We start from the raw sequence: 131,201 nt of genomic DNA, 5'->3' as shown, positions 1-131,201 counted from the left end.
CGTTTGAATTTCTTGACTTTCCTATGAGCAGTTTTGTCTTCCAATTAAAACTATATCACTGGTATACCCAAGGGCTAGTACTAATTCTGAATTAAAATGGAAATCGCTTCTGTTTCTGTTTTGTGTGCTCGCTTTTATTCTGACTACAGACCTGATTATCTTCACGGCACAACATGCACAAAGACTACCAAGGGTTCTGGATGGCGTCTGTGGACCCCAGTGGGCGCTCCCCATCCGCACGGCAGCACACCAGGCAGCGAGCCAAGGAGCTGCTGCTACTTCTCTTCAACTCTCAGAGACATGTGGTGATGAAGCTCCTGTCCACTTGTTCGTTTCTGTGGGGCATTATTTTTACACATACCGCATTGCCTCATACTGTCGTAATTGAGAGCGATGCTTGTTGTGTTCAAGTTCCCTGAGAGCCAGGTGATATCTGTTAGCCCTTTTGCTCTTTTAGGGAAGGGGAATGGGAAATGTGGACCAAAAAGGAGAATCTCTGGCAAGGGAAGGCAGCATTGATCTCAGATCTAAAATTATACTGGGGTTTTGTTGAGGGAAACAGGACAGACACCATTCCATCATTCAAGATAGGAAAGAAGAAAAGCATTTAACATTTCTGTTGGTTAAGCTGCATTAAAGTGGGTATAACAGCAGGTGATGCGTATACAAACTGACTGCATCCTGGAGCGAATAAACCTGAGGACCACCCAGACCCAGGTTAAGGTGTCAGATTCCAAATACAGAAACTCCAGCAAGTCAGTTTGCTAACAGTCAAGTCCTTGTCTTTTTTCAGTGTCCTTAATTTTTCTGAAAATCTTTATTACTTTTGACCTCTTACCCTCTCCCGTCAGCCAGCTATTCATAAGGCTCTAGGCTCGCTGGGTCCTGGGTACTCCGACTCTTTGCCTCTTATCAGTGCAGGGGAAGGCAATTACCTCACAGTACCTGATTAAACAAAGTATTTTTAGGTTTGAATGATTGCTTAATAGGTTCCCTGAATCAAGACTGATGAAAACTGATTTCTTTCTTAAAGAAAAATACCCATTTTTCAATCCATATTTTTCTTCTATTGTGTTTCAATACTCACATTTTGGTTTGCTTTTTTAAAAATTCAAGTCCTGTGTCAGGGTAGCACCTAAAATGTGTGCAGGTGAAACTAAAAATAACCTTGCACCGAAAGATGGGGTTCTCAGTGAGAGAGAGGGGGCAGCGTTCCGCCCATGGGGAGCTGCGTTCTGCCGCTGCCTGAAAATGCCTTTGGAGGCAGGGCAGCTGCCCAGGGTGGCACTTGGCTCATGTTTCAGACCACACTGTTCTACCCGGTGGCGCATGCGCACAGTCTCAAACATGCCAAGCAAAAGCACCACATTATGTTAACTCATGGTGTCTGTATTGGCAGTTCTCTTGCTACCCCTCCCCCCAGTAGTGCCCTCTTTTGGAGGTGGAGAACAGCTCTTTCAACCTCCCAGAGCCCTGCTGTGAAGCCTCTGGAGAGTGCTAAATGGGACTTCACCTTGAAATGAACTTCAGGCACCGTGCTTTTTTGTTGTACCCTAAATGAAATCCAGTGGTAGCCTGGTCCGTGAAGTGTACATGGTACTACGTGCACTGTGTTCTGTATTTACATTGAAAACTTATTTTCTCACTAAATGCCAGGAATGGCTTCTGTTGGAGATCATTTTATTACACTTTGATGTCACTTAGCTAGTGTAAGGATTTTGCATGTCTGTTATGTCACTTTCCCTAAATTCTCTGTCAGCTCCTACAAGATTGGGATTTGTTTTTGTTTTTTTTTTTAAAGATTTATTTATTCAAGAATGGGGGTACAGGCCAGAGGTGCAGAAGGGTGAGAGGATTCACCAGAGGCAGAGCAGGGAGCAGAACAGGCAGATGGACCGAAAACACTGCTGAGGGGAGCAGCGGGCGAGTCAGGAGAGGTCAGCCGCACCATTTGGGAATCTCCCTGGCCGACCGGGAATTTTACCTGCAATGCAGAGGCTACAGACAGCTTCACAGCGCTGTGCTCAACCCGCTGCACCACCGGGGAGGCCCAGGGAATTGTTTTGTTTAGGGAAGGTGTTCCCATCCCTATTTCAGACAAGGTCTTTCAAATTGCCAGACACTGGTTTTGAAAAGTAAATTAAAGCCTGTAAACACTTCCTATTCAGTGACTTGGCCATTGTGTAAAAAAAAGGTCGTCCCTCCTCTTCCCCACCCGCCCCCCAGACTAGTGGGTAGTGTGATCACAGGGACACAGGGGCTGAGGGCAGAAGTACAAAGTGGATAGGGGGGAGTTAACAGGTAACAGATTTGTGGCTCTATAAATGCCAGTTGTAGAGAAACAAGTGTTGAGGCAACCAGTTAAGAGACCGTGGATGACTATAATCTAACTGACCTGAGCCCGGGATCTCCGGTGAGGGTTAGAATATTTATATACTAAACCGATTCTTGCTTATGGAGTATCTGGTCTAAGCCAAGGCTTCCCCCTGTCTGGCCCTTTTAACCAAGATGAACCAAGTCATTCTGAATCCCTGCAATCTTCTGGTACCTACCTCTTGAGTTGTTTTGAAAATGTATTTGCTAATCCCCATAGAATATTTGGTATGCTCCTAGGTACATCTCAGCCATTATTCCTCAAGTTCCAGAGGGGTTTGAGTCTACACAGCAAGTTCCAGGTTATAAAAAAAAAAAAAAAAAAAAGGAACAGGACAAGCAGCAAAGTCCCGTGCTCCTGTGCTTAGTAGGAAGCTGTTTGGGACCTTGGGAAGAAGAGTCCAAGACTATAAGGGGAACTGTGCCCAGTTTTTCGATCTGACAGTGGCCTTTCCTTAGTATGGCTTCTTTCTCCCTGTTCTAGTCCACCTTGACTGAAAGGACCAGCCTCTCCAACACTGTTCCTCCAGTTCCAGCCCCACTTCCAGGCAGGCCTGCTGAGACTCAGAATAGCCCAGCTGCTGTCTCAGCAGATGGCCAGGCTAATTTTAGCCATGTGGTACTCACCCAGGGGCCAGGCTGGGCCTTTTAGATTTGAATAAGCCAGTGTGCAACTTTGACTGGGAGCCAATAGCAAAGCTTTGAGGTGTGAGCCATGTTTCTGTGTAACACTTTACAGGGATTTCAGAAATACAATTTTTAAAGGATCTTGTTTCTCTGAACCAACAAGAGTTCAAGAGTTCAAGCTATAGAACTAGCAGGCAGGCAAACGTGTGGGTTGTGGAGGACAAACAAGAAGACTGAGTGCTGATGGAGGATGGTGAGAAGCAGGAGGTGACACTGGCTTCTGCCTTGTTCTCCCTGATAACAGGCAGGCAGCAAGTCCTGTGTGGCCTGCGCACACTTACCTCTCAATGCTCTTTGCCCAAATGGGAGATGGGCTGTGTTTTGATGTTACATGGCCGTAAGGAAGTAAAGCTCAACTGATGCCAACAAAAATCACGACAGTGTAGCATGATGAAGCCAGATGTGGTAACTCAAGAGCAGAGAGGTGATAGACTGTACCAGGTCCCAGCGCTGGTTGGAACTGAGCAGGTTGAGAACCTGTGGTTTCCGGGATGATGTCTCACTCCTCATCTGCCATATATGAAGGCTGCTTTTTATACAAACTCTCCCAGAAAGTTAACAGCCCAACGTGGCTTAGAGAACTGTTGGTCAACCTGTCTTTGCCTTCCTATAGGCTGATAACTAGTCACCGAAAGAAGGCTAAAGAACACAGACTCTAGTTCACAGTGTTTGTTTGTTTTAATATTTTATTTTATATAACTCTTACATCATTTTTCGTCTTTGCACAATATGCATTTTCATTTTTGTTATATTCCCCATACAATTGCACCCCCCCCTTATTTTGACTATAGTTCTTCAGCGTGGTTTTTTAAGGATTTGTTTATTTATGTATACAAGAACTGGGGTACAGGCCAGAGGTGTGGGGGGCGAGAGGATTCACCAGAGACAGAGTGGGAACAGAAGAGGCAGATCAACTGAAATACACTGCTGAGGGGAGCAGTAGGCGAGTCAGGAGAGGTCTGTTGCATCATGTGAGTAGCTCCCGGGCTGTGGATCGAACTCATGCTTCAGTGGCTGCGGACAGCTTCATAGTGCTGCGTCTTAACCCCTTGTGCTACCAGGGAGGCCCTAGTTTACAGTTTTCTCAGTTGGACCCATGGACTCTTAGAAGTTCCCTGATGGTCATCAGAAAATCCACTGTCAGGCTGCTCGCCACTTTGCAGTGTAAGAAAAGGAAAGCTCTGAGGCCTTCCTGGTGGCCTAGGGGTTAAGTCTCAGAGCTATCACTGTGACAGCCTGAGTTCAAGCCCTGGCCAGGGAGTTAACCCATATGGCTCAGCAGACCTCTCCTGTCTCACCTGCTGCAGATGGGACTCACAGCATCAACATCCAAAGGCAGGAAAGAGAGACTCTCTCCCATTCTCCTTTCACCAGAAAGAAATCCTTTTCTCCATTGATCCCAGTAGACTGACTTCCTACCGGCCAGCGTTAGGACACATGTCTGCATCTCAGCTTCAGGGAAGTCTGGATACAGACCATTTGCCATTTTCAGCCTGTTAAGAAGGCAGGTGGACTCTCAGCAAGGACAAAGGGGATGAAGAGTGGTGACTGAGCATTGTCCTTTGGAAAGTACCTGCAGAAGGGTAGGCCTGGGCCCTCTTCCTGGCAGTGGCGCATAGAGCCCATCTGATGCTCAGTGACCATGAGTAGAAGGACTTGCAGAACCGCAGCTACAGAGATCTCTAAGGCTCCCCAGCTGCTCTGACATTCTGGGAGTTTTTGAAAGAAAGATGTAAACCATAGAATAGAAATAGAATCATTTGCCCAGAATAGTTTAAATGGGGGTACTTAGTGCTAATCTCACAGGTGTAGTTCAGTCTTGCCGGAAGATGCTGGGGTCATTGCTAGACACCCCTGGGACAACCAAGCTCTTCGTCATTAGCTTGGTATTTTACTGTGGACTCCAGTGTCCTTGCCTCAAAGATGTCTGTCTGGAGTCAAAATCCTTTGCCTGATCTGGATTCCAAAGGACTGGTGTGATTCCATTCTTTGGGTGGGCTGTCACTGGTTTTGGTAATACTGAGGTGATATTCCAGAGTGAAGTCAGCAAATACCTAAGGCAAGGGTCTGGTGGGCTGCAGCGCTGAACCCTGGCCATGACCTGGGTGGGAGGCCTGATGTACCTCCCACAGTACCTCAGTGTACAACCATGTAAAGACAGCCCTTGCTTGTGACAACTGAGGAAAGACACGTATACCCCTGCTAAACTTGGACACGTGGGAAAACACAGCTTATCTATTAAGCTGAACACAACTTGTGACCAAAGCCATTTTTCTCCAGATGCCCTTTTTTTTTCTTTTTTTTTTTTTTTTGTGGGACCCTCGACAGTGGCTGGGGATCGAACTGGCGCTGCAGAGGCTGCGGGCAACCTCGCAACCCAGCGCTCAATCGCTGCGCCACCAGGGGAGGCCCCCCTCTTTTTTTTTTAAAGATTTATTTAGGCATACAAGAACCAGGGTACAGGTCAGAGGTGCAGGGGGTAAGAGGACGCACCAGAGACAGCGGAGAACAGAACAGGCAGACTGAAATACACTGCTGAGGGGAGTAGCAGGCCAGACAGGAGGCATCTGCTGCGCCATGTGGGTAGTTCCCTAGCCACCAGGGATTGAATTCCTGCTACAGAAACTGCAGATAGTTTCACAGTGCTGTGCTTAACACCTTGTGCCACCAGGGAGGCTCTCTAGAAGATACCCTTTTTAAGGTGTTCAGAGAGGTGTTCTACTGGAAGAGAAAATCTGATTCTTCAATTCTGTAAAGACATGGGCTTTGCACTCTATGGTGACTGTAGGATCCAAGCACGGTTTCAACTTGGCAATTAGAAGGCCCAGTCTAAGGTAATCAAATCTACTTCATTTAGCATGACCATTGCTGCCTCCTATGGCACACCTGGGGAGCAGAGGGTCTCCTCAGTCCATCCGCTTGTCTGAGTTTCTAGCCAGTTTTAGGGCCTCAGGGAACAAAGGGAGCAAAGGCTGGGGCATAGATGAGGTCGCTCTGCACTGGCACCTGATTAAGCTAGCTCTGGCAGGTAGATGATACTAGCTCCTTAGGGTGTTTTCATTGATTTTTCAGGGGTCCTTCCTGGGCTCCCTGCACCTGGCAGGTGTGTGTTTTGTGGTTACCTTTGAAGGACCTAGCAATCAGGCATTCTTCAGCCTCCCCTGCTCCCTTACCCCCAGAAGCAACCCCACTGGACTGACCCAAGAGGACCCGTTAGTGTATGCCTACTGGCCACCCTCACCAGCCTCCTGGGGTGACTCATAACCGCTGCCCTGAGCATCTCTGAGAGCTTGACCAGTGCAGCCGGAGGTCAATCCAAGAACCCTGACAGCACATGCAGGAAGGGCACCCAAGTTCAGGCTTTTGGACTGAATTCCCTGCCTTTGTTCCTGGCATTCCCTCTGGGCTGGAAGTCATGACATGAGGCTGGCCCTCTCCTGGGGACTCCAGCTACTCTCATTTCTGGTAAGCTAAACCTCACATCTCGGCAAACTGCTGCCAAAACCTCTCTGGAAAAGGGGGCAATGAACAATGAAATTTATGATGACATCTGAAGCCAGATAGTTCCCTGCAGGTGTGGCTCCTGCTTGAAGAAATGAGGCAGAGAAGCCACAGAGATTAAAAAAGCACTGAACTTAACAAGGTCATCTGAGACTTCATGGAAATAGGACACTATTGGGACGAGCCACTGTTTCTCTGAATGAAGCGAGCACTGGGTTTTCCCGAACCTAGGAAGAAACAGACCTGACCCTCTTGTGGGAGTAGGGCAGGGGGCCTGGCATGGTGACCCCATTAGCCGAAGCCCAGGATGTGTGTGTGGACTCAAGTCTGCCTGCCTGGACTGCTGGACTTGAATCCTGGTTGTACCAGCTGTGAGATCTTGGACAGGTAACTGAACTTCTCTGTGCCTCACATTCCTCATCTGTAAGTGGGGATTATACTACCTACTCATGGGGTTCTGAGGACTGAGGGGTAACTTTTAAAAAAAAAATATTTTTGCGTAGAAGAACTGGGGTGCAGGCCAGAGGTGCGGGAGGTGAGAGGATTCACTAGAGACAGAGTGGGGAGCAGAATAGGCAGATCTACTGAAATACACTGCTGAGGGGAGCAACGGGCAAGACAGGAGAGGTCTGCTGTGCCATTGTGGGTCACCTACCTGGTCGGGGATCAAACTCCCACTGCAGTGACTGCAGATAGCTTTCATAGGTTGCGTCTTAACCCTTTGCGCCACCAGGGAGGCTCGATCTGAGTTTTAATGGGAGGTGTCAGAGGACTTCAAAAGTCCTCTTGGGGTAGAGCGTTGAGTGTGGCAGGAAGGCTGAACAGCGAACCCACACCTCACGAGGCATCAGCCGGCCAGTGATCTCACACTGGGGCAATGAAACCTCCCACTCGGGGCTCAGGGGTGAAATACTAGCACACAAGGGCCAGAGGGTTAATTGGACACAGCACTCTGAAGGGGGATTTAGCCTTCTTGGGGTTCACTTAGGACATGGAATTTATGATGTGAAGGGGAGTGTGGCTGGGGACCCCATCCTCAACTCTCCCTGCTCCAGCCCATGCCCCCCTCAGTAGGGCTGGCCTGTCCCCACCTCCCTTCAGCGGACACTTAACCTGGCCTCCACCACTCTACCCTGCTGATGGCTGAGAAGAAGCCCAGTCTCCCATTTCCCTCTTTTTTGTTGCTGCTAAAGGCAAACAAACCCTTTTTCATTTCAAGAATTTACCTGCTAATCATTATGGGCACGGACAACTGTTCATAGAGCAAGTGAGGGGAAGTTCCTGAGATTCTAGAATCTTGCCACACTCTTACGATGGGTACCCTCATCTGCAGTTCCTCACTCCTGATCAGTTGGCAGGGCTCACTGACCCCTCCCCTCGGAGTCCTGCTTTGGCCAAGGGATTCTTTTCCTCTATAAACCCCAACTTCCTGGGCCTCCCTGGTGGCACAGGGAGTTAAGTCTCAGCACTATGAAGCTATCAGCAGCCACTGCAGCACAAGTTAGACCCCCAGCCAGCCAGAAAGCTACCCACATGGCGCAGCAGACCTCTCCTGACTTGCCCGCTGCTCCCTTCAGCAGTGTATTTCGGTGGATCCGTTTGTTCTGCTCCCCACTCTCTGGTGACCTCTCTCACCGCCCCCCCCACACACACACCTCTGGCCTGTGCTCCAGTTCTTGTATGCATAAATAAATCTTTAAAAAAAAAAAAAACTCAGATTTCCGCTGCCATCATCTGCAGTCCTGGGGTGCCCCCTGTTCAGACAAATTGGCCCCCAAAAGGAGGTGCTGAGAAGACAAGGACCTGGAAGACAATGGAGAGCTAGATAGGACTCTGCTCAGGATATGGAGAGCTGCACAGTGTTCTCAGAGGGACCTGGTCCACACCTGAGGCCACTTCTGATCTCTCCCTCCTAGTTCTCGAAAAATGTACAGGTTTTCCAGGGCAGCCTTATGGATTAATACTTCTCCCTCGAGTCTTTGGAACTGGGAAGTTGTAAATAGAGCGAGGACTGCATCTGCAGCGTTGGGAGAATGCCAGGGCTTAACGCAGGGCTGAGGAGGAGAGCCAGGCTCTCCCTTCAGTTCCTGGGAAGATCTAGATTAGTATGACTACTCTATTTGACCTGCCTTGGTAGAAAATTTTGAGATGCCAATAGTGTTTGAATTGCTGATTCTTTTTTTTTTTTTTCCTTTACTATGGCATATTGATCTATTCAAACCTGGTGGGGAGAATTCTCCCCACATTGTCTTACAGAGAGACTTACAGCTTGCACTGTGCCTTCCGCACTGTCCTGACATTTCTTCTGTCCTCGCACTCACAGCAGAATGCAGCAGTGCAGCCTGATCCCCCCCCCCCTTTCACTAACTCTCCCCGCTCTCCCATAGGGGTGGGAACCGATGCCACCAGGCAGGACGTGTCCTTTCACTTCCCTTGCCGGCTGCTTAGTTTGGTTTTTAAGAATGGGGAGGAACACACGTGCCCTATGAAATACAAACTGCAATTACAGTGTCACGTGAAGCAGCTTCTGCGAAATTCTTGGAAAAGAGGGAGCACCTAGGAAGGCTGCTGCAGAGGACAGAGCAGAAGCGTATTTCCTCTGCATGATTGGTTATTTGACCTCATGTGTCTTGAAAAAAAAAAAATGCAGTGCTCACTGGTATTTAAGGATTAAAAGTTATTTCTTTTTTTTTAAAGATTTATTTATGCATAGTGCTGGGGTGCAGGCCAGAGATGGGGTTTGAGAGGGTTCACCAGAGACAGAGTGGGGAGCAGAATAGGCAGATCTACTGAAATACACTGCTGAGGGGAGCAGTGGGTGAGACTGAAGAGGTCTGCTGCACCATGTGGGTAGCTCCCTGGCCAGGGATCGAACTTGTGCTGCAGTGGCTGCTGATCGCTTCATAGTGCTACGTCTTAGCCACTAGGGAGGCCCCAAAAAGTTACTTCAACTGAAAAAACAATTCAGATCCCTGAAGCAATGGAGAGGTATCTGAACCCAATAGTTCTCTTCCCTGCTTGTTCCAAAGGTGATCAAAGCGGCGGCATTTCCAGGCCAGGAGAAACAAGTTTCTAGAAACTCTGCCCTCTATTGGTATTTTGCCCCTAGTGCTCTGCCGCAACAGCTCAAGGTCAGGTATCCAAATAGATTACAATTTTTCTCCTTTGATCCATCAAAGCACTGAATTGAAAAAACCATTTTATATCCCAAAGCTTGTAAGCACTTTCTGTTTTGAAAACAGACATTATTGAGAAAAGATTTTGCAGAAAATCTTGAAAACATCTAAGAAAAAAAACTATGTTCTTATTCCATGTTTTCAAGGGAACCCCCTTGAAAACACAATCTTAGAAATTACTCAAATAAATTGCTGGGCCCAAATTCAACAAGAGAATCAGAGAATCAGGGAGTGAGTCTGAGCACATCATGCTTGGACTCTGAGAGTCCTCTTTTTTGCACTAGGAGGAACCCCTTTTCTTGCAGCATTAATAGTCTTAGTCTGGGTGATAGCTCCCAGTGAGGGACGTGTTGAAACCTGCATCAATGTTACTTGCTTGAAAGAGTCTCAACATAGGCCTCACTGGTGGCACCAGGGGTTAAGTCGCAGCACTATAAAGCAACCCGCAGTCACTGCAAGAGTTCCATTCCCCTACTGTCCAGGGAGCTATCCACATGGTGCAGCAGATCTTTCCTGTCTCACCCGCTGCTCCCCTCAGCAGTGTATTTCAGTTGATCCACCTGTTCTGCTCCCCACTCTGTCTCCAGTGAATCCTTTCACCCTCCCAGCCCCTGCACCTCTGGCCTACCCCCCAGTTCTTGTATACATAAATAAATATATCTTGGAGGAAAAAATTCTCAACTCTCCAACATGGAAATGCTAATGGCTCAGTACTTCTGTCCTGCTTTAAAATGAAGCAGTGACACAAAACCTTGGATGGAAAATCCCTAAGGTAAAGGAAGGTACACTGTGAAGGCCCGAGCTTGAACCATTAGGCTGCAGGGTGGGACGCTGGTTTTTGTTGTGTTGTATTTTTACCTATCCTTGCAGATTTTCCTGCTGGAGCTGGAAGGAGACTTCAGGGTATTTACCTTAGGGACTCCAGAATCTGAAACCTCAACTTCGGTATATAAAATTTTGTTGTAGATGGGTGTGGTGGTTTCAACTATGTCCATAATTTCTTTGATAATTCTCCCCTCAAGGGGCTTCCCTGGTGGTGCAAGGGGTTAAGACACAACCTATGAAGCTAACCGCGCCACTGCAGCACGAGTTTGATCCCTGACCAGGGAGCAAACCACATGGCGCAGCAGACCTCTCCTGACTCTCCCACTGCTCCCCTCAGCAGTGTATTTCTTTTTCTTTTTTTTTTTTTTAAAACATATTTTAGTTTTATTTCAGCCATGTTGGGTTATCCATGAATTGTGAAAAGGTATGCTACTTGGTAATAAACCCATCAGTTCTACAGACTACTATGTAAGCTTGTCCGCTCATGACTCACATCTCAAATCAGTTACCTTTGTGCCTTAAGGAAAACTTGCAAAAAAGTTGTATCTGTCACATATATAAACAGCCTAGGTTCATCGTCACATTATTGTCATTAGGGAATATTTGTGTTTTTGGGGGCAATTAAGGTAATCAATGCCATATTCTTTACTGTCCTCCTTCCCTTTGTTTCCTTTAATAAGAAAAAGGATACTACAAGAAAGCAAGCATTCAAACCATCAAAAAAATAAGAAATTATTCTTAACACAAGGGGGGGAAATAACCCTTAGGCCTGTAGGGCACAGAACTGCTGGAACACAGCCAAGATATGAGGGTCTAATTCAGCAGTGAAGAGCAGGTTCTCCAAGGTCACCATGTACTGCTGGATTATTTGGTGATGCTGTAAGAAGATCTGTTGGAGCCTCTCTATACAGTTCTTATACCATGGTGTTAACACAGTGGTCCCGTCAGTTTCACATCGTACTAAGTGCTCGGTCAAGATCATGATGAAACGCTGAAATATGACAAGGAAGAGGTTCTTTTGTTCACTCTGAGCAGATTCCACTCTTTCTTGTAGCCTTTCTATTTGTTCCTCAAGAGCCCCATCCTTCCTGTCACTGCTTCTGTCATCATCATCACTTCGCCGTTTGTGTTGCCTTGCAAGTTTTTCTTTAGCTTCTTCTAGTTCTTTCTGGATCTTCAGAACGTGTTTGTTCATCTTATGAATGGTGGAATGCAAGATTTCCCAAACAAACAATCTAATAAAGTCACGAGATAATTCTGAAGAGAAGATCCAATTTGCTACTGCAGCGCAATCAACAATCTGTGTACGAATCATCTTATCCACTAGTACAGCAATCATCTGTGGATGGTTCCTCCAGACCTCAAACATAACTCTTAAAACATGTAGCTTTCCCTCATCACTTTCAGCTAGAGTTTTGAAGACTTCATGAAACTTTGCGAGAGCGCTGAAGGAGTGGCTGAGTGATTTGGCTGCCAAATGTAGCAGAGTCTGCACAAAGACCTCTATTTTCAATGGATTAAAACTGAATCCTTCATCATCATCATCATCCTGGTTAGGGTTTGGTACATCTTTCAGAATGCTGAAGATTTCATCATTGGTTGCTTTACTTTTAAAGGCAACAGCTAAACAAAGGGCAACAGAATGTCCAGGAAGGGAATTGCTACTTTCATCTCCAAACTTGTAAATGCAGGTTGGGTTTGCAGGACATAGAGCTGAGAATGTAGGAGGAACAATATCTAATATACGCTGATGGTAAGACAACCTCATACATTTTTCTAGAACTTCTCTTACAAACTTTGGCTTGGGACTTTCAGGATCTTGAGTAAGACAATCTGACCAATCTTCCCAGCTCCAACGGAACTGGAAGTTACTTAGATGATGAGAAAACCAGTTAATAAACCTATCTACACATGTAGTATTCATTGTGTCCAAACGCATGTATAACATTTCAGTTGCTTGTGCAAGAACTTGGGGCAGAGAGCCAGGCTGAAGTTTGCACAGTTCAATGAGAAGTGTGGTATACATCACATCAATGTGAGGGGGTGCTGGAAGTTGAAATAGTTCTGCAAAGATCACCTCAACTATGTGGTAGTTCAAGGGGATCTTGTTCTTCCCTGGATAGCTCACTAGCTGTGCAGCACAAGTCTTCCTTTCTTTCCAGTGGGACTTAATTATGCAGTGAAGATTCTCTTCTATTACAAATCTCTCCATTGAATGACTCCCTGGCATTACAGGACCCTCAGGATCATCTGTATAATCAAACATTCTGAAGATGACCCTAGGCATTGGGTACACTGAATCTTCAGTGTGGGGAGGTGGTGTGAAAGGAGGCAGATTGTGCTGTAGTGCTTCACACAGGATGCTGTCAAAGGCAAGATAAGGTCTTAAGATGTGCCGCTCCTGCCAGCGATCCTTTTTCAATTTCTGAATCTGGGCCCACAGGCAATCTAAATACTCTTCTTGGGGATGTGGTTTCTCAGCAGTCCATACTTGTAACATGGGCATGTGAGTCTTCTGTCGTCTTTTAAGATAGCTTTCAGTGTTGGCAAAGATGCGGTCCATTTCTGCATCTTTTTTTTCATACAACTCCTTTCCAACCCAGGGCAAAGATGATAGAAACGCATACACGTACCAATCCCGTCGCACCTGAGGCACATCTTCTTCCTGAGTTACATTTACAAAATTTTCAAACATAGCAACCATTGATGGGGCAGCAATGACATGACAGTTCACAAGATCAGATAAAAAACGGACCAAATATACAGCTTCATTATAATTGTTTGCTTTCAATGATTCTTTAAGTTGACGAATCATGGCTTCTACAAATTCTCCACCGAAGTTGTAATTTCTAGCATTGAGGAGTCCAACTAATGTTGTATAAATTGTCAACTTCTCAGGTAATAGACGTGCAACTGTACAAAGAAGCCTTAAGATCTTGCTCTTGTAGTTAGGAAGATCAGCTTCCAAAACACCAGCCAAGCCTTCCAGGTTGCTCTCCAAAGAGCAGGCACTCTTTTCCCCTACTTTGCATATTAAAGATTCCAAATGATCTTCAGTTTCATTGGCATCAGAGGTCTTTCTCCTTTTGTGAGGTTGTCCTCCGTCGTTCTGGTCGCTGTGCCGCCACCGAGACATGCCGCAGGCCGGGGCGCTGCCCCGTGGAGACGCTGAGCAGGAAGCGTCAGCAGTGTATTTCAATCAGTCTGCCTATTCTGTTCCCCACTCTGTCTCTGGTAAATCTTCTCACCCCCCCCACACACACACCTCTGGCCTGTACCCGTTCTTGTATGCATAAAAATAAATCTTTAAAAAAAAATTCTTCCCTCAAACAGTGGAGCTAATTCCTCTCCCCTCCAGGGTAGACTGTATTCAATGACTTGCTTCTAGCAAATAGGTCATAAAAAGCCTTGTGGCTTCCTCCTTGCCCTCTTTCTTAGACCGTTCTCTCTGGGGGAAGCCAGCTTTCATGTTGTGGGGCTGCCAGCAGCCCACCAGCCACATGAGTGAGATCTCAGGAGGGAATCCTCCAAACCCCATCAAATCTTTGAATCAAGCCTTCTCAACCTCAGCGCTACTAACATTTGGGGCCAGATCATTGTCTTTGTGGGCAGCTCTTGGTGCACTCAAGGAGGTTGACCAGCATCTCTGGCTTCCAATCACTAGATGACAATAACACATTCCCCCGACCTTAGTGACAATCAAAAATGTCTCCAGACCTTGCCAAATGTCTTGTGGGTGACACAGTCACTCCCAGTTGACAGCCAGTGTGAGAGAAGACTTCAGCCCTGTCTGACATCCTGATCTTAACCTCATGAGGCAGAATCTTTCCAGTTAGGCTGCTGTTTCCTGTGGGGTGTCATTTAATAAGGTGAAAAATCTAAGCCACCACTTACCCAGCAGGAAGGTTGGGAGGCTTGATTAGATAAAGGGAATTGATAAGGTTGCTATGGGAACCAGGCCAGAAGACTGATCACTTTGCCCCTGAATGCAGAAGCAGGGCCAGGACATATTCTGTGTCAGGTCAGTGCCCAAAGACCAGCACTAACTGGCCCAAACCGACTCCCCAGTCATGAAAAGCCCGTGAAAACAATTATAAAAGAGAAACCCAAATTCAAGCAGACCTCTCCTGTCTCACTCAGTGCTTCTCTTAGCAGCATATTTCAGTAAATTCCCCTTTTTTGTTCTACTCTGTCTCTGGTGAATTATTTTACCCCCAAGCCACCAGCTTCACCCTGATAGTCTACCCACAATACTTCTGAATTCCTGACACACAGAAACTATCAGGCAATAGGCCACTAAGTTCAGGGGGGTGATTTATTACGTAGCCATAATCAATTCAAAGGCATGTGAATTTTTCAGAGGAAAAGAAGGGTTCTTCTGGTTCTGTTGCAGGGCAGGGAGAGGGGCACCCGAGACCCTGCTAACCTGCCTGCTCTAAATAGGTTCTACCATCTGCCGCATCAACACAAAACATATGAGACTTTAATGACAAGGAACTTTAATACGGTTAGTAAACAATACAGGAAAGGCAAAGAATAGAGTTTCTAAATCAAGCACCCAAAGTTACCCATCCCCTCATGGGTAAAAGTCCACCCAAGCAGGATTGGCCCAGAACAAGGCCCCAAAGCCTGCCACAGTCTAAAGCACCTTTCAGTGGGGACCCACAGAAAAAGATCAGAAACAACCAGACAAGTCTGGGAGGAAAACAGCAAAATCAAAATCAAGACAAAAACCACCATTGTTACCTCCCCATGTTTCTCTCACCCACATCTGTGTCACCCAGTCCACGACCAAAAGGCAAGCGCAGTTTCTTCACGTATCTCTGCTCCATGTGCCTCCTCCAGGGCTCCTTCTGGCTCCATCCTGCTTCCTTCTCAGTCTCCTCTGCAGCTTCTTGTTCTCCCTGCTCAACTCCACCCTCCCTTGGGTGGGGCAGGAACCCTGGAATCTCCCCCTTTCCTGGGGACCACCCTGTTACAGTTCTAGGGGATGCCTTATCCTCAATGGTTTAAGAAGCCCAGATGTAGTCCAGCCATCTGGCCAATGTGAAGATAATTTCCACAATATCCAACATTGTTTGAATATTTCCAATCATTCAATTTAGTGTTAAACAGAAAAATTTCACTTGTACTGAATCCAAATCTGTCACCTGGGCTTCCACCTGTGTGGCTGGTGACCTCCTTTTTTTTTTAGATTTCCATTCCATTGTCTCAATACCCATCAAGACTTAGCTTTTCTGTCCTTCCTTTTTTAAGACTCCTGTTAACTCGGGCCGCCCTGGTGGCACAAAGGGTTAGCCTCAGCACTATGAAGCTATCTACAGCTACTGCAGCATGAGTTCAGTCCCTGGCTAGGGAGCTATCCACATGGTGCAGCAGACCTCTTCTGCCTCGCCCACTGTTCCCTTCAGCAGTGTATTTCAGTTGATCCACCTGTTCTGTTCCACACTCTGTCTCTGGTGATCCTTTCACCCCCCACACCTCTGGTCTACACACCAGCTCTTCTATGCATAAATAAATAAATCTTTTTTTTAAAAAAAGATTCCTGTTAACTAATGTACTAATTCTTTTTTTTTTTTTTTTGAGAACCTCACTCGTCAAAATTTCTCAGTGTCAAATTGATCCTTGGGAGAGGCTGATAATTTTATTGTTCTATAATGTGCCAGTGTATAATTTCAGAAAGAGAAATCATTTTATGAAGGAACTAATTACATGCAAATGAATCTCTTCACAATGTGTTAATAAATTTAGAAATACTTTTTTTTTAAAGATTTATTTATTTATACAAGAACCAGGGTACAGGCCAGATGACTAATGCACTAATTCTTGAAAGTATCAACTAGCAAGACAGTGCATATAGCAGTCCCCCTATGTACAGGGTGCTCCATGACCCCCCAAAGGATGCCTGAATCTGTTTGTGGTCAGGATGAGGGGCACCCTGGGGCCCCCAAACCTGCCTCTAAATAGGTTCTGCCATCCACCACATCAAAACAAAACATACTCTTAGTGCATAAGATCTTCAGTTGAGAGGAATTTTTATACAATTATGTGTGATAGAAGGGAAAGACTATAGATTAAAATAGTTTCCAAATGAAACACCCAAAGTTACCCATCCCCTTGTGGGTAAATGCTCAAACAGGGTTGGCCCAAAGCAGAGCTACTAAGACCCAAAAGCCTGGCACAAGTCTAAGGCACTTTTTGGTAGGGACCCATGGGAAAGGGGCAGATGGGGCAAAGCAAGTCAAAAAGAGCAAAATCGGGCCTCCCCGGTGGCGCAGTGGTTGAGCGCTGGGTTGCGAAGCTGCCCGCAGCCTCTGCAGCGCCCGGTTCCATCCCCGGCTGCTCCCCAGCCACTGGGGGCGGGTGCCACATGGCGCCCAGACCTCTCCTGCCGCCCGCTGCTCCCCTCAGCAGTGTGCTTCGGTCCTTCTGCCTGCTCTGCTCCGGCTCTGGTGGATTCTCTCACCCTCCCGCGCTTCTGACTGTACCCAGTGCTTGTATAAATAAATAAATAAATCTTTAAAAAATTAATAAAAAATAAATAAATAAAAAGAGCAAAATCAAAACCCAAATCAAGATAAAGGCTGCCATTGTCCGCCTCCTCACGGATCTCTCACCCACGTCTCTATCTCTTTCAAGTGTCACCTCCATGTCCCAAAGTCTCTGGTACAAGTCCAAGGATGAGAGCAAGTGCAGCTTCTTCACATGTCTCTATGCTCCAGGTGCCTCCTCCAGGTCTCTTCTTGGTCTTCCTTCCCAGCTTCTCCAGCTTCTCCCTGCTCAGCAACACCCTTCTTTGGGTGGGGCAGGAAACCTGGAACCTCCCCTTTCCCTGGGGATTAGCCTGTTACAAAACCATGGATAGTATAGCTACATATATTGTGCTTTTTTCTAACCCAGACATACCTATATAAAGCTTAATTTATAAATGAGACACAGTAAGAGATTAACAACAATACTACTTATAAAATAGAACAATTATAACAATATACTATAATAAAAGGTATATGAATGTGGTGTCTGGCTCTCTTCCTCTCTCAGAATCACTTTTGTGCACAATATTTTCGGACCATGGTCAGCACAGGGTAACTGAAACCTTGGAAAGTGAAACCAGGGATGAAGGAGGACTAGAGTATTCTGCTTAACACTTCTGGGGGGAGGGGGGAAGGCCTCAGGCAAATCCGTTCTAGGGGCCTTCCCTGCTGGTAGAGGCACCCCCCCACACCCCAGATTCAGGGTCTTAGCCCCTGCCAACAGTTCATTCTTTCTTTCCATATGCCCTGAGGTCATGGCCCTGCCTCAACCTCTTGGCCCTGTTTTTTCTTTGAAACAGGTCAGTCCTGTTACTTCTCAAGCTTCTGTTGTAGGTTAGAACTACTTGCCAGAATCAAAATGATGCAGAAAGGGACATAAACGAATGAAACTCACTCTTTCCAGAACTCACTCAAAGTATATGCATAAGATTCTCACCAGGTTATGCCTCTCTCTTATTGGCTAAAAATGCATGCACAATGCTTTCAGAATAAAGGAAAGAAAGTTATTCACAAAATACTATAAAGAATTGTGGCTTTTTCTTCAATAAAAATGTTTCTAAAGATAAATAACCTTGGGCCTCCCCGGTGGCGCAGCGGTTGAGCGCTGGGTTGCGAAACTGCGCGCGGCCTCTGTGGCGCCGGTTCGATCCCCGGCTGCTCCCCGGCCACCGGAGGAGGGTCCCACATGGCACGCAGACCTCTCCTGCCGCCCGCTGCTCCCCTCAGCAGTGTACTTCGGTCCTTCTGCCTGCTCTGCTCCCCGCTCTGGCTCTGGTGAATTCTCTCACCCTCCCGCGCTTCTGACTGTACCCAGTGCTTGTATAAACAAAACAAACAAACAAACCAGCAAACAAATAAATAAAGCATGCCTCTATAAAAAAAAAAAAAAAAAAGAAGTGTTAAAAAAAAAAAAAAGATAAATAACCTTGCAGTGACTAAGTGCTATGCAAGGTGACATTATATAAGGGTGTGTGTGTGTATTCCCTTTCCTGATTAGAAAGTAGACTGATCAATTTATAAGTATTTGTAGCCTGAAAAGTCACAAAAATTTAATATAATGGGGCCTCCCCAGTGGCGCAGCGGTTGAGCGCTGGGTTGTGAAGCTGCTCGCAGCCTCCACAGCGCTGGTTCGTTCCCTGGCCACCGGGTGAGGGTCCCACATGGCACACAGGCCTCTCCTGCCGCCCGCTGCTCCCCTCAGCAGTGTCTTCGGTCCTTCTGCCTGCTCTGCTCCCTGCTCTGGCTCTGGTGAATTCTCTTACCCTCCCGCGCTTCTGACTGTACCCAGTGCTTGTATAAATAAATAAATAAATCTTTATATTAAAAAAAATTAATATAATGATAAAACTTTCAGGGACCTCCCTGGTAGACAAGGGGTTCAGTCTCAGCACTACCAAGCTATCCACAGCCACTGAAGCACAAGTTTGATCCCCAGCCAGGTAGCTGCCCACATGGCGAAGCAGACCTCTCCTGACTCGCCCTCTGCTCCCCTTGGCAGTGTACTTTGGTCAATTTGCTTGTTCTGTTCCCTACTCTGTCTCTGGTGAATCCTCTCACCACCACCACCACCTCTGGCCTGTACCCCAGCTCTTGTATGCATAAGTAAATAAATCTTTAAAAAAAAAACTTTCAGGTGCTTCTACTGCCTTTGGCCATCCCTTGATAAACTACCAAAAGCAATTGGTATGTTCACCTATGTTTTCATCGTTACTATGAAGTCCTGGCCAGCAGGACATGTCCTGTTTATCTTAGTGCTCTTCAAAGTACAGTTAATGGGTTTGCACACTGCATCAGAGGGCCCAAAGGGGTGAATGCAGGGGGAATTCCAGCTTGCTCTTCCCTAATCAAGCTCCAGATCCTGGGGTTGTGTCTGCCCAGAGGAGGCGTGCTTTTGACCCGTCACTTTTTCCTACTCCTAATAGTGCCCTCTGATTTCTAATCTCCTGAATATTGTAGGAGCCCAACAAATATTTTTTGAAAGATGAAATGAGTCAATGAAAGAATGAATTGGCATACTTGATTTTCAGTGAAGTGAATGAGTAAGGCAAACTACATTTTCGTCCGCCCAGCAATGATTCCCCTCCATCCTGGTCCTGTTTTGTTTTCAGATACCTGCCCTTTCTCCCACTGTCCCCTTCTCCCCAACTCAGCACTGAGAAGTCTAAGTCATGGCTACACATTAGAATCACCTAGGGAGATTTTGTAAATCTCTGTGCCCAAGGCACACTATGTCTAATGAAGTTAATGGTGAGGAGGTGGGCATCAGGCATCGGTGGTAAAGCTCCGGGTGATTCCATATACACACAGCATCTGGCTGATAGACTGACACCACTGGCCAAAGCCAATCCTGGTGGCCCCAGACCCCATGCTGCCATGAAGATCATGTGGCTCAATTCTGGTCTATGAGGCATGATGCAAAGTCGACTGATGGCTTTTGAAAGAGGTCCTCCCTGAGAGGAAGTAAAAGGGTGACACCTTCCACTGGGCATTCCCAGGTCTGGAGCAATTACCATGAGAAGAACAATCTAGAGAAAAAGCTGATGTGCTTTTTGCAGGGGAGGACAGAGAAGGGTCCCTGGCCCCTGATAATCTCCCAAAACTGCATATCCACCAGCCTGGAACTGGCTTCCTCCAGGAGTCTTATTCCCTGAGCTCACCATGTCTACATTGTTTAAAGAGTGACTGTTCTGTGACTTACAGAGATAGCATAACTGATAAAGAATTGTCACTATATAAAGGACTTGATACATAAAGGACTTTAAAATTTTTTCCTCATTGGAAGGAGAGTTCTCTGTGTGTGTGTGTGTGTGTGTGTGTGTGTTCCTTCAACCCCCTCCTTTGCTTTCCCCCCTCAAGGAACAGTGACATGTGAGGAGCAAATAGAACAGGAGGGCAGAGGAGAGGAGGCAAATTAAGAGCTAAATGTAGACAAAAATCCATATACCTAGTTTGGGAGGAAATTATGCTTTAGAAGAGGAATTAGAATGACACAGGAAGAAATCAAGCACGAAAAGTTGCCAAATAACTTAAAGTTTAAAGTGCCAGTGATTCGTGGAGTTGTGATATGGTTTACTGAACACAGAGGTCCAGGGAAAGGACTATAACTAAAGAATGAAGTTAGTGGGAGGAAAAACAAGTTCCAGGACCGGGGGTAGGAGCCAGTGAATGCACAAATAGTTATTAAATACCTGCTCTGTGTTTGCTCATGCAGGGGGTACAATAAATTCAAGAACACTTGCAACCAAAGTACAAGGCTTGCTTTCAAAAAACAAGTGGAGAGTCCTCTATCTTGCTCATAAGATTCATGCATGCCATGGATATTGGTTGAATCAACTAGAGAAAAATTGCTGGGTTAGTGCCCTGTGTTGGAGTGTGGAGAAAGGAAAATCAAGCAGTCACTAGAGTGGTTTCTAGAAGGGAACTGGAATATAGGAGATGCGTCTTGAAATTTACAGGGGAGGGGCCTCCCTGGTGGCGCAAGGAGTTAAGACACAACTATGAAGCTGTCCCACAGCCACTGCAGCATGAGTGCGATCCCTGGCCAGCCAGGGAGCTACCCACATGGCACAGCAGACCTCTCCTGCCTCGTCTGCTGCTCCCTGCAGCAGTGTATTTCAGTACATCTGCCTGTTCTGCTCCCCACTCTGTCTCTGGTGAATCCTCTTACCCCCCACAACCCTGGCCTGTACCCAGTTCTTGCCTGCATAAATAAATAAATCTTAAAAAGAAAAGAAAAGAAAATGCATAGATCTGACGGCATCATGATGGGGCAATTCTCAGGCAGATTCCTGGCAAAGCATAGGGCCAGATAATTCCCGTTACCATGTCCCAGAGAGAAGTGCATTATGGGCATGGTAGAATTTGATGTGACTAATTATTTTTCAATTGAAAAATATTCCCTTGAAATAGAAATATGTTTTAAAAAGCCTGAGAGTGACTAATAGAAGCCTTGTGCCACACTTTTCAATGATAGCAGTTTTTATATATTTTAATTCACAAGTGGGCACCTTGTAGATACTTACCTGAAAGGGAGCCTTGGTGCTCATCTTGTGTGAAATTGGAGCTGTCACAATCTCTTCATAGAAAGCATCACAAGCTGCCTGACTCTGCCACATGCTGACTATACGATCCTGGAAATTTTCTTTTTTTTTTTAATTTATTTATTTATGCATGCAAGAGCTGGGGTACAGGCCAGAGGTGTGGGGGTGTGGGGATGAGAGGATTCACCAGATACAGAGTAGGGAACAGAACAGGCAAATTGACCAAAGTACACTGCTGAGGGGAGCAGTGGGCGAGTCAGGAGAGGTCTGCTGTGCCATATGGATAGCTCCCTGGCTGGGTATCGAATTGTGCTGCAGAGGCTGCGGATAGCTTCATAGTGCTGTTTCTTAATCCTTGCGCTACCAGGGAGGCCCCCTGGGCTTTTTTTTTTTTTTTTATATTATTTAAATCACACTTGTAGTTTTGCAGAAATGCTCATGTCACTGGGGACTCAGTCTGCCTCAGGCATAGATTCTCTTGCCCTATACTAGGTCTCTTGAGGGTACCAGGCACCACGTAATTCAACTTTTACTCTCAGATCCACACAAGTAACTGGCATTAGAGCAGAACTGAGGAATTACTGGTTGAATGAATGAATGAATGAGTGGGTTAATAGGGATGTGTGTTGTTTGACGCTCATTTAAAGACCAAGGAGATCATTCTAAGGTCAGTCACCTCTGTTCTGAACTGGATAATTCCCTCCCTCCCTCTCTGCTTCCCTCTCTCATTCTTTCCTTCGTTGTTCATACACATGTACAAAACGGAATTATGCCTCAGCTTAAGCATCATCCTTTTCAGAAGCCTTTCCTGACCCCCAAAACACACCCCCGTGTGTGTCAGGATGGCTGAGTGGTCTAAGGTGCCAGACTCAAAACACACCCCCCCCCCAGCACTGTCCACATTGCACCCTATGTTTATCCTGTTTTGTTCCACTATTTGCTTATGTCTCCCTCACTAGATTGAAAACCTCTAGCAGACTGGGACTTTTGTATTCTCAGTGACTTGTACTTAGAAGATTCTCAATCAATGCTCATAAAAATGGATGTGATCTTGGGTAAGTTACTAAACCAGTTCCTTCACCTATAAAGTGTTGAAAATAAGATGACATATGTAAGTGCACTTAATATAAAGGGTAAACTAGTGGTGGCAGGAGACAAATATTCAGTGTATGGCAGATTCCAACAAATCACAGTGAAGAGGGGCCTCCCTGGTGGCGCAAGGGGTTAAGCACAGCACTATGAAGCAATCCTCAGCTACTGCAGCACAAGTTCGATCCCTGGCCAGGGAACTACCCACATGGTGCAGCAGACCTCTCCTGTCTTGCCTGCTGCTCCCCTCAGCATATATTTCAGTCAATCTGTTCTGCTCCCCACTCTGTCTCTCGTGAATCCTCCTACCCCCGTTATCTCTGTCCTACACCCCAGCTCTTGTATGAATAAATAAATAAATCTTTGAAAAAAATCATAGTGAAGAGACCTGATTAAACATCCCGTATAGAACAATTATCAAATTTATATGGAAAACCACAAACGGCCCCCAAAACTAAAACAATCAAGAGAAAAGAAGAAAAATGAAGGCATCACACTTCCTGACTTCAAACATATTACACAGCAACTATAATCAAAACAGTATGATACTAGTACAAAAACAGAAACTTAGACCAAGGGAACATGAAAGCCCTGAGATAAAGCCACATAAATATAGGCAGTTAATTTTTGACAAAGGAATTACGGTCACACAGTGGAGAAAAGATAGCCTTTTTAATATATAGTACTGGGGAAAATGGATAGCCACATGCAAAAAAATAAAGCAAGACCCATATTTAACACCATGTATGAAAATTCGCTCAAAGTGGATTAAATGTTTGGACATAAGAACCGAAACTATAAAGTGCTTGAAAGAAAATCTAGGGAACACACTCCAGGACATATACCTCAATGATACATTAAAAAATACAATCCCAGGGCCTCCCGGGTGGCGCAGCGGTTGAGCGCTGGGCTGCAAAGCTGCCCACAGCCTCTGCAGCGCTGGTTCTATCCCAGGCCGCAGGCGAGGGTCCCACATGGTGTGCAGACCTCTCCTGCCGTGCCCACTGCTCCCCTCAGCAGTGTACTTCGGTCCTTCTGCCTGTTCTGCTCCCCGCTCTGGCTCTGGTGAATTCTCTCACCCTCCCACGCTTCTGACTGTACCCAGTGCTTGTATAAATAAATAAATAAATCTTTTTTAAAAATTAAAAAAAAAAAACCACAATCCCAACAGCAAGGGAAACAAAAGCAAAAATGAACAAGTAGGACTATACCAAACTTAAAAGATTTTGTACCTCATAAGCAACCATCACAAAAATGAAAAGGCAGGGCCTCGCTGGTGCCACAGGGGGTTAAGTGTCAGCACTATGAAACTGTCCACAGCCACTGCAGCACAAGTTTGATCTCCAGCCAAAGAGCTGACCCACATGGAGAAGCAGACCTCTCCTGTCTTGCCTGCTGCTCCCCTCAGCAGTATATTTCAGTCAATCTGCCTGTTCTGTTCCCCACTCTGTCTCTGGTGAATCCTCTCACCCTCTGCACCTCTGGCTCTTGTATGCATAAATAAATAAATCTTCAAAAAAAAATGAAAAGGCATCCTACAAGATGGGAAATAATATTTGCATACCAGATATCTGACAATTAATCTCCAAAATTTACAAAGTTCTCACACAATGCAACAACAAAGGAGAAAATGGACCAGTTAAAAAAGGGGTAAAATGTCTCAATAGACACTTCTCTAAAGAAGACACACAGATGACCTATACACATATGAAAAATATTCAAAATCACTATTACAAGAGAAATGCAAATTAAAAACCACACTGAGATAACACCTTACCCCTGTGAGAATGGCCCATATATTTTTTAAAAAGGGAAATTAACAAATGTTGGCAAGGTTACAATGAAAACAATCCCCTCTTGGTAACTAACAGAACTAATCGAGAGGAAATAAATAGGTTGAGACAATTTGAACATTATCAGTCAGCTTGACCTGACTGAAATGTATACAACACTGCACCTAGCACCACAAAATACATTCTTTTCAAGTGCAAATGAAACATTCAACAAGATCATCCACATCCTGACAAAAACAAGACTCACATTTATAACAAATGAAATATAGTATATGTGTGGTGGTCCCATATCTGGGTGAGGCCGGGGGTACGGGGGTGAAAGAATTCACCAGAGACAGAGTGGAGAACAGAAAAGGTAAATTTATTGAAACACCCTGCAAGGGAGCAGGGGCTCTGATGGGAGATGTCTGCACAGAAAGGATTTTGGGCTCCCTTTTATAATTAGTGTTTGTGGGCTTTTTATGATGAGAGACATAGATCTTTGCTGGTTATCTGCTTCAGGACATCAGGTATCAGTGGGCCTTCTGCACAGGTTCTTTTGCCCTGTTTGTGCATTTCCCAGAATTCTCCTTAGCCCCTTATTGGTCAGGTGAACCCCTGGCCAAGTTCCCATGGTAACTGTATTGGTTTCCCATTCTCATGTATTTTGTGTCTCCCAGCATTGTTCAGCTGAACAATGTGCAGAGACTAAGTTTTAACTCTATTAAGTGATACCTCCACAATATGTTCTTTAACCACAAAAGATTTTAGAAATCATTATCTCTATACATCTTCCAGAATAGGCCAGGGGTGGGGGGTGGGGATGGGGCAAAAACCTGATAATATTAAATGCTTATGGGGATTTGGAGCAACTGGAACTCTCAAACATTGCTGGTAGGGACATTAAATGACATAATTGATTTGTGGTTCTTAAAGGTTTATTTATTTATACAAGCACTGGGTACAGTCAGAAGCATGGGAGGGTGAGAGAATTCACCAGAGCCGGAGCGGGGAACAGAACAAGCAGACTGACGAAGAAATACACTGCTGAGGGGAGCAGTGGGCGGCAGGGGAGGTCTGTGCGCCATGTGTGACCCCGATTGAACCGGCGCTGCAGAGGCTGCGGGCAGCTTCGCAGCCCCAGTCTCAACCGCTGCGCCACGGGGGAAGCCCTGATTTGTGGTTCTTAATAAAGGTAAATGGACACCTATCACATGGCGTAGTCATTTCACTCCTAACTATTTACCTAAGAGAAATGAAAACACATAATCACAAAGACATTTTATACATATATTCATGACAGCTTTATTCACAGTTACCCAGACTAGAAACAATCCAAATGTACATCTGAAGACAAAGAGGTAAGGGAGCTGGTATGTTCATACAACGGAATATTCTCAATAACAATAAAAGTGAAAGTATTTTCACCTAATAACATGGATGAATTTCAAAAACATGATCGCTGAGCTAAAGAATCCAGATTCCCAGAAATATATAATCACTACATAAAGCAAATCAGTGGTCGGTTGCCTCTCACTGGGAGGGAGTGGATGGATTGCAAGGGAGTGGGAGGAAAACTTGTTGGGTGGTAGAAATACTGTGTATCTTAATATGGTGATGTATACACAGGTGTCAAAATTCGTTGAACTGGTCATTTAAAATGGGTGCCTTTTATTACATATGACTTTTACCTCAATGGGGTTGATATAAAAAGAAAAAATAAAATGTGTATTTAAGACTCATGACTTCATTAAATGTATGTTATGCTTCAAGCAAACAAATCTTAAAATTTGTAGTGTAAATTATTTGTAGAAACAAAGATCAACAGTCACCCATGATCCTAGCCCCTAAATAAACTAACCTGATTTTGTTGTTTTCTTTTCTTTTCCTCTCTTCCTTTGCACATGTAGTTCAGTTTAACTGCAATATAGGAATTACGGTTGGTGAGGTCTTGGGTTGCAAATCACCCCAGGCAGGGGTACAGCCAGGTCTAGGGACACCATTAGTGCTCCTTCCCTGGCCTATCTCTGTGCCTCCTGGGATGATAGCACCTTCTTTTCTTTGGAGTGACTTTTTCTAGTCACAGGGAAAAACACATCCACAGATGAAAAGACAAGTTTGTGTCTTTCCACTCAGAAATGACAAAATCCATTTTTCTGGATCCCATTTCTCAGCTCCTCCAGAAAAGAATCATCAATTTAGTTTCTAGTGCTTGAATCAATCAACTGTGGCAAAGTGTGAGAAAGAAAATCTTGGGTAGAAATTATCTATGAGCAGATCAATTCTTTTTTTTTTTAAGATTTTATTTATTTTATGCATACAAGAGCTGGGGTATAGGCCAGAGGTGCGGGGGGTGAGAGGACTCACCAGAGACAGAGTGGGGAACAGAACAGGCAGACTGACTGAAATACACTGCTGAGGGGAGCAGTGGGCAAGACAGGAGAGGTCTGCTGTGCCATGTGGGTTACTCCCTGGCCTGCTAGGGATGGAACTCATGCTGTAGAGGCTGCAGATTGCTTCATAGTGCTGTGCTTAACCCCTTGCACCACCAGGGAGGTCCCTGAGCTGATCAATTCTGACCTCCAGCCCCTAAAGAGACACATTTTAATATCTGCATTGTTTGCTTGGTTCTGTTGTCAGAAGCCACAGGACCCTCTGCTGCTGTTGGAATAGGATACTTAGGACAAAACTGACACATTAACAATGCCTGAAATAATTATTGACAATTTTGATGAGCAACAGGTTCAGTTTCTGCCAGTGACATGTATTCTTATTGATGAAAATGACAATAAAATTGGACCTAGAACTAAAATGGTCACCTGAATGATAATAAAGAAGGTCCATCACATCAAACCTTAATGATCTTACTCAATACCGAAAATAAGTGACTACTATAGCGGAGGTCAGAGACTTTCCTTTGTAGATTATTTCACTAATTCTTGTAGTTATCCATGCAACTCATCCAGGAGAATGTGAAGAAAATGATACCATTGAAGGGGTCTCCTTGGTAGCCTAGGGGTTAAGTCTTAGTGGCCTGAGTGAATCCTCAGACTCTTAAGGCCTGAGTTCTATCCCCGGCCGGCCAGGGAGCTACCCACATGGCGCAGCAGGCCTCTCCTGGCCCGCTCACTACTCCCCTCAGCAGTGTATTTCAGTCAGTCTGCTTGTTCTGCTCCCCACTCTGTTTCTGGTGAACCCTCTCACCCCCTGCACCTCTGGTTTACACCCCAGTTCTTCCATGCAAAAATAAATAAAATCAGAAAGAAGGAAGGAAGAGAGGGAGGAAGGGAAGGAGGGTGGGAGGAAGGGAGAGAGGGAGGGAGGAAAATGATAACACTGAAGTAAGTAAAGCACAAAGGTCTTTAAAAGCTGACTTAGGGGCCTCCCCGGTGGCGCAGCGGTTGAGCGCTGGGTTGCGAAGCTCCCCGCGGCCTCTGCAGCGCTGGTTCAATCCCCAGCTGCTCCCGGCCACCAAAGGAGGGTCCCACATGGCGCGCAGACCTCTCCTGCCGCCCGCTGCTCCCCTCAGCAGTGTACTTCGGTCCTTCTGCCTGCTCTGCTCCCCGCTCTGGCTCTGGTGAATTCTCTCACCCTCCCGCGCTTCTGACTGTACCCAGTGCATGTATAAACAAACAAACAAACAAACAAATAAATAAAATACGTGCCTCTTTAAAAAAATAAAATAAATAAATAAATAAATAAAAGCTGACTTAGGAATTCCCATGGAAAAAGTTTCCCCAGAAGACATTAATCATTTAAAGTGAATTTACTACAAGGGTCATTCTGATGATAATATTGGTAAATATGAAGTTGATTAATTTTGTTTGTGAGGAAGATGGTAACTTTGGATCCAGATCCCAGTGAGACTAAAAGCTATTGTTATGTGTCAAAGGAAGAACTAGACCGTCTGAGAAAAGCAGTCATTGGTGAAATTAAGATAACTTCATGGTTTAAAATAATTGTATAGACTTTACATTGTGAGATAACTTTGTTTTAATCAAGATGTTGAATATGAGAAGTATATAGAACTTGAAAATGTAGCAAAGTGATTTTATAAGCACCGTAAAACTTGTCTGTATTAAACTTAGAATGATTAAAAGAAATTTAATTAAAAACCTGACATCCTTTAGATCTTTTATGGTAACACTAATCTTCACCATCCTCCACCCCAGGATTTGATTTTTTGTTTGTTTGTTTGTTTTAAATTTAATTTCTATTGCTTTACCAAAGACTTCCTTCTTTTTTTTTTTTTTTAAAGATTTATTTATTTATGCATACAAGAGCTGGGGTACAGGCCAGAGGTGTGGGGGGTGAGAGGATTCACCAGAGACAGAGTGGGGAACAGAACAGGCAGACTGACGAAATACACTGCTGAGGGGAACAGCAGGTGAGACAGGAGAGGCCTGCCTGGCCATGTGGGCTGCTCCCTGGCCGGCCAGGGATCGAACACATGCTGCAGGGATGCGGATAGCTTCATAGTGCGGTGCTTAACCCCTTGCGCCACCAGGAGGCCCTCATTTTGTTTTTGATTTAGCATTTTGCAGGGGGAAGCAGAGAAGAGTTTCAGAACCTTTTACAATACCACCCTGTTAGCCTTCCCTAGAACAGTAGCTTTCAGCCCACAGGCCAAGGACCCAAACAGTGGACTTAATACAACTAACAATTTCTATTCTTGGAGACCAGGGAAATGACCACCAAGTATGTCCACAGGCCCCCTCTACCTACTTGTTTTTGAGTTTTGTTTTTTCCTTTTCCAAATGGTTGTTTTATCAGATTTCTTGAATATTTACCCTTGTTTGCAATCCAAAATAGTTACCTGAAGTTGGCTACTTTCTACTTGACCTACTTATAAGCCAGACTTTAGTCAAGTCTCCATTTATTACCTGCTGCCTCCACCACCTTATGCCCCAACTTTAAAGGGGGAGGGTTATAATAATGATTTCAGACCTATAATTATCATCAATGTCAATTCAGATCCTGTGTTCCATAGTCCTTGAAATGTCGGGGTATTCCCCTTTCCTCAACGCACACCTGAATAAATAGCTTCCTTTGAAGAATGCCCAAGAGTCCTTTCAGTGGACACACATTCGCCTCAGTGTTGCAGGGTCCTTCTTCCTAGGGACCTAGCCCTCTCTTCAGATAATGAATTCTAGATCTGAAATTTGACTCCGGTCTGGATGCTGAGCAAGGCATCATTGACTTTTTATTGGGGTGCCTCCCTCGGCTTCCTCTTCCTCCAGTCTTGACTTGTTTTGATTGTAGATATTAAGCTGCAGTTTTGTTGACTGCCCTTGGAGACTCCATGCTCTCGTGACCACTTCCATTTCCACATGTCCTCTGTGTATCAACTCCCTGGGACTGTCCTCCAGCATTACTGATTTTTATGGTAAATAAAGTTCCCTGCACTCTCATTACTCTAAGCATTGCCACCTGCCTCTCTTTCTTTCTTTTTTTAAAGATTTATTTATTTATGTATACCAGAACTGGGGTACAGGCCAGAGGTGTGGGAGGTGAGAGAATTCATCAGAGACAGAGCGGGGAACAGAACAGGCAGATTGACTGAAATACACTGCTGAGGGGAGCAGCAGGTGAGACAGGAGAGGTCTGCTATGCCATGTGGGTAGCTCCCTGGCCTGGGATCTAACTCGTGCTGCAGTGGCTGCAGATAACTTCATAGGTTACATCTTAACTCCTTGCGCCACCAGAGAGGCCCTCTTCCTTTCTTTTTTAAGATTTTATTTATTTATTTTTGCCTAGAAGAACTGGGGTATAGGTCAGGGGTGGGGGTTTGAAAGGATTCACCAGAGACAGAGTGGGGAGCAAACAGGCAGATCTACTGAAAATCACTGCTGAGGGGAGCAGCGGGCAAGACAGGAGAGGTCTGCTGAGCCGTGTGGGTCAGCTCCCTGGCCAGAGATCAACTCAGGCTGTCGCGGTGGGCCATTGTGGTGGTAGTGCTGAGACTTACCCCCTAAACTACCAGGGTGTCCCCCAAGTGGTAGAATTTCCTTGTTTTCCATGGCTAAATAATATTCCATCATATGTATATAATATCACATGTACATATGTCACATGCTATACAAATATACTATATATAATATAATACACATTATAGTGTATTATGTATATCACAATTTCCTTATCCATTCATTAATAAACATAGATTTTTTTCAATTTCTAAGCAATTGTAAACAGTACTGCTGTGAACATAGGGATGCAGATTTTTTTTTTTTTTTTTGAGTTAGTGTTTTTATTTCCTTTGGCTATATTCCCAGAAATAGGATTGCTGGATCGTTCCCTGAGACTCTGTATTCCTTCCTCTACCATTTTTCGGCGTGGCTCAAAAACTTCCACCTGATTCAATGTGACTCATTGTTTCCTCCAGGCTTCTCAGAGCCATCTTTGCTTTCCTTGAGATCCTTGCCAGGATGTGAAGTCCTGTGTCCCAAGTCAGTAAATTCCTGCTCATCCAGTTTTATTCTCTTGTCTTCTTGATCAACAGCCCTCACAACCCAATTCCAGGCACTCCCGTGGCTCCTACTAGTACCTTCTGGGAAATTTTTTTTTAGGATTTATTTTTATTGGGGCCTCCCTGGTGGCACAAGTGGTTAAGACGCAGCACTATGAAGTGATCCGCAGCCACTACAGTAGGAGTTCCATCCCTGGCCAGGGAGGTGACCCACATGGTGCAGCAGACCTCTCCTATCTGGCCTGCTGCTCCCCTCAGCAGTGTATTTCAGTAGATTTGCCTGTTCTGTTCCCCACTCTGTCTCTGGTGAATCCTCTCACCACCCTGCACCTCTGGCCTGTACCCCAGTTCGTGTATGCATAAATAAATCTTTAAAAAATAAAATAAAATAAAATGACTTGCCTCAACTACATGTTAAAAAAAGATTTATTTTTATTTATGCATACAAGAACTGGGGTGTAAGCCAGAAATGAAGGGGGTAAGAGGATTCACCAGAGACAGAGTGGGGGGCAGAACAGATGGAGCCACTGAAATACACTGCTGAGGGGAGTGGCGGGTTAGACAGGAGAGGTCTGCTGCTCCATGTGGGTAGCTCCCTGGCTGGGGATTGAACTCATGCTGCAGTGGCTGCAGTTAGCTTCATAGTGCTGAGACTTAACCCCTTGCACCACCAGGGAGGCCCAAAATTCTTGAAGCTCCATATAAATGTATTAACTCTCTTTCCCGGGCCCCAAATGTTTCAACCAGGTCATGCTGAGATTTAACAGCCTAGCAGACAAGAGAGGAGATGGAGCAACACCTGAGGAGAAATCTGTTATTTTGTCAGACAGAAGGTTCTGGGGTGTCTTCTGGCATGGGGTCAGTGCTAGCTCTTACCAGTGGGCTGGGCACCTCTTTAACTCTGAGAATTAAGGGGAATCCACAGAGTCAGACTCTTAGGGCCATCCCCCCAGATGTCTTCTTTCCATGTTTCACCCAGTTTTTTAACTAGGACCCTGACCTCAGTGTAACAAGCCTGCATTGGCTAAGCATATGTCTCTGGAGTGCAAAGACTCCACTAAATCCTGCATTTGTTCCTCAGCTGTGTCCACACCCCATGGAGGCCAAGGGGTCTCTTTGTAAGCACCCAGGAGAGCTTTCTCTGACTTTCCATTTAGCTTTTAGGTTTTGATAACCCCTTTTTCATTCTTGCTATCCAGGGCATTAAGGGATAGAAAAGAGCTCTCATGCACTCCTGCAGAGCAGCACAGCTGCATTTTTGCTCCCCTATATTGCAGCTGGGCTGTTGCCTTGTTTCAAGGACTAAATAAGACCTGGCAGATCCTAGAGGTCTGGGAAGTTTTTTAACTACAGCTTTCCCTGGACCCAAAGAAAGAAGGGAAGGGGTTCTAATTAGTCCAAAAATTGGGAGGTGTGATGGGAGCAAGGTATGCATAATTAAGAGGGGCCCCTCCCCACCCAGATAGGAAAAACCCTACTCCTAGGCCTCCCTGGTGGTGCAAGGGGTTAAGACACAATCTATGAAGCTGTCTGCAGCCACTGCAACACGAGTTCAATCCCTGGCCAGGGAGCTACCCATGTGGTGCAGCAGACCTCTCCTGACACGCTGCTGCTCCCCTCAGCAGTGTACTTTGGTCGGTCTGCCTGTTCTGTTCCGCACTCTGTCTCTGGTGAATCCTCTGACCCCCTACACCTCTGGCTTGTACCCCAGCTCTTGTATGCATAAATAAATAATTTAAAAAACCCAAAAACCGAAAACCCTGCTCCTTAAGTGTGGGGCATCTCTTCCCTTTCTGAGACTGCCCAATGCTTCATGCAGTGTTCTGTTCCTTCATCTCCTAATAGACGTTGTTGCTGGTTTCATTCTGGTGCTTTGTGAAATTCTTTTCCTGCAAGACACCAAGGACCCTCCAGTGCCTTGGTCCCCGATAAGGGCATCAGTACAATTCAGTAATGAGAAATTGATTCCACTATCACCATAAGCAGTGTTTCCCCTATCTGTCAATACCTGAGTCATCATACACGAAGGCAATTTCCTCCACTGGTATATTTCCCCAGGATGCTAGAAGTAGACTCTTTAGTCACCTTGTGCCAGGCATTACCCATGCCCCACATTTACTTGGGATGGAATATTCCTTGCCAATTAGGTGATGTGTTATCCAGTCCAAAACCCACGGTACCACCTTTTGCACCACTTTCCCAGACTATTTCCTAATACCTACTCTTCCACTTCGATTCTCTGATGCTAGGACAGAATCAAATATGCAGAAGACTACCTGGGGAAAGATTAAGCAGAGAGGGAGCAAGAGTATGTGAGGACTGTCTCAGACCACAGTGCAAGCCTAACACCCGTTAAGGGAGGGAAAGGGAAGAAAGGAGCGTTGCATAGGAGAAGCCGAAGACTGTGAGGCAGCTGTCAGGATGTCTTGGCCAGACCAAGGGGAGGCAGCATTAATTATGTTTTAATCACTTTATGCATTTAATTGTTGAAAGGTCTCACAGGACTCTGACAGTTTACATTCATTGTTTCTGTAGACTTTATTTTTCAGTGCCGGTTCACAGCAAAATTGAGTGGAAGGTAGAGATTTCCCATATACATCCTCCCCCACGCACACATACACAGCCTTCCCCATATCAACATCTGCCAATAAAGTGGGACATTTGTTATATTTAAAAAAATATATTTATTTATTTATGCATACAAGAGCTGGGGTGTAGGCCAGACGTGCGGGGTATGAGAGGTTTCACCAGAGACAGAGTCGGGAGAAGAACAGGCAGGTCTACTGAAATACACTGCTGAGGGGAGCAGCAGGCGAGTCAGGAGAGGTCTGCTGCACCATGTGGGTTAGCTCCCTGGCCGGGGATCAAACTGGTACAGCAGTGGCTGCGGATAGCTTCATAATGCTAGGACTTAAATCCCTTGCGCCACCAGGGAGGCCCCATATGTTATGTTTGATGGACCTGTATTGACACATCATTATCAATCAGAGTTCATACTGATAGTTCACATTAGGGTTCATTCTCAGCATGGGGCAGTTTTTTACAGGCCAAGGATACACACAGAGCAGTAACAGCAGGAAAAATTATGCAGCGAAAGGAGCTGGAAATCTCAAGCACAGGCTTCTTTTTGCTTCTTTTTGCTCTGCTGCTGGATGGCACAGGATGATGCACTTTATCTCTGGGTTTCAAACCATCATCTACATGTACACCAAGAAGTCCTCAAAAGACTCATGGTGGGGATCTCTTAAACTGATGATGTAGGCATAGTCCCACTCCATGACCAGGCTTAATCGTTGAACTCCCTGAGGATCCACCAAAGGAACACGTAATAAATAATGCTAAAAGCTAGTATATGCTGTTCCCCAAACAATCCACAGACAAATATACAGATGTCATTGATTATCTTTCACAGTACTGGCTGAGGGTCACCAACAAGCTCCAGGCAGTTCTGTAGGTAAGCGTGCCACGCTGGCTATAGCAGCTCTGCCTTGCTCAGTTGTGGGTTAGGGCCGCCTTGAGAGAGAGCATGGCATTGGCGTGAACACTGTGGTAGATCTTGAGGTGCAGCAGTTAGTGGCTAATATAGCCCTTCACAACTGGAGATCTGAGAGGCAGGCCTCCATAGCTACCAAAACTTATTTCAGAAAAAAATTTTTAAAGGCTCCCCCAACTCTTATGTGACTGCTATCTTTCAATCTTACCTCTTGCCATATCTTAAACTCTCTAGCCATCTTGAACTACTTCGATCTCCTGGAAGAAAAAGCTGTGTTCTTTCTCAGTTCTGAGACCTTGCACATAACCATCAACTAATAATACCACTTTCTGCTTTCACTTTCTCTCTGCAACTTCCACTCATCTTTCAATTTTCCTGGGAAACCTTTCTTGACCCCTAACATCCTCCTTCTGTGCTCCAGTAGCATCTGTCCTCAACCACATCTGTCACTATCGTAATTGCCTACAGAATTTGAATATGTCTTCCATTAGACCATAAAATCTGTTAAGGGCAGACACTACGTCACACTGAATTTTGTCTATTATCTGCCACATTGTAGATGCTTACCAAATATCTGTTGACCTACTGGATAATTACACCCTATTGGATTCCAGAACCATCCAATCTTTTTGGTTTGGACAGCTCTGATGACAAGGCACTCCTCCTTGGGTAATCTGGTCTCTTATGCTCCCTTGATAGATGTCCCTCACTTATTTAGGAAATTCTGGACAATTATTGCATTCATGTGTGTTGAAGGGCGGCGGGGGTGGTGGTGGTGGATATAGCTCTACTTTCCCTCACATAATCTACCATGATTTTTTAGTTTGTTACATAAGCTATCTGGTGAAAGAGGTTGCTGTATCAAGGAAGTGTTCTTCCTTAGCTTTGGCTCCATTTTGCAGACAAAATAACAAAGAGAATTCTATAAATAACCTGGCATACACCAGTAAGTTCTGCTGAATGTAAAGTCTTTGGAAGTAGTGTCTCAGAAATACATCTAACAACACTGAGTTCCTGCTGGGTACAATTTAGGGAAACAAGATGTAAAAAAGAGTGGCAGGGAGCTGGTGCTTATGTGTTAAGATGTGAGCCACGTGTTTTACATACATGATCTCATTTAATTCTCACTACAGTCCTAGGAAATAGCTTTGATGATCCCCAACTGTTTTGATTTTTTTAAGCAAAATGATACTTTTACTGGGTCTCAGGAGAAGCAGGTATTTAAAAACCTCTTAGGGGTCATTCTAAAGAAACAGGATCTGTCAAAAATTCAATTTACATCTTCCACTCAGTTCCAATAGGAAAATTGGCTTTTCTTTCTAGCAGTTTGCAGAATAGTAAAATAAAATGTTTGACAGAAAAGACAGTGTGGAAGGTGTTTGGTATCAGCTTTGGTTTGCAGCTATCCCTTACAACAGCATAGCAGTCTTTGACTTTGCATCGTCAGTAAATGACTTCGAAATTTTTTTAATAACTGCATTTTATTAATTTTTTAAATTTGAATTTAAAAAATGTGCACATATCTCACCCTCCACCAAGCCACCCATGATTTATTTCACTTAACATAATCACCTGGGGTCCATCAATTTTGTCACAAAATACACTATTTCATCTTTTTTATTAGCCATGTAGTATTCCATTGAGCATATATTCTACAATTTCTCTATCCATTCATCTGTTGATGGGCACTGACGCTAATTCCATGACTTGGCAATTGTGGACAGTGCTGCTATGAACATAACCATATATAAGCCTTTTTGTATTAGAGTTTTCATACAGTTTGGATAAATTCCTAGCAGAGGTACTGCCGGATCATATGGGATTTCCATTTTTTTTTTAAGATTAATTTATTTATGTATACAAGAACTGAGGTACAGGCCAGAGGTGTGGGGTGTGAGAGGATTCATCAGGGATAGGTTGGGGAACAGAACAGGCAGACTGACTGAAATACACTGCTGAGGGGAGCAGCAGGTGAGTCAGGAGAGGTCTGCTGTGCCATGTGGGTCACTTCCCTGGCTGGGGATAGAACTTGTGCTGTAGTGGCTACAAATAGTTTCATGGTGCTGTGTCTTAACCCCTTGCGCCATCAGGGACGCACCTCTGTTTTTTTAAAGATTTATTTATTTATACAAGAACCGGGGTACAGGCCAGAGCAGAGGAGGGTGAGAGGATTCACTAGAGACAGAGCAGGGAACAGAACAGGCAGACTGACAAAATACACTGCTGAGGGGAGCAGAGGGAGAGACAGGAGAGGTCTGCTGCGCCATGTGGGATTATCGTTGGTTGGCGAGGATTGAACCTGCACTGCAGAGGCTACAGACAACTTCACAGTGCGGCGCTCAACCGCCTGTGCCACCAGGGAGGCCCCCCTCTTTTTAAAAAGAAAGGTTTAGTATAGACCAGAGGTGTGTGGGGTGGTGTGTGTGTGAAAGGATTCACCAGAGACAGAATGGGGAGCAGAACAGGCAGCTATGAGAGTATTTATTTATCCCCTGCTGAGGGGAGCAGGGGCAGGATAGGAGAGGTCTGCTGTACCGTGTGGGTCAGCTCCCTAGCCGGGGATCAAACTCGTGCTGCAGTAACTGCTGATAGCTTCATAGTGCTGAGACACCCCTCTGCGACACCAGGGAGGTCCCCATTTTTATTTTCTTAACAGATCTCCATGCTATTTTCCATAGAGGCTATACCAACTTCCACTCCCACTAACAGTGAATGAGAGTTCCTTTTTCTCTACATCCTCACCAACATTTGTTGTTTCTGTTCTTTTTGATGTGGGCCATCCTCACAGGGGTGAGGTGATATCTCATTGTGGTTTTGATTTGCAGTTCCATTATAAAAAGTGATGTTGGGGCCTCCCTGGCCGTGCAAGGAGTTAAGCACAGCACTTTGAAGCTATCCACAGCCTCTGCAGCAGGAGTTCAATCCCTGCCAGCCGGGGAACTACCCACATGTTCAATCCCACTGCCAGCCGGGGAACTACCTCTCCTGTCTGGCCTGCTGCTTCCCTCGCAGTGTATTTCAGTCAGTCTGCCTGTTCTGTTTCCCACTCTGTCGCTTGTGAATTCTTACCCCCACCCCACACCTCTGGCCTGTACTCGTTCTTGCATAATAATAATACTCGTTCTTGCATAATAATACTCGTTCTTGCATAAATAAATCTTAAAAAAAAGTGATGTTAAACAATTTTTCATATGTCTGTAGGCCATCTGAGTGTCTTTAGAAAAATATCTACTTAGGTCTTTTGCCTATTTTTTGTTTGGGTTGTATTTTTTGTTGTTAAGGTTGTATAAGTACTTTGTATATTTTGGAAATTATCCCCTTGTCAGATGTGTGATGTGCTAATATTTTTTCCTATTCTACAGGATGCATATTTATTTTTGTGATGGTTTCTTTGGAAGTACAAAAGCATTTTAGGGGGCCTTCTGGTGGCGCAGAGGTTAAAGACACAGCACTATCAAGCTATCCCCAGCCACTCTGGCCAGTTTCATCCCCGCCAGGGCCCAGGATCTAACCCCGATGGCACAGCAGACCTCTCATCTCTTGCCCGCTGCTCCCCTTAGCAGTGTATTTCAGTAGATCCTCCTGTTCTGTCCCCCACTCTGTCTCTGGTGAATCCTCTCAATGCCCCCCCACCTTTGGTCTACACCCCAGTATGCATAAATAAATAAATCTTTTCAAAAAAAGCATTTTAGTTTGATGTAGTTCCACTTGCTTATTTTTGCTTTTGTTTCCCATGCCATTGGAGTTGTGTCCCAAATACCTCTTTACAATAGATATCTTCAAGTGTGTCCCCTATGTTTTCTTTCAAGTATTCAATTCTTATACAGATTTTAAAATTATTTTTTATTTTTGCACAGAAGAACCCGGGTGTAGGCCAGAGGTGCAGGGAGAGGATTCACCAGAGAGAGAGTGTGGAGCAGAATAGGCGGATCAATAGAAATACACTGCTGAGGGGAGCAGCGGGTAAGACTGAAGTCTGCTGCGCCATGTGGGTTAGCTCCCTGGCCAGGATTGAACTCAGGTCGTAGGGGTGATAGTGCTGAGATTTAACCCCTAGGGCACCAGGGATGTTCCTTATGTTTAATTTTTTAAGAAACACCATACTATTTTCCACGGCAGCTGCACCATCATATACTACTACCAGTCATACACAAAGATTTCAACTTTTCCACAACTTTGTCAATGTTATTATTTTTGATTATAACCACCCTGGTGGGTGGTTAAATGAATTGGTTTTTCATTGTGGTTTTGATTTGTTTTTCCCTAATCATTAATGATGTTAAGCAACTTTTCATGTGCTTGGAGTTTTATTATATCGTCTTTGGAGCCTTTACCCATTTTGCATATGGTTGTCTTTTTATTAACAAGGTGTAAGACTTCTTTATAAACTTTGGAAACAAGTGCCTTTTCAAGATATGTGAATTGCAAACATTTCTTCTCATTCTGAGGGTTTTCCTTTTGCTTTCTTAACAGTGTCCTCTGAAGTAAACAAGCTTACACAGAAATAACTGGTGTGTGTAAACTGTCTTAGAATAAAACTTGGTTTGCCTTGGTCTAATGATACTTTGCCCACTAATTACATTCACAAAACTTTCACTTCTACTCCACTAACCTACTCCATACTTTATTCTTTCATTCTGAGGGTTGACCTTTTCTTGACCTCATTTTCAAACTGAGTGACAGTGCCCCACCAAGTGCTAACTACAGGGATCAGTTGTTTTTCATTTTCTTTGAAGGTAGATTAGAATGAGAAGGCACAGAAGGAATTAAATTAGGAAGACTTACTTTGTAAAAATTGAACTTTTCACCCTCCCTTCTCACCCTTCCTACCTCAGCAAAGTGGCAGAACCCAGTTACCCAAGGTATAACGTTGGCATTACTAGATACTCTCTAATCCAAAGTGGCGGCAGCTAGTTGCTAAAATTTGAGGCAACATTGATAGAAACTATTATAAGGTCTTTACATCTAGCATTTAATCCTCAAACCAACCCTATTATTATCTGCCTTTTTATACAGGAGAAACTGAGGCACAGAGAATTAACGTAGGATACAAACTTGCCTAAGACTGGATAACTTGCAGCCAGAATCCCAACCAGGCCTTGGGGTCCCATTCCCTGAATCTCTAGAGAGGCCAGTGCAAACATCTCTCTCCTTTGCCTGCCTGGTTTCCAGCATTCTCATCTTGTCACACTGCAATCCATTTCCCAATTTTTTGCTCTAAAACACAAAAGGAAACATGCCTCCCTATCATTTAAAACCCGACGCCGCAATGCTCCAGGGCTCACCTCCTTCACCAGGGCCAGCCTCTGTGTACTGCTCTGTCCTCATCCATGATCTGGGTCTACCATTTTTTAACTTTCTAATTGCTGCAATTCACCCAGGTTGTATTCTTGCTGCTTAACTATCCCATCTCCTTACCTCCATTAATTGCTGGAAAGGACTGATGCTCAATAACATTTGTTTTTGTTTTTTTTCCAACATTTGTTAAATGAATTGTTGAAAAGCAACCGTGGTTTATTACTGGACAGCGTAGACAGGAATTGTGAAATCTTCCCCTGGGCGTCTTTCAAAACTGAATGAATTCTCATGCAGTGTTCTCCTAACATTTCGTCAGGTTACTCCATCATCTTGTAGTGCCACTGTCGGTTTTTGTCTGTAGCCTCACGAAGCCTAGGGACTGGCTTGGTCATTCTCTCCCCGCTCACTGAATGGTCTAATGTCTGCAAAGGATGAAAGAACTGAGCTGAGCAGGACAGTTTTCAGCTGCCCACCCAAACGACTAACTTCGTAACCTCGCAAGGTCTCTCTCGCAGGCTCCACGCAGCCCCGGTTCCGGCATCTGGTATTCGAGAAGTCGGGTGTCCCCCCTCGCGAAGGGCCGCCCGGACCCCGAGTCCCGGGCAGGCACGCTGTGGAGCCGCTGCGGCCTGAGCCCTCCTCTCCACTCCCTCCCCCAGTTTTCCGGTGGAAGGAGGAGATGGAGACGCCTGAGAAAACGTAGGGCTTGGAACAGGGGAAAATGTACTCCGAGTTGAGGCCCTCGGGTACGCGACCCAGAGCCACGGGCTTCAGGCCCCCGCGCCCGGCCCACAGGTGCCTCCTCTCCGTCCCCCGCCCAGGCCGCCGGGGCCCCCCTGCACCCTCCCTCCCTCCCTCCCGCTCCCCACTCGGAACAAACAGCCTGCAGTTCCCGCAGCTGCAGCGCGAGACGCGAAACGCGCGCTGGGAGCGAGCCCCGGAGGGGGCGGGCGGCGCGGCCCGGCGGGACTCGGGAGCTCGCGCGCTCCCCCCGCGCTCCGGCTCCAGGCCCGGGCAGGGGCGGCGCGAGACGGGCCTCTCGGCTCGGCCTCCCGCCCGCCCCGACAGGGGCGGGGGGACGAGGCGCGGCCCCCGCCGCCGCACCCCCTCCCCGGCCGGGCGCGGGCGGAGCTGGGCCCGCCTTCAGCCGGCCGCGGCGGGAGGAGCGCCGCACCGCGGGCAGCGAGCTCCGCATTCGAACCTCCCTCGCAAAGACAGTCTCCGCCCCACAATGCACCGCGGCGGGCAGCCTTTGAAAAAGCGGCGCGGCTCGTTCAAGATGGCGGAGCTCGACCAGTTGCCTGACGAGAGTGAGTAGCACCTCAGAGCACCCCCCTCTTCCCGCCGGCCGCCTGACCGCGGGCTGCACCGACCGGGACCGGCGGCCGTGCCCTCCGTCCGGCAGATGGGCCGACTGCCAGCCCCACCGTGGTCCCCTAGTCCTCTCACCCCGGTGTTGCCGCCGCGTCGCCGCCTTTGTTATGGTGTCTGTGTGTTGGTTTCTGGGGTTGTGTGAGCGCCAGGGCCGGAAGCCGAAAGCCCGGGGGCCCAGCTGGTGCCGGGCGGAGGCGGTGGCTGCTCCCCTGGCCCGACTTGCGCCCCCGGCCGAGGAGGGGGAAGAGCGGCCCCCGGCCGCTGGGGCTGCCCTCACCGCCGGCACCGCTCGCCGGGCGCTGAGGGACGCCTGGCGGGGTTATGTAACTCGCAGGGCCGGGGGCCGGGGAGGGCCGGGCCGGGGGAGGGAGTGGTCACAGCCCCTTCGTCTGGCCCCAGCCTCTGATCTTGTCCTGGCACAGTTCCCGTCTCCACAAACACTTGTGATCTTCGCCGTCCTCCTTCCCTCTCCGCTGTGTCCACCCCTGAAGTGTTTCCGTGTCAAAGGGCTGGCCCCTTCCCCTGGGACCACAGGTGGCTGTGGACCGCTCCAGGGATAATCCCACTGGGTACACAAGTGTTCGAGCAGCCCCTACCCCCACCCCCACCCCCGACTTTCTTGTGTGCGTTTGTATCTGAGAGTGGTGGGGTGCCTTTATACGTGGATGTGACCATCATAGCCTGCACTGGCTGCACTCTTCAGACACCCACCCGCGTGCATCGCCCCCCAGCCGTGTTCCCTCCCCCTGCCTCTCAGACAGGTATGCTCATTTGTGTTTAGTAAGGAAATTACTATTTCTGTGCTTTAAGCACAGTGAAACTTAATTTTATGATTTGAAGTGCTGTGTAAAGCATATAAAAATACGAAATGTTTTCCTTACAAACAGGGTCCTGGCCCACACTCACTGTTCAGTTCGTGTGTATGTATAATTCTGAGCATTTTACTATAACAAAAACAAAAGGCTAAAATCACTTAAATCTCTGTGCAAGAGGCCAGTAACATATGGCTTTTAAGATAAGAGCTGAACACAACCAATTCTATCTACTTTGTAGAATCATATAATGTCAACCTGTTATTAAGTTAAAATAGAAGTTCCAGTTGCCAAACAGGTGAAAAATTGTATTGAGAGTTAGCAATAGACGTTCTCTATATTTGTGTTCGATTTGGCAGTATTCAGTAGGGTAGCCACTGGCTCATGCCACAGTGGGATGCTTCAGATGTGGTTTAGAGTGACTGAATAATTAAATTTTAAATTTTATATAATTTTCACTAATTTTAAATAGTGATCTGAGGCTTGTGGCTGCTGTGTTGGCAGAACTGTAGCACAACAGTAGACCATCCCCAAATTTTATTGTCTCTTCTTTGGAGAATACAGTTGATTGTGATTTAGGATGCCCCCAAATAAGGGTGGCCTGCTAAGCTCCTTGTGCTTGTCATCTGAAAATCCTTGCTATCTTCATCTTCAACATGTTTTACTGCCTCTTGGAAGTCATAAGTACTAGAGTTCATATTTTGGTTACTGTAGTCATTCTGTTAAAATGAGACGTTTTAAGCACTTTCTTTTAATAACTTTGGAATATTTGCACATCATAATTAAACATTTGTTGAGGACTTCCTTGTAGAGACGGCACTCACACTAGGGTTCAAATTCCAACTACACTTTCAAACTATAGAACATAATTTTATTACTTGGTGACATCTCTGGTACATTGTGTCATATGTGGGTGTGCAGGTGTGTTTGTGTGGAGTATGTCTTGCTTAGCTAGACAACAGCTTGTTTAAAGCAGGGATCGTCTTACCTAGTTTGTCACTCAGTGCCACAAATAGATATACAAAACTTGATTTATATGGAATTGAATGTAGGGTAAGCTTCGTTACTAATGAAACTGGAGCAGAGTCTTGAAAAGAGAAAGTCATTTCAGTTTGATATTGGAAATATTTTTTTGCCAATTTTGGTCAAGGGGGCTAGTTGATTAACCAATACATAGTATTACGTTATCAATAATTAAAAGCTACCATTTAAAAGTACTTACTACCAACCAGGTGCTGTGCCCAGTATATTATATACATTTACCCATTTAATCCTCACTACTATTGAGGTTATTACTCTTACTTGATTTTTTAATGTGAGGAAACTTAGGGTATCTTCAGCCAAAATTTTTCCTCTGAATTCCTGTACTTGGTATCTCTTGCCTAGATCACATGACCTCTTAGATGCCTCAGAGACACATCAAACTTCATGGGGTCAAGATCTACCTCATAATCCCAACCCAGAACAGAGATACTTCCAGTGGTTCCTGATTTAATGAATGACTCCACTGTGCACTCAGCTGAAATTTACAGGTTATCTTTGACACTTTCTTCTTTTTCACTTCCTTTATTCAAACCTTTCTTAGTTTTATAACTTTTATCTTCTAATAGTTTCTCTGGCCAACCTACTTCTCATGGTCACCCTAGTGCAAGTTGTCACCAACTCTTCTCTGCACTTAGCACTTGAGCTTCCCATTAATCCACTGTCTTATTCCTACCCCCTTAACCTATGTGGAGCATAGCCAAAGTGATCCTTTCAAAATGTATATGTCCAATTAATGATGAGGATATGTTTTGAGAAATGCTTTGTTAGACCATTTTGTCATTGTGGGGACATCAAGTGTAATTACACAAATCTAGATGGTATAACCTGTCACATACCTAGGCTCTGTGGTAAAGCCTATTGGGATCACTGTTGTATATGCAGTCTGTCATGATAAAAATCATTAAGTAGCACATGACTGTGCTTAGTTGTGCTTAAAACACTGTGATCTGGCTCGTTCCCACCTCTCCAGCTTCATTTTTTTTTTTTAAAGATTTATTTATTTATGCATACAAGAGCTGGGGTACAGGCCAGAGATGCGGGGGGTGAGAGGACTCAGCAGAGACAGAGCGGGGAGTAGAACAGGCAGACTGACTGAAATACACTGCTGAGGGGAGCAGCGGGCAAGACAGGAGAGGTCTGCCACGCCATATGGGTTTCTCCCTGGCTGGCCAGGGATCTGAACTCGAACTCGTGCTACAGAGGCTGTGGATTGCCTCATAGTGCGGTGCTTAACCCCTTGCACCACCAGGGAGGCCCTCCAGCTTCATTTTGTACCCTCTTTCTCATATTCTATCCCTTGGAGCTAATTTGTACCTTTCTCATTCGTTATACTGCTAGGCTTTTTTTCCTGCATTACCTTTGCACATGCTGCTCACTCTACCTGCAATGCTCTTCCTTCACCTCACTTCTAATTAACTTTTACTTATCCTTTAGATTTCATTTTTAACCTCTTCAGAAGTTACTTTCTGTCTGCCCTGACAAAGACTACATCTTATTAAATCTTTTCATACCCACTATGTAACTTTTTAGTTGCAGCTGCCACAGTTGGGGCTTTACATTGTTAATATGATTGCTTGGGTAGTTTTGATTAGAAGCCCTACCAGAGAAAGTGCCATTTCTGTTTTTCTTCAAGCTTCATTCTAGTTCCATGCATAGCACTTAGCTTCTCTGACCTTTTTCATGCCCCCCTTCCCTTGCTAGTTACTCCCCAAGCACAGTGACCGTTTTTCCCATTCCTTGAATATAATAAACGTTCTCTGTCACAACTTTTTATCTACTATTTCTTCTGTCCAGACACATTGCTTTGACCTCATACTTTCTTGTGCCAAATCCTTTTCAGACTTGACCTCCTTAGAGAAGCTTTCTCTGACTATCCCATGTTACTTCCCTACATTGAGATCACCTTGTTTATTTTCTTTATAGCAATTAAATAGTGTACTTAGTATTTTATGTATTCGATTATCATGTATCTTCTCCCACTAGAGTGTTACTTCTCTAGAGATATTTTTTCTATCTTTTCCCCTTGAATAGTGCTGTGTTATCATTCAGCGAACACTTGTTGAATGACTGAATGAACATCCCAGTTAAAGCAATATTCGCAATCAAATTCACTTGTCTGTACAATCCGTGTTCTCAACTTAATAGTCTTCTTGACTGACCAAAGTAAACTAACAGTTAGCATGATATGAAAATTAGCCATATGCTATATGCATTGCTCTCTAAACACCTTTACATATATTACTACCTCATTTAATACCCATTTTACAAATGAAGAATTAGCAACACAGAGAGTAACACCATAAGAAAATGGCAGGGCCAAGATTCAGGCATAGCTAGTCTAGAGATGTGCTCTTTTTTTTTTTAATTTAAATATTTTATTTTATATAATTCTTACATCTTTTTTCATCTTTGCACAATGTATGCATTTTCATTTTGGTTATATTCCCCATACAATTGCACACCACACCCCCCATTTTGACTCTAGTCCTTCCTTTCCCCTCACCCCTCACCACCCTCCAGCCCCCCCGCCACCACCCCGGTAGTGTGTCTCTGGTTTATAGTTGCTTGTTGATTTTGATTTTTACTTTGTACTGATTAGTCTTTTTCCTGGTCCCTTATTTAGGTTTTCTAAATTCCTGCTATGAGTGAGATCATCCAGTATTTTTCTTTTTCTTTCTGACTTATTTCGCTGAGCATGATCCCTTCTAGCTCCATCCATGTTGCTGCAAACTGCATGTGTTTATCTTTTTTGATTGCTGAGTAATATTCCATTGTGTATATATACCACATCTTCTTGATACAGTCATCTATTTTTGGGCATTTGGGTTGCTTCCATAACTTAGCTATGTAAATAGTGCTGCTATAAACATAGGGGTCCAGGTGCCCTTTGGAATTACTGTTTCTGTGTCATTTGGGTAAATACGTAGGAGTGGAATTGCTGGATCATATGGAAGCTCTATGTTTAGTAGTTCAAGAAATTGGAGATGTGCTCTTAACTATTATGTTATAATGCTTCTCAAATAAGGAAAAAGATTAAAAGTAGTAGGTCAGAATCCCCTGCATGGAAAAGGAATGGATGTTTCTTTGAGGCTCACACCTCTCCTTCAGTCTCCACTCACATATTGCCTCTCAGAGAAGCTAATCAAAAACAACTTTATGTAAAACTACTCTTTTCTTCCCCCACTCCACATTCCCTAATCTTATCATTTTGCTTTATTATCCATCCCCGCCCCCATGCTTATCATCACTTGATTTGTATATTTATTTGTTACTCTTCCCTATACTCAATTCCTTGAGAGAAGGTACTTTGGCTGTCTTGCATGCTGTTATATCTAGTTCCTAGAGCACTCTATACACACTCAGTGAATCAGTGAGTGGTTACTACTTTTTCTCAAATAAACTGTATTTTTATTGGTAACGCCATGGTATGTGCCCTATCTACTATTGTTGCTGTGCAGCTGTGTTGTATTGGTTGAGGCTTTTTAGCAAGACATTATGGCATCTCTCCCCCTTTTCCCCAACAACTTTACTGTCTTTGGTCATGATTGCCCATAGAAGCTATTAGCATGTCCCATTAACAACCATTCCCATATCCAGGCAAGAGAGTAGAATGAAAGCAAGAGAGGCTTTGATATGACTATCATAGTAACTTAGATGAGAAAAAGATGGTTCTAAAGTAAAACAAATTTTGGGCCTCCCTGGCGGCACAAGGGGTTAAACACCTCACTATGAAGTAATCCACAGCCTCTGCAATACGAGTTCAATCCCCAGCCAGCCAGAGAGCATTCCACATGGCGCAGCAGACCTCTCCTGTCTCTCCCGCTGCTCCCCTCAGCAGTGTATTTCAGTCAGTCTGCCTGTTCTGCTCCCCACTCTGTCTCTGGTGAGTCCTCTCACCCCCCACAGCATTTCTGGCCTGTACACCAGTTCTGGTATGAATAAATAAATAAATCTTTAAAAAAAATAAATAAAGTAAAACAAATTTTTAAATGAGGAGTGATAAATAATAATTTTGTTACAGGGCAGGGTGAAGGAGTACCCCGGGGCCCCCCAAACCTGCCCATTCTACACAGGTTCTGCCATCCACTGCAGTAGGACAAAAAATGCTCTAGTGTATCAGACCTTCAATAGAAAATAACTTTAATACAATTAGTGTGCAATAAAAAGAAGATAAAGAATAGATAAAATAATTTTCACATGACACACAAAAATTATCTATCCCCTTGTGGATAAATTCCCAGCCAAACAGGGTTGGCCCCAAGCAGAACTGTTGAGGCTTGAAAATTTGCCCCAACTCTAAGGTACTTTCTACCCATAGGAAAGGGGCAGGAGGGGCCAGACTGGTTGTAAGGAAAAGAGCAAAACCAAAACCCAAGTCAAGATAAAGGCTGCCAAGACTAAGGTACAAGTCTAAGGTAGAGAAGCAAGTGCAGCTTCTTTTCATGTCTCTCTGCTCCATGTGCCTCCTCCAGGCTCTCTTCTTGATCTCCTTCCTTCCTTCTCTTTGTCTTCTCTGGTTTCTCTGCCTTGCTCAGCTCCACTCCTCCTTGGGTGGGGCAAGGACTCTGGAGCCTCCTGTTTCCCTGGGGATTACTTTGTTATAATTTGACTATAATCAAAAGGGTGTTCTAAACAATTTTTAAGTTGGAAGAGGGAGCTTTTGCTCATCTAGAGTTTTATGAACAGTGTTTATTTTTGGAATGTAGAAAGTGTTTTTTCCTAACTTCTGTTGTGTAATGAAGATATAACTGACATATAACATTGTGTTTGCTTTATATGTTTATATGTGTTTGTATATATTGTGAAATGATTACCATGACAAGTTTAAAAAAAAAGTTTTTCACTAAGTCAAAAGAACAGCTGAACCCCTATGCTTATGGCAGCACTATTTATAATAGGTGAGACCTGGAAACAACCCAAATGCCCCAAAACAGATGACTGGATCAAGAAGATGTGGTATATACACAATGGAATACTATTCAGCAATCAAAAAAGATAAACTAATGCCATTCGCAACAAAAGGAGAAAGAAAAACATCAGATGGTTTCACTTACAGGAGGAATAGAGGGGAATCAGATAAGGCATTAGGGGAAAAATAATAACAAGAAAAAACATAACAAAACAAAAATAAACAGACAACTATAAATCAGAGCCATTCTGCAGGGGAGTGGGAGGGAGAGGGATAAAACAAGGAAGGGAAGAGCTCAAGGGACTACAGTGATAGTGCACAAGTGAACTGGTGGTGGAATTCTATGGGGACTACACCTGAGAAAAGAAAGCAAACATTGTAAAAACTGTACACTACACATAGTTGTATAGTGTATTTTGTATAGTGTATTTAAGAACACATTCACTATACATAGTTGTATTTTTTTTCTTGTGATGAGAACTTTTAAGATCTGCTCTTTGTAATATTATAGTATTGTTAACTTTTAAGATCTGCTCTTTGTAATATTATAGTATTGTTAATCGTAGCCACCATGCTGTACATTACATCCCCGTGAGTTATCTTGTAACTGAAAGTTTGTGCCTTCACCTGTTTCACCCACCTCCTACCTGCCTGCCTCTGGCAATCACCAGTCGCGTCACTGTATCTGTGAGTTTGATTGTATTTTTTTTTTAGATTCCATTTATAAGTGAGAGAGATCATCCTTTATTATACAGTGTACGTGTCCGATTATTAGGTTTTCAATATGTGCTCTCCCTCTCATAAAAACTTGTTTTTTAAATCTTTTTTCAGTTTTTACAATGTTTGCTTTCTTTTCTCAGGTGTAGTCCCCATAGAATTCTACCACCAGTTTACTTGTGCACTATCACCTTAGTCCCTTGAGCTCTTCCCTTCCTTGTTTTATCCCTCTCCTTCCCACTCCCCTGCAGAATGGCTCTGATTTATAGTTGTCTGTTTATTTTTGTCTTGTTATGTTTTTTCTTGTTATTATCTTTTTCCCTAATGCCTTATCTCATTCCCCTGTATTCCTCCTGTAAGTGAAACCATCTGATGTTTTTCTTTCTCCTTTTGTTGCGAATGGCATTAGTTTATCTTTTTTGATTGCTGAATAGTATTCCATTGTGTATATACCACATCTTCTTGATCCAGTCATCTGTTTTGGGGCATTTGGGTTGTTTCCAGGTCTCACCTATTATAAATAGTGCTGCCATAAGCATAGGGGTTCAGCTGTTCTTTTGACTTAGTGAAAAACTTTTTTTTAAAAAAGATTTTGTTTATTTTTGCACAGAAGAACTGGGGTATAGGCAGGTGTGGGGGGAGGAAGGGTGGTCGGCAGAGTGGGGTAAGAGGATTCACCAGAGACAGAGCAGGGAGCAGAACAGACAAATTTACTGCTAAGGGGAACGGCAGGTCAGACAAGAGAGGTCTGTTGTACCAACTGTGGGTTAGTGCCCACAGGAATTGAACTCAGGCCATTGCAGTAATAGCACTGAGATTTAACCCCTATGCCACCAGGGAGGCCCTCATAAAACTTCTTTACCTATCCTACTTCCCCTCACCCATAGATCTTACACTTTGATAGTCACTCAGAATCTGTAGCCCCATGTTTCACAAAGTGGCTTGAGGGTTATCTACAATAGAATTCCCTTAGGCACTTTATTAATAGTACAGATTTTATGTGTATGAAGAGCTTCCTGGTCATTCTAATGTACACTAGAGCTTTTTATAGCTGGTGAACCCCTCCAGCTCTATGATAGTCCCTCTTGACTGTTTTGAACTCCCTTTTCCAGCTTGGTTCTTTAAGAGTCACACATAACTACATTTAACTACATTCTAGATTTCCAGGGGATTACTGCCTACTATGACAGTACCTGGATTCTTCCATTTTCTGTTTTATTCACTCTGTTACCACTTCTTATCTTTCCCTCAATACATGTAAGTACCCTTTCTCTTTTCCCTCACCAACACCAGCACGCTTCAGGATGAGGATCTAAAATTGCTTCTGTCCCTACTCTTCCTCTTTTTTTTTTTTTTTTTTTTTTAAAGATTTATTTTATACAAGCACTGGGTACAGTCAGAAGCGTGGGAGGATGAGAGAATTCACCAGAGCCAGAGCAGGGAGCAGAACAGGCAGACTAACAAAGTACACTGCTGAGGGGAGCAGCGGGCGTGGCAGGAGAGGTCTGCGGGCCCTGTGGGACCCTCGCTGGCAGCCAGGGATCGAACCGGTGCAGCAGAGGCTGCGGGCAGCTTTGCAACCCAGTGCTCAACCGCTGTGCTACTGGGGAGGCCCCCTACTCTTCCTCTTTCCTTCCTTCATTTATCTCCCTTGGAAAGGACTCCAGTTCGCACAATTTCAATTAAAGCCTCCAAAATGTCTCCTTCCAGTGCTTCCTTGCCTTAGCTGAGTTCTGTTCTATAGCTTGAATATAATTACTAGTTATTTAAGAACACAGTCCACTATCATTTCAAACTCAATATTGCTAAGACTAAATGGATCACTTTTATCCCTAAACCAAATTCTTTTCTCTCACTTTATTCTAAAATAATATTGATTTGTTTAAATTGCAGGCTCTTCAGCAAAAGCCCTTGTCAGTTTAAAAGGTAAGAATCAGCATGATTCTTTAGCTATGGCATAAGCTAGAAATTTAATTCAATAAGTTAATTTATATAGTGTTTCTCTTTTCTAAGTCATGATTCATTATAGCTTTAGAGTAATTGATTTTGACTAATGATAACTTTAAATCCATATGCTATAATAGGACAATTGATTGTTGGTTGTAAGAAATTATTAAGAAATTTTTTCCTAGAATTACTGGTTGAAGAATTCTCTAACTAAACACATCAGACAATGTAACTAGATTTAAAGCATTTATTAAAGAACTCTACTAAACTGTATTTTTGCATTCTGGTTTATTTTTTTAAGTATCTTGATTCTAAGTAGTAATATGAAGTCTCTTGAAATAAAACAATGATAGTACTTTCGTTTTTCTGAGAAAAAAGACATATTCCTTGGTCTTACTGTTTTTTTTTAATGTAAGTACACTAGACTAACCATCTTAATATAGCTTATTTTGAAATTTTATCTCTTGAAAAATTCTACTGGGTTAATAAATTTGGAACCAAGCTAGATGTTTTGAAAGGTTTGTTAGTACTTTTATTTTTTAAAGCTATTATGTCGTAGTTTCGATAGGTGAGTTACCAAATTAAGTCCTGGCTTGAAAACACTAATTTTCCAGAACTACCCTAAGTAATGTATTTGCCTAATAGGATCAACTCTGTCTCACCCTTTTCTTTTGTACTCCTTAAAATATATGTCTGGAAAAGTGTATCTTTATTCTTTTTCTCCCAATATTAAAATTCTTTCTTATAAAAAATACTAATATACCTGTGATATAAATTTGATATAGAAAATGCTGATGAGTAACTAGAGGGAAACAAAAATAAATTTTGTGTATATTCATCTCAGTTTTTTATTTCTACATATAAACATATCCTTTATTTTCATAATATGTCTAAGTTACTTGATTGGGTTTTTTCTGATTGCAGACAATGCTGAAGACATTTCTTTGAATTAAGGAAAGCAGAAACACCACATACATTTCAGTTTTGGATTTCAAGGGTTTTACATATTGAAGCAGAGAACATTTAAAAATGTGCTCCAAATTCAAGGATAGAAGTTTTTCCATTGCCCTGCTTTCAGTCAGATTGTATCTTAAGACACTGGCAAATTAGAATGAAGGAATTATTAAAAAAGAAAGAAATAAAGAACCCATACATATTTTAATATGAAAATTTAATACTTTCAATATGCATTGCCTTGTCAAATTAGAGAGTTTCATAGAAAAAGACAGGTGAGCTTTGATTATCTTTGATAATTTAATAAACTAAAATTATCTGTATTTTTCTATATTGGTAAATATTTCAATATATTGCTATTATTAAAAAGGCAATGTTCATAATATGAAATCCATTGAGCTAAACTTAAATCTTATTAGTAATAATTATTTATTACAGAGGGAAGCTTATCTAACACATGGAATGAAAAGTACAATTCTTTACAAAAAACACCTGTTTGGAAAGGCAGGAATACAGGCTCTGCTGTGGAAATGGTAAGGAATTAGTTTTTCTTACACATTAGAATATGATAGCTGAATTGTCTGTATTATTGTCATATGCAGATTTTTACAACACAGTAAAAATTTTCCAAGGTTTTCCCCCACTCCAAACTTTTGAGTCTTTAAGTGTCATTGAGCAGTATTTGATCATATTTAGGTAAATAATCTGTAGCCTATGTTAATCTGATTATCATTATGTATTTGTTAAGTAATTACAGTTTTTTAAATAGGCAAAACCAAAAAACTCCCAAGAACCCTAAATCATACTTGTATTGGAATGTTAAAAAAAAAAAAAAAAGACTCTGGTCCGAAAAAAATACATAAGCAGGTAATAAGATATTATAATCTTCTGTAGGTCAAGGTACATGCATTTAGAAGTGGCAAATAGAGATGGACATATGACTAATGACTAATGATTTTGGGGGCCTTCACTCACCCTTGCTAGCTAGGCAACTAGGATTTTAAGGGGTCAGTCATGAAACAAGTGTGGCACTGGAATAGACAGCAGTGGAGTAGCGTGGGCAGCTTGCCCAGGCTTCTCTAGTCAGGTGCGGGACTTCCTCTAGTCTGTCTGTGCTAACACCATCATCTTTTCTTCTTCTCTGCCCATGGTCAGGGGAGAGGAACAAGGTAGAAGGGACTCCCTTTTAAACCTATGGAATGATGAGACTTTCAGTGGGCTTAATTTCAAGGGTCTGAACCTCCAGCTGAAACCCAGTTGGTTGCACCCATAAGCTGCCCTCTGCACCTACCTCCACTCCAAGTAGGCATGAAACTCCGGCTTAAATGGTGGGAGAAGCATTTGGAAAAGGATGTGGGTGGCATTCTGATGTAATTTCTATTCTCTATTAATGAAGTCTCAATCTCGGGTGAATTGTAAAAAATTTTTTGTATTACAAACCCGTAAGTGTTTCATGTATTTTGGATACTTAAATTTTTTTTTTTTTGGTAGTTTTACTGTCACTTATCAAGTATCTATTATAAAATATCTTGTAGGGAAATTCAGTTAAATTTTTGACAGCAGGTCTAGCACAATGTTGTATACATTTAGTCTCTAGAGTGATTTAGTAACTTTGTCACAGCCCAGCCCTATGCAGCAGACATAATCATGTGGTATATCCAACTGGTATTAATCCAAGCACTAGCATAATGAGAACTGGAATTTCCAGAACTTGTTTTCCTATCTTCACCATTCAAGAATTCCAGTGTACTAAGGAAATGTAGGTTCTAGTTTTAATCATCAGCTAGGTGTTTCATTTGCAAACAAATTACATAAACATGTGTCTTGCTATTTACTAAATCTAAAATTTTTTGTATTTGACTTTGTGTGTTTTGTATTATCTATATTTCATCCTTCTACACTGCCAATAATCCAGTGTTAGCTGTATTTTCAAATTATAGAATTATGTTTTGGAACAAAAAAGGAAATTTTCAGTCTTTTCATTAAATAAAAAAAATTTCTGTCATAGCCTTTCAGAAATTCAAAACGAAGTCGACTCTTTTCTGATGAAGATGACAGACAGATAAATACAAGGTCACCTAAAAGAAATCAGAGGGTTGCAATGGTTCCCCAGGTATGTGTGTGCTAAAATTTTGTTTCCTGTGAAAGTAAGTAAACAATTGCTCTGCATAATCAAGTTTGTATTTCTTATTCTGTTACATTCTAATAACAAGTTCTTTTCTTTAAATCAGTACTCCAATTCAACTCCTGTTTCAGTTACCTAGAAAAGGCCATTATTTTATTGAAAACCCAACTAAAAAGCCAGTCCTTGGTTTTATAAGTGCACCCGTTTCTTTTAAGCATGGAGATTGTGGACATTAAGCAAGTAGATTTGTATGGGATCCATTTAGAGTTTTGCATAGAAACAAGAGTTGGGGAGAAATGTTTTACTTTATCACCAAGATAAGTATGCTGAATATTTGCTTCTATACAAAAGAGGAAAATATATAGCATGAAATCATACCTCCTTTATCATTTTTGTCATCTTTTGTTACTAGGATAATTAATCATAGCATGGGCCTCTCTGTGGCTCAAGGGGTTAAGCACCGCACTGTGAAACAATCTGCAGCCTCTGCAGCGCGTGTTCTATCCCCGGCTGGCCAGGGAGCTACCCACATGGTGCAGCAGACCTCTCCTGTCTTGCCCACCTGGTGCTTCCCTCAGCAGTGTATTTCAGTAGATCTGCATGTTCTGTTCCCCACTCTGTCTTGGTGAATCCTCTCACCCCCACACTTCTGGCCTGTACCCCAGATTTTAAATAAATCTTTAAAAAGAAATTTAAAAAATCATAGCAGACATGTAAGAATCAGAGGAGTGAATGAAAATTGGATAAGGAAGGGCCTCCCCAGTGGCGCAGTGGTTGAGCACTGGGTTGCAAAGCTGCCCGCAGCCTCTGCAGCACCAGTTCAATCCCCGGCTGCTCCCCGGCCACCGGAGGAGGGTCCCACATGGCGTGCAGACTTCTCCTGCCGCCTGCTGCTCCCCTCAGCAGTGCACTTTGGTCTTTCTGCCTGCGCTGCTCCCCGCTCTGGCTCTCGTGAATTCTCTCACCCTCCCATGCTTCTGACTATACCCAGTGCCTGTATAAATAAATAAATAAATCTTAAAAAAATATATATATATATAATTTATTAAAAAAAATTGGATAAGGAAATACCAACTTCAAAAATAATGAATTTTTTATGTATTGAATGTCTAATTTTTGATTTAGTTATTCCCTACTTTGCTTTGACTTTTTTCCAGAAATTTAAGATTTTCTCAGTTTGTTGGGTAATAGTAGAGGTGATTTGGCACCAAAACAGCAATATGCCCTCCAACAACAACAAAAAAAATAAAAAAATTCACATTCCTTTATGATAATTTCCAATAGTAAAGTGTTTTCCTGTTCTGTAAAATCAACGAAAATGTATTTTGAATTTTTTTTTAACATCAATGATAAGTATGTATACATAGGCTTCTAAGTTCGACCCAGTCTAAACTCATACACAGTGTACATTTTTTGACTTGGTATTTGTATAAAGTTAAATGGCTGCTATTGTATTGACTTTAGAGGTGCTTTATTATTAGGCTAATTAGATGACTTGACTCTAATTTTTCAGTTTGCAAATTGTAGATTTTAAATCTTTTTTTTTCCCTCTACTTTTTTATTTAGAAATGTGCCTGGTTATTTCAGTCTTAATTTATCTAATTTGTGCCATATTTCTTTACCCTCCTTGAGGACATTGTCTAATTTTACTCTTGCATTCTGTTTCCTTAAAGAATTGTCCAGAACTGAAAAATGATAAATAGGATCTTTTATTGAGAATTTAGTATGTGACACTCTAAATACTTCATATGTATTCCTTTGATCTAATCTTGAAGAGCCCAAATGAGATAGGCTACTGTTATATATTATTTCCCATTTTTCAGGTAAGAAAACAGGTAAAGGGAAATATCTTGTTCAAGATCTCAAAGTTAGAAAGTGCAGGCTGATTCTAAAATGACAAGCAGCTAGTCCTAGAGCCCTTCTTTTTTGTTCTTGTTTTAACACTTTTATTGAGATATAATTCACATATCATATAATTTACCTATTTAAAACATAGAATTCAGTGGTTTTAATAAATGCACAGAGTCGTGCTGCTATTACCTAACCAATTTTGAACTTTTTCATCACCACAAATGAAACCCTGTAGCAGTCATTCTCCATCTTCAATTTGTTGAATAAATCCTCAGAAGTGTAATTGCTACAAGGGTATTTACATTTAAACTTAGCAAAATACTGCCAAATAATCTACTCCTAAAAGTTGTAATAGTTTATATTTCCACTAACATTTTGAACATATTTCCCCCACACTCAACCGAATGATCTTTACTACAGTTTTATATCCAGTGAGCTACCAATACTCTTTATAAAAACTTGGGTCAATAATTCAGTAGGAGGGCCTCCTTGGTGGCGCAAGGGTTAAGACACAACCTATGAAGCAATCTGCAGCCACTGCAGCATGAGTTCGATTCCCGGCCAACCAGGGAGCAACCCACATGGCTCAGCAGACCTCTCCTGACTTGCCCGCTGCTTCCCTCAGCAGTGTATTTCAGTCAATCTGCCTGTTCTGTTCCCCACTCTGTCTTTGGTGAATCCTCTCACCCCGCCACACCTCTGGCCTGTACCCCAGCTCTTGTATGCATAAATAAATAAATCTTTAAAAAAACAATTCAGTAGGAAAAAAATAGCATGCTTTCTTTTTTCTTTAAATATTCAAGGTAAGGTTTATTATAAAAAGGGAGAGAAGAATAAAGGACACTTGCATAGACATAAACTGGCAGAAAGAGCTGCCCCTAAAAGGTACAGATTTGTTGAAAGAGAGGCTTGTGTAGTCACAGGCAGGCAGGAGAGCTGCTGCCAAAATAGCACTTTTTGTGGTGATAATGTTTTAATCATAATTTGGTTATTATTTATGCTAAATAACTCCCACCATTAAAAAAAAAAACCCTTTTACATTAAAAATTTTTATTTTCTAAGTACCATGTAACAACCTGAATTGGTTCTGGGACAGAACCAATATTAGTAGAAAAACTGGAGAAATTTGAATAAAGACTGTAGATAATAGTATTGTACTAATAATGTTAATTTCTTAGTTTTGACAAGCAATGTAAAATATTTTAAAAGGGGGGGGAACCGTAGACAGTGGGCATATGGGAGCTCTGCAAATTTTCTGTAATTTTTCCAGAATAAAAAGTTTATAATGAAAAATAAAAAGTAAATTTTTTCCTTTACTTATTCCAGATCTAAATCCCTCATGCATTGCTAACCACTGTAATTAATTTGTAGTTATCCTTTTAGACCATTTTAGCACATCTAAAATTACAGATATGCATTTGTAGAAAATATATTATTTAATGTACATAGTTTTAAAATTATATTTACAGTATTGATGATATTGTAACATGCATCATTCTTTTTTTTTTTTTTTAAGATTTATTTATGTATGCATACAAGAACTGGGGAATAGACCAGGGGTTTGGGGGGTGAGAGGATTCACCAGAGACAGAGCAGGGAACAGAACAGGCAGACTGACTGAAATACACTGCTGAGGGGAGCAGTGGGCGAGTCAGGAGAGGTCTGCTGCACCATGTGGGTAGCTCCCTGGCCGGGGATCAAACTTGTGCTGCAGTGGCAACGGATAGCTTCATAGGTTGCGTCTTAATCCCTTGAGCCACCGGGAGGCCCTGTAACATGCATCATTCTATAGTTTATTTTCTTCACTCAAAAGTCTGTTCACCATCCTCATTGCAATAAAAGGAAGGATGGAAGGAGGGAAGGAGGGAGGGAGGGAAAGAAAGAGGAAAGGAAGGAAGGCTGGCTGGCTTCACAATTTATGTATAATTTATATGTATGGGCATTTGAATGGTTTCTAAGTTTTTACTATTATAAACAATGCTGTGATGAATATCCCAAGCATGTTTGTATAAATTTTCAAATGTTTTTCTAGGACAGATGCCTAAAATGTTGGACTTGTCAGATCATGGGATATGCACATTTAAAAATTTTATAGTGCCATATCATTCTCCAAAAAAATTGTACTGGTTTATACTTTCTCCTGACAACATGTTGTAGAGCCGACTTTCTCAAATGCTTCCTAATTCAGTATATAGCCAAACATCTAGATTTTTGCTAATCTGATAATGCCATCTCACTTGTTTTTAGTTGGCATTTCATCTACAAATGACAAGATATTTTTTGTTTAACAACTGTTAACTTCCTTTCCTGTAAACTTTGTTTTTCCCCCATTTTCTGTTAGACTGTTGGTAGTTTTTTATTAGTTGGTAAACATTATGTTTATACTAAGAATTTTAGCCCTTTGCTCATGTTGGCTATCAATTTTTTCATAGTTTATGGTTTGTCATTTGACTTTATTTCTGTAGTTTTCACCAGGCAGAATTGAAAAAAATTTTAAGGAGCAAATAAAGCTTACCTTTACATATCTCCTTGAGTTTATGCACAGAAGGACCTTCTCTAATCTAAAATTTATAGTTTTAGAATTCTCTCATATTTCTTTTTTTTTTTTTTAAATGTTTAAATTGTCAGTCCATCTGGAATTTATTTTAGAATAAGGAGTGCAGTAAGACTGTAACCTAATTTTTTTCCAGAGGACTACTTAGTTGTCCTGGTAACATTTACTGAGTAATCTATCTTTACATGAGTTAAAATGCCTCCTGCATCACAAGCTAAAATCTTATATATATTTGGTATGATTTCTACACTTTGTGTCTCTTTGTGTCTAGTATATCTCTGTATATACTAGTATCAGATTGTTTTTCCTTGCATATAAATGCATGTAATTGTCTTGTAAAACTGTTATTTTTTTACATTTTCTTAAGTATTCTTGCATATTTATTTTTCCATATCAACTTTATTTTTTTTAAAGATTTATTTATTTATTTATTTATGCATATAGGAGCTGGGGTGCAGGCCAGAGAAGCAGGGGGTGAGAGGATTCACCAGAGACAGTGTGGGGAGCATAACAGGCAGATCTAATGAAATACCCTGCTGAGGGGGGCAGTGGGCGAGAGAGGAGAGGTCTCTTACACCATATGGGTCACCTCCCTGGCCTGGGATTGAACTCATGCTGCAGTGGCTGCGGATGGCTTCATAGTGCTGCATCTTAACCCCTTGCACCACCAGGGAGACCCCCCCATATGAACTTTATAATCAGTTTGACTAGGAAAAAAGTCCTGTTGGGATTTTTATTGGTATTGTACTAATATAAGTTAATTTATGGGACATGACCTATGTCATATTGAGTCTGCTTATCCAAAGTGGTCCCAGTAATTTAAGCCTTAATGTCCCTCAGTAGACTTAAAATTTTTTTCCATGTCAATTTTGCACATTTTTTTAATTCTAGTTTTTCAGTTTTATTGTTTTTTATTAGTCAAAACCAAAAACCCATTAGAGCCCCTTCTCTCTTGCTCCTACCTCCAAACCCTTTCCCCTCTGGCACCCTCAGTTGTGTTGTCACTAATTTTTTTGTTTTTTTACATTCATTTGCTCTACTTTATATTTTACCTCTGTGTAAGATTACCCAATACTTGTCTTTCTCCTTTTGACTCATTTCACTTAGCATATCCTCTTGAATTCCTTTTATTTTGGTGCAAATGGCAAAATTTCATTTGTTTTTTGACTGAATAGTAATTCATGTGTGTGCATGTGCGCTCACACGCATCAGCCATGTAATCCTGTTATCTATCCATGGACGCTTAGATTGTTTCCATATCTTGGAAATTATAAAATAGTGCTGTAATAAGCAGAGGGTCAAGGATTTCATAGTCTTTGGATAGCTACCCAAAAGTGGTATTGTTGGATTACTCTATTTTCAGTTTTTTGAGAAATCTCCGTACTGTTTTTAAAGTGGTTGTGCCAATTTGCCTTTCCATTAACAGTGTATGTGGGTGCCTTTTTCTCCATACCTTTGCCAATACTACTTGGTACTAGCCTTTTTTATGTGAGCCATTCTGACAGGTATAACATGATATCCCATTGTGGTTTGATTTGAGTTTCCCTAATAATCAGTGATGATGCATTTTCATCTTGCCTGTTGGCCTGTTTAGAACTTCTGCCTATTTTTTGATTGGGTTGTTTGTTTTTTTCTATTATTGAATTGTATGAGTTCTATATATACCTTGGATTTTAACATATTGTATGTATGATATGCAAGTATCTTCTCCTACTTAGGCACTCTGTTCTGCTGATATTCATATGTAGAAACTTTTTTAAAAAAATATTTATTTTATTTATTTATACATACAAGACCCGGGGTGTATGCCAGAGGTGCGGGAGGTGAGAAAATTCACCAGAGACAGAGTGGGGAGCAGAACAGGCAGATCTACAGAAACACACTGCTGAGGGGAGCAGCGGTGAGACAGGAGTTAGCTGTTAGCACCACTGGGTTAGCTTCCTGGCCAGGGACAGAACTCTTGCCAAAGTGTCTGGGGATAGCTTGATAGAGCTGACAGTTTAACCCCTGCACCACCAGGGATCCCCTCACTGGAATTTTGATATGCATTATATTGTATCTGTATATTACTTTATGTAGGACAGTCATTTTAGCAATGTTCATTCTCTCCACTTATGAGCATGGAATATCTTTCCTGCATTTTGTGTTCTATTTCTCTATACAATGTCTTGTAGTTTCCATTCTACAGGTCTTTTACCTCCTTTGTTAAATTTATTCCTAGGTATTAATTCTTGATTGTAAATGGAGTTTTTTTCTTTTAGCCATTGTTTGTATAAAGGATTGCAAGACTTTGTGTATTGATTTTGTTGCCTTCCACATTACTGTACTAATTTATTGTTTCTAATAATTTTTTAGTGGTGTCTTTAAGGTTTTCTATAAATGTATATATTATGTCATCTGCAAAGAGTGATAGTTTCACTACTTCTTTTTCAACCTGGATTCCTTTTATTGGAATAATTGTTCTGGCTAAGTCCTTCAATACTAAATTAAATAGAAGTTGTGAGAATGGGTAACCTTGTCTTGTTCCCGATCTTAAACGGAAAAGCTTTCACTTTTTCACCAGTTAGTATATTAACTGTGGTTTTGTAATATATGGCCTTTCTTATGTTAAGATAAGTTTTTTCTGCCCTCCTTCTATTGAAAGTTTTTTTAATCATAAATAGGTGCTAAGTCTTGTCCAGTGTTTTGTCTGAATCTATTGATATGATCATATAATTTTTGTTCTTTTATTGATGTGATGTCTTACATTAATTGATTTCTGTATGTTGAACCCTCCTTGCATGCCTGGCATAAACCCCACGTGATTAATGTATTGTTGAATTCAGTTTGCAAATTTTTTTTTTTTGAGAATTTTTGTATCCATATTCTATGTGTCAGTGTTCTATGTTGATCTGAAGTTTTCTTTTTTTGTGATGGCCTTGTCTGATTTTGATATCAAGGTAATTTGTTCTCACAAAATGATATTGGAAGTATACCCTCTTCAATTTTTTTTTGCAAGCATTTGAAAGAATAGGTGTTCTTTAGAGGTTTGGCAGAATTCACTTATAAAACCATCTGGCTCTGGGCTTTTGTTTTTTGGAGATTTTTGACCATTGTTTCAGTTTTCATACTTGGTTTTTGTTTTTGTTTTTTTAAAAAGATTTATTTATTTATGCACAGAAGAGCTGGGGTACAGGCCAGAGGTGTGTGTGGGTGGGGGTTGAGAGGATTCACCAGAGACAGAGTGGGGAGCAGAACATGCTAACTGACTGAAATACACTGCTGAGGGGAGCAGTGGGTGAGTCAGGAGAAGTCTGCTGCACCATGTGGGTTGCTCCCTGGCAGCCGGGGATCGAACTCATGCTGCAGTGGCTGTGGATTGCTTCATAGGGCAGTGCTTAACCCCTTGTGCCACCAGGGAGGCCCCAGTTTTCATACTTGTGATCCATTTCTTCCTGATTCTTTTTTGGTAAGCTATATAGTTCTAAAATATATCCATTTCTTCTAGATTATGAATTTGTTGGTGTATAGTTGTTCTTAGTAGTCTCTTATGATCCTGTGTATTTCTGTTATCTCTTGGAACTTCCTCTTTCATTTCTTTTATTTTTTAATTTTCCTTTTTTTTTTTAAAGATTTATTATTTTTATTTATTTATACAAGCACTGGGTTCAGTCAGAAGCGCAGGAGGGTGAGAAAATTCACCAGAGCCAGAATGGGGAGGAGATCAGGCAGAAGGACCGAAGTACACTGCTGAGAGGAGCAGCGGGCAGCAGGAGAGGTCTGCGCGCCATGTGGGACCCTCCTCTGGTGGCCGGGAAGCAACCTGGGATCGAACCGGCGCTGCAGAGGCTGTGGGCAGCTTCGCAACCCAGCGCTCAACCGCTGCGCCACCGGGGAGGCCCCCTCTTTCATTTCTTATTCTATTACAGCTTTCTCTTTTTTGTGAGCCTACTTAATTTATCGATTTTATTTGTCTTCTCAACCAGCTCTTAATTGCATTGATCTTTTGTGTTATCTTTCTGGTTTCTGTGTTACTTATTTTCAATCTGATTTTTTAATTTCCTTCCTTCTGCCTACTTTTAGTTTCATTTGTTCTTTTTCAAGTTCCTTTTAGGTGTACAGTTAAATTGCTTGAGATTTTTCTTGTTTCTTGACACCAATCTTGATATCAGTCTTCCCTTTTGGGAAAACTTTTGCTGTGTTCCATAGGTCCTGATAATGTGTCTTAATTTTCATCTGCTTCCAAGTATTACTTTATTTCTGTTTTAATTTCCCCATTGACCAATGGTTATTTGGAAGCATGTTGTTTAGTCTCCACATGTTTGTGATTTTTCCAGTTTTTCTTTTGTGGTTGTTTACTAGTTTAACAGCATTGTAATTATAGAAGATATTTGATGTGATTTCGGTATTTATAAACCTATTGACAGTTTCATAACTTGCATATTTCTTTTTTTTAATACAATTCTTTCCTAAATACTTGAAAGAAATCTTTTTTTTTTTAAAGATTTATTTATTTATTTATACAAGCACTGGGTACAGTCAGAAGCACGGGAGGATGAGAGAATTCACCAGAGTGGGGAACAGAACAGGCAGACTGACGAAGTACACTGCTGAGGGGAGCAGTGGGCAGCAGGAGAGGTCTGCATGCCATGTGGGACCCTCGCCCTGTGGCCGGGGATCGAACCAGCGCTGCAGAGGCTGCGGGCAGCTTCGTAGCCCAGTGCTCAACCGCTGCGCCACCGGGGAGGCCCGAAATCTTTTTTTTTTTTTTTAAGATTTATTTATTTATTTATATAAGCACTGGGTACTGTCAGAAGTGCAGGAGGGTGAGAGAATTCACCAGAGCCAGAGCGGGGAGCAGAGCAGGCAGAAGGACCGAAGTACACTGCTGATGGGAGCAGTGGGTGGCAGGAGGGGTCTGCGCGCCATGTGGGACCCTCCTCTGGTGGCCGGGGAGCAGTTGGGGGTCGAACCGACGCTGCAGAGGCTGCGGGCAGCTTCACAACCCAGTGCTCAACCGCTGCGCCACCAGGGAGGCCCAACTTGCATATTTCTTAAATATATTCCTAGTGTTTAGAATTTTGTTCTTGCCATCTTAACCAGAATATTTTTTCTGTTTTATTGTATAAGCGGTTCTCATTTATATACAGAAAGATGTTTAATTTTTTAAAATACGGATTTTTGTGTATGTATTTTATGTACTCCCAATTAAGTTCTGTTACTGTTTTTAATGGTTCTAGTTCATTTTCTAGTTCATTTTCTAGTTTTCTGAGTTATTCATATCATCTATATATAATAGTAATTATGTCTTCTCTTTTACAGTTTTTATCATCTAATTGGTTAATTTTATTGAAACAGTATTAAAAGATAGTGGTGACAGTCAATATCTTTGCTTTATTCCTCACTTTAAGGAGAAATTTTAAGTATTTTAGCATTGAATATGATACTGACTTTTTTATTAGAATGAGGAGAGATGTGTTTTATAGGTAAAGAAAGTATCCATCAACTATAAACCAGAGACACATGGGGAGGGGGAGGGCGGAAGAAAAGAAGAGGGATTAAGGTCAAAATAAGGAGGGTGGGAATTGTATGGGGAATATAACCAAAGTGAAAAGCATACATTGTACAAAAATAAAAAATGATGTAAAAATTATATAAAATAAAATATAAAAATATTAAAAAAGAAAGTATCCATCAACTTGTATTTCCTTGATCTAATTGTTTCTCAGTTTTGTTAATCTTTCCAAAGACCCTTTTTAAAAAATATAATTTATTTATTTTCATATATTTTAAATCATTGTTTATTTTTGTGCTATGTTTGCTTTCTCCTCTCGGATATAGTCCCCATAGAATTCCCACCACTAGTTCACCCTTGCACCATCACCATAGTCTTCTGTGCTCTTCCCTCCCCTGTTCTGATCCCTCTCCCTCCTCCTCCCCTGCAGAATGTCTCTTATTTATAGTTTGCCTGCTAATTTTTTTTGCTTATTATTTTCCCCCCAATTCCTTAAGTGGTTCCCCAGTAGCAATACTTTTCTTTTTCTTTCTTTCTTTTTTTTTAATAATGGCTTCTTCTTTATTTTTTTTTTAAAGGTTTATTTATTTATGCATACAAGACCTGGGATACAGGCCAGAGGTGTTGGGGGTGAGAGGATTCACCAGAGACAGAGTGGGAACAGAACAGGCAGATAAACCGAAGTACCCTGCTGAGGGGAGCAGGGGGTGAGTCAGGAGAGGTCTGCTGTGCCATGTGGGTAGTTCCCTGGCTGGCTGGGGATCAAACTCGTGCTGCAGAGGCTGCGGACAGCTTCATAGCTTGTTTCTTAACCCCTTGCGCCACCAGGGAGTCCCCTTTTCTTTTTCCTTCTGACTTATGTCACTGAGCATAATCCCTTCCTGTATCAATGTTGCTGTGAATGGCATGAGTTTATCTTTTTTGATTGCTGAATAGTATTCCATTGTGTATATATACCATGTCTTCTTGATCCAGTCATCTATTTTTGGGCATTTGGGTTGTTTCCATAGCTTACCTATTATAAATAGTGCTGCAATGAACATACAGGTGCAGGTTTCCTTTTGAGTTAATGTTTTTGTGTCCTTTGGGTAGATTCCTAGCAGTGGAATTTTTCATTCCTAGGAAATGCTGGGTCATATAGTAGCTTCATTTTCAGTAGTTTGAAGAACCTCCACATGGCTTTCCATAGTGGTTGGACCAGTTTGCATTCCTACCAGCAGTGTAGGAAATTTCCTTTCTTTCCACATTCTCACCAACATTTGTTTTTTCTGGTATTTTTTTTTTAAAGATTTATTTATTTATACAAGCACTGGGTACAGTCAGAAGCGTGGGAGGGTGAGAGAATTCACCAGAGCCAAAGTGGGGAATAGAACAGGCAGACTGACGAAATACACTGCTGAGGGCAGCAGTGGGCGTGGCAGGAGAGGTCTGTGCACCATGTGGGATCCTCGCCGGTGGCCAGGGATCGAACCAGCGCTGCAGAGGCTGCGGGTCAGCTTCGCAGCCCAGCCAGCGCTCAACCGCTGCACCACCAGGGGAGGCCCTTGCTGATATTTTTTTTTAGTATGCACCATTCTCACTGGTATAAGTTGGTATCTCATTGTGGTTTTGATTTGCATTTTCCTGATTATAAGGGATGTTGAACATTTTTTCAGATATCTGTTGGCCATTTGCATTTCCTCTTTGGAGAAGTGTCTTTTTGGCTCTTCTGCCCATTTTTTGACTGGCTTGTCTATTTTTGTTCAGTCATGTGAATTCTTTCTAAAGAACTTTTGGTTCAATTGATTTTCTCTACTTTTCAATTTCCTTTACTTCTGTTCTAATATTTATTTTCTTTCGGCTTGCTTTTTGTTTTCTTTGCTCTCCTTGTTTCTTAAGGTGGAAGGGTACGTTATTTGCAATCTTTTGTTTCTAATTTAGGCATTTTATCTATAAATTTAAGTTCCTGCAAGCACTATTTCTGTATCAGTTTAACTCCTGGTATATTGGGATTTTTTTAGTCATTTTGTCTACTTTTTTCAAAGTAGGTTTATTTCAAAGTAATAAAGATTTACATATTATCTTTATTACATATAATTAGCAGTTTTTAGCTTAGAATAAAAGTGTTCACATTTAAAATTTTCCTGAAAAAGATATTTAAAAATAGACATCTTAAAGGAGCCAAAAAAATTGAATATATCTTGTAGCAGATATTTTTCTTTAAATATTCACATCTTAAATGCTCTTAGGAAAAGGTTAACCAACTGGCTAGAAATCATTTACAGTTGTCAATGATTAAATTTTCCTTATATTTGAAGAACCTGTTAATGACACATAATGAATTTAATGTTGCAAGCATTTAACAATTTAATGAAACATGTCATTTTACCTATCTATACAATGATCCAGGGATCTGCATTTCCTGGTGGGAATGAGGGACTGGCCGAGGACTGGGGCCATGGAGAAACTGCAGCAAGGCCTGACCATGCATGTCCTGGATGCCTCTCCCTTTTTTTCAACACCAGATTGAAGTGACTTGTTATATGCTTCCTATGTGGCATTTTCTTCTCTATCCTTGGAACTGAATTGCTATGGTTTCCTGGGAGCGTATAGCTATACCTTGCTGCATTAGCTTGTACAGCTGAAGAAAATGTTTGACATAAGATCACTTGCAATGATTATTATGCTTTTGTATTTGGTGTTTATTTTACCCTGTGTGCTGCTTTTTGGTGGCATGAGGGTCTGGCCTTATTCTGAATATTGCATTTCTTATAAATGACCTGGTGTAGTCTGTCATACATTCCACATGCAAGGGATGCAGTAATTAAATGTGTTCTTCTCTCCTATATTGAAAATCAGAAATTCTTCAAAAGAATACTTCAAAAGTTGATATTCTGTTTTTGGTAAAGCCTGCTTTTCTTGATACAGTAATTGCTCCAGAAACAACTACAGTGATTGTACAGGATTGTTTCATCTATTTCTATTCTATTAAGAGTTTTTTCCCCATGAATATTGAATTTTATCAAATGTTGTTAGCACCAGTGGAAATAATCACATGGTTTTTATTATTGTGTGTGATAATTAATAATGGCAAATTATATTAATAGCTTCTTAATACTGAACCACTGTTGCATTCATGACATGAATTCCATTTGGTTGTGATATATTCTTTTTTTTTTTTAAGATTTATTTATTTATACATACAAGAATTAGGGTGTAGACCAGAAGTGCAGGAGGTGAGAGGATTCACCAGAGATAGAGTGGGGATCAGAACAGGTATATCTACTGAAATACATTGCTGAGGGGAGCAGCTGGCGAGGCAGGAGAGGTCTGCCGTGCCATGTGGGTTCCTCCCTGGCCAGCCGGGGATCCAACTCATAGCAGTGGCTGACCATAGCTTGATAGCGCTGTCTTTAACCCCGTTGCCACCAGGGAGGCACGGTTGTGTTACCTTCTTTTGATATTCTGATGGCGTTTATCTGGTAACTTTCTTTGTTTTAGTCTTTTTTTTTTAATTGAGATATAGTTAACATAACATTATATTAGTTTCATGTGTACAACATAATGACTCAGTGTTTGTGTTTATTATAAAATGATCACTACAGTAAGTCTAGTTAGCATCTATTACCATAGTTATAATATATGTGTGTGTGTGATAAGAACTTGCCCTCAGTGGCTTTCAAATATGCAATACATTATTATGAACTATTTTCACTATGTTATACTTTACATTCCCACAACTTAATTATTTTATAACCAGAAGTTTGTATCTTTTGACCATTTTGCCCACCTCTAATACCCTCCAGCCCCACCTCTGGCAACTACCAATCTATTTTCTATCTTTATATGAATTTGGGAATTTTGAGGGTTTTTTCCTTAAATTACAATATAAGTTAATCAAAAGTTGTGTGTTATCTCTATTTCACTTAGCATAATACTCTCAGAGTCCATCCATGTTATTCAAATGGCAGGACTTCTTTCTTTTTTTGTGACCAAATAATATTCCATTGTATATATACATACCACATTTTCTTTATCCATTCATGTATCAGTGGACATTTAGGTTACTTATATGTCTTGGCTATTATAAATACTGCCATAATGAATAGGGGTACAGATATGTTTGCTGTTATTATTTTAACTTTCTTCAGATAAATACCCAAAAGTGGAATTATTGTATCACATGGTAGTTCTATTTTTAATTTTTTAACAAACTCTGTACAGTTTTCATAGTTACTGCACTAATTGATATTCCCACATAGTTTACCAAGAGTTTCCTTTTTTCTACATCTTCATCCACACTTGTTATTTCTTATCTTTTTAATAATAGCAGGAGTGAAGTAATGATCCCATTGTGGTTTTGATTTGCATTTCCTCTTTGGAGAAGTGTCTTTTTAGCTTTCCTGTCCATATTTTGACTGGATTGTTTACTTTGTTTTTGTTGAGTTGCATCATTTTTTTGTACATCTTTGTGCTCAATCACTTATCAGTAGTATTGTGTGCAAAAATTTTCTCCCAATCAGTAGGGCATCTCTTTATTTTGGTTAATGTCTCTTTTGCTGTATAGAAGCTTTTTAGTTTGATGAAGTCCCAACTGTTCATCTTTTCCTTCACTTTCTTTGCTTTGGGGGATATATCTTTAAAGATGTTACTGAGATGTATGTCATGTAGTGACATACATAGTTTCAGGGCTTTTTTTTTTTTTTAAGTTTATTTATTTATGCATGTAAGAACGGGGGCACAGGCCATAGGTGTTGGGGGGCGTGAGAGGATTCACCAGAAACAGAGTGGGGAACAGAACAGGCAGATTAACTGAAAGATACTGCTGAGGGGAAGACAGGAGAGGTCTGCTGCACCATGTGGTCACCTCCCTGGCTGGGGATCAAACTCATGCTGCAGTGCCTGCAGATAGCTGCATAGGTTGCATCTTAACTCCTTGCACCACCAGGGAGGCTGGTTTCAGGTCTTATGCCCAGTTCTTTTATCTATTTTGAGTTGGTCTTTGTGCATGGTGTGAGGTAGTAGTCTAGCTTCATTCTTTTGCATGTAGCAGTCCAGTTTTCCCAGTACCATATATTGAACAAACTGTCCTTGTTCATTGCATAGTCTTTGCTCCTTTGTCAAAGATTAGTTGTCTGTAAGTATGTGGGTTTATTTCTGCATTTTCTATTTGATTCCATTGGTCTGGTTGTCTGTTTTGGTTCCAGTACTAGGCAGTTTTAGTTATTATGTCTTTGTAGTATAATTTGAAGTCTAGGAGTATGATACCTCCATTCTCCTTCTTTTTACTCAGGAACTCTTTGGCTATTCAAGGTTTTTTGTGGTTCCATATGAATTTCATCAGTATTTGTTCTATTTCTTTGAAGAATGTCATTGAAATTTTTATTGAAATAGCATGACTTTGTAAATTGCTTTTGGTAGATGGCAAATTTTGATTATGTAAATTCTTCCAGTCCATAAACAGGGGATGTTTTTCCATTTCTTTGTGTCTTCTATTTCTTTAACAATGTTTTATAATTTTCTTTGTATAGGTCCGTCACCTCTTGTTAGGTTTATTCCCAAGACTTGATTTTTTTTTAAAGATTTATTTATTCATGCATACAAGAGCTGGGGTACAGGCCAGAGATGCGGGGAGTGACAAGATTCACCAAGACAGAGTAGGGAACAGATCAGGCAGAGTGACTGAAATATACTGCTGAGGGGAGCAGTGGGCGAGTCAAGAGAGGTCTGCTGCACCATGTGGTTTGCTCCCTTGCTGGCTGGATTGCTTCACAGTGCGGTGCTTAACCCCTTGTGCCACCAGGGACGCCCCTCGAGTATTTGATGTTTTTTGTTTCAATTATAAAAGGGATGGTTTTCTTGATTTCTTCTTCAGATTGATTGATTGCATATAGGAAGGCTACTGATTTTTGTGTGTTGATTTTGTATCCTGCTACTTTACTAAACTGGTTGATTATTTTGATTAGTTTTTCTATGGAGTTTTTAGGGTTCTCTATGTATATTATCATATCATCTGCAAATAGTGATAGTTTTACTACTTCTTTCCCTGTTTCGGTTCCTTGTATGTCTTTCTCTTGTCTTATTGCTCTGGCTAGGACTTCAGTATTATATTGAAAAGCTGTGGTGACAGTGGGCATCCTTATCTTGTTCTAAATCTTAAGGGAAAGTCTTTCAGCTTTTCACCATTGAGAATTATATTGACTATGGGTTTGTCATATATGGCCTTTATTTTGTTAAGGTATGTTCCTTCTGTCTTGAGAATTTCAAGTAACCCAAGAACTCCTAAGACAATTTCTGATAAGTATCTTTTTCCAGTATACCTATTTTGAAATTGAATTGTACTGCAGTGCAAACCTGGTGGGTACATATTTCATCTTCCTTGTCAAAAGAACAAGAAAGACAATATTGTTATGAGGGAGAGCTTCCAGGTTGGAGAACCAGAGCGCTTTTTCCTGCTGCCTTGTTGGAGGACTCCAGGCTTCATGAGGACAAAAGCTCCTTTGTTTAAGGTCCTTACCCTATATTTCTCTTGATCTGGCTGTTGATTTGCATCCTTCGATATCCTTTGTAATACATTGGTGATCTGGTGAGGGAAAAAAAAAGAATATATTATAAAACTGAAAGCTTTAACTTTGTAAGAAATAATCAAAATGTTTACTTGTTAAACAATAACCAAAACTTCTATTTTAGATATTATTGAATATTTTTGCATACCTAACTATAATCTATCTACCTTTTTACAAATGTATTCAGTGTTATAGATGTTTATTTTTACTTACTGAACTGTAATTGTCTCTTTTTATTGTATAGAAATTTACAGCAACAATGTCAACACCAGATAAGAAAGCCTCACAGAAGATTGGTTTTCGGTTACGTAACCTACTCAAGCTTCCCAAAGCACATAAATGGTGTATATATGAGTGGTTCTACTCAAATATAGATAAGTACGTATCATGGTTAATATCATGAATATCACTTGAGCCAGAAATTTAAATTTTTTTGTGTATAAGCTACAACATTTTCTATTTTGACTCTGTTTTTTTTTTTTCCTGCACTCCTTTTCCTCATCTTTATTTTAGTTTGATCCATTTCCCTTTCTCATAGTTTCTTCCCTTTGAGGAAGAAATTATACATTTATGGTAAAAATTATAAAAATATAGTTTCTGCATAATTTACAGACTATAAGGTAGAAGTACCCTTAAACAAGGCCACCATTATTATTGTTTTGTAAATCTTTAGATTTTGAATGCTATTATAATAGTATAGAAGCAGTTACTAATAGTAAAAATGATTCAGTAAGATTTAGGAGTATACATGCAATTTGCAGCAACATGGATGGAGCTGTAAGGGATCATGCTCAGCGAAATAGGCCAGAAACAAAAAGAATACCGGATGGTCTCACTCATAGCAGGAATTTAGAAAACCTAAATAAGGGACCAGGAAAAAGACTAATTATAAAGAATAAATCAAAATCAACGAGCAACTATAAATCAGGACACACTATGGGGGGGGGAGGGATTAGGGTTAAAATAAGGGGGTGGGAATTGTGTGGGGAATATAACCAAAATGAAAATGCATACATTGTGCAAAAATGAAAAATGATGTAAGAATTATATAAAATAAAATTTTAAAAAAATTTAAAAAAAGATATAGGAGTATAGTCTATTTGAGGGTAGTTCTTAATGCACTTATAAGTGTTTAAGTAGAACATAACAAGTGATTTGGGTGAATCCATTATTCAACAGTAGAATTTACCGAGGAAATATTCTGATTTGTAATCCATCCTAATCTAATCTAATCCATGCCCATAATTATTACTTGCTTTGCTGGGTACTTAACTTCCTCTGCTTTCCAAACCAGTTGTCTACTCTGAAGTTTGCAAAGCTCGTGAACATTCATATTTAAGCCCAAGACATTCATGTGTTATAGCTGTGACTGGCTTCTGCTTTCTTAAATTTTGAATAACATTATTTCATTATTGTCGACAGAGTTTTCCATAGGCTGAATAGAGCTCTCAGGGTGTCCCAATATGATCTGAATTTTTCTGGAGTTTCTAAGAACTAATCTAATCCTCTGGAGACCTCCGTTTTCTAATTGATTTCATCTCAAAAGAGGACTCCTTGGTGATGATATTACCTTTGGGACAAAGATACTTTGTGGCTAGCATTGTTTATCTCTACCAGATACAGTGACAGTGCTAAGATAGCCTCCAAGGATATGCTTCTGTGCTCCTAGAATCTCAAGCACAGACAATATTTCCAGAGTAGTATTTGTTTCACAAATCCTAATGATTTATCTATAATTTAGTGATTTTGGGAAGATTGTGAATTTGTGCCTGTTTCAGGGTAGAAGTGAGTTTGACATTTTGTGATTAGAATGATGTTAAAAGTCAGAATACGTATTTTGAATTTTATGTCCCTTAAGTAACACAATATATATTAACCATTATAATATTATTTCTGTTTTACAGGCCTCTTTTTGAAGGTGATAATGACTTTTGTGTATGTCTAAAGGAATCTTTTCCTAATTTAAAAACAAGAAAGCTAACAAGGGTAGAATGGGGAAAAATCAGACGGCTTATGGGAAAACCACGGAGGTAAAAATAATGTTTTAATTGAAATTAAAATTTAATTATTAGTTGGTAGTATTGTAACTACATTTTTTTCATCTTCAAAAAATAACTTTTCAGAACAATTAATTATGTGTTAAATATACCCTGTTAACAGACTTTAATGTAGGTCCATTTTATAGTTATGCATCAGATCACAAACTTTTCAACATAATTTTATTATGTATATCCCACTATGGTGCAAAAAATATTTAGGTATGAACTAAGGGGCCTCCCTGCTGGTATAAGGGTTAAGTCTCAGCATTATTACACTATCACCAATAAGACCTGAGTTCAATCCCTGGCTAGGGAGCTAACCCACATATGGCACAACAGACCTCTCCTATCTCACCCACTGCTTCCCTTAGCAGTGTATTTCAGTAGATCTGCCTGTTCTGTGCCCTACTCTGTCTCTGGTGTATCCGCTTACCCCCTGCACCTCTGGCCTACACCCCAGTTCTTCTATGCATGAACAAATCTTTCATTTTTAAATGAAAAGAATGCACTAAGTATTTAATAAGACTATAAAGTAATACATACTTTGTTATTACCTGTTATAAAACTCTTTTTCATCTCAGGAGCCTCCCACAAGCATATATTTTGCTTTACCACGGAGGTAAAAATAATGTTTTAATTGAAATTAAAATTTAATTATTATCAGTATTGTTACTACATTGATTTCTATAAAAGCAGAAATCAAATAATATATCTAATTTACTTTCTGAGAATTCCTTTTCATGTGAAATGACTTTCCTTTACCAGTATTATCCTGCTTTCTAACACTGGAAAACCTTATGAATGAAATTTTGAAATATGTTACATCAGTATTCTTATATTTTGTCTACCTCCCAAAGACATGTTGTAAAACCTTCATCTTAAATGGTGGGAAAATTCAGAGAAGACCTAGAAAGTAAAGTGACTCAGCCAAGTAAAAATGGAAGTTAGGGGGCCTCCCCGGTGGCACAGAGGTTGAGCGCTGGGTTGCAGAGCTGCCCGCGGCCTCTGCGGCGCCGGTTCAATCCCCGGCTGCTCCCCGGCCACTGGAGGAGGGTCCCACATGGCGCGCAGACCTCTCCTGCTGCTCGCTGCTCCCCTCAGCAGTGTACTTCGGTCCTTCTGCCTGCTCTGCTCCCCGCCCTGGCTCTGGTGAATTCTCTCGCCCTCCCGCGCTTCTGACTATACCCAGTGCATGTATAGACAAAACAAACAAACAAACAAACAAACAAATAAAACATGCCTCTATTAAAAAAAAAAAAATGGAAGTTAGTTTTAATTCTATAGATAGTACTAAAATTTGAGAACTTTTAATTGAACTGTTAATGTTTTATCTTTTGTAATGAAAGATGACCTTGTTGATGATATTTTTAATATTTCCCTAGCTTGTAACAGCAAAATTAATAATTGTCTATAAAACTGGAATATTTGTTACTATTTTATTGTGTTGGTACAAGTGTGCAGTTTTTTTAAGAGTGCCATTATAATATTTTTCTTGTTAATTTATCCTCTGTTGCTTACCATAGCATTGCTTAAAAAGACTTGTGCTTCATCAAAGTCAATTAACAATTGAAGTGTCTGTTTTCAAGAAATGTTTGCAGATTTCTTTTCCCTGGGAAAATCCAGATACAATACAAATTATTGATAAAACACACTTTTTTTTTTAAAGATTTATTTATGCATACAAGAACTGGGGTATAGGCCAGAGGTGTGGGGGGTGAGAGATTTCACCAGAGACAGAGTGGGGAACAGAACAGGCAGACTGACTGAAATACACTGCTGAGGGGAGCAGCGGGCTAGTCAGGAAGGGTCTGCTGTGCCATGTGGGTAGCTCCCAGGCTAGGGATCAAACTCATGCTGCAGCAGTTGTGGACAGCTTCATAGGTTGCGTCTTAACTCCTTGTGCCACCAGGGAGGCCCAAAACACACTTTTTATATGACTTTATAAAAGGAAAAGATGTACTACCAGGAAGGAACTTAAAAGGAAATATGCAATATACAGGTGGGGAAATGGGAAGACATACATGATCTGAATAAGAAGGCTCCACACCCTAAATCTGTAAAGTAAAATCAATCCAAATATCAGTAGACCTTTTTTCCCTAACTAGATGAATTCTAAAATTCATATTTAGGAGGGAAAATCAAGCAGAAAGATCTAGGAAATTTCTGAAGAAGTAAAATTATGAAAGGGGACCATAATTATTAAAGATAATTAAATATCAGATATTAAAATAGAACAATGTGATTGTAATTAAAACAGTATGGTGTTGGTGTTTGGATTGAAAGATGAATTTAAAAAGTGAAACAGTCCAAAGAGAATCACAGATGCCTATGGGAGTTTAGTACTTGATAACAGTGGTTGCCTCTTGAGTATAGGTGGGAGATGATATTTATATAATATTTATTGAGATCATTATATAGCAAACTAGAGAAAAACACAACTTGATTTCATACCTCATACCTTTAGTAGGAAAATTTTGAAAAGGATCAAAGATTTAAATATTTTTAAAAGGAAACTCCTTGGGGAGCCTATTGGAGAGTTTTGCTTAATCTTGAGTTGGGAAAGATCATTCTAACAGGTTCCAAATCTAGGAACCAGAAAAGAAAAGATAAATACATTTGACTTCATAAAAAATAAGACCGTTTTCCATTGACACTGCCCCAAAATAAAATCCATAAGCAAAGTCTAAGGACGATAACAAAAACATTTATAGCTATTATTACAGGAAAAGGCTTACTCCCTATTATGTAAAGAACTCCAATGAATCAATAAAGAAGTCAAATAACCCATAATAAAAATAATTATAAACACAGAACACAGGAAAGTAAAAAGATATAGTTCTTCTAAACATCTGAAAGGTTCCATCTTACTCATAATAATATACGTATGTATGCTGGGATACTGTATTTTTGCTATCAGATTGACAAAGTTCATAAAAATTTAATACTGAATTAATAATGATGTGGTACAATAGTCACTCTTGCTGATAAGAGATTATGTAGTCTCAAATGGAGGGCAATTTAGTAATATCTATGAAATTTACGAATTTATAAACCCTCAACTCAGTACTTCTGTGAATTTATATCATAGAAATACTTGTACATGGGTGAAATTACATGTGCAAATTCTGTATTGCAGTATTATATGTAGTAGCTAAAGATTGGCAGCAACCTAAATGTCCATAAATAGGGGAATGATTAAAGTGTGCTATAGGATGAATCAGTGTAGGAAATTCTATGGGGACTATTCTTGGGGCAGGGGTGAGGGTAGTGGGGGAGGGGAAGCAAACATTTTTTAAAAATGAGCAATGATGTAAAATATATATAAATTAATTAAAAAATATAAAGTATGGTAGAGTTAGAAAACTCTGAAACCATTTAATGTGAAAAGGAAGTTTCTTGGGCCTCCCTTGCAACGCAAGGGGTTAAGACACAACCTATGAAGCTATCCGCAGCCACTGAAGCACGAGTTCAATCCCTGGCCAGGGAACTACCCACATGGCGCAGCAGACCTCTCCTGACTCACCCGCTGCTCCCCTCAGTGGTGTATTTCTGTCGATCTGCCTGTTCTGTTCCGCCCTCTGTCTCTGGTGAATCCTCTTACCTCCCACACCTCTGGCCTGTACCCCAGTTCTTATATGCATAAATAAATCTTTTAAAAAAAAAAGGAAGTTTCTTATGTACTGATGCAGAAGTGATTGCTAAGCTACAGTAAGAAAAGAAAGCAAACTGCATAACAGCATATTGTGGTTATATGAAGAAAAATAGGAGAGCATAGGCATCTTTGCTTGTGTATGTAAAAATATCACTGAAGGACGTAAGAGAAACTTAATTCTCTGAGAGACAAACTGTGAAACTGAGGAGCATAGGTATTAATTTTTTTTTAAAGATTTATTTATTTATGCATATGAGAGCTGGGGTACAGGCCAGAGATGGGGGTGGTGAGAGGATCCACCAGTGGGGAACAGAACAGGCAGACTGACTGAAATGTACTGCTGAGGGGAGCAGAGGGCGAGACAGGAGAGGTCTGCCTTGCCATATGGGTTTTTCCCTGGACGGCCAGGGATTGAACTCGTGCTGCAAAGGCTGTGGATTGCTTCATAGTGCAGTGCTTAATCCCTTGTGCCACCAGGGAGGCCCTAGACATTAAATTTTTTAATACCTTTGAACCTTTTTAATACCTTTGAAACTTTAAGGTTAATCAATAGTAACCTTAAAACTATTTAAATAAAATATGATTTCTGGAAGTATATTATATACAGAATGGGTAAAGAACTGAGAATTAAATAGTAAGACTCAAACATCCCAGTGAACAAATTGATAAAAAGTTTAAATAGATGCTTTACAAAAGGTATTAGAATTGTAGACTTATTCTTCTTAGCCATAAATAGTTCAGTCTGTAAATATGGTTTGTTTATCCATCCATTCACCTACTGAAGGACACAGTGGTGTCTGTGTCCTAGACTATGGCCATTGTGATAGGTGGTAGTGGTGTCTCATTTAATTTGCATTTTTGTGATGACATAATGTGGAGCATCTTTTTATATACTTACTTGCCACCTGCATACCTTCTTTGGTGATATTTGACTTCTTTGAGTTCTTAAAAGGTTAAAGATACATTGATCATATGATCTAGCCATCTACTCTTAGGTGGAATTCAAGAGAAATGAAAGCATACACTTTTACAAAAGCCTATACAAAAATGTTAATATCAACTTTGTTGATATAGCCAAAAACTGGAAACAACCCAAACATCCATCAAAGGTGAACAGGTAAAAAAAAAAACAAAACAGTGATACAGCCATAGAATAGGATATTATTCTCCTGTGTAAAGGAATGAACCATTCATACATACAACAACATATGACTCTTAGAATAATTATCATGAGTGAAAATTGCCATGACAAAAGAGTATATACTAGATGTTTCTATTTTTATATAGTTTTTAGTAGAAACTAATGATAGGAAGCAGCTCAGTGATTGCAGTGAGTTAGAGGTATAGAAGTGAGAAGAATACAAAGGAGGATAATAAGGGAAACTTTGGGGAGGTGATTACTGTCTTCATATGTCATATTATGTTGACTGTGGTGACTGTCTTATGGATATGTGTTTCATAATCGTTAAAGCTGTGTTTGATTTTTGCTCATCCTAGATTCCAAAAATAGAAGTAAAATGAAATGGCCCTAAAGTTATAAGTAAATTCAATATTCATACTTCAAAGCAGGAAGTGCAGTTCTCATCTATAATTCCTGTAGTGATGTGTGACCATTTGGTCACAGAGATTATGTGTTCTTCTGAATAAAATATTGAAAGTGAACTATTTTTAAGTGGAGACATAGGTTCCAGATACAGTTTTGTCAAAGGATGATAAACAAATCCTTCTGCTTTATAGGAAGGAATAATCTAGATTTGCTTATATACCTTTGAGTCTTACCAGGTTCTATTAAAAAAAACATAAAGGTAATTTACTTGGAAGATAAGCTATTCTTTTTTTTTTTTAAGATTTATTTTTATTTTTATTTATTTATACATACAAGAACTGGGGTGTAGGCCAGAGGTGGGTGTGTGTGTGTGAGAGAGAGGTTTCACCAGACACAGAGTGGTGAGTGGAACAGGCAGTCTACTGAAATACACTGCTTAATGGGAGCAGCTGGTGAGACAGGAGAGGCCTGCTGTGCCATGTGGGTAGCTCCCTGCCCGGGGATCGAACTCGTGCTGCAGAGGCTGCGGATAGCTTGATAGCACTGAGACTTTAACCTCTGCACCACCAGTGAGGCCCAATAAGCTATTATTTCTAAGAAGCCACTTTACAGTTCTCAAAAGAGTAAGAGGGAAAAATAGGGAACAGTGAGATGGATAATTTTTTTTTTAAGATTTATTTATTTATTTATACAAGCACTGGGTACAATCAGAAGCGCGGGAGGGTGAGAGAATTCACCAGAGTCAGAGAGGAGCGCAGAGCAGGCAGACTGACGAAGTACACTGCTGAGGGGAGCAGCAGGGGGCAGGAGAGGTCTGCGTGCCATGTGGGACCCTCACCCGGTGGCCAGGGATCCAACCGGCGCTGCAGAGGCTCCGGGCAGCTTCACAACCCAGCGCTCAACCGCTGCGCCACCAGGGAGGCCCAATAATCTTTTTTTTTTTAAGATTTTTTTTTTTTTATTTATGCACAGAAAAACTGGGGTCTAGGCCTGAGATGCAGGGGTGAGAGGATTCACCAGAGACACAGTGGGGAGCAGAACAGGTAGGTCTACTAAAATACACTGCAGGGGCCAAGAGAGGAGAGGTCTGCTGCGCCATGTGTGGGTTAGCTCCCTGGCTGGGGATATAACTCAGGCCTTCGTGGTGATAGCGTGATAGTGCTGAGACTTAATCCCTAGGCACCAGGGAGACCAAGATGGATAATCTTATTTGAAGTCTTCTATGGGATAGTTATTGGTTTATATGATTTTTATAATTTATTCTAGATGTTCTTCTGCATTTTTTGAGGAAGAGAGATCAGCATTAAAACAGAAGCGACAGAAAATAAGGCTCTTACAACAAAGGAAAGTCGCGGATGTTTCACAATTTAAAGATCTCCCAGATGAAATTCCTTTGCCCCTGGTTATTGGAACCAAAGTTACAGGTAAATGATGGCAAGCAAACTACCGTTTTTATTTGTAGTTGAAAAACTACAAATCAAGTTAATTCCTATTAGAGAAATGACTTTTAAATTTAGAAAGCTTAAATGGTAGCTCTGCAGCAATAGAATGAAAAGGTTACTATTCATATGTGAAATCTGTTTTCTAAAGTGAAAAAGCATTCCTTATTTGTTTAAAGCAGTGTCTACTACAACACAAACTAAAGCAAACTGCCACAAAAATTAAATTTTAAATTCACTGGAATAAGTGTAGCTATGTATTGTTTAAAATTTTTAACTTTTAAATTATTCTATCCTTTGCTTCTATATCATTGTTTTCCGTTCCTAAGCACTTATCTGGTTAATTCACAAACACCAGTGTTCTTGTGATTATTGATCTTGTGACCTAGTGCATTTCTTTTTTTTTTTTTTTTTAAGATTTATTTATGTATACAAGAACTGGGGTACAGGCCAGAGGTGCAGGGGGTGAGAGGATTCACCCGAGACAAAGTGGGGAGCAGAACAGGGGGATCCACTGAATACACTGCTAAGGGGAGCAGTGGGTAAAACAGGAGAGGGTCTGCTGGCCAGGGATCAAACTTATGCCACAGTGGCTGCTGATAGCTTGACAGCACTGTGTCTTTAACCCCTGTGCCACCAGGGAGGCCCAGTGATCTAGAGCATTTCTTTTTTTTTTTTTTTTTTTTTTTTTAAAGATTTATTTATTTATTTAGTTAGTTAGTTATACAAGCACTGGGTACAGTCAGAAGCGCGGGAGGGTGAGAGAATTCACCAGAGCCAGAGCGGGGAGCAGAGCAGATCAGAGCAGGCAGACGGGCGAAGTACACTGCTGAGGGGAGCAGCAGGCGGCAGGAGAGGTCTGCCCGCCATGTGGGACCTTCCTCCGGTGGCCAGGGAGCAGCCGGGGATTGAACAGGCGCTGCAGAGGCTGCGGGCAGCTTCGCAACCCAGCGCTCAACCGCTGCGCCCCTGGGGAGGCCCTCTTTCTTCCTTTTTTTTTTTTTTTTTGTGGGACCCTTGCTGGTGGCTGGAGATCAAACCGGTGCTGCAGAGGCTGTGGGCAGCCTCGCAACCCAGCGCTCAACCGCTGCACCATCAGGGGAGGCCCCTGATCTAGTGCATTTCTAATGACTCCATAAAATGAAATTATTCAGTAGGTAGTAAGCTCAAAATTTTCTGAGAGTGTAAATTCTCTCATTTTGCATATATGATTCTTTGTGTCCATATTTCAGTTGTAACATGGAGGGAAAGTACTGCCAAAATCTCAAATTTAAGTTAATCCTTAATTGGTGAACTATTATAATTTGTTTTATGTGTTTGTTTTTAGTATAATGACTAACCTCCCTACTCACTTAACATAGGTGGGTTAGTAGTATACTAAAAGGGTTTGGAAAATGGCTGGTATAATCAGGAAATATTTTCTGGAAGAAAGGCAACTTTGATTTACATATTTATATCATTTTACCTGGTTATAAAAGTGGTACCTGTTTCCATTATATTGTGAAAATGGATAGTGAAGAAGAAAAGTAGCTGATAGGGAAGAGTCTTTATCATACATATGAATTGGAGATGGAAAAGAAGAGTGGATTTAGTTATAACTTACCATGTACAGAAGTTATAGATAATATGGTCTCTTACAAAATTATTCTGGGAGTGGGGGTGGAGATGGAGTAAGGGAGAGAGAGCAAGTTTTGAAAAAATATATTCTAAAAACCCAGTATATATAGGTACAGATATAAAGTCTATAGTAACTACTAGTCATAAAAATATGGCATGAATAGAATGATATGCAGATCCAATTTAGGCTAGAGAGGGGTCAGCAAACTGTGGCCCAAACTTAGCAAACTGAAAAATCCAGTTTATAAATAGGTACATTTATAAATGATCTGTAAGATAAAGAATGGTTTTTACATTTTTAAATCACTGAAGAAAGCAAAACAATATTTTGTGACATGTGAAAATTATATGAAGTTCAAAACTCCTCGTTGAGGAATAAAGATGGTCTAAAATAAATCCATAACTGAAGACAACCCTTACAAGATACAAGAGCAAGTGTGATAGTACCAAAAAGACCTGCCAGTAATTTTAGGTCTACCATTAAAAAAAAAAAAATCCAAGATGTTGTCCAACACACAATAAAATACTGCTAGGGCCTCCCTTGTGGCACAAGGCGTTAAGCACAGCACTGTGTATCTATCCACAGTCTCTGCCATACAAGCTCGATACCCAGCCAGCCAGGGAAGCTACCCATATGGCACAGCATACATCTCCTGTCTCACCGATGCTACCTCAGCAGTGTATTTCAATAAGTCTGCCTGTTCTGTTCCCCACTCTGTCTCTGGTGAATCCTCTCACCGCCCCCACACCTCTGGCCTATATATATATACCAGTTCTTGTATGCATAAATTAATAAATCTTTAAAAAAACAACAAAACAATAAAATTCTACCAGACCTGTGAAGAAACATGAGAACAGATATTCTAGTCAAAAGAAAAAGCCATTAATAGTTAAATAGATGCTGAAATTACTTCAAAATAAGTTATAAAACATGTTCAAAAGCTTAAATGTAAATATAGCCTTAATGAAAGGGAGAACTCGGTTAGTAAGTGGAAATTATATAGATAAAACAGATGTTATATAGCTAATACATAGAAATTATATATTTCTATAAAAATTTTTATAGAAATTATATAGATAAATCAGATTTTTTAATCAGAATTAAACAGTATATGAAAAGAAAAATTTTGAAGGAGATTAGAAAGTGGTAGGAAATAGCAAAAGTGAGGGTCAGTGAACCTGAGAATAGATCAGTAGAGATTATCAACTATAACAACAGGGGAAAAAACAGTAATAGAGCCTCGGAGACCTGTGGGACAGTATTAAAGAATATAACACATGTGTAATTGGAAACCTAAAATGAAAAGAGAACATGGCAAAGAATAAACATTAGACAAAGAAATGAAATATCCCCAAATTTGATTTAAAAATATATATGTATATACATATACATAGATCCAACATACTCTGAACTTCAAACCAGATAGACCATATATATACAAAACCCGTAATTAGACAGTGCAGAAAAACTTAGGAAAAAATCTTGAAAGCAGTCATAGAAAATATGTGTTATAGAAGAGGAACAGTGGTATGAGTGGTAACTGATTTCTCATCAGAAAAAAAAAATGCTATAATAATACCAAACAAAATTCTTAAGATTGAAGGGAATGATACCATGTGGAACTTGAATATAAAGAATGAAACAAATAGTATCAGAAATGGTGTGTGTGTGTGTGTGTGTATGTGTGTAATGGAATTATTGTTTCAATGCTCTTAATTTGTTGTGAGAGCATGTGATCTTACTGTGAGTAGAGTGTAAAGAGTAAAGAATGAATATTATAATCCCTAGAATACTGAAGTTCAAAAATGTTAGTATGCATCAAAATCACCTGGAAAACTTGATAAGCATAGAATTATGCTTAGAAAGTCAGAAGTGGAGCCTGAGAATTTGCATTTTTAAAATGTTTCCAAGTAATATTAATTGATGCTGCTGATGCGAAACTACTTTGAAGTCCTAAAGGAACTCCTTTTTTAAAATCCTAAGTGCTAAGTGGTATGGCTTAAAAAAAAACAATAGGGAGATTAATTTTGAAGCCCTAACAAATATTTAACTAAGTGAAAAGACATTAAATAAAGGTCAAGGGAACAACAACAACAACAAAAAGCCAGATGGGACAAGTAGAAAATATATAGTAAATGGTAGATTTAAGTCTTGCCATATTTTAATTATATTAAATGACTAGACACTACAGTTAAAAAGCAGAGATTATAAGAGTAGATTTAAGGAAAAAAGTAAGAGCCCACTCTATTTGCTGTCTTCAAGAGTTCTTAAAATCTACTAAAGATAAAAATAGATTGATGATTGTAGTTGTAGGTTTTAAACCTTTCTACTAGTAATTGAAATTAGGGATAAAAATCAGTACAAATATAGAGGACACTACCCACACAATGATTAATATATTAAGAATACCCAAAAACTGCAGGATAAATTGTTTACACATGCTTTTTTTAATCAAAGATAGACTATATGCTGACTCATTAACAAATAAAAATTTAAAAGATTGAAATCATATGCAGAATTTCCCCAAACACAACAGAATTTGAAACAAGATCTCTGAAAACACCCAAATATTTGGAAATTAAACATCATAGTTCCAAGCAACTGATAACTAAAGGAATCTTGAGGGAAAATAGAAAATATTTCTAATTGAAAGATAATAAAAACAACATAAAAATCTGTGGGGTACAGCTAAAGTAGAGGGAAATTTACTATTTTAAGTGCTTATATCAGGAAAAAAAAGCTTATAAAAATGAGTTTCTTCCTTAAAGAGCTAGAAAACAAACCCACAGTTTACATCACACTCAACAGAGAAAGGTTGAAAACTTTTCCTCTAAGACCAGAAACAAGATATTGGTAACTACTCTTACCTACATAGTACTGAAACTCCTAACTAGAGCAGTCAGGCAAGAAAAAGAAATAAAAGGCATCTAAATCAGAAGGGAAGAAGTAAAATTGTCTGTTTGTAGATGATGTGATCTTAAATGTTGAAAACACTAAAGATTCCACCAAGTTACTTGTTAGAACAAATAAACGAATTCAGTAAAGTTTTAGGATACAAAATCAGCATGCAAAATCGGTTGTGTTTCTATACACTAGCAAAATAATCTGAATAAGAAAACTTTCATGATAGCATCAAAAACAATAAAATACAGAGGATAAATTTAATCAAGGAGGTGAACGATCTGTACACTGAAAACTATAAGACATTGATGAAAGACACTAAGAAGACAGGTAAATGGAAAGATATTTTGTGTTGTGGATTGGAATGTTCAGTATTGTTAAAGTTGCTATAAAATGCCAATGGATTTTTTTTTATACAACAGAAAAACAATCTTAAAATTCACATGGAACAAAATTACCTGAATAGTAATCTTGAGAAGGAGGACCAAAGCTGAAGTACTTACACTTCTGGATTTCAAGGTGTATTACTAATCTGTAGTAACTAGAACAGTATGACACTGGCATAAAAATAGATCATGGACCAATGGAACAAAATTGAGGACTCAGAAATAAATGCTTGCATAGATGATCAGCTGATATTTGACAGGGCAATGATTATTCAAAGGAGAAAGGACAGTCTCAAAATGGTGCTGGGAAAACTAGATATCCACATGAAAAAGAATAAATTGGGCTCCTGTCCTAAATCATTCACAAAAATTAACTCAAACTGGATTAAAGACAAAAACCAGAAACTAAATAACTCTGTAGAAGATAACTCAAGGAGAAAGCACCTTAATTGGGCTGGCAATGATTTTTTTGGCTATAATTTCAGAGACAAAATAAGTGGTACTGCAGCAAACTAAAAAATTTCTGCACAACAAAGGAAACTATCATTAAAATAGAGAGGAAACCTACACAATGGGATAAAATATTTGCAAATCATGCATTTGTGTTTTTTTTTAAAGATTATTTATTTATTTATGCATACAAGAGCTGTGGTGCAGGGGTGAGAGGATTCACCAGATAGAGTGGAGAACAGGACAGGCAGATGTACTTAAATACACTGCTGAGGGGAGCAGCAGGTAAGACAGGAGAGGTCTGCTGTGCCACATGGGTCACCTCCCTGACCAGGGATTGAACTCTTGGTTCAGTGGCTGCGGATAGCTTCATAGTGCTGCATCTTGACCCTTTGCGCCACCAGGGAGGCCCCGCAACTCATATCTGAAAAGGAGTTAATGCCCAAAACATTCAGGAACTGATATAACTCAACAGCAAAAAAATCCAAATAACCCAATTGAAAGAATGGGACAAAGAACCTGAGTAGACATTTTCCAAAGAAAACATAAATGTGGGCCTCCCTGGTGGAGCAGGGGTTAAAGACAGCACTATCAAGCTATTGCCAGCCACTGCAGCACGAGTTCTATCCCCAGCCCAGCTGGCCAGGGGGAGCAACCCACATGGCACAGCAGACCTCCTGCCTTGCCTGGTGCTCCCCTCAGCAGTGTATTTCAGTAGATTCTCCTGTTCTCTTCCCCACTCTCTCTGGTGAATCTTCTCACCCCCTCCCCCTCTGGTTTTCACCCCAGTTCTTATATGCATAAATAAGTCTTTAAAAAAAAAAAAAAGAAAACATGAAGGAATTCAGCATTACTGAGCATCTGGAAAATGCAAACCCAAACCATAATGAGAGATCATCTCATACAAGTTAGGATGGTTATTGTAAAAAAAGACAAAAAATAACAAGGGTTGGCAAGGATGTGAGAAAAGGGAACCCTTGGTGCACTATTAATGGGAATGTATTCAATAAGTTGATGCAGCCCCTATAGAAAACAACATAGTGGTTCCTTAAAACATTGATAATTGAATACTCTGTGATCCAGTAGTTCCACTTCTGGGTATGTAGCCAAAGGAAATGAAATCACTATTTCAAATAATTTCTGTACCTCCATGTTCATTGCAGCATTATTACAAAAACCGCAATATAGAAACAAGTGTTCACTAACAGATAAATGGTTAAAAAAATGTATATATTTGCAATGGACTATTATTCTGCCATATAAAAGAAAGGAATCCTCTCATTTGTGACAACATGCTAAATAAAATAAACCAATCACAAATAGGCAAATATTACATGCTTCCATTTACATGAACTGTTTAGAATAGTTATAATCATAGAAACAGAAAGTAGAATGGTGGTTTGCAGGGACTTGGCGTGGAGGGACGGGTAGTTATTAATGGGTATAGAATTTCAGTTTTATAAGATAAAAAGAATTCTGGATATTAGTGATGGTTGTACACTAGGAATATTTAATACTTTTGAACTATACACATAAGCATAATTAATTTGATAATTTTATGTGTATTTTGCCATAATAAAATATTTTAATGCAGATGAGAAGATAGATAACAGATTGGGAGCAATAATTGCAAATGTTATATCTGATTTAAAAAATCCTATTTTCCTAGGTTTACAAAGAACTTTTAAAATTCACCAGTAGGAAAACTAAGAACTGATTAAAAAATGGGGGAAAGATCTGAACAGATACTTTACCAAAGAAGTTGTACAGATGACAAATAGGTACATGAAACATATTCAGCAACATATATTAATAGGGAGTTACAATGAAATGACAGTATTATAGTGGTCAAAATCAAGAACACTAACAACACCAAACACTGGCAAATGCTCCACATTACAAACTCCTATTCATTACTGGTGGGAATGTAAAAATGGTACAGCCACTTTGAAGAAAGTTTGGTGGCTTTTTTAAATAAAACTAGATATATTCTTACCATACCTAGTGATTACACTTCTTGGTATTTACCCAAATGAGTTGAAAACTTATTTCACATAAAAACCTGCACATAGATTTTTATAGTAACTTTATAATTGCCAAAACTTGGAAGCAATCACTATGTTTTCAGAAGTTGAGCAGATAATCAAACTCTGGTGCATCCAAATAATGGAATATTATTTAGCACTAAAAAGGAATGAGCTATCAAGCCATGAAAAGACATGAAATAACTTTCAATACATATTACCAAGTGGGGAAAAAAAAAAAAAAGCAATCTGAAAAGCCTCCATACCAAATGATTCCAACTATATGACATTCTGGGAAAGACAATAAAGTCAGTTGTTGCCAGGCTTTAGGGAAAAGAGTGATTATGAATAGATGGAGTACAGAGTTTTTTAGGGCAATAAAATTATTCTGTATACTATGGTGATAGTTACATGCCATTTTTACATTTTTCAAAACTCATACAATACACCAAGAGACAACTCTAAAGTATATACTTTGGGTGATAATTATATGTCATTGTAGTTTCATCAACCTTAACAAGAATTTACAGTAGGAACAAAGAAGGTAGGTAAAAAGTGACTAGCCTGGACCTCTGTGGTGGGGCAAGGGTTCAAGTCTCAGTGCTATCAAGTTATCATCATCCACTGCAGCATGAGTTCCACCCCAGTCAGGGAGCTACCTACATGGCGCAGCAGACCTCTCCTGTCTTGCCCGCTGCTCCCCTCAGCAGTGTATTTCAGTCAGTCTACCTGTTTTGCTCCCAACTCTGTCTCTGGTGACTCCTGTCACCCCCTGCACCTCTGGCCTATACCCCAGTTCTAGCATACATAAATTAAAAAAAAAAAAAAAAACTTAAAAAAAAAAGTTTAAACCAAAAGAAAGTTTTAAGTCTTTGAGCCAGTTAAGTAAAACTGAATAGAATTTAGACATCAATTGGACAGACTGATATTCCTGCAATAATAGGGGAACCTAAAAAAAATAATAATAATGGGGGGGGCCTCCCTGGTGGCGCAGCGGTTGAGCGCTGGGTTGCGAAGCTGCCCGCAGCTTCTGCGGCGCCGGTTCGATCCCCGGCTGCTCCCCGGCCACCGGAGGAGGGTCCCACATGGCACGCAGACCTCTCCTGCCGCCCGCTGCTCCCCTCAGCAGTGTACTTCGGTCCTTCTGCCTGCTCTGCTCCCCACTCTGGCTCTGGTGAATTCTCTCACCCTCCCGTGCTTCTGACTGTACCCAGTGCATGTGTAAACAGAACAAACAAACAAACAAACAAACAAACAAATAAATAAATAAATAAACATGCCTCTAAAAAAAAAAAAATAATAATAGGAGAACCTGACTTGTGTTTCAAATATAGATCTGTGAAAGAGGGACAAAAATACAACCCACAGATAATCTCTTAAAAATTTGGGAATATTTGTTTTCTTGATTTATTAAAAAAAATCCCATAGACATTTAGAAAATACTTCCTAAAGGTTAATATTTCCGCATGTAAAGTTTGATATATTTCAACATAACATATGTGCTCTACAAATTTCCGCTCAGAAAAAGGGGAGTTAGTTGCTTATATTTGAATTGTTGTTTTTTCATATTATAAGTAATTTCTCAATTAGTTTATTTTGTATCAGTAAATATATTTAGTGAAGACTCACTTATATTTATTTTTGTTGTGGTTGGAGGATATACTTTGAATGATTTCAGTTAATTTAAAGTTATTGAGACTTGTTTTGTGACCTAACTTTGTCTTAAGTACTGTTCCATATGTGTTTCAAAAGACTGTATTTGACTTTGGAAATTAGATATTTTAGATAATACACTGAAGTAACTGTATTCTGATTTTTTTTGAGTTGTTATGTTTGAGTAACTTGCCTAAGTAACCACTTATATCTCTTAATATTATATCTTAATATTTATTTTCAAGCTTGGCTTCCTAGGGTTTACTTGTTAGTGGTAAGCCAGTGACTTTACCAGAGGTGGTTCTCAAACATCTTAATCCAGAAAGACCTATGTGTGGGGGCTGGGAATCACATACAAGTTGTCAGTTTTCAAGTCTTTGTTTTCACTTTTTACCAAATTCTTTTAGATCTTTCCTATGGTTTTCCAATTAACAAAGTATTTATGGAAAGTGTATTTCAGCCCTCTGTGGCTCACTAGTTTCCAGTATTTCCCTTTTAAATTTCTGGTTATTCTGCCTACCTCAGCCAGTGCTACACCACAGCATGTTGGGCTTACAAAGCTGTGGGTTTTTATTCTTTCCTGATTGAGTTCACCATTTGTACTGACATTCATAGATGTTTAACCATTGGTCCACATCTGCCCCCTGCTGGTTTTCATGACTAGCTATATATTAGTGAAACCATTCTCACCTACCTAGCTAATGGTGATGGTGGGAGTATAAATAGCCTCATTCCCTTGTCTTTACCTGAAACTCTCACTTTTTCAACAGTAAACAGTTCTTGTTTTTTGACATGGTCCCTGTTTTTTTTTCTTTGACAATCTTGTCTTTTATAGATAATTGTCAACTTATTCACACTGCCATAACTAGAAGTCCTTTTCTATATTTACACTTATTTATTCAATGTTAATTTTTTTAGGATTTATTTATTCATACAAGAACTGGGATACAGGCCAGAGGTGCGGGGATGAGAGGATTCACCAGAGACAGAGCAGGGAACAGAACAGGCAGATTGACTGAAGTACACTGCTGAGGGGAGCAGCAGATGAGACAGGAGAGTTCTGCTGTGCCATGTGGGTAGTTCCCTGGCCAGAGATTGAACTTGTGCTACAGTGGCTGCCATAGCTTCATATTGCTGAGACTTAACCCCTTGTGACACCAGGGAGGGCCCTATTCAATGCTATTACTTCTATCTTCTGTAATCTTGTTTTCTTCTTCCTTAATTGATCTTTCAAAGACTGAGAATGACATTTTAGTCCCATACAATTTTAATCAACTAGTCCTTTTAAACAGTTTTATATTGAATGTGTATTCTATTAATATAATATTGTATACTATACTTTTTCCCCCATATGAAATGTGCCACTTTTCCTAGTTTAATGCTTTTTAAAATGCTATTGTTCTTGTATTTTTTGCTCATGTTGGATGTTTGCTAGGATTTTCCTGATGTTCAAACTGGATTTAAATGATAGTGACACAAGAATTAATCTGTGAGAGGGTCTCCAAGACTACCTTCAGGTTGGTGATAAATTAGAAAGACTCAAGAGTATCAGCACATAATTGTGTGCACATGGCCATCACATAATACAGAGAAGTCCATAAGGCAAAATAAGCATTGAGAAAAGTTACATAAATCTCAAGTCCAGAGACAACTTTGTACAAACTTCCAAGTCTCCTCCCTGTTATGTCAAAAACAAGACTTGCTTCATTCTTCCCGCAACAAGTTGTAATCATATTACCAAGGAAGCTTACTCAGTGTCCAAGATTTTTATTGGGGTCTGATCACATAGACACCTTCTACCTAGATTCCAGACTCCCAGGAGAGCAGGTGTCCAACATGAAGCACATTGTTTTCACAAACAGTATAGGCGTAGTAAACCACAGCAGTATGGGATTCTCATATTAACGATTATGGGGGGGACTCTTAAAATTTAAGTTCCCAGTTGCCAACCATGCAGGCAGGCCTCTCTGAGGGTAGCACTCTTTTCTGCACAGCATCCTTATCTATTGATTAACCCTCCTTGGGAGGTTGTTGAACTGTTCTTAGTGTTCCACTCATGAATATAACTACCAGAGTTCTTTTGTTTACCTATTTTTTGCAATTTGGGGTTTAAAGCAATGATTTAAAAGTAGATTTCTCTTAGTTTGGTAGATATATGACCTCATTCATATATCAAAATAGGGATCATTTATAATTTTGCTTTCTGCTTCAAGATTTTTCATTGTTTTTTTCTGTAAAAACAAAGTGTGTGCTTTTTTGGAAATTATATTAAATGCTAATACTGTACTTTCTAAGTTTCAAATTACATGCTTGGAGCAGTTTTATATTTGAGAGTTCTTTGTGTCTCCCAGACATCACAGTCCTTTTTGTTTCTTTTCGTAGCGCGATTACGAGGTGTTCATGATGGTCTGTTCACTGGACAAATAGATGCTGTGGATACTCTTAATGCTACCTATAGAGTAACTTTTGATAGGACAGGACTTGGAACCCATACCATCCCTGACTATGAAGTTCTTGTAAGTAGTATTTCTTAATACACATGTGTTTTATGCCTATTAAATACATTATGTATAGTTTTCTTAGAGATTGTATTTTATGATAGAATCAAGATTTGAGGTCACAGAGGAGGAGATCCTTATGGGTTCCAAGCCCTGCCTACTACTCCTAGAGCAGACTATACTTAATCTTATGCATTTTCCAGTAACTAGAATCCATTTTACCTTGCTCACACAGCACTTTAATGTGACAGAACTGATTGTTTCTAACTAAATAATCTTGGCGAATAAGCTTGTTATAGTCTTCTTGCAAAATGATTTTCAAGTATGAAGTAACATCTTGCACTTTAAAATTTGTTCTATTTTATTTAATAATTGCGCAGGGTAGGTGTTAATTATCCCCACTTTTTGCATGAGAAAACTGAGCCTTTGGTATATTAAGTAACTTTTCAAGGCTTTAGAGCTGGTTTCCTACTCGACTGAGACTGCAATTCAGATCTTTTAATTTTTGATACAGTCCATTAAACTACTGGACCATTATTTCATGATCATGTTTCATTTAGCAATTTCATGGAAAATATATGCCTTTCTAATAAGTTAAAATAATTTTAAGAATAAATATTCTTTTTTTAAAAGATTTATCTATTTATGAATACAAGAGCTGGAGTATAGGCCAGAGGTGTGAGGGGTGAGAAGATTTAACAGAAACAGAGTGGGGAGCAGAACAGGCAGATCTACTGAAATACACTATTGAGGGGAGCAGCAGGCATGACAGGGGAGGTCTGCTGCACCATGTGGGTTAGCTCCCTAGCTGGGGATCAAACTTACGCTGCAATGGCTGCCAGTAGGTTGAGAATGCTGAGATATATCCCATTGCACCACCAGGGAGGCCCATGAATAAATATTCTTACTATTTAATCTGATAAAGTTTTACAAAAGTGAATAATGGACTTACAGAAATGGAAATTAAATTGTTCGCCTTTAACCATCTTTTTTAAATTTTTTGTTATAAACATGATTTTTTAAAGGATTATGAGTTTAGAACTAAAAGTTAAAGTTTTTTATCTCAGGAAAAAGAAAAATCTTCATTTCCTATAGATCTTCCTTTTCTATATAATAATAAGCTTATTTATAATACGTTACCTCGTGTACATAGGAGAGACCTAACATGACTAAGTAACTCCTGATACATACTTTTTAAAAACAATCACTCTCTTATTATGAGTTTCCTTATCAAATTTAATGTTTTAGAGAGTAGGAATATGGGAGAAAGAAAATTTGAACTAAATATAGAGCAAAGTATACCAATATTAAGATTTTTCACTAAAGAATGGTATCTTTAAACCTCTTTCAAAAAAGGAAAATTTCTTTTTGCTTTTTTAATGTAATCTCTTTTATGAAATTATCCAAATATTTCTCCCTAGTGAGATAAAGAGCTGTCTTTGACTATAAGATAGTATTCAGATAGTCTTTACCATATAGATAACCAAAGGTACCATAGAACATTTTAATATTAATCTTTGACCCTCTTAACTATTCTTGATCCTTTGAGTATTTTTCTGTTTTGTGGTTCCATCCTTTTAGTAACATAGTCATATTTTCATAGTGTGACTTAAGTTCTAGTCCTTTGATCTATGATAAATCAAAACATGAGATAGTACATATCTCAAACTGAAATATTATGTTTATAAAAGGCAAAGTTGTTCAAGTCTTGTGGGTTACTTTCTTTTTCCTAAGAGTAATGAACCTCATGAGACAATGCCAATTGCTGCCTTTGGACAAAAACAGCGGCCTTCTCGATTTTTCGTGACTCCACCACGGTTACATTATACTCCTCCTCTCCAGTCACCAATTACAGTAAGTAACATTTTGTAAATTTCATCAATAACTGGAATGATTATTCTAAATGTCAATTGTGTTCTTATAAAACATAGATCTACTATAGCAACTTCAATAAGATACCCACATTATTTTCAGTTATTAGATGTTAAATAAGTAAAAAGTTGCTTTAATTCTGGAAATATTTTCCTTTTTGAAGTATTTTAAATGTATTAATTGTAATAGAATTTGCTCTTTATTTAGAAATAAGATACTTTTTTTTGAAGAACCAGTGCTTAAATGATTCCTTTTTATTCCCATAGGATAATGATCCGTTATTAGGACAGTCACCTTGGAGAAGTAAAATTTCTGGCTCTGATACTGAAACATTAGGTGGTTTTCCAGTAGAATTCCTTATCCAAGTGGTAAGAATTGCTCTGAACATCTTGATTGTTTAAAAACTCAATATCTTCTTTGTTACTAAATTTGGAAGTTTTTCTAGAACTGATTATTTTTTCACTTTTAAAAAATCATTGTGGGGCGGGCCTCCCCTGGTGGTGCAGGAGGTTGAGTGCCCCCTGCTGTGAAACTGTCCGAAGCCTCTGCAGCCCCAGCTTGATCCCGGCTGGCCTGCGAGAATCCCACATGGCGAGCAGAACTCTCCTGTCTCTCCTGCAGCTCCCCTCAGCAGTGTACTTGGTCAGTCTGCCTGTTCTGTTCCCCACTCTGTCTCTGGTGAATCCTCTCACCCTCCCGCGCATCTGGCCTGTACCCCGGTTCTTGTATAAAAATAAAAATATAAAAAAATTGTGGGGCCTCCCTGGTGGCGCAGAGGGTTGAGCGCTGCGCTGTGAAGTTGTCTGCAGCCTCTGCAGCATGGGCCCTATTCCGGGCTGGCCAGGGAGAAACCCACATGGCGTGGCAGACCTCTCCTGCCTCTCCTGCTGCTCCCCTCAGCAGTGTCTTCGGTCCATCTGCCTGTTCTGCTCCCCACTCTCTCTGGTGAATTCTCCCACCCTCCCGCGCCTCTGAACTGTACCCCAGTTCTTATATAAATAAATAAACCTTGAAAAAAAAAACATTGATACATAAGTGAATATTTAAAAAAAAATCATTGTGTTGGTTTTAAGAACTCTTCCAACAAATCTTGAAAAAAATAAGTTATAACAATCAAAAACACACAGGAATTTTTTGTTGAACTTTTCTTGGGTTTGGTTCCTCTTAGCTATTCTAAGAACTCGAACATATGCTCTGTAAAACTCTAAATAAACACCTCAATGCATTCTGCCATCATCAGTTAACAAATAGGATGTGTAGACCAGCTCTAGGATTAGGGGAAACTTAATTTCTTTTCTGAAGAGTAGAAATAGCTATTCACTTGCTAAAGTACTTATTGATTAGATATTAAGAAATCTAAGCCTAGATTGAAACAAGTATAGAATTATAATATAGACAATTTTCCTGAATAGCCTGACTCTTAAGAATATATATAAGCTATTTGTTTTGAAAATCAGTAAATATTTTCAATAGCCTAATAATGTCTGGTTTATTTTTTTCCTTTTTGGAAAATTTACTTTGGCTTGACTAGTCTATATAAGTAAAAATGTTTATGACATAATCCATTAAAATATTCATAACTTCTACCTTTGCAATTGATGTTATTTTGAGGAAAGTTCTTATAATTTATGTGCATGTTGTATAACAATTTGTATTCCTCAATCAGTGTTGTTAATTATCCTTGTAATACTGAATTTTGTATGTGTTTTAACTTCCAAATATAGATATTTTTATATGAAATATTGAAATTATGAAAAGAGCCAGGACTTATCCTTGTCACAAATAAGACACTTTTTTTTTAATCCATCCTTTTAAATAGTGAAAGTAAACGCAGCTAGTAAGTCATGTATGGGAAAAAAGTGCTTGTATGTATGTATGTATGTATGTATGAGAGAGTGAGAGAGAGAGCACTATGTTTAAAGCTTAGTTAAGATACTCATCAAAATTTTAAGCTATTTAAGAGATAAAATAACACTTTTTGTGATATGTAAAGTCTTATGACCTTGTTTTGCTCATAATATTGTTTTCAAGTAGATGGCTATGTTTTACTTCTGTTCTTAATTTTTTATGACCAAATAAACATCATTAACTTTTTTTGCAAGTTGCATAATTTATAATGAGATTTTTTTTTGAGGGAACTTTTTTTTCCATAAGTGTAAGAATTTTAAGGACTCTTAAAAACACTGATATGCTTTCTTAGAGAGGGTCCAGTTTTGAAAAGTGTTAGAAGGAAACAGCAGAAATTTCTATCAAAAACAATGAAGTAAACACAAAAGCTAAAATAGAAACCCAAGCGGGAGGAAACTATTGTTCATCTTTTACTGCTTCCGACTCTAAAGAAACATGAATTTGTTTTGAAAATCAATCAAATCTCAATTTAGAGAAGGAAGATCAGCCCAAAACTCAGAACCTACTGAGCAATAAGTAAAGGCTTGAGTGAGCAAGCTATGTATCTCACTACACCTTTGGCCTATATTGACTTAAGCCAGTATTTTATTATGGAAATGTTAACAAAGCATATAAAAACAGACAAAACTGTATAATGTACCTCTGTGTATCCATCATCCAGCACTAACAGTTAACAACTGACAGTCCTTTACCCCAATGAGAAGAATATCTGCAGGGCCTCCCTGGTGGCACAAGGGGTTAGCACAACACTGTGAAGCTATCCACAGCACTGCAGCACGAGTTCATCCCCAGCCTGTCAGGGAGCAACCCACATGGTGCAGCAGACCTCTCCTGACTCGCCTGCTGCTCCCCTCAGCAGTGTACTTCAGTCAGTCTGCCTGTTCTGTTCACCACTCTGTCTCTGGTGAACCCTCTCTCCCCCACCCCACATACCTCTGGCCTGGTCCCCAGCTCTTGTATGCATAAATAAATAAATCTTAAAAAAAAAAAAAAAAAAACCTGACAGTCCTATTTCTAACCCCCTTTTATATTATTTGCGTTTAATTTGTTGCAGATTTTTTTTTTAACATTTATTTATGCATACAAGAACTGGGGTATAGGCCAGAGGTGTGGGGGGTGGAGGAAGAGAGGATTTACCAGAGACAGAGTGGGGGAACAGAACAGGCAGACTGACTGAAATACATTGCTGAGGGGAGCAGCGGGCGAGACAGGAGAGGTCGGCTGCACCATGGTAGGTAGCTCCCTGACCGGCCGGGAATCGAACACGTGCTGCAGAGGCTGTGGGTAGCTTCACAGTGTTGTGCTAACCCCTTGTGCCACCAGGGAGGCCCTGCAGATATTTTTCTCATTGGGTTATGAACAGTCCCATTTGCGGCCAATGAAAACTTGTTCAGGTTGGGCCTCTTTGGTAGCCTAGGGGTTAAGTCTCAGCCCTATCACCTCTAGGGCCTGAGTTCAAGCCCCAGCCAGGGAGCTACCCACATGGCACAGCAGACCTCTTCTGTCTCACCAACACTGCTCCCCTCAGCAGTGTATTTCAGTGGATCCACCTGTTCTGCTCTGTACTCTGTCTCTGGTGAATCTTCTCATCCCCTGCACCTTTGGTCTACACCCCAGTTCTTCTACAAGGGGGAAAAAAACACCTTATTCAAATTGACTTCTCAGTCCTATTTACATGTCCTATTTGAAATGGGTTTTTAAATAATGTTTTCTTATCAGCCAGTCATATTTAGACAATGCCTATACTGCATTTATATTGAAACACTGAAATCTATTGCTAAAATATCAGTGAAAGTTTTGAAGTTTGATGACTAACTGATATACTTGAATGCCTCTGTTTATTACAAAACATCTTTCTTCTTTGTCTCTAGACCAGGTTATCAAAAATTCTCATGATTAAAAAGGAACATATCAAGAAATTAAGGGAAATGAACACCGAAGCAGAAAAATTGGTAAGGATTTATTTCTCATTTTCCTTTGTATAATTCTGAAATAGAGAGGATATATATATTCTTGTATATATATATATATATATATATATATATATAAGGAATTAAATACTTTGTGGGAGAAAATGTTGACATAAATACTATTTTTAAATCCTCATTTACTGTCTATTTACCAAACACATGCTAAGTAAATTAACAATGTAATGCTTTAGCCTGGTTATTCTTACCTACTTTATTTTTAATTTATTTTTATTAATAAAAATGATTTAATGAGATACGGCTGGTTCATAACGCTGTATATATTTTTTTATTGTATCTATTTTTACTGAGGTAACATAGGTTTACTACATGAATATGATTTAGAACATAGGGCCACACACACCTCTTCAGATATATGTTACCAGGCAACATCCACAACCAAGCACCCATAATCCTCTACTCATAGTCCATTAATTCTCTCCCTGCTTTGCTTCTCACACCCCAGCTCTCCCCTTCTGGAAGTCTCAGCTCTGCAGTCAGCTTTCAAAGGTTTGTTTTAGTTTAGTATTGTTACATTCCACACATGACTGAAATCATCTAGTATTTGCCTTTCTCCTGCTGATTTATTTCACTTAGGATTATTGTATCCCTCCAGTTTTACCATGTTGTCACAAAGGCAAAATGTTATCTTTTTTATAGCTTACTAATATTCCATTGTGTATATGCACTACATTTTCTTAGTTCATTCATCTGTTTTTGGTTACTTAGGTTGTTTCCATAACCTGCTATTGTAAATAGAACTGCAGTGAACATAGGAATGCATATATCTTTTCAATTTAGTGTTTTTGTATTCTTCAGATAGGTGGTCTTACCTACTTGTAAATAAAGGCCTGTTTCAATGTTGACTTGGCATGTCAAATTGTAGAAGTCTAGTTGGCATGATATGGTTTATCATCTGTTATGTTTTGTTTATGATTAAAAATAATTACCACTATAAAAATCAAAATATTGTAAAACTTTAATGAGGAAAATAGTCATCTTTATGTCTTTCCCTAGATAAGTATTATTCAGTTTAGAATATGCTGTATTTGTTTAGTATAGGGATTTTTCTGTTCCTATACTGTCATATTGTTTTAAAACTTTTTTTCTAACAAAAACAGATGCATATCATTACATATTGAATTATTACAGTTTGTACATTTGTTTGTGTCTTATCTGTAGGATACATTCTTAGAATGGCTGGGTCAAAGTAAATGAATACTTTAAAGATTTACTGAAACTTTTAGTTGAAGATGATAGGATAAACACATATTTTCTCACTATCCTTTATAATTCCACACAAAATGAGAAGTAAAAGAAACAGAAAAAAGGAAAGCTGACTGCTCTAACAATATATTAAAGATTTCAAAATATTTTCCTGACATGTTAGATGAAACAAAAATCATGCTAAAAGAGACTGTATATTAGAATGGTAAAGGTGCGGGCCTCCCTGGTAGTGCAAGGGATTAAGACACAACCTATGAAGTGGTCCTGCAGCCACTGCAGCATGAGTTCGATCCCCGCCCAGGGAGCTACCCACATGGCGCAGCAGAACCTCCCCTGACTCATCCGCTGCTCCCCTCAGCAGTGTACTTCAGTCAATCCGCCTGTTCTGTTCCCCACTCTGTCTCTGATGAATTCTCTCACCTCCCACACCTCTGGCCTATACCCCAGTTTTTGTATGAATAAATAAACAAATCTTTAAAAAAAAAAGAATGCTAAAGGTGTTCCTGGCCCAGAATTAGCATATATGATGGAGGAATGTAGAAGCAAGATCCCGTGGCATTGTTTTTTTTTTTTTTTTTTTTTTAAAGATTTATTTATTTATTTATATAAGTACTGGGTACAGTCAGAAGCGCAGGAGGGTGAGAGAATTCACCAGAGCCAGAGCTGGGAGCAGAACAGGCAGGACCGAAGTACACTGCTGAGGGGAGCAGTGGGTGTGGCAGGGGAGGTCTGCGCGCCATATGAGACTCTCTCCAGTGGCCGGGGATCGAGCCGGCTCTGCAGAGGCTGCGGGCAGCTTCGCAGCCCAGCCCTCAACTACTGTGCCACTGGGGAGGCCCCGCCCCCGTGGCATTCTTGAAAGTTGTATAGGACAAAAATACTTTTAGCACATATCATTGACAAAATGGTTGTACTCAAAATATATAAAGAACTATAAATCAGGAAAAAATATGCAACCCAATAGAAAAGAGAACAGAATGGATATTTTTTAAAAAGGATATGCAAATGTATAAAAAGTTTTCCTTGAAACAAAACATTATTGGTGAGGGAGCTTTCCCGGTGGAGCAGCGGGTTGAGCGCAGTGCTGTGAAGCTGTCCGCAGCCTCTGCAGCGTGGGTTCGATCCCAGCTGGCCAGGGAGCTACCCACATGGCACAGCAGACCTCTCCTGTCTTGCCCGCTGCTCCTCTCAGCAGTGTTTTCCGTCAGTCTGCCTGTTCTGCTCCCTGCTCTATCTCTGGTAAATATTCTCACCCTCCCACACCTCCAGCCTATACCCCAGTTCTTGTATAAATAAATAAAATCTTGAAAAAAACAAAAAGCAAAAACATTGGTGAGGATGTGGAAGTAGGCATTCTTACCCATAAATTAGTGCATCTTTTATGAAGGGTATTTTGGCAGTATATCAAAATTAAACTGCACAACACAAGTCCTGTGATTTAGCAGTCTCACTTGCATGAATTTCTACTGCAGTGATACTCCTGTCCAAAATGACTACTTAGTTACTCATAGTACTGTTTGCTGCCTAAAGACTGGAAACAACCTGAACATCCATCAATAATAAACAGGTTAGGGCCTCCCTGGTGGTGCAGGGATTAAAGACAGTGCTATGAAGCTATCGCCAGCCACTGCAGCACAAGTTCAAGCCCAGCCAGCCAGGGAGTTACCCACATGGCGCAGCAGACCTCTCCTGACTGGCCTGCTGCTCCCCTCAGCAATATATTTTAGTAGATCTGCCTGTCCTGCTCCCCACTTTCTCTGGTGAATCCTCTCACCCCCCACACCTCTGGCTTACACCCCAGTTCTTGTATGCATAAATAAATAAATCTTTTTTAAAAAAAGAAACAGGCTTTCGGCTTTCGGCTCAGAGGAGGCCAGGGTGCAACTTTCTTTGGTCGTCCTGAATCCAGATTCATCTGACACCAGCCGCCTCCACCATGCCAGCTAAGTTCGATCCCAACGAAGTCAAAGTCGTATACCTACGGTGCACCGGTAGGGAAGTCGGTGGCACGTCTGCCCTGACCCCCAAGATTGGACCCCTGGGTCTGTCTCCAAAAAATGTTGGTGATAACATTACCAAGGCAACTGGTGATTGGAAGGGGCTGAGTAACAGTGAAACTCACCATTCAAAACAGACAGGCCCAGATTGAGGTGGTACCTTCAGCCTCTGCCCTCATCATCAAAGCTCTCAAGGAACCACCGGGGGACAGGAAGAAGCAGAAGAACATTAAGCACAGTGGGAATATCACGTTCGACGAGATTGTCAGTATAGCCCGGCATTTGCGGCACCGGTCTTTAGCTAGAGAACTCTCTGGCATCATTAAAGAGATCCTCGGTACCGCCCAGTCCGTGGGCTGCAACGTTGATAGCCGCCACCCTCATGACATCATTGATGACATCAACAGCGGCACAGTGGAGTGCCCTGCCAGTTAAGGAAAATCACAATAAAGGATCATTTGACAGTGAAAAAAAAAAAAAGAAACGGGTTCAATTTGTAATGCATTCTGCAAACTCTAAACAAACAAGTTTCGTCTTTGTAAAATATTTAATATAGAACAGTCCTCAAGATGTATTTCTAGTGAGAAAAACAAAGTGCTGAGCATGTATATAATGTGTCCCCATTTTTTTTGGAAAGAAGAATAGTGGAGTCAGGAGAAAAATAGATATATACATCTTCCTCTGAGTATTTATATAGACTATCTCTGGAGAGATGCTATGGAAACAGATAACATCAATTGCTTCTTTTTTTTTTATTTATAAATTTTATTTTTATATTCCCCATACAATTGCGACCCCCTTATTTTGACCCCAATCCCTCCCCGCCCCGCCCCCCACCCCCCAGAGAGTGTCTCTGGTTCATAGTTGTTTGTTGATTTTGATATTTTCTTTCTTATAGTTATTCTTTTTCCTGGTCCCTTATTTAAGTTTTCTAGATCCCTGCTATGAGTGAGACCATCCGGTATTTTTCTTTTTCTTTCTGGCTTATTTCGCTGAGCATGATCCCTTCCAGCGCCATCCATGTTGCTGCAAATTGCATGTGTTTATCTTTTTTGAATGCTGAGTAATATTCCATGGTATATATGTACCACATCTTCTTGATCCAGTCATCTATTTTTGGGCATTTGGGTTGTTTCCAAAGCTTAGCTAATCAATTGCTTCTTGAGAAGGAAGTTAAGTGGCTAGAGGGCTCAGTTTGAGGAAGTGGTGATGAGATGGGGAGTGACTTAACTGTAAAATTTAAACCAGGCATATGTATTTATTATTCACCCCCAAAATTAAGTATTTTCAATAGGTTAAGAAGAGAAAGTTGAAAATATCTTCTATGATGTATGAAAAATAAAGATGGGCAATTTTGAGAGACAGAAGACTAATCTAAAAGAGCCATTAGGATACCCAGAAAAACAGTACAGAGAAATGGAGGAGAGTTATCAAAACAATGATAGAAGAAAATTTCCCAAAACTGAAGAAGAAAAGGGTCTTACTGTTAATTTTTTACATTGACTCAGTAACTTTCTACATTAGTCCTAGTTTTACCCTCTGAAAATATTAACAAATGTGCTATCTCTTCTGTGTGTTAACTATTAAAATATTTGAAGACAACTTACACCTCTCCAATCTTCTATTCCTTTTCAGACTAAATATTCCTAGTCCTCCCATCAGATTTTAAAAATTTTATATAAAGCTTTAGTGAGGGGCCTCCCTGGTGGTGCAGGGGCTAAAAACACAGCGCTATCAAGCTATCACCAGCCACTGCAATATGAGTTCAATCCTGGCACAGGGGGCTAACCCACATGGCACAGCAGACCTCTCCTGTCTCATCCACCCACTGTTCCCCTCAGCAGTGTATTTCAGTAGATCTGCCTGTTCTGCTCCCTACTATGTCTCTGGGGAATCCTCTCACCGCACCCCCCCCCTTACCTCTGGCCTACACCCTAGTTCTTCTGTGTATACATAAATCTTTAAAAAAATCAAAAGCTTTGGTAAATGCATGTAGAAGTAGGCCCACTGACACTAAAGGTGGATATATGTTATTGAAGTATTTCTGGAATGCAGGTTAGTCATATTGATGAGCCAGCAGTTCTGCTTTTAGGGCATCATTCTGAAGAATCGGTAATGTATATGCAAAAAGATGTGCACACAAGAATGTTCATTGCAGGGCCTCCCTGGTGGCTCAGGGGGGTAAATCTCAGCACTATCAAGCTATTGGCAGCCACTGCAGCATGAGTTCGATCCCTAGCCAGGGAGCTACACACATGGCACAGCAGACCTCTCTTGTCATGCCTGCTGCTTCCCTCAATTAGAGTATTTCAGTAGATTTGCCTGTTCTGTTCCCTATTCTGTCTCTGGTGAATCCTCTCACTACCCCACACCTCTGGCCTACACCCCAGTTCTTGTATGCATAAATAAATCTTAAAAAAAAAAAAGAATGTTCCTTGCAGTATTACCTATAATTGGAAACCATCTAAATGTCCATCTAAAGAGGACTGGTCAAATAAATCATGGAACAATCCTTCTGTTGGAGCACTAGTTAGTTCTTAAAAAATGAACCTGTCTACATCAACATGGAAACATTTGTATCTTTGTATGATAATTAAATAAATTGGACAAATTTTAGAACAAAATTTGCAGTGGGATCCCATTTTTATAGAAAGCTGTACAATACATGCATGAAATGCCTTGAAAGAGGGACTGGAAAGCTACGTACTGGACTTGACAATGGTTACCTATGCAGGGCACTGTGGATAGGCATAAAGTAGCTCGGGACTTTATTATGCTCTGTGTAGTTTTATTTTACTCTCACATATATGAACTACTTGTGTAATAAATACTTTTCAATTTATTTTAAAAGATGTTTTTCCTTTCACCCATATTTTATGATTTTGAATCCCTTAAAATTTGGCTGCTTTGGGCCTCCCCGGTGGCGCAGCGGTTGAGCGCTGGGTTGCGAAGCTGGCGAAGCTGCCCGCAGCATCTGCGGCGCTGGTTCGATCCCCCGGCTGCACCCCGGCCACCGGAGGAGGGTCCCACATGGCGTGCAGACCTCTCCTGCCGCCCGCTGCTCCCCTCAGCAGTGTACTTCGGTCCTTCTGCCTGTTCTGCTCCCTGCTCTGGCTCTGGTGAATTCTCTCACCCTCCCGTGCTTCTGACTGTACCCAGTGCATGTATAAACAAAAACAAACAAACAAATAAATAAATAAATAAATAAGCATGCCTCTATTTAAAAAAAAAAAAAATTTGGCTGCTTCTCTGGATATTATTCTGACTTGTCTTAAAATGGGGAATCCCTGTTATTAGCCAATATCTGGGTACTGTATGTCTGCCGTGTAGTGTAGGTTGACATTAACTTTATCGAAACATTGGTTTATATAAGTTTATGACCGGCTAAAAGCCCTCTACCCTTACACATGAACAGTTAAGCCTGGTATTTTTCATCTTATTCCCCAAAAGCACACAATAAAATCATTTATTCTTTGTTATCATTTAAAGCTACAACTTCTGCCCAAAAGTTGTATAAGGTATTATTTCATTTATAAGCCAGAGACACACTGTGGGGGGTGGGGGGTGGAGGGCGGGGAGAGGAAGAATTAAAGTCAAAATAAGGGGGGGTGCAATTGTATGGTGACTATAACCAAAATGAAAATGCATACATTGTGCAAAAATGAAAAATGATGTAAGAATTATATAAAATAAAATATTTAAAAAGGTATTATTTTGTGTAATTCAAGATTCTGTGTCTCACCTTTTTCATGCAGAACTAACTTAACATCACTTTTTTTCTTTTTAAAATTTAATTATATGTATAAAACCTGAACGTCTTGCAAAAAATTACTGTTCTTAATTTAATATGATATATAATTTTCCTTCTATTCATTTTTGTACATATAAGTACTTATAAAATATATACTATTGGGTTATTTGGGGTGGGGTGGGAAGTATATTTACTAAGTAGCATTCTCCTTTTCATTTCACAATATCAGCAAGTTTAAGAATGAGGAAGCAGGGCCCTCCCTGGTAGTACAAGGGGTTAGTAAGACGCAACCTATGAAGCTATCTGCAGCCACTGCAGCACAAGTTCGATCCCCAGCCAGGGAGCTACCCACATGGCACAGCAGACCTCTCCTGACTTGCCCACTGCTTCCCTCATCAGTGTATTTCACTCAGTCTGCCTGTTCTGGTCCCCATTCTGTCTCTGGTGAATCCTCTCCCCGTACTCTGGCCTGTACCCCAGTTCTTGTATGCATAAATAAATAAATCTTAAAAAAAAAAAAAGAATGAGGGAAGCAGTATGCAAGCATGTATTTCATTTAATCTTTGCGGCAATCCCATTAGGTAGTTCTTCTTATCTCCATTTTGCATATGAGGAAACTGAGGCACAGAGATTGCTTCATAGTGGGTATGGATTGCTTAAGGTCACACAGCTAGTAGGTGATAAAGGTGGGATTTGAATATATATAATCTCATTCAAGCACCTATGCTCTTAATCATTGTTATATTGACTTGATTCTAGATGGAGAATCAGTTCAGTTTAAATAACTTGAATACCTGAAATAAGTAGATACAATTTTTTATCAACCTTTTATTTTGAAAAATGACAAATTTATAAAGACTAGTTAAGGAAAATGTATGTAGATTCAACAGTTTTGTTTCATTTATTCACGTTAAGAGGCTCTTTTTTGAAAAAAGCAAATGGCAGAAATCATGACACTTTATAGAACAGTCTTCTAAATAGCATGACACTCCTTATAGAACAGCCTTCTAAATCCATTTTCACACAAGAAGTACAGTTTTAATAATCTTCAGTTTGTTTTAGAAAAGTGAAATTTCCTATTAGATAACTGAAATTTTACTGCTAAAAAAAAAAACCCTTATCAAAATCTGTTTGTTTTTCCTTTTCAGAAGTCATATTCCATGCCTATTAGCATTGAATTCCAGCGGAGATATGCAACCATTGTCCTAGAACTTGAACAGCTGAACAAGGACTTAAACAAAGTTTTACATAAAGTTCAACAGTACTGCTATGAGGTAATTTGCGTGAATTTCCCTCTGGGGACTTTGCCTCCACTCTTTTGATTTGAAGCTTAATATTGTGACCTTCATTTTTTAGAAAATATGACCTAGCTAATATCTTTATAAGGTTCTTTAGTAGAACCTCATTTTATATATTCTTACAGCATCAGTGTCAAAGAGAGATTTATACAGTGAGATATCAAGTGTTGAATTTTTCGTTTGAATTACAAATGATGTAGCATTCCAGAAAAAAAAATTACTCTTAACTCTTTTTCCCCAGAGACTATATTGTGGTTTCTTCTTATTCTTTTTTAAATGTATGTGCTTTTTCTCACAAAATTATGATTATGCTGTATATAACCAGTTTTGTTTCCTCTTTCTTAAAGCTTTACAGGAGAATTATGCAAGCTTGAACTTCAAACACATAGATCATAGGGTGCTTTGTGTACCTGTAGATTGTTATCATTATTGTGATATACATTAGTTATAAATGTAAATGTGATTCAACAGTTTCAACTAAAATTTGAGTTTCTTTCTAGAAGGTAAGGGTTTAAGTGAGATTAAGTTAGAATGTTTCCAGGGGCCTCGCTGGTGGTGCAGGGGTTAAAGACAGCGCTATCAAGCTATCACCAGCCACTGTAGCAGTTCTATCCCCACCAGGCAGGGAGTAACGCATATGGCACAGCAGACTTCTCCTACCTTGCCTGCTGCTCCCCACAGCAGTGTATTAAAGTAGCTCTGCCTATTCTGCTCCCCACTCTGTCTTTGGTGAATCCTTTCACACACACACACACCCCCCCCACCTCTGGCTTACAGCCCAGTTCTTGTATGAATGAATAATCTTTTTTTTTAAAAAAGAATATTTCCACATAGGCATTCTTCAAAGGCTTTATGTTTCCTATAAAGCCACCTCTATTTGTGACAGTTAGCTTTTTATGAGACTAGTCCCATAGATAAGTGCCAAAGATCTTCCATAAATGATGTTTTCTTTTTTTTTTTTAAAGATTTATTTTATTTATACAAGAACCGGGATACAGGCCAGATGCGCGGGAGGGTGAGAGGATTCACCAGAGACAGAGCAAGGAACAGAACAGGCAGACTGACAAAATACACTGCTGAGGGGAGCAGCGGGCGAGACAGGAGAGGTCTGCTCGCCATGTGGGTTGCTCCAAGGCCAGCAGGGATCAAACCGGCACTGCAGAGGCTGCGGACAGCTTCACAGCGCTGCGCTCAATTGCCTGTGCCACCTGGGAGGCCCCCATAAATGATGTTTTCAATTCACTTGAATTGAAACTGAGAGGAACAAACTTGGTTACCTATAACTAAACTCTGACTGTAGTTTGATCATTCCTCTAGTTATCCATTATCATTTATTTTTGTATTCCTGGTAGTTGTCACTTACTTACATAGCGGTGTATGTTATCCTAGCAAATAGATTCCTCTATGTAGACTAGCAACTGTCCATGAGAGGTACAAACCAAGCAGTCCAAGATGATGCATAACTAAGCTATGGATACATGCAGAAGTGGGCTGCTCATCAATCTTTTTTTTTTAAGATTTATTTATTTATTTATACAAGCACTGGGTACAGTCAGAGGCACGGGAGGGTGAGAGAATTCACCAGAGCCAGAGCGGAGAGTAGAACAAGCAGAGAGACGAAGTACACTGCTGAGGGGAGCAGTGGGCAGCAGGAGAGGTCTGCGCGCCATGTGGGACCCTTGCCCAGAGGCCAGAGATCGAACCGGTGCTACAGAGGCTGAGGGCAGCTTCACTACCCAGCGCTCAACCGCTGCGCCACCAGGGAGGCCCTCATCAATCTTATTGATATAATTTCACATTTACGTACATATAGGCCACTATGATAGGCTCATTTCCTAATGAAGTTAAGTAGTTTAGCTGTTAACAAAACTTTTGTGGAAATGAATAATTGATTTCAAACCATGAACATATCAGAGAATCTATGACTAAGGTATTCTACTCCTAGGTATATACCAAATAGATATGTGAATGTGTATTTGCCAAAAGACACATAATAAAATGTTCATAAGATCACTGTTGATTACAGCCCCAAATTAGCAATTAACCAAATACCCATTAATACCAGAATGCATCAATAAACACTCATATAATTGTATGGTGGAATACTACTCAGCAATGGGAATGAATTCGATTATATGCAATACCATGGATGATCTCACACATACAGTGTTGAACAGATAAAGTCAGGCACAAAAGAATATATAATGCATCATCCCATTTATATAAAACTCAAAAGCCAGCAAAAGCTAATCTATGATACTTGCAGTAGGATGGTGGTTACCCACAGAGTATTACATTGGAAGGAGGATCCCTTGAAAGACTGGTAATGTTGTTTCTTAATCTAGACACTGATTTCTCTGGCATGTTTGATTTGTGAAAATATTTTGATACATATACTTTACGATTTTTATGCTTTTCTGTATTTATTAAATTCAACTATTTTTTTAAGTTTTGTAATATTATAATTGTAAAATATTAGAAAAAATTTAAATGCTCATACACAGAATTAGCTAAATAACTTATCATGTAACTACACAGTAGAGTACATGCTGCTGTAAGGATGAACAAGGAAGCTCTTTAAATTACTGATAATGAAGTGATTGATAAGATATATATTAAGTGAAAAAAGTAAATTGCACAAAAATATATATAGTATGTTTCCTTTGGGGCAAACAAAAGTAAGCAGAAATAAAATACACATGTATCTGCTCAATTTTTCAATAATAAAGACAGGAAGGCTAAACTAGATACTTATTTGGGGAACTGTGTAGGGACTAGGGAGGAGAGAAGAATGATATTTCTCAGTGTTTGTTTCCCCAAATACAGGTAAACTCTAAAATGGAATACAAACAGAAAAAACCTAACTGTGTATCACAGGAATAAGCAAACATGGGGGGAGGGTGCAAAAACTCATCCAAATAACGTGGACTGTATACGCATAGTCTAAAGGTGGAGCAAGCGTTAAACTAATATTGAACTCTAGTTATTAGGGCGTTCTCTCATAGTGGTACGGATTAACAATTCTCAAACTGTTTTCTAAGACTGAGCAATGAGTAATGAACTATATTGAAGATAATGGGAACCAGGTGTCTCACTGTTGGAAAAGGGAGTTAGGAAGAAGGAAATCATATGAGTTCATGCTTCATTTTCTTTTTTTATAATATGTGTGTATGGTGCAAGTGTGTGTGTCTACTGAGAAAACCTAGAAGCAATGACAACCTGATAGTAATGAACCTAGCACCCAGATATAAACACTGTTCACCAATAAAAGGAAGCAGGGATCCTTGGAAAATAGACTAGGAGTACAGCAAAGAAAGTCAAAGATGAGAGCCTGGACCATTTTATTGTGCTAGGGAATAAAATGTGCTCCCAAAATTATGGAGACATGTCGGGCCTCCCAGGTGGTACAAAGGGTTAAGCACCGCACTATGAAGCAATCCTCACTATGAAGCAATCCATGAAACTCTGCAACACGAGTTCAATCCCCTGGCCGGCCAGGGAGGTACCCACATGGCACAGCAGACCTCTCCTGACTTGCCTGCTGCTTCCATCAGCAGTGTCCTTCAGTCGATCTGCCTGTTCTGTTCCCCACTCTGTCTCTGGTGAATTTTCTCACCACTACCCCCCTGCCCCTCATCTCTGGCCTGTACCCCAGCTCTTGTATGCATAAATAAATAAATCTTTTTTAAAAAATTATGGAGGGCCTCCCCGGTGGCGCAGTGGTTGAGCGCTGGGCTGCGAAGCTGCCCGCAGCCTCTGCAGTGCCAGTTCGATCCCCAGCCACCGGAGGAGGGTCCCACATGGCGCGCAGACCTCTCCTGCTGCCCGCTGCTCCCCTCAGCATTGTACTTCGTCCGACTGCCTGCTCTGCTCTGCTCCCCACTCTGACTCTGGTGAATTCTCTCACCCTCCCACGCTTCTGACTGTACCCAGTGCTTGTATAAATAAATAAATCTTTAAAAAATAAATTAATTAATTAAAAAAAATTATGGAGATGTGTCAAAAAGGAACCAACTTGATAGGATTCCCACTGGCCAAATCTGGGATAATTAAAGCTTCAGAATAAGTGATATAGTAAGAAATTCTAACCCATGGAACAAAATATTCATGAGACAACAGATTGATAACTGAGTAATTTTTTTAACTAAGTAATTTTTAAGGAGAAATGTCTTATAGTAAAATGCCAACTTATAAATGTAGAAGGAATGATTACAAGTTAAAAAAAATACTGTTGTATTTCAGTCAGTCTGCCTGTTCTGTTCCTCACTCTGTCTCTGGTGAATGCTCTCACCCCCCTGCACCTCTGGTCTGTACCACAATTCTTGCATGCATAAATAAATAAATATTTTTAAAAAAATACTGTTGAATAGCCATCATAGTAACAGTTGGTAAAGGCAAGAATCATTAATAGATGCTAAGACTTCTGGGTAAAAATTTGATAGGAAATAGAATCTTTACATAGCCTCAAGCTATCTCCTCACAAATACTTATTAAAGGTGGAAATCATTTACAGTGGGGAAATCTGGCATACACTAAACTGCCTTAACCAAGTAATGAAAGATAGCAGTACCAGTAATGGGACAGATCAACATCATGTGTCTCCTAATCACGATGCACTAAGATCTCAGGATCATTTTTGTGATATTCCTGCCAAAAAAACAAAACCTCAGTCTAGTCATGAAGAAACAGAAATTCATATTGAGCAATATTACACAAAACAACTGACTGGTATTTTTCAAAAATATCAAGATCATGAATGATGGAGTTGTTCCAGGAAAAAAGAATCTAAAGAGACATCACAACCAATTTTATTTGGGGGGGTGGGGTGGCAGAGGGGAGGTGGTATCTATATGTAGGGCATTATTGGGAAACAGTTGACAAATTTGAATATATATTGCTAGAAAATGGTATTATGTCAGTGTTCAGTTTCCTAATTGTGGTAATTACACTGTGGTTATGAAAGAGAACATCCTTGCACTTAGGAAATAACAAATGGAGTGTTTAGGAGTAAATGTAAAACAAATTAAAAAAACTGATAGAGAAAAAGCTTCTATGGTAAAAGTGAGCATTTTTTTTTTTAATATATGCTAGTTTTGTAAAAATCCAAATATGAAAGAAGGGTCCAAATATAGAGAGATTATCAAGGCCACATGAGTGTATGTCTTATGCTTCAATCATTTGTATTCAGCTTGCTCCGGACCAGGGGCTCCAGCCTGCAGATCAGCCAACAGATATGAGAAGAAGGTGTGAGGAAGAAGCACAGGAAATTGTTCGGCATGCAAATTCCTCAACAGGGCAGCCCTGTGTTGAAAATGAAAATCTGACAGACTTAATCTCCAGGCTTACTGCTATTTTATTACAAATTAAGGTAAATTTCAGAGAAAATATTTTCTTAATTTTGATACTTAAACAAATTATGCTGATTTATTGATAAAAAATTATAATCCATAGATTATATCAGGTATTTTGATCTGTATTTGAACTAGAATTCAATTAAATTTTGAAATATTTTTCCCTTTAGTGTCTTGCAGAAGGAGGAGACCTGAATTCCTTTGAATTCAAATCACTTACGGATTCATTAAATGATATCAAGAGTACAATAGATGCATCTAATATCAGGTAATTCATTAAAAGTACTCTAAAAAATTTTATATTAAATTCATAATGATTTCCAGTACAGGTTTTTAGAATTAAACATATTTGTGAAGTACTCACATAGTTTTTATCTTTTAAATAAATTGTGAGAGAGCTTTTTCAGTTATATCCAGTCTGTTGGCAGAATAGAAATTTCACGTGGACTTTTTATTCAAAAGAATGAGAACACATTTAATATTTAGGTTTAGGTTCAGTGTGGAGATTCAACTTAGAAGTAGTGCTTCCCCAGTTAATTACTACTGAAGGAAGTTATGGCTAATGTAATGGAGATTATGCCTTCTCTGACATCATTACTTAGCTATTACCGAACTAAAATTCAGATCTCCTTTTTAAAAAGCTTGTTTAATTTTGTGAAATAAAGGGTTAACCATGTTCTTCTTTCTTCAGTTGCTTTCAGAATAATGTAGAAATCCATGTTGCACATATTCAGAGTGGCCTGAGCCAGATGGGAAACTTACATGCCTTTGCAGCAAATAACACCAACAGAGACTGAGTAGAAGATTTAATTATTCCAACTGCATAGGACATTGTTTTTGAGAAGTTCTTTTCCTTTATATAGGCTTCCAACACCAAATAACCTAACTGCTGGAAAACAAGAGACATTTAAATCTCCAGATAAGTCATTAATATACTATACTGCTTCTTAAGCCAGCATTGCTAATCAACATTATATTTATTTTTCTTTTTATAATTGAGCTGCAGTAGCATTGCTTATGTCATGTGTTTATTAGCAAGTATTTTAAAACTGAAAATGTCTGAACATAATTTCATGGAAGACGATGCTGACCATTTTTCAGTGTGCATGAGTTTAGTGCAACACATGCAGACAACCACCACAATGGAGAATATGAAGAAACATGAATATGTGTGGCAATGTGGAAATATCATCTAGAAAATTACAGCTCTGGTTGATTTAGTTGATCATCATCTCAGTCTTCAAAACATAACAACCTGAGATATGGGAAGTCATAGTGTTAAGGAAGCCACTGGAATATAGATGGGAAATATGGACTTTACAAGTATATATTACATATATACTTATAATGTGACATGGTTCTATAGATCATTTTATAATAATATTTTAATTTATCATAATTTATAAAAGAAACCTTTGTTGTTTGTCTGTTGAAGAAAATGAAGGAGCAGGAAAAAACCATTACTGCAAAAACACTGTTTCAGCCAGTGAATTTGGCATGTCTTTTCCCATCAATTCAGGACAAAAGTGCTACTGTAATGAGATTTATTTTTAAAAGACTGATAACACACTATTTTCATATTTTTTGTTTATTTGCACAACTTTTGAGCCAGGTTACTGGTTAAAATTCAACAGAACACAATTTATAAAGTAAAAAGATTTTATAATGAAAACAAATATAATAACCAGTGCTGTGAAATGCAGAAAGAAGGCTTTTATTTGGTTATGGGTTTGTTTATGGTTTGCTTGTTTTTTCTTTAAGAAAACCCTGCCTAAAATGTTAATCTTGTAAAAAGTGTATATTTGGAATTTTCTGTTTTATTATAGAATATTATAAAGTCAAAATATAATAAATTGTTTTCAGATTTGGAGTTAAAGTATAGCGGTAGAAGTGGCTTTGATTCTTTCAGATGTCTCATAAAATGAGACTTTTTATATGTTAATGTATCATAAAACTGAAACAAGATTATTTTCCATTTGAAATTTTTGTATAGTTTAAAAATGCTTCCATATTCTTTGTCGGTATTGTGCGACTGCAAGACTTTAGTGCAGAGTTTATATTTAGCTAAACTGTTATGTTAATTAAGAAATGCATAAATCTTTTATTCTTAATATTTGTAATTCTAAATAAATTGATCTATGAAAATTAGTGTTGTCTACATTTTCAATTAATACAACTTAATAAGTATTCCTTCTACTGAAAAATTTTAAAGGGCTTCCCTGGTGGCGCAGGGGTTAAGTCTCAGCACTATCAAGTTATCGCTAGCCACTGTGGCATGAATTTGATCCCAGCCAGGGAGGTAACCCACATGGCACAGCAGACCTCTCCTGCCTTGCCTGCTGCTCCCTCAGCAGTATATTTCAGTAGATCTGCCTATTCTGTTCCCTACTCTGTCTCTGGTGAATCCTCTCACCCCCCACACTCTGGCCTACACCCCAGTTCTTGTGTACATAAATAAATCTTTTTTAAAAAAAAGAAAGAAAAATTTTAAAGAATTGTAATTTCCATGAAGTCATTTTTTAGGGGATCAGTACAGATCAATTACCATGTCATTTTAAATTACAATACCAGCATTATTTTAGAGAGGGTTTTTTTCTAACTCTTGAGTACTCATTGTGGAAAACACTAAATGACTAAGTTACGTAGCTTACTTACTATACACATTTTTTTACATTTTTTTGTTGTTAAATATCTTACCATGTGTCACAATTAAATTATACCTCATTTTTGCAGATATTTAAGTACTATCCATGTCTTTCAGTGTCATCTTGTGTTGACAGCAGGAATTGTACCTTAGGATATATTTGAATTTTCTGTTTAGGGGAAAAGAAATCTCTGTCACATTCAAATTAATCATTGTGGGTCAGCTGCACATAAAGTGATACTGCCACTGCTTAACATAATTTGAATTCTAAGAAAGCTATCAAAGCCATAGTGAGTAAGCATGCAAGCACATCATGTGTTGTATAGATTTATTTCTGAATTACTTTGTTAGTTCCAAAATTCAGATTCACTTACTATTGAGAATCTACCAAAAGATTTGCCTATTAAATTTTTTCTTTTGAATTCATGCATCTTTCTCCATCTTCATTATCACCACTACTGTCAGGCCAGCTGAAATGCTGCATTCATCTCCTGACCTATTTTAAGATGGTACATACGAGGGTGGACTGAGTAAATCAGTCCTACCTTTGAGTCCTGGCCATTATTTCGTAGCTGTGTGACTGTAAGCCACTAATTTTCTTGATCTTTAAAACAATGTGGCAGTAATGAGGGTTAAACATATAATATCTGTAACCCACTTAGCAGTTAGGGTTTACGAATTTGAGAGAGGTGCACAGTGCACAATTTAAAGAAATTAAAAATGTAACCAGATTGAGTATTTGTAGATTTTCTAATTGTTCACTGGGACAAAGATACAAGTACAAAAATACAACTAATAAATTAATTGCAAGATTTAAATCTAATCCTTAGTGGAATGTAAGTTTAAAGTCTATGTCTTTTAGTCTTGTGGATGTATGTGGATCACTCATTTGGTGGAGTCACAAGTCTAGATGCCCAGGAAGCTCTCTGTAATTGTTAGACCTGGTTATCCCACAATAGGCCCTGAACACAATCTTTGGCACATACTAAGCACTTAATAGATAATGTTTATCATCTTGATTTTTGGTTTCAGACAAGTTTCAAGGATTCAGAAGTCAAGTCTTCTAAAGCCTGAACTATGTCCTGGTTGCTTTTACTAGTGGATTTGGGGCCTCTCTGGTGGCACAGGGGTTAAAGACAGTGCTATCAAGCTACCATCAACCACTGTAACACAAGTTCAATCCCCAGCCAGGGAGCTACCCACATGGCACAGCAGACCTCTCCTGTCGTGCCCGCTGCTCCCCTCAGCAGTGTATTTCACTCAATCCACCTGTTCTGCTCCCCACTCTGTCTCTGGTGAATCCTCTCATCCCCCGCACCTCTGGCCTATACCCCAGTTCTTGTATGCATAAATAAATCTTTTTAAAAAATAGTGGATTTGCTAAGTGAAGAAAGCAAGCCACTTGAATAACACCTCTGAAAATTAGGGCTACTTCCATGTATAATCTCTAAGGCATTCAACAAAGCTCAGACTCCTCTAGTAACCAATAAGACATGAGTCCCAGCCCTACCCACAGTTTATCACGAGTTTCCTCCAAGGTAGTTTACAAAGAAACCTCACCCATGGTTTCCTTTGGCCAACAAGGGCTTGAAAACTCTCAAAACAGCACTTTAATTTCTCTCAAATAGTAATTTACATGATTAAAAATAGTAATTTACATGATTCTTTGTATATAAATGGCAAAAGAGAAATCTGAAACCAGAAGACTCATATTACTGAACTTTGAACAAGCCAAAAATAGGCTTTTGTGTTAAATTTCCCAGCACAGTGGCATGTTGATATGATGGCTAGCTACATTTACAGAAACTTTTCTTTTAGAAATGTTTTTCATGACCACACAATATGTCCTGAGCAATCGTAAAGCACTGTGGTAAGTGCTGTCTAAAGGATAAAATTCATTTTAGTAGAAGTACAATGAAACATTTGTGGAAAACATTTAATAATCCACTAAGGTTGTACAGAAGTACAATAACAAGTGCTAAGGGTAACTGAGTGATTGATTGAAATAACAGGTACAAAATCAGGACTAAAAGTTTTAGGCTTCAGAAAGAGGGATCTCAAGTGTTTTTAAAAGAGGCCGGTTCCAGCACTGAAAAGAGTGACTTTGAGGCAGGTGTATTTTGTGGATGGGTGACCTTACAAGGTCTGCCCTGTACGCTATGGGTGTCAGTATCTGAAAGGGTAGCTGAAAGGCCTTTAGAATTTGGTAGCAATTTGAAGCTACTACTGATCTCTAAAAAGTAGTTTTGTTTTTTAAATTGAAAGGCTAGAGGCAGGTAGCTCTTGATATTCTGGACACAGAATCTTTAGAACTGCGAATGACTGTAAAGATGACAGGCCAAATTTTAAAAGTAGTAAATCTTGGTGATAGGATGAGGATTGAAGGAGACAGGCCAGAGTGTTTAAGCTTTCCGGTAAGGTATAAAACTTGAAGGAACCATGAGAAGATGACAACTATCAAACCAAGGGGGAATCTGAGTCAAACTGAGGCGTTCTTGTGAAGAAGATAATGAGGTCTGAAAAACCATTCCAAAAAACATGCACAAAACTGGCAAAAGGAGCATGGATTCGGGCCAAATTGGATGCGTAAACTTGGAGGTACACCGGTAAAAATGAATGCCAGCACACCTGCGGGGGAGGGCCGGATGCCATAGAACAGACTGTGTGGGTAAATGTTCATAGGTGAAGGGAGGAAGCGTCGCAGGTGAGAGATGACTAAAATCATCATCAAGGTTAATATGAATGTGTTCTTAACATGGAAGTCAAAAAGGGCAGGTTTTTAGTGTGTGTCTCCCTGGCTGTCAGTCATGGCTCCTCTGCGCTTATCCTGAATTCTCCCAGAATCCTCAAGAGTTACCAAAGGCAGAAAAAATGTGTTCCTCCCATGAGTCCGGCTTTGAACCAATGTCTTCTGAGAGAAAAGAATAGTTTTCAAAATTCTGACCTTGAGAGCTAGGGTCAGAGATGGCCCCTCCAGCCCTGGTGGGATCAGGCAGGCAATTCACATCTACCTCAAGAGGCAGCTGGGGCTTCAAACATTTTGCTTCAGTTCCATGAGTAGAGTGCTGGAGGAACAGCGCTGGCCTGGATGAAGATTGAAAAGATTTCCCACTCTGACGCCGTGATTTGGCACGTCTGTTTTGGAACCACACCTTGAACAAAGGAGAGAAAAACTGCTTTTGGTTATAGTCCTTATGCTATTATCTCTTTCATAGTTCATAATAAGTTCCACTTGAACATGTCCTGTCTCCCTGCTCCAGAACCTTAAGGTGTCCAGAAAGTACTTGGGCTGATAGTTATCAGTGCCCCTGGCTTTCTTACCATTCTCAGATGCAAAATTGGAATAATGTCTCATTCTATCTAGGTATTACATAGGGATAGGCAATGAAAAATAGAGTCACAGAAATAGATGTTCTTAGAATTTTAGGGGAAGCGCCTACCTGGTGGTGCAAGGGGTTAAGCACCGCACTATGAAGCAATCTGCAGCCTCTGGAGCACGAGTTCAGTCCCTGGCCAGCCAGGAAGCAACCCACATGGCACAGCAGACCTCTCCTGTCTCGCCCGCTGCTCCCCTCAGCAGTGTATTTCAATCAGTCTGCCTGTTCTGTTCCCCACTCTGTCTCTGATAAATCCTCTCACCCCCCCCCCCCCACACACACACCTCTGGCCTACACCCCAGCTCTTGTATGCATAAATAAATCAATCCTTAAAAAAAATTTTTTAGGGGGAAATGCTACTCTGTAAAGATGACACACATTACAATAACCTAGAGAACTGATTTTTGAATGTGTGCTCCCTTGTCAAATTAATCAAGGAGGTATTTTGCTCAATGGATTTTACTTTTGTGATAAATTGCTCTGCTCACTATTTCCTCACAAATCCTGAGGATGTCCTGCTGAGGAAGCCTCTAGTGCCAACTGTTGAAACTGGCAAATGTATCCCACCAGGGGTACAGAAAAACAGGTCCACTCCCACTGTTAAAATGAGGATTCCCACTTAAAATTGAACTTGGAAATGGGCCCAGGTGCCACAGACTAACAGGCAAAAAGAAAGATTCCTTGTTACCACCAAGTTTCAAGATTCTCATCAAAATTTCTTTAGACAGGGCCTCCCTGGTGGCGCAGGGGTTAAAGATACAGCTAACACCAACCACTGCTGCACGAGTTCAAGTTTGGGAGTTCATGCCTGGCCAGGGAGGCGACCCACATGGTGCACCGGACCTCTCCTGTCTCCCTCAGCAGTTCTTTTCAGTTGATCCGCCTATTGTACTCCCCACTCTGTCTCTGGTGAATCCTCTCGCCGCCCGCACACCTCTGGCCTACACCCCAGCTTTTGCATGCATAAATAAATAAATCTTTTTTAAAAGAAAAAAGAAATTGTTTAGACAATTAATGCACTTTGTGATAGATTTTTCAAACTGTGACAAGAAGCACGATATACTTCAGGCTTTACCCCCAAAGGCTACATCCTTTCAAACCAAAACTGCACACCCAATACCTGCCAAGAAAATGGCCTAAGACCCCATGGATCAACTTGCTAAGGCAGCCCTGCCCTCTCTCAGCTACCCTTCTCAGACCAGAAGGAAACTCAACTGCTTCGTCCATCCATGTCTTCCTGGCTAAGGAATAAATGTGAAAATACTTCCCATCACCTTCCTGCTCAGGGTTTAACTTCTGACCATTTCAAAGCACCAGCCACCCTCCTGAGGGGGCCTTATACTCACAAGGAGACAAGTCTTTTAAGCCTCACCATCGCCCCGTGCAGCAGGACTGACAGTCTCCCTATTCTGCAGGGAGGCTCCGGGGAAGCAACGTGCTCAACGTCAGCCAAGCCAGCGGGCCCCGGCGCACAGGGGAAGGACCGGGCTGCGCGGGCCGCTCACCTGGATCCTGGACTCGGGGAGCAGGGTGAGCGCTGCCAGGCGCTCGCGCAGGTGGATGTCTGGGTACATGGTTCGGCGGAAGACGAGCTCCAGCAGCTGCAGCTGCTCCGGGCTGAACGACGTGCGCTTGCGGCGCTGCGACGCCGACGGGGCGGCCGAGCCTTTAGGGGGCGCTGGCGGGCCCAGGCCGGCGTGGGGCGGCGCGGCGGCCTCCGGACCCCTCTCGAGAAAGCCCGCGAAGGCAGCCTGGGCGCCGCAGTCGGGCCCGGGGCCCGGGGGAGGCGAGGGGAGCAGGGCGGCGGCGGGGCTCGGGGACGGCAGGAGCGCCCCGCCGGCGTGGGGGAGTCGGTACGCGGGGAACCCCGCGCTCTCCCCGAACTGGAGCGGGCTGGACTCGGCCGCGGCCATCTCTGCCGACCCCGTGCGCCGCCCGGAGCGCCGCGGACTAGTTATACCGCCCGGGGCTGAGGGGGGGCGCGCGGGGGCGGCGCGATCAAAGGTGGGGGCTCGGGGAGGCCCGTGTCTCTTCGGGGTGCGAGCCCGCCCCCGGCCCCGTCAGACGCCGGTGGGGAATAAACCGCTTCCGCTGACCGTGGGGTGGAGGGAGGGAGGCGTGAACTTGGGCCCCGGGGACCCCCTCCGGCCCCCCCCTTCCCCCCCCCTCCCCGTCCATCCGCCCCGCCGGCCTCGCCACCTCAATCAACATCCCCAAGGGGAGGTTTGCTCGGGGAGGGACACCCGAGGGGCCGAGAGCGTGGGCGGGGTGCGAGCAGATCCCCGGCCTCGGGAGTCGGTCGCCCATCCGGGAGGCCTGTCTGTCTCCCACTTGGCCAGGGCCTTGACTTGCCCGCGTCCTCCCGCGGGCCTCCCAGGTGTTTATGCACCCCCCTGCTACGTGCTAGACCCTGTACCAGGTTGGTCAAACAACCCGGCCGCTGGCCTCTGCGTGCCTCCCTAGCACATTCTGAGTCAGAAGGAGGGTGCAGATAAAGGGACCTCAAAGGGAGGCAGTAAACTCATCCTCAGCAGCAGGGAGAAGTGGGGGAGCGCTAGACCCGTTTGCCTGGAATGCCCCTGTGAACCCAGAGGCTAGTGTACACGCAGAGTGCAAAACGGGCCGCGTTAATAGACACGCCATTTGGCCTTTCTGGCGGTGCCTGCAGCGTTTGAGACTCACCTACTGAAAGGGAGGAGATGAAAGGGGCTGGCTGAGGTTTCTACTCCTCTTTCCTCTGCCCTTGCAGACGACGTCATTAAGGTTCCCATTTTATCCTGATTTGCACTACGGCTATGGTTATGTACCTACTTATCTCCCTAGATTATGAAGTCTTAGCAGAAACCCATTTCTCTCAGTGCTTACTTTATACAACTCCTGAGTGAGTCTACCCAGGGTCTGCTTTGTACATCCCTTATGCCGCGCACTCCATGCTAACATCTGTTGGACCCACTTTCTAGGAAGAGGAACTGTGATCCATTTGGGGAACTGCTCTGCCAAGGGGCAAGTCCTCAGGAGAGGAGACCCTGATTCACCAGGACCATTCCCTGGCACGCAAAGGGCTTCTGTGGGGAGGGTCTGTCAGAGCACAGCCCCCCCCTGCGTCTCTCCATTTAGGTTCTAAAAGACAATCTTAGCTTAGATGTTTTCACTCTGGATGGACTTTCCAGGAGTCAAAGCAGAAAGTGTTCTTGTGCTGCTACTAGGAGGGCTTCTGTGCCTGATTCTGTCCTGGTTGGCGTACAGATGGGGTGTCAGGGCCTTGTGCCAGACTCTGTGCAGCCTGGGAGGCTCGGATAGGCACCCTGATAATACTGCCTACTCCTTCTACCTCTTCCTTATGATTCCTCTCCCTGCCTTCCTTATCACTATGGCCCTGCCATTGGAATTTTCAGGCAGAGGACATGTGGGCATGGAAGGTCTGTCCCTCCATTTTTCCATGCTTATTTATTCTTTCATTCACTCGAAAAGCATCATATGAAGTGTCACTGCCCTGGACAATGCTTTAGTGTATTCCTATGAAGGAAAAACACCCCAAGTCAGCAGATCAGGAAACACCATCTAGACGGAGGCCCAGAAGACTCCAGCATCTCTGTGCAGCTGGCCTCCAGATGTGACTCACATCGTTTCCCTTGCCACCTCAGGAGAGTGAAGCCCTACCCCTCCCCAATCTTGAGGTTATTGTCTCTCAGTCACACTGGGCTCAATAGGTTGCCAGTTGCAGGAAGTGGTGATGCACCAGATCTCTGCAGACAGGTTCCATTGCCGTAGCTCTCAGGATCAGTAGGCCAACCCTGGGAGAAAACCAGAGGTTAGTGGCTGCTGGCTGCTGACCACCAGCTGTGATTTATTTTTTTTTTAAAGTTTTATTTATTTATGCATAGCAGAACTGGGGTACAGGCCAAAAGTGTGGGGGTGAGAGGATTCACCAGAGACAGAGTGGGGAACAGAACAGGCAGGTTGAAATACACTGCTGAGGGGAGCAGCGGGTAAGTCAGGAGAGGTCTGCTGCGCCATGTTGGTAGCTTCCTGGCCAGGGATCGAACTAGTGCTACAGTGGCTGCGGACAGCTTCATAGGTTGTGTCTTAATCCCTTGCGCCAATAGGAAGGCCCCAGCTGCAATTTAACAGCCTGAGATGGCCTGGTAATCCAGAAACTCCGCCCAGGAATCAGAATCAAAGGAAGTCTCCATTCTGTTTGGATATTTCCTAGAGTCCTGTCTAAACCTCACTCTTCAGTGACTCTCTGCTCACTCGAGAGCCTCGCCCCCAGCAGCTGCCTGTTTTAACAGCAGGCCTGGAATAGGGGCCTGTGGACATGAGTGGTCATGAATGGAAACTGGTGGGGGTGTGGTGAAGCAACCGAAACATGTTAAAAAACAGCCCTCTGTCTTTTATTTTTTTATTTTTATTTTTTTTAATAGAGGCATGTTTTATTTATTTGTTTGTTTGTTTGTTTATACATGCACTGGGTACAGTCAGAAGCGCGGGAGGGTGAGAGAATTCACCAGAGCCAGAGCGGGGACCAGAGCAGGCAGAAGGACCCAAGTACACTGCTGAGGGTGTTATAGAGCAGCCCTGATTTTGAACGGGTTTCTGGCTCTGGGTCCTCACCCGCGCGCTTAAAAGGGACTTATTAATACTCCACTACAGACACACACAAAAGGTTAACGAAAGGTTTATTTACAAGGGAAAAGGAAAATGTACAACTCAGGGAGAAAATAGGGAAATAAAGTCTTTAATGCGTCCTACCTGATCCGCTGACCTGGAAACCCAAAGTCACTATCAGAGCTGGCCAGACACTGCGAGCTGGCGGAGAGCCAAAATGGGAGACCTCCCCCACTCCCCCCCAAAGCCCAAGTGTCTGCCTTTATATCAACCTGGCTACTTAACCCCACCCTCAGGTCCCAGCCACCTTCCCTTTGGTGGTGATGGGATTTGGAGTTCCCAGTGTCTTTGGCTTTGGTCTGGGGTGGGGGTGGAGTCCACAAAGCCCAGTGGGCAGCAGGAGAGGTCTGCGCGCCATGTGGGACCCATGTGGGACCCATGTGGGACCCATGTGGGACCCATGTGGGACCCTCCTCTGGTGGCCGGGGAGCAGCCGGGGATCGAACCAGCGCCATAGAGGCCGCGGGCAGCTTCGCAACCCAGCGCTCAACCGCTGCGCCACTGGGGAGGCCCAGCCCTCTGTCTTTTAAACTGGTGTGAGAAGCTCCAACATTATTCCTATGAATGCCTTCAACAGAGCAAATTTTTTTTCTCTATGTAATTCCTTGCCTTAATAAATATGTAATATAAATTTAAGCAAACTTCAATTTTGTATATTTATAAACTACAAGGTTAAAAAAAAATAACAAAAATCCAGCATTCATTTTAGTTTGATAATCCTCCAAATAGACTGAACAAGAATTTATCTTATTTTCCTTGCGAGTTTGTGTGGCATTATCATTTTCTGTATCGAAGTAAGATTCCAGTCTTTACCCCTCTCTTTTCCTTTGGCTCTAAAATGAGGTTTTAATTGTGTGTGCTTGTTTGTCCCAAAAACTAACCTCAATGAGGATGCAGGTTTGGAATTGGGAGTGCAGGGTTGTCAAAGGAGACTTGATTTTATATCCTTTGGTGCTGCTTTATTATCTTTTTAAGCATGTGCACATATTGTTACAAGTACATTTTGAAGGTGATTCATTTTTTGGTGATTAAGGCAATATGGTATTCTGAGTTGAATCCTGGAAAACGGGAAAAAGATCACAAGGAGGAAAATTTGTGCTATCTGAATTAAAAAAGAAACTTTCATTGAAACAGGATGTAATTTAATATGTCTGGAAATGGATTGGGACTAGATTTCCCACTTACCCTGGGATTTTCCTTGACTAAGGAAAATAGAAGATTAGGAAGATAGAAGCATCTACAAGATCTCTGCAGAAGCTCTGCCACATACATTCACTCAAAGTTGAAGTTTTCTTCTGTTTCTTTTTTGTTTGATAGACACCTGTAAAATCATGAGTGGTTTTCATTACATTTAAATTCTAGATTCCTTACTCAATTATCCTGCCGAACACATACAATGAATATTTAATTCTTTCTTACCAACATCCCTAGTTGGAAACTGGAAAGAGTCTGATGAGACCAACTTTATACCTGAAGCATACATCCTTTTCTCTTGTAAATAAACCTTTTATTAATCTTTTGTGTGTGTGTGTGTGTGTGTAGTAGAGTATTCATAAGTCCCTTTAAAGCGCGCGGGTGAGGACCCACAGCCAGGAACCCATTTTAATATCGGGGTTGCTCTATAACACAATCACAAACACAAAATGGTTATTTTTCCCCCCATAAGATAGATTTTGAACCCACTGTGCTGCATTTTTTAAAATGAGGATCCCTTTGCTTCTTTCAGTTATTCCTACCAAAGTTTCTGAGCAGGAAGGTCTTCCCTGTGAGAGTGTCAGGGCCCCTGTTTACATTGCTCTCCAATAAAGTTAAAAGAGCATTTTAATCTCAAAGAAAGAAACCATAAACTTTCCATGCTTCTACCTGTTTACCTGAAATGAAGAACTAAAACAACTGGCAGAATATTTTGCCCTCAGAGCTGACATTTGTCTGACATTTCTGTCTGCAAATGTATGTATTTTAAATGGCCTAGTGTGACTGAGGAAGCAATTTTTTTTCATTTTAATTGATTTAAATTTAAATGGCCACGTGGTTAGCAGCTACCATATTTTATTTTTTTTAATTTATTTATGCATACAAAAACTGGGGTACAGGCCAGAGATACAGGGGACGGGGTTGTGGGGGGGGCGGTGAGAGCATTCGCCAGAGACGGAGTGGGGAACAGAACAGGCAGACTGACTGAAGTACACTGCTGAGGGGAGCAGCAGGCGAGTCAGGAGAGGTCTGCTGCGCCATGTGGGTTGCTCCCTGGCCGGCTGGGGATTGAACTCATGCTGCAGAGGCTGCAGATTGCTTCATAGTGTGGTGCTTAACCCCTGTGCCACCAGGGAGGCCCTAAAATAAATTTTTTTAATGTCCCTTTGAAAAATGGCTCATTTAGGGTAGAAGAGATAAAAAGAAACTTCTCCAAAGAGGAGATACAAATGGTCAACAGGCATATCTTGTTATCAGGGAAATGCAAATCAAAACTATAATGAGATACCATCTTACACCAGTGAGAATGGTACATTCTCCAACAAGTGTTGGTGAGGATGTGGTGAAAAAGGAACTCTCCTGCACTGCTGGTGGGAGTGCAAACTGGTCCAATCACTGTGGAGAGCTGTGTGGAGATTCCTCAGCCTACTAAAAGGTGGAGCTTCCATATGATCCAGCAATTCCACTCCTAGGTATTTACCCAAAGGACACAGAAACATTGATTCAAAAGGGCACCTGCACCCCTATGTTTATAGCAGCACTATTTACGATAGCTAAGCTATGGAAACAAACCAAATGCCCAAAAATAGATGACTGGATCAAGAAGATGTGGTACATATACACCATGGAATATTATTCAGCAATCAAAAAAGATGAACTCATGCAATTTGCAGCAACATGGATGGAGCTGGAAGGGCTCGTGCTCAGTGAAATAAGCTAGAAAGAAAAAGAATAATACCAGATGGTCTCACTCATAGCAGGAATTTAGAAAACCTAAATAAGGGACCAGGAAAAAGACAAATTATAATAAAGTAAAAATCAAAATCAACAAGTAACTATAAGCCAGAGACACACTATGAGGGATGGGGAGAAGGGAGTAGGATCAAAACAAGTGGACAAGTGGTATGGGAATTGTATGGGCACTATAAACAAGATGAAAATGCATACACTGTGTAAAAATGAAAAATGATGTAAAAAATATATAAAATTGAAAAATGCTCCAAAAAAAAAAAAAGGATGACCAAAAAAATAAGAAAATAAAAGTAGAAGAAGAAAAAAATGGCTAGTAGAAGAAAAAAAAATGGCTCACTTAGACCTGGAATAGCAAATGTATGAGCCTGGGATATACAGTCATAGCTGAAAATGACAAAATAACACTACTGAGGTTGCAGTTTCAAGAAATATTTTGAAGAGACTCCTCTGGCCAAACAGTGCAATTTGAGCATCCCTCAGAATAATAAAAGCAATAGATTGAAAAACAGCAAATATGTTAAAATCCATAGAAGTCAAAAATTGGTCACCTTTGAAGGACTCTAGAAAACAAATGCTTTCTTCCACAAACTGGTAAACCTAATGAAAGAAGCAAGCATTTATGTTGCTTTTCTGTATGACTGTAGCTAAAGGTAAAGAAATTTCTCCTTATAGAATACTGTACACATAAATGAAGAAGAAATTATAAGAATTAGAATATCCCCATTTTACAACCTCTAATGAAATGATGGAGCTAAGCAGTGACCATCAGGGCTATTATATCTATTTTCTTGTAGAAATACACATCACTGCCTATGACTCATTCTTGCCTAAATATAGAACTGGGAACTCTTCCAGCCATTAAAGCTCACCACCAGTTCAAAAGAAGTACAGTGAACAGGATCACACGCCCTCAGGGAAATAACCAACAAAACCCGGACTGGGATATTCTACAGAACAAAGAGCCAGTTGCTTCATTCACTAAACTGCAGAGAGAGATAGAAAGAAAGAGCAAATCTATAGACCAATCGAGACCAGAGACATATCAGCCCGATGCAATGTTTGGGTCCTCATGTGAACACACCATTTGTAAAAATTCATTTCTAAGGCAAATTAGGACACTTCAACATTATATGTGAAATATCATTAGGGAATTGTGGTTAATATTTTCTTGTTACAATAGTGATTTAATATTTTTTGTTGTGATAGTGATTTTTTTGTTATATTTTGTAAGAGACTCATTGTCTTTTAGAGATAGTTGGAAATATTGGCAGATGAAATAAGATCTTTGGGATTTGCTGCAAAATAAGCTAGTTGGAGGGCAGAGGCCAAAATATAGAAGAAACAGGACTGAATATGAATTGACAACAGTTGAAGTTGGTCATGAGTATTCCATATATGATTGTCTCAACTTTTGTGCACTGAGATTATTTTTTGTGCGTCTGAGATTTTTCCAGAATAAAACATTAGGGAAAATAAAAAGTTAATAGATAGTATTTTTGAAAAAAGTGAAAGATACTGGGCACAAGAACAAAAACGTTACTTTGAGAAGGTAGGGTCAGGCCCTGGCTTTGCCAAGCAAGGAGTGGGGAGGAAGGAGGAAGGATGAGGAGGACCTGGAAAGCAATGTGCATGCTAGGTAGCTGGGTGTTCCTGCTGGGGAATCCTCGGCTACATGAGTCACAACCACCAAGTCAGGTCTCAGGGAGGACAGAAGGGAGGAAGAGGCAAGTGGGGGTGAAGAAAGGGTGCTCAGTGCCCAGGGCCAGGCCAGCACTGCTTTCTGGATGAAGGGTAGCTGGATTGAGGCTTGCAGGGAGGGAGGGTTTAGGCAAGCCGTGAGAGGACACAGGGAGAGGATATGAACAAGGGAGCAAATGCAGAAGATCCACAGTCTGTCAGAGTTGAGGCACTGAATTTTACCCCAGGCACGAGACTCCAGCAAAACATCAAGAAAGAAAACCAAGGTTTTCACCTAAGAAAGAAAACCAAGGGTTTTTTTTGTTTTTTTTTTTAAGATTTATTTATTTATGCATACAAGAACTGGGGTGCAGGCCAGAGGTGTGGGGATTCACCAGAGACAGAGTGGGGAACAGAAGAGGAAAATCAACTGAAATACACTGCTGAGGGGAGCAGCGGGCAAGTCAGGAGAGGTCTGCTGTGCCATGTGGGTAGCTCCCTGCCTGGGGATCGAACTTGTGCTGCAGTGGCTGCACATAGCTTCATAGGTTGTGTCTTAACCCCTTGCGCCACCAGGGAGGCCCATTTAAAAACCAAGGTTCTTATTCCACTGCTCTGGGGAGTTTTTTCCCCCTTCCACAAACACTCCTTCACCCAAGAGATGCTTTTCTTCACCTTATTCTCCTTTGCCAATTTAGGGGGGGGGGATCTGTGTTGAGTTCTAGGGTGTCTTGCCAAATCTCTCCCTGATAAGGAGGTGTTAGTTGTCAGCCCTGGGGATAAAGAGCCCTTAGAGGGCCCACTTAGTACTGTTACTTTGTAAATTTGGGGAAGAGACAACCACAGCTCTAAAATTGACCCCTAGTGAAGCTTGAGAAATGTGCTCACAACCAGGTAGACCCCACTCCTGCCTTGAACACAGGGGTGCGTACTCTCCAGCAACCAAGATGGGATGTCATGACCCCGGCAGGCACAGTCTGTTGGCGGAGCCCACCCTCACCATGGGTGCTTGATTCTGGCCCCTGGGCCCAAGAGAGGTGGGGGAAAGAGAGGACCTTCCAGCGGTGCTGAGCTGGGGAGACCCCTCCCGCAGAGTCGGGATGATCTTTGGTTCACAGCAGCTGTGTGACAGTGTGCTCTCCAGGGAAAGGGGGAGGCTCCAGGTTCTCTGCCCCACGCAAGGAAGGGTGGAACTGAGGAGAAGCTACCAATAGAGTGACAGGAAGAAGACTAGAAAAAAGAGAGGGAAGAGGAGACCTGGAGGAGGCACATGGAACAGAAAGACATGTGAAGAAGCTGCTCTTGCCTCAGCCCTGGACTTGTACCAGGGACTTGGGGGACATGGAAATAGACACTTGAAAGAGACAGAGATGTCTGTGAGAGATCTGTGAGGAGGCTGACAATGGCAGCCTTTTCTCTTGACTTGTATTTTGATTTTGCTCGTTTTCTTTCAGCCTTTCCTGTCTCCTTCGTATGGATCCTCACCAGAAGGCGCCTTAGACTTATGGCAAAATCTCAGACCTCATTGGCCCTGTTTTGAGCCAACCCTATTTGGCTGGGCATTTACCCACAAGGGGATGGGTAACTTTGGGAGTTTCTTTGTTAAACTATTTTAACTATTTTTTCCTTTCTCTTCTCTCCACTGCACACTAATTCTCTTAGAGTTCTTTTGCTATCGAAGGTCTTATGCACTAGTCTATTTTGTCTTTATGTATCCGTTGGCAGAACCCATTTACAGCAGGCAGGTTTTGGATTCTTAGGAGGCCCCTCAGTTTTCCCCTAACAGTTGGAGGACCTGTGGCACATTCTCCTTGTTGGCTCCTATAATAGGCCTAATGGAGGATTTACCAGATGCTGCTTCCCTGCCCCAGTCCACCTCCCAGGTCCCTACATGGCCCTCAAAGTCACCCAGGGCCACATGCCTGTGCCTGCTTCATTTAACAGGATGAGAGCTGGCTGAAGAAGGAAACTGGCCCAGAAGGCCCTAGGTCTTTAGAATTTAAGTCAAGCTGACCTTTTAGGTCCGCTCCCCTCACCTCTCAAACCCCTCTATCCACTCCCTGCTCCTTCTCTAGGATAATGTAGTTCCCTTGGATATTTATTCAAATTTCACCCACCCTTGGCCTCCCCTGGTGGCGCAGTGGTTGAGCGTTGGGCTGCGAGACTGCCTGCAGCCTCTCCAGCGCCGGTTCGATCCCCGGCTGCACCCACATGGCGCACAGACCTCTCCTGCCGCGCCCGCTGCTCCCCTCAGCAGTGTATTTCGGTCCATCTGCCTGTTCTGTTCCCCGCTCTGGCTCTGGTGAATTCTCTCACTCTCCCGCGCTTCTGACTGTACCCAGTGCTTATGTAAATGAATAAATAAATCTTAAAAAAAAACAAACAAATTTCACCCACCCTGAAAGACTGAATTCAAAGCTTCCTCCCTATCCTACCCTCACCCCCAAAACCAAAACCCACAGGTTTCTCTCTTAGGGCCTGCCCTCAGCCGCCTGATTTACTGGTCTTTGGTTGACTCTGTGCTGTTCTCCTGTTATTTCATGTGCATCTGAGATTCTGCAGAATTCAGATATAAACCACAGAAAAAAGGAACGACCCATAAATAAACCCATTTGTTTATTTATAAATAAATAGTAGGGCAACCACTATCAACCCTTTAATGTAAAACCTTTTCTGTGTGTCTACACGTGGGTCCCCAAATACATGTTGAATGAATTAAACAAGGGGCTAGTTACTGAGGTGGCTCTAGTGCCCTGGCAGTCCATGTAAGCCAGCCCAGTCTGAGCGTGTAAATGCTTCAATGTTAGGAATTCAAAATGCTAAGGACAGCTGATCATGAACAGCCAACTAGGCTTTATATATTATAGCCACATGACTTCCTTTGTTGGCTTCTATGCCTTCTCTCTCTCTCTCTCTCTTTTTTTTAAAGATTTATTTATTTATGCATAAAAGAGCTGGGGTGCAGGCCAGAGATATAGGGGGGTGAGAGGATACACCAGAAACAGAGTAGGAAGCAGAACAGGCAGATCTACTGAAATACACTGCTGAGGGGAGCACCAGGCGAGGCAGGAGAGGTCTGCTGCGCCATGTGGGTCACGAACTCTTGCCACAGTGGCTGCAGATAGCTTCACACTGCTGCATCTTAACCTCTAGCGCCACTAGGGAGGTCCCTCTATGCCTTCTCTTTTTATGTCCTCTGAAGGACTGTTCCTAGTCACTTCCAGTTTGGTGCTACGAAGTTCAAATGAACTTTGGCTCAAAAAACAAAACAAAACAAAACCCAAAAAACCTCCTGGGCCTCTCTGGTGGAGCAAGGGGTTAAGCACCACACTATGAAGCTATCTACAGTCTTTGCAGCACAAGTTCGATTCCCAGCCAGGCACCTACCCACACGGCACAGCAGACCTCTCCTGTCTCGCCCACTGCTCCCCTCAGCAGTGTATTTCAGTGAGTCTCCCTGTTCTGTTCCCCACTCTGTCTCTGGTGAACCCTTTCAACCCCCCATCTCTGGCCTATGCCCCAGTTCTTGTATACATAAATAAATAAATCTTTTAAAAAAACCACTTAAAATGTTTACTATGCCTCAGTTCATCTTGAACAACATACACATGCACACATGTGTGGGTGTGTGTATACATATATGCACATACATAGAAATGTCATCTGTGGAGGCCTCCCTAATGGTGCAGGCGTTAAAGTCTCAGCACTATCAAGCTATTGCCAGCCATTGGGGCCTGAGTTCGATCCCAGACCAGGGAGCTAACCCATATGGTGCAGCAGACCTCTCCTGTCTCATCCGCTGCTCCCCTCAGCAGTGTATTTTAGTAGCTCTTCCCCCACTCTGTCTCTGGTGAGTCCTTTCACACACACACCCCACCCCCGCACCTCCGGCCTACACCCTAGTTCTTGTATTCATAAATAAATAAAATAAATCTTCAAAAAAAAAAGTCATGCGTGGGTTTTGTAGCCCAATTTTGTTTCCCTAATCAAATATAATTTCTTTGTAAGCATGAATATTTAATATTTATATGTGTCCCCCATGTGCCTAGCACATTATGAAATTATATATTGAAGTAATAGACTTGCAATATGTAACTTGATTCATGGGAAGAAATCTCAGAATTCTCAGACCAAAATCCTGTGCATCCTCTGTGGGGTAAAGGGGTTGACTGGAGTAGAGGGACCTTAACACTTGACCTTACATGCTCAGACAGCCATCATTCTTAAACTCTTGTTCTATGCTTGGAAGGATTTAGGAGGTACCCAGATGCCCCAGGGGAAATTCCTGGACGTTCCATTCCTGGGGTGACCCTGACTACATGGGCCAGCTCTGCTTTGGATGCTGACTCTGGGGTGGGAGAAAAACATCGTTACGTCATCTAAGAAGGGCCTGAGTGAAATTTGGCCTGAACTGGGACCTTAGTCTAGACCAGAGATGTGTTGAAAGCCTTCAGGTCAGGACAGGATCGGCAGCTTGAGCACACCTCCATCTTCCTCGTGATCCAGAAAGGGATGAGGTTCAATGGAGAGAGGGTTAGATTCACATCTTCTGCTAGGGGGTCCATGAGGCACCTCAAGGAAGGGCTGCAAGGGTGGAGTGAATCAGGACCTACATGAGAAGAGACTGGCCAGCCAAGGGAACTCGGGGAATAGTCATGTCAGACTCTAAAAGGCCCCTTCCTGTTTTAGCCTCAGCATTTCCTCGAAGCCAGAGTCTGTTCAGGCATGACGTGAACTCACTTCATAGCCGAAAGACAGACGCAACTCTCGCCACACTCACTGCCCCACCCGAGTGGCTCCCTCTTCCTCTCACCCAGTTACCAAGTTTCTGACCTGAGGTAGAAGAACATAAAGGTGTGAGTGTCAGCTCAAAACCAGACCAGGGTTTTCTGCTGCATGCTCCCTCCTTTTTCACACCCATCCCCCTTGACTGGGATCCCTGTGTAATGGGCTGCCTGCCCTGGGAGACTGGTAGAGGCTGGGTCTCACCTGTTCCTGGTTCCCACCAATGCCAGCCTGTCTGGTGCGTACTAAAGCTCAGTCAGTGAACATTTTCATTAGGAGTAAACAAGTTGGGGGGCAGGTGCCCGTGCTGCTGGCATCCTGCATGAGCTGGGGCAGTGGCTGCCCTCTTTGTGTCAAGACTCCAACACCAGGAAGGGTGCAGATTCCAGAATTTCTCTTCACTTTCACTTTAGTCCCTTATTAAGTGTCAGACCTCAGGCAAGGCTCTTAGCATCTCTGAGCTTTGGTTTTCTCATTAGCGAATGAACGTGCCTGAGAGGAGAGGTGCCTACATACAAGGGCAGCCAGCCCAGACCAAGCTTCTTAAGCCAGCCAGCCCAGACCCAGCTGCAGCTGACTACCTGTCTGTCACGTCTCACCCACTGCTTTGCAAAGTCAGTGTTTTTTTTAGGTGTGCTCATCTTGCTCCCATCTGGCCCGTGAACTTCTGGTGGCCAGAGCCCCAGGTGTATGCCAAACTCTGGGGCCAGCTCAAGTGGTTGGCTGCATAGGCAGAAGTTGTATGAGAAGCTGGGGTTGTGAGAGCCTTGGGTGAAGGGCCAGGGAGCACGGCACCCAGGCGAGGTGCTGAGTCACAAGATGACAAGAGAGGGTGTCCATACAAGAGCAACTGTCTGGTCCACAATCTCTTTCTGGAAGAATCACTGGGGTTTCTTTCAGCCCCGCAGGCTTCTGTCAACTGATTTATCTCCAGAGGAACTGGAGGGCTCAGCAGAGGCAACTGACAGAGACTTCCCGGGCCTCAGTTTTGCTAGCGGTAAAATGGAGAAAGTGGTACCTGCCTCCTACCTACTTCCTGGGGGTTCTTTGATAGGTGAAACTTTAAAAGGCTCCGATGAAAGACACTGGTGGGATCAAAGGGTCTTGGGGCCATGTTAAGTTTCTCTGCAGTTTTTGAAGCCTGGAGGAGCTACTGGAGGAAGTGGTCAGCTGACAGGTACTTGTGAAGCCACCCAGAGGGTAATGCAGGGGACCATTAGCATGCCAATCAGCCACACCTAGGGTGTGAGGGCTGTGGGGGAGCTGGGAACACTTATCAGGGATAAAAATCTGTCATTTCCCCGAGGGGAGGTCTTGGGGTTACATGTTGAGGAAACTGGACCCAAGGGATGAAGGCCAGAAAAGCAGGGGCCTCAGTTTTTTGAGGTGTACTAGGAGGCAACAGCAGAGTTCCCAAACTTGGCTGTACATCACAACCTCCCCT

The 131,201-nt window shown here is 41.2% G+C and overlaps 3 protein-coding genes and 1 pseudogene across 7 annotated transcripts; 2 read left to right on the top strand and 2 right to left on the bottom strand.

Annotated features, from left to right (window-relative positions):
- Positions 1–11,325: 11,325 nt before the first annotated feature.
- LOC311183575 (nuclear cap-binding protein subunit 1-like) lies at positions 11,326–13,735 on the bottom strand (the record flags this gene model as incomplete). Its single annotated transcript, XM_084253120.1, has 1 exon — positions 11,326–13,735. Exon 1 carries the CDS (start codon positions 13,696–13,698, stop codon positions 11,326–11,328), a length of 2,373 nt encoding a protein of 790 aa, XP_084109246.1. The 5' UTR covers positions 13,699–13,735.
- Positions 13,736–40,988: 27,253 nt separating this feature from the next.
- LIN9 (lin-9 DREAM MuvB core complex component) lies at positions 40,989–110,457 on the top strand (the record flags this gene model as incomplete). 4 transcript variants are annotated; one of them, XM_084253360.1, is made up of 15 exons in its annotated part: positions 40,989–41,067; positions 50,507–50,539; positions 51,953–52,047; positions 53,523–53,627; positions 70,328–70,461; positions 71,988–72,113; positions 78,587–78,744; positions 90,174–90,307; positions 92,024–92,143; positions 92,428–92,529; positions 95,941–96,021; positions 104,160–104,285; positions 109,498–109,677; positions 109,831–109,928; positions 110,352–110,457. In XM_084253360.1, the coding sequence occupies 15 exons, from the start codon at positions 40,989–40,991 to the stop codon at positions 110,455–110,457; spliced, it is 1,677 nt and encodes a 558-aa protein (XP_084109486.1). The 4 variants fall into 4 exon arrangements, with proteins under 4 accessions (XP_084109486.1, XP_084109489.1, XP_084109488.1 ...); XM_084253363.1 differs by lacking the exon at positions 53,523–53,627; XM_084253362.1 differs by lacking the exon at positions 92,428–92,529.
- LOC311184298 (large ribosomal subunit protein uL11-like) lies at positions 99,200–99,932 on the top strand (annotated as a pseudogene). The gene has a single exon. The product of its transcript is annotated as a large ribosomal subunit protein uL11-like (transcript).
- Positions 110,458–115,150: 4,693 nt separating the features above from the next.
- Positions 115,151–117,594, bottom strand: MIXL1 (Mix paired-like homeobox; the record flags this gene model as incomplete). Its single annotated transcript, XM_084253119.1, has 2 exons — positions 115,151–115,456; positions 117,187–117,594. 2 exons carry the CDS (start codon positions 117,592–117,594, stop codon positions 115,151–115,153), a joined length of 714 nt encoding a protein of 237 aa, XP_084109245.1.
- Between the last annotated feature and the right edge of the window lie 13,607 nt (positions 117,595–131,201).

The sequence above is a fragment of the Talpa europaea genome (genome assembly GCF_964194135.1).
Source record: "Talpa europaea genome assembly, chromosome: 14".
In the NCBI taxonomy this organism is placed as follows: domain Eukaryota; kingdom Metazoa; phylum Chordata; class Mammalia; order Eulipotyphla; family Talpidae; genus Talpa; species Talpa europaea.
Note: the sequence above shows the minus strand (reverse complement) of the source record. Positions and strands in the feature narration are given on the sequence as shown.